Raw genomic sequence first — 105,562 nt, 5'->3', positions numbered from 1 at the left:
CTGACACCATGATCCCATACCATATCTTATTACTTGTTACTTCAGCAGTCAGTCAGTTCAACATCATTTAGTCAAGACTATAGGCATAAACACTAAACATTGATGCTTCATCCTTGTAAATTTTATGTATAGGCAGGTTAAGTATTAATATGTCTTAACATCATTTTTATACTGGAAAATAGTTTATTGTATTTCTCTTTTTTAACAATGTTTTTATTGCAATTACAATTACAACTTTTAACAACCCCCCCAGCCCCCCTCCCTCCGTCCCCATCCCAGCCAACAACAACATTTCTCTTCCTCTGTTGTACTTTTTGTATTTCATTTTTATGTGAATGATGCCTGTATGTCTGACACTTACCAACTAACTAACTATATCTCCCTTTCTCTTATCCTAACAGTCAACAGTGAGGATGTTGTCTCTACACGGCTGTACTTTGTGAACGCCTCCCTGCAGCGGGTGACCTTCTCCAGCTCGGTGGGGGTGTCCCTGCCCTGCCCTGCGGGCGGCGCCCCCCATGCCGCCCTGCGCTGGTACCTGGCCGCCGGAGACGACATTTACGACGTGCCCCATATCCGCCACGTGCATGCCAATGGCACCCTCCAGCTCTACCCCTTCTCCCCTTCCGCCTATAACAGCATTATCCACGACAACGAGTACTTCTGCACTGCTGAGAACCAAGCAGGCAAGATTCGTAGCCCCAGCATCCACATCAAAGCAGGTGAGGGATGGACACACTGGATGCAAACTAAGCCAATGTTCCTGGGCCAGTTTACTCATTTTTCTTACTTGCTGTATCGCATCAACACAATGCATGCATTTTTAAGGAATTTTGAATGGTGACATTACCCTAGTTTAGCTCAATTATTGGATGTCTCTTGAATCAATAAATGAAAGGAAGAACTGCATGCAGAGACATGAACTGTGAACTATCTTTTTAAAGAGTAATGAAACACTGCCTTTCCAGCATGTCCCCAATTCCTGCATATACTTGAAAAATCAACCAAAGTGAAGTGTGGGGGGGGCACAGCTCTGTGCTAAGCTAGCTCAGTAGCACATCCATTTGAGTGACAAGGAGAGCCTCCACAAGTTGGGGGTGTAAACATTTTGTGCCCACCTAAATTAGACTACCATGACATTTTTAGTATGCCATTATTAAATGGGATGGAGTCAGCTTGTAGCAGTGGTTACATTTTCACTCACTGTAATGTCCAACACCCTAAAATAGCATCATTTGAAAATTGATCTTAATGCTTTAATTAAAACAGTGAAGAAAAATCCAACATTTAAGGACACCAATTTCCATTGTTAATGAATCATAAATAAATAAATAAATGTTCTTCCTTAAAATACAGGGGGCATAAGTCAGTACACCCCTATGTTAAATATATATCATATGACACATGCCTTTGGTGTGGGAGACCTGGGTTCGATTCCCACTGCGATACATCAACCAATGTGTCCCTGAGCAAGACACTTAACCCCTAGTTGCTCCAGAGGCGTGCAACTTCTGATATATAGCAATTGTAAGTCGATTTGAATAAAAGCGTCAGCTAAATGACATGTAATGTAATGTAATGTAATGATACTATGATAAAGTTCCCTTGGCCTTTGGAATTAAAATAGCCCCACATCATCACATACCCTTCACCATACCTAGAGATTGGCATGGTTTTATTTCAGTTAGCCTAATAGCTGGTTTGATTTGCATTGAGAGATGATCTTATGGAAAGTACCCCATGTCAATTTCTAGGTATGGTGAAGAGTATGTGATGATGTGGGGCTATTTTAATTCCAAAGGCAAAGGGAACTTTATCAGGATGCATAGGATCCTGGATCCATAAAATAACTGGCCTTTAAAAATAAAAATCTGCCTGCCTCTGTGGGAATTTAAGATAGCGGTGTACTGACTTATGCCCCCTATATTTTAAGGAAAGACATTTATTTAGTTACGATACATTATTCATTCACAAAGAAAAATGGTGTCCTTAAAGGTTAAATTTTTCCTCATTTTTGTTAATTAAGGCATTAAGATCAATTTACAATTTTCAATTTTTTATTCCTCTTTTTAATCAACTTTAGCATGGGTGTATTCACTTCTGCTGAGCACTGTACTTCTCTCAGTCTTGACCCTGTGTTATAAAATGTATCTTTACGACAGACATGCAGCCACATAGAAAGTTGGTTTGGTGACCTGTCCGCACTCCATGCCAAGGTCAAAGCTGGAGAAAGGCGCTGAACACACTGAGGGAAGGTGTTACTGCTCTTTCTCACCCTCATCACACATACACATAAGCATCATAAACACATGCATATTTCCTAATGTAATACGCGGATACATGTGTACACACACACACACACACACACACACACACACACACACACACACACACACACACACACACACACACACACACACACACACACACACACACACACACACACACACACACACACATTCTTACATCCACACCAGCCTGTGCGTAGCTCATGCCAGAAAGCCTCCTGTCTCCCAGTCTCTCCATCTGTCCCTGGACTGGAAAGTCCCCTAACTACACACACACACACACACACACACACACACACACACACACACACACACACACACACACACACACACACAGAGATCCATTTTCTTCAAGCTGGCTCTTGGTGTTTAGTTGCCAGCTCTTTGTCAGGGTGTTTGGCAGGAAAGATTTTGGATAGTCAGCTACAGACATGGAAAGATGTGAACAGAATCGTTAAAAAAAGTGGATTTTCAGGTCATGGTAATAGCCAAGCAGACATTTTGACTGCGTTGATCAATCCTGCATGAAGAGACAGTCAGCAGTTCCCTACCCCACACCTAAATACGAACAAAATGATTTTGATGCTACTGGATTTTCTCCCTCACCACACGCACGCACGCACGCACGCACGCACGCACGCACGCACGCACGCACGCACGCACACACGCACGCACGCACGCACACCCATATGGCCTGTGTGGTCCCTAGAGGAGGACAGTCCCTCCAGCGTGAGAGTGACCTTCTAGCCAGCCTCAGTGTTGGGATGACCTTCCCGCCCAAATAATTACAACAATTAATCAATTAAATGCTGAGGCAACCACAAGTCCACAGCTCCATAACCAGGGCTCACGTGCATGTGTGTGCACCTCATTACCTCCAGAGTCACACACACACACACACACACACACACCCCTACAGTTGCCATGGGCGACAGAGGCGTGAGCGCTAGGGTGTGGTATGCCCTGTCTCAGGTGGCGCAGGAGAATGATGGCAGCTGACAGCTCGCAGTGTGACACCTCCCCCAAAAACCTGCCTTTCCCCCTTGCCATCCGTCTCGTCCTCCCTCCCTGCCTCTCTCTCTCTCTCTCTTCCTTCTCATCTTCTCTCTATCCCTCCCCCTCTTTCTCACCCTCTCCCATGCATGCTGATTGTGGGCCAATAATAGCACTAGCACCTGTCTGGATAGCTCTACATTTATGAAATGGTGGACTGCTTGTTTTCCTGTAAATGTTTTTATTTGTCTCTCTTGTTGTGGCTAATCTAGTTTTCTGCATTTATTTTTTATTCAAACTTCTTTGATAGCGTCTTTCTAAATACTAATCTAATGCAGAAATTTACTTTTAGTTTAAAAAACAATTTAACCATGTTTCATTAATCTCAAATGGAGTTTCAAGCGACAACTAAAGAACTATTGAATAAATACATTTAGGCCAAAAACTATTTACAGAAACAATCACTATATACTAAAGTGTGCATGGTACTCCAAGTATGGTCTTAATCCTGGACTGGTTCAAATGCATGCTTCTGATTTTTGTGTATGTATTTTCTTACTTTTTAGGCAGCAATTGGTTTCCATTCATTTCCATATGGTATAACAATTAACTAGCAAAGTTTTAACACTTGCTGGAGTTTCAGCAGTAATTCATCACATCAAACACAATGTCTGCATTCTTTTTTTCCCCAGCTAATGTTACATGGTCAATCAGTCTGAAGTACAGATCAATTTGTCTCAACAATTAGATAACTAGGAAATATAATTGAGCAGACTTGATGTTTACTGTGATGCATTGCACAACTCAAATAGACTTCAAGAGTCTGCCATTTAATTGTCATACCACATAGAAATTAATTGAATCCAATGGATTCTTTGAAGGAAGGAAAATGAAATTCAAAAGTCCATACAGAATGTTTTGCAAAATGCATGCCCTATACAATTTGAGTTTAAGTTAAATAAACATGCAAAATCAATGGTGAAGTCTTTAAAAAAAAAAAATGTTTTCAATAAACAAAAAGATAACATGAATTGAAAATATATTTGCTCATGCACAGTTCTCTTTTTTTCTTTCATGATGATTCATGATATCAAGAGAAAAAAAAAACTACACATATATTCATGTTTTATTACATAATAATAATGCATTATTAAATTATATGCAATGACAAGCAGAATCATTTCTGATAAATGTATTATTATTAATTTAACTTGGATTGGGACTTCTACCTGTTTCAGTCTGAAACAAAAGTTAACACATTACAGCGTGTGCGTGCAAGCGTGTGTGTGTGTGTGGCATATCTAGCAGTTTGGCAGGATCTATTGCCTCAGGATTAAGGCCTTGCTGTGTATCTCCTCTCACATCTGAGCATCTCCTCCTGATGCATTTCTTCACTTTCTCTTAAAGTGCTCATATTGTGCTTTTTGGCTTTTCCCCTTTCCTTTATTGTGTTATATATCTTTTTGTGCACGTTATAGGTTTACAAAGTCCACCTCAAAGGTACTTACCATCTTCCAGAGAAAACACTGTTCACAAACTGCTCCAAAAAGCTCTATTGTAGTCCAGCCTTTACTTCCGTGACAACGTGCGTCACTTTTTAACACACGTTATAATGCTCACCTAGCTGCTAGCATGGCACGCCCTCATGCTCTGCACTGCGCATGTGCGACTCCCAACAAAGATGGTACAGTAGCTAAAACAGAGAGCTCAACACACAGGGTGAAAAGCGGAGCTGCATCAATGTGCAATACAACACATATATGATGTTTTCTGAAAATTAAACCACATAAACCTATTCTGGTACAACCTCTAAATACAATTATGAACCTGAAAATAAGCATAACACGAGCACTTTAAGGATACACAAATCATTTTCACTTTTGGTAACAACTTAAGGGACCCAATTTAACTTAAAAAAGGAAAGCACACCTTTCACACATACAGTCAGTCATTACAGTCACTTGTGTCAGAAGTCACCCAAGTCCTCTTTATACAAAGTTAATAAAAGAAAATGAGGACACCTGGTCATGTAGCTCACCTCAGCTCCCCTTAGTACCGACTAAAACACACAAGCCTATACCGAGGCCCGGGCCAAGACAGCAGGTGTTAAGATCACTTTCCTTTATCTGCCCTCCTCATCTTTTCTCTGGCTGGCATTTCCTTACTAATACAATAAGTATGGTCCCTTGACCTGATACACAAGGACTGCTTTTTCTATACTATTATTCAATAGTGAAACCTGCATCCATTCATTTCTCCTGTTCGTCATTATTTTTCTCTTTCTCCTTCTCTGTGCTTTTGCTGCTCGCTTTATGAATAAGTAAATGCAGTATTTGGTTTCCCCGTCGTTAATTATTGAAGCGACAGTGATACAAGACTTGCCTCCCAGTGCACCCAGTGCACCAGACCCATGTTTTAGCTCGTTCCTAGGCAACCAGGCTGCATATAGTCAGGCATCAGTAACATCCTAATGATTCTGCTGCGCATGTGATGAGGGGGAGTGCAATTTACACACAAATCAGTTGGGCTACCATTTGCATCCTGTCACAAGGGTTAAGAGAATGAATATGTAATGTTTTTTTTTCTCTGTGTCTTTCATATTTTGGAAGAGGAACGTGTGTTAAATGACAATGCTATCACAACAGTTGCCTCTTATTGGAGCTGGTTACATGGTTGTGTACAAGGGTATGTTGCCATACAGGGCTTGTTTGAGAGGTTAGCAAGTGTAGGATGGGCTAAGGTCAAAGCACAGGAAGTACAAACTTAAGGTGACCTTGACTGAATTTTAACTCACACTGAACTGACATGTGACATCATTGCACCAAACATTTGCAAGCTGTCTAGCTGATTTTAAACACTCTATGAGAGGCACAGTGGGCATTGGGGATTTTTCCTGGTATTGACGAGAGGCAGCAGGGTCAATCAGAGAGTAAATAAATGATTGAAAGAATTGGCTCGGCCACAATAGCCGAGGCTACTCAGTTTATCCTAGCTATTGATCTGTACGTAGATCGAATCAATGAGAACCAGGAGCTGTTGGAATGAAGAATTGAAATAAAGACTTAATTGGAATTATTTGTCCTTTTTTAGTTTTGACTTGTTTACAAATGAGGCTTCAGCTCACATTAGCGTCCTGTGTGTCAGGTGGCCATAGTGAGACATGATATGCTCTCCAGAGGATATCTTTCTGCGACCATTAATTTAGCTGAGGTACAAAGCAGCATCAGCCACACAACAATAGATTTAGATGGACCCAAAATCCAATGTTCTAAACCTCATCTATGTTTGGTATGGTCACATATGTTGCAAGGTTGAATTTCAACAGTGCTGAAGGAATAGTCCCCACTCTACTCCAGTCTTGGCTCCGTCACAAGTCAGGAAAGAAGAAAGAAAGGGTCCAAGGTTCAGCCATTTATGAAAAAGTAGAACAGTGTAAAAGCAATGGACAGAATCAGACAAAGACTTGGGAGATTAAACCCTGGACTTTAAGGTGAAAGACTCCCCACCATTTGGACAAGGACATCGGCTTTGGTTCCACTGGGTTCCAGTGACAGTGGCGGCTGGCATAAAGCATTATTAATGACCAAGGAAGCTGGCCTTCAGGCTAGGCGTTAATTATATCACTGGAGAGCTGGGGGAGAGAGCGAAAACACCAGAGGGCGGGGCCACTCCCTGTGTTGTGTATGTGTGTATGTGTGTTTTACATTGTTAAGCCATTACTGTCCTCATTTCTAAGGGAAGCCTGGTTGAATAGTTGTGATAGATTGTGATGCCAGAAACACTCCCTAACATCAGACCCTGATTTCTGTAATGTTCTTTTCATCTTACTCATGTCAGATAGTCAAATTGTTGTATATGTCAAAGATACTTAAGAGAAATGTGGCAACGCCCCTTTATACAAATGAGATCAGGGTGGAGGGTTAAGCCCACACACTTCTCACATCAGCTCAGTTCAGAAAGCACAGGCCTGCGTTCATCCAGTCAAGCTAGCATGCCCTTGAACTACCTGTCTCTCCTCCTCACCAAAATAATCCATTAATTTAATTTCCCTTTACTTCATTTATTTAATGAAAATGTATGCTCTGATTCAGCATTTCACATTTCTCACTAATCTAAATGTGACAGAGTTAACTGGAGAGATAATTTTGTTAGCTACAGGCTACTGTTTTCATCATTAAGCCCGTCTTAATCACCAGCATCCTTTCTGTACACTGGCACAGATTCACAGCCTAGTGCTCCGCATGACATGTGCAGGGAGTGTGTGTTTTTGATGCCTGGCGCCTGCATGTGACAGGTCCATCGGCCGTGAGCAACTCTCCACTCCTCGCCGTCGCATAGCATCTGTGGCGTTGTTCTTTAAAAGGCCAAGGGCTGCTCACTGTGTATCCCCTTCAACACAGCTCTGTGTCACCCTTCCTTACAATCATAGTGTGACTTCAAATCTGGGGGTAAATAGAGAAATGCTGGCTTAATGGGGTTGAACGGGACACCAGACAAGTTTGTTTACAAGACCTGCCCCGGCTTTTGCTATGGGTTAAACAGGAAAGAAGGATGTCAACTGTACAGTGTCAACATGTGTAGTAAAGAGGAGTGAGTTGTTGTCTTTTATACAGTGCTGAAACAATAAGTCGATTAATCAATTAACTCATTGACAGAAGTTTTTATAATTTGCTAAGCCATTTATGAAACAAATATTTTCTGGTTCCAGCTTCGTAAATGTAACAATTTAATGCTCTGTTCAATATCTTGACAAATTAAACATCTTTGGGTTTTGGACTGTTCTCCGGACAAAACCAGCAATGTGAAGAGGTCACCTTGGGCTCTGGGAAATAAATCAATGTAAGAAAAGTTACTGCTACCATTCATAGTAGTACAATGTTGCATGGTAACATCACAACCATCCGCCAATGGTTTGGTATCATGAAGGCCTAAAATGCCAAACATTCTTAGGTTTCAGCTTTTCAAATGTGACCATTTGATGATTGACTATGTTTTATATCATTATACATTTAATATCTTTGGGGTTTGGACTGTTGCTGACGACAAAACAGGCAATTTGAAGACATAATCTTGGGCTCTTGGAAATTGTGATGGACATTTTTAACTGTTTCCTGGGGTTCTCTGACAAAATCACGTTAAGCCCACTTTTTTCCACAATACAAACTATGTTAGTAACTTTCACCACTTTGTCATCGGTTAAAACTAAAGATCAGGTTTGTTCAGCCTTATACTGAGACATCCTCTATCACCACCAACCACCATCCTTCCATTGACTAACTTCCGCTGTTTTCTCCACACCTCAGTATTCAGGGAGCCCTACACAGTCCGTGTGGCCGATCAACGCTCCATGCGGGGTAATGTCGCCGTGTTCAAGTGCCTCATCCCCTCAGCCGTCCAGGAGTACGTCAGCGTGGTGTCCTGGGAGAAAGACACCGTCTCCATCGTCCCAGGTAGGAAATTTAGCCAATGATAGTGATTAAAGGCTCATCAAAAACACAAAAAGCCCCACATCCACCTTGTGTCCTCTCTCGCAGATATCTAATGTCACTGCAAACTCCATTCGTGTGACCATGTGAGTTATATTTGGCTGAGTGCATGCTCGCTGTGTTTGATCAGGTGGTGGATAATAATGGAAAGCAAATGATCTAATGTCATCTCAATATGTCAATGGAACATCTGCCCTTAGAGAAATGAGAAATCTCTCCAGTTATTTTTAGACTGAATAAATCCCAAACCACATATACTGTGTTCTGTCAGTTTAGTAAAAATGGTTTTCTATCATATTTGATTGTAATGAAGTTTTTTTTCCTTGTTTGTGATTGTTGAGAGCCCTTAATCGATACCAATCAATCTAATTGTGTCTTTGACATCTCTTGTTTTGTCAGTGAAAGAAGCTGGAGGAAGGTTTAAAAAGAAAGGTCCAATCATTCAAAAATAAGTCTGATGAAATGGCCTTTGCTTGGCACATCTCTGGCTCCTCACTCACTAACTGACACCGCTGTGGTTAATAGCTGTGTTACAGGGATAAATCAGACATTAGTAGACGTGTGTGTGTGTGTGTGTGTGTGTGTGTGTGTGTGTGTGTGTGTGTGTGTGTGAGTGAAGGACAGAGGGGCGTGTGTGGGCTGGGAGGGGGATCTAATTTGATGAAGTGATAGATCTGTTTAGCTGCTCATCACAGTCACCCAAAAGAGAGCAGCCACACCTCTAGGGCTCTGCTGTGTCTAGAGCTGTTCTCTCTGCTGCGTCTGATCCTCTATTCAAATCATTCCATGTCAAGTGAGGAATAATATCAGTTTGAAACTGAGCCTCCTGCATGCTGCTGTATGTCCGGTCTACGTGTGCTGTGTGTGTGTGCAGGCTTGTGCGGTGCAGTGTTAACATTTGCACCGTGAGTAATGGCAAATTGCAGGGTGTCAGATGAGACTGTTAGGTCAGATGATACGTATTGCTCCCTCTAGCCCTTATCTCGGTGTCTGATACCGAGCACCCCTTTCATCTCTCTCAATAGTGTGTGTATAGAGGTGTATGTGTGTATTTGTGTGTCTCTTTGTATGGCTCTGTCCTTCACACGGTAGCACTCATTGATCCGGCACAGCTGTGTGTGTGTGTGTGTGTGTGTGTGTGTGTGTGTGTGTGTGTGTGTGTGTGTGTGTGTGTGTGTGTGTGTGTGTGTGTGTGTGTGTGTGTGTGTGTGTGTGTGTGTGTGTGTGTGTGTGTGTGTGTGTGTGTGTGTGTGTGTGTGTGTGTGTGTGTGGCCTGAGGGGGGTTTCCAGTCTGGATCGATAAAGCTTGCTGTTGGATTCCCCTCTCTCTAGTCACGGATCCCTCAGTGTGAGTGTGGTGAGACCGGGCCTGTCTGTTTGATGGTAAAACATGCACATATGAACAAGCAAGAGCATGTGTGTGGACATGTACACACAGACACACACACACATTCACATGAGCAGCTTTCTGTGACTAAGCTGATCGGGAGAAGTCATCCATATGCTTCAATTAAAAATCTGTAATATAATTTCAATACAATACCATTATTTACAGAATATTCTTATCAATAATTTCTTGTAAAACTTCATATGTTTTGATCATGTCCAGATGTTAAAAAAATTGATAAAATTATTATGTATGTATGATATTTATATACAGTATACAATACAGTTTATTCTTGGAGTGGTAAAGAATATGAAACATCCTTTTAGAGCTAAAATAATTAGTTGATTAATCAATTATCAATAGCTTCTTCAATGTGTGGATTTTCTGTTTTCTCTGTGGTATTGTAAACAGAATATTTTTGGGTTGCCCAAAACAAGACATGCAGTGTGATGGACATTTTATAGACAAAATGATTGATTGATTAATCCAGAAAATAATCGTTAGGTTATTCCATAACGAAAAATATCATCCTACAGTAAACCATCTGAATTTGCATTGGAAAAGTTTGAGAGCTTTTTTGTTTTCCATCTCTCTCTCACTCTCTCCTTCTCTCTCCAGGGCTGATGAATAGGTCTTATTAGTAGCACAATGCTCCTCTTCTTCTTTCCGTCTGTCTTTGGCTTGACGCCTCCTCTCATCTCTTTCCCTCCCTGGTACAGACTGGTGGCCTGTTTCAGCATCATGGCCACACACACATGAACGCACGCACACACACATACACACGCAAGCGCCCCTTCTACCCCACTACATTCCACAACACACCTCATCCATCCATCCATCCATCCATCCATCCACTCCATTTATCAGCTCCTGGTAACATGTACATATTTCTCTCTTTCGATAGCACTCGAGATGCTCTAGTGGTTTGCCATTTATTAGGAAAAGTGTATGCCAAGGTATTGGCTTGACACATGTCACACAGACGGCTGTGTTGGTCAATAAAGCTGAGTTTGAATGGGCTTTGATGAAGAGGCAGGAGGGTGTTTGCTGACAGCTGGCCTCACTGCGAGACGACCCTGCCTGGGTGTCGTGTCAGTATTTGACAGCCAAATCTGTTTGCGTTGAGGCCCGTTCACCGAGCAATGTAGGGGGGGAGTAGACAGATAGATAGACAAGTAGACAGTCAAACAGAGGAGGGCTTTGTGTGTTGACTGGCTATCCTGGTTTTGACTCCCCTGTCATACCTCCCCTTCTCTTGCTATCTCTCTATCTAGCCATGTCTCTCCCTCTAATTGATGGTTTGCTGGTATAGCCGGTTAGAAAATTAGCATTTGTTTGCTTGTCAGTTAGGGAACTGAAAGAGGATGCTCTGTTGACGGATGTGTATGAAGGAACTTCATTTGTGTGTGCATGTGTGTGTCACTGTGTTAGTATCCATCTCCTCCAGTTGGAGCTTAAAACAGTGTGAGTTTTATCTGGTCACCATGGTAACGGGTGCGAACCGGCGGGCGGAATGAGGAAGGTGTGAGGATGCATCACTGCCTGATTTTTATTAGTGCATCACCATGGCTCAGCTCTTGCGCACACACACACACACACACACACACACACACACACACACACACACACACACACACACACACACACACACACACACACACACACAAACACACAAACACAAACACACACACACAGATGACATAGCTGCATATTTATGTATATTTGAGGGACAGGTAGCGAGGATACACGTCGTCACTGTTAGGAGAACCAACTTTTTGGTTTGTAGGTGCTTGCTGTGTGCCAGTGCAATACACATTAGAGCACCAACAAACAAGAATAGGTAACAAGAAATTACATAACAGACTTGCCAAAGATATGTTTGAAGGCATTTAGCCAGTGTGTCATGTTACATAGTTTAAAAACAAACATGATAATGACTATCAGCCAATAAATCTCAAATATCAGTAACGGTATCTGCCTCGATAATCGAGTATCGGTCGGGCTACTACAAATAAGCATAATCTTTAGTACTCTGTTGGTCTGTAAGAACCACTTCTAATGTTAATCCTCAGTAAATACTGCTTCTATCAAAATGCTAAAAATATTCTGGAAATCTTTTCTGGAAATATTCACAGGCCTGTGCTTGAATTTGTGCTATATGTAGTTAGTTCAGTCTCTTCGGCGTTAACATGAGGAAAACGTGAAAAGAATATACAGAGAGTTCAGTTTTTTGTGTTTTATTTTATCTTATGTTGAAATGAATAAAGAAATCGGACCATTCCTCAGATGCAAACATCATGTTTATGTGAATCACAAAACATACTGTGGTTGAATATATTAAAGTAGTGACACCTGAGTAGCTTCATTAAATGTTGAAGAAAACATTGACCGTGTGTCATATTGCAGTAATATATCAGGCTGCTAAGGAATATATGCTTTAACCAACCTGATTTAATTGTTAAATTTCATACAATCTGCTACTTTTTTTTTTAAAGAAAAGATGTATATAGAATATTAAAATAACATGAATAATAACTTCCTGTGAAGTTAAAAGTTCCTTTGGAAACACGCAGTATGGCTGAGATTGTAGAGTACTCCTCCTCTTCTGCTATATTACATGGAGAGGCTTCAGAATGAAAGAATACCACTAGAGAAAGACACAAAGTGATAGATATGTAGATAGATAGATTGAAGCTATCTATCTATTAATTGAATCATTGTTTGGTTGATATAGTGGAAGAGCGACAGAGACCAGGGAGAGTATCAAGGGTGTGAAAAAGTGTGATGTCTGTGTTTTTGCATTCATTGATTGAGGTTGTTTAATCCCCCTTTTCTTTCACACACACTGCCTCACTCTCTCTGTGAAGTGTAGCGTCACCACAGCTGCTGCAGCTTCTGTCCCAGTCTCCATTTTGTGGCCACTCTGCAGAGGCCCTATACTCTCTCTACCCCTCTGTCTATCCACTCTTCTCTTAACTTTATCTCTCTCTCTCTCTCTCTCACGCTTCCTTTCTAGAGGCACTTATTAGGAGATGAAGTGACAAAGCATCGTCTTTTCCTTCCACTCCATCAAACCTGAAAGTGAACAACAGATAGGCACAAAAAATGGCAGAATAGGCAAAAAAAGAAAGACAAAGTGGCACAAAAGCTTGACATGCTAAATTATGCAGATGGCAAAGTGGGCATAGGATGGAAAGATAATGGAATGAGGCGGCTAGGTATATGAGAACGTCTGAGAAGATGGGCAGATGGACAAAGAGAGAGGTGTGTGTGCTCAGTTTTCTTGTTGTCCCCAGCACCCCAGGGAGAAAGAGGAGGCCAGGGGCTCTAAAGTCACCATGTCCTGCCATTAAAGATGCATCTGACAAGTGCTTAATGCCCCCCCACACACACACACACACACACACACACACACACGCACGCACACACGCACACACCTACCCCCTCTCCTCCATCTCTCTTTCTCAGTTAGACTTTTTTTTTTTTTTTTATTCATCCCATTTTCTGACCATTAACCATTACACACATTGTGCACATCTATGTGTTTGTCTTTTGGGATGGTAGCAGTTTGTGCCTGTGTGAAGGGTGAGGGGAAGAGGGCAATGGGTAGCTGTGGAGGGGAAATAGGTGGTGTTTACTTATTGATGTGTGTTTATGGGCTGTGTGCGTGTGTTTGTGCGTGCGTGAACCTGGCAGTTATTTGTGTTAGGTTGGGTTATTTATTCAGCACTCGTGTTTGGATGTTTTACAGAGAGAACAGGTGCAGAGCGACTCTGAGCGCGCTCTGTGTGAGTGGACTCTGTGTGTGTGCGTTAGTGAGACAGACAGAGAGAGTAAGACACAGGGGCATTCACTGCTGTCCAGTCACTGATAGGGTCACAATGTGTATCTGAGTGGTTGACATCATTCTAGTTTGAAAGGAAATGCTGATTTGTAGCTTTTAAGATACACAATAAATATACATAATGTGCAGGTTATTTGTTGAATTACAGACATACAGACAAAACATATTACTACGTGCACAGGAACATGGATGTTCTGTGTAGAGATTGAAATGGCGGGAGAGATGGAGGGAGATTGAAGGAGGGAGGGAGGGAGGAAGGAAGTGAGAGAGGGCTGTGCACGAGGAGAATTTCAATGGCACTCCAATCATGCAGGCAGTCTCGTTAGCCCAGGGAACATTTGCATAGCGCTTCGGCGAATTCATTTGGCCTTACTCAGAGAAGATGGCTCCCTTTCCTCTCTGCTAGTTAGTTATTCATTAACCACACTCAGCCAAGGTGTGTGCGAGTACATGCATGCAAATCTGTGTGTTTCTGTTTCTGACCTGCCGGCTGACATGTTTTTGATTTTATACTGTATAGTCATTGTTTGTGCATGCTTGCTGTGTTTGCAACGCCATGTTGCGTCTGCATCTTTCTGACTGAATGGATAAGTTCCTTGTTGGATCCTACTGCATATAAACTTACATTAGTAGTGTAAGTACGTGCCAGCAGACAGAATCACTGTCAGATATTTTGCCACATGCAGAACCGACGTCAGAGCATTACTCATCACCCACCATGATCTCGCCAACACCCTTTTCCTCAACCAGTGATGCTGTGCCTCAACTTTGTCTATCACTGCTGCATTCTTCCTCCTCCTCCTCCTCCTCCTCCTCCTCTTCCTCCTCCAGCCCGAGAACTTAATTAGGGAAAAATACATGATGGGGGTTCAGACATTTAGATCTATACTTTAGGTCATCACTTATGGGCATCATGACTTGTTACTTTTAGGGTGGGGTAAGAGCAGGGGCGTAGCACAAAATTCTGGGCCCTGTAGAAAGGCATTTTCTATGGGCCCCTCCCCGCATCCACAGCTATTAATTCTAACATCTTTTTGGGCCCTCCTCACATGAGGTCCCTGAGTACTCAGTCACCCAACTTTTGTATTCATAGAAACAGCAAAATTTCAAAGTGGCTTATTTGGTGCATATTTTTCCATGCAGCTCTCAGTCTCGGCCCTCCTTCGCTACCAGATGGGTCTGACCCATGAGTTTGCTGTGGGAGCACTGCCCCCCTGGTGGCTGAAAAGGATAATTGCATTGTTTAAAAAAAATGAGTGGAATAATTACGTCTGGCATGACCAGATATTTTATAAATAACGCAAAACAACTAAATGGTGGTAGGTAATACATCTGATTTCATATACTGCTTTAGTAAAAAAAAAAATTTCCTGGCTGACGATGGGAGCAGCAGGATGCAAAAAACGAAAATTACTGTTGCACTATGTCTGGACACCTTGCTGTGCCAAGGTTGCAATAAAGTTTTCCTAAATGCCACATTTGATGTCAGCTTACTAATTGATTGCGGGTTTTGTGTAGATTTGGACTTACGTTTATTCCACTTTGTTTAAACGGTGAAGTGGAAGAAGCCTAGCAACGAGTCCATAGCAACCAGTTTGTGTGTTGAATTTGTTACCCAGAGTGCTTTCTGATAGTCGTAGTTAGCTTTGTAGCAACTCATTTGGCAACGGCTTGAATGTAACGGATGTTCATTAATGTCAAAAAGTTACGCACTAAAGCTGTAAATGGCACACAGTTTGGTCTGTTATTTTTTGCTGGGAATTATTTGAAAAAAAGGATCCATATAAATGATTTGAAGATAAACATCTACATCAGCTTTATTGACTTAATAGGTGCCCTGTGAAGTTTCCTTGTAAGCTAAAAAATTAAATATTTATATATTATATTATTATTATATTATATATATAAATATATATATAATATAATATATATTAGTTTTATTTGCATTGAGTGTTAACTCATAAACCCCATTGTGTGCATCTCAAGGCCTCACAAATGTGTTCAGTGCATGAAATTCATGTTTAATAGATTGCAGTTTTCTTCTTCATTAACTTTCTTTGTGCTGTTAATCAGCAGAATAGCGTGAAACCAACAACAGAATGTGAATTGTGCACGCTTGCTTGTGCACAATCCAAACAAGCAGGGACGCACTCGAAAATACATGGTCACTAGTGCTATAAGTGGTCAACAACTCCACAGAGAACCTTTTTAAAGTAATCATTTATTCACAAGCAATAATTTAAAAATATTTTAATATTTATAATACTAATTTGTATTTTCAGGAGCATGAGAGGAAGGTCCTGGGCGTAAATAAATTGTGATATATTACAGAAATATAATGTTAACATACCCATACGTTATTGGACAAATATTACTCTCTGGATTTTTGCCCAACATAACAAATGACCCCCAACAAGTCCTGGCCCTAAACTTGAGAGACTGACATACATTGTGCATGTTAAAGGCCAAAAACTATTGTGATTGTGAGTATGTTTATAAAGAGAGAAAGGTGAAAAATAAACTAAAAGTAAGAAAGCCAATCGAGCATGTGCACATTTGGTGCACGTGTCGTTATAGACGTGCATGTGATTGTGCGTGTTTGTGTTTTAGTAGCGGGGTGGGGGCAGGGCAATATGAGAGATATCCTGTTCAGACACAGCCCCTCTGGAGCTGACTTAATGACCCGTGACCTGAAGATGTACATGCTTGGGAAGAAGAGAGGGTGGGAGGCAGGGTAACCGAGGAGGGACAGAAGGGGAGCAGCAGGATAAGAAAGGTGGTGGGTTGAGGAACTGGGAACAAAATGGATGAAAACTGCAGCAAATAAAGCAGACTGAGAGATGCAAATGTGTCCTCTGTGACGCGTCAGTATCTCTTGCAGGCACGCTGGGATGCGTCTTGACTTGACCACAGTCATATCCATCAGCTGGAGGAGTTCCTCCTCTTACATCTTTCCTACTGTCTTTGCTGCTTTCACTTATTTTTCTTTATTTCTTTCTTGTATCTTGCTCATAGATCACAGGTAATCAAAGTTAGGATGGAGACAGCCAGCAGCGCTCTGACATGCTGCCCACAATGGACACAGGCAGCGAGAGAAAGATAGAGAGCCTCAAAGTCAAAAAAGGACAGGGAGATAAAGGTAGAATAACTTGGAAGGGGAGTGGGCAGAAGAAATAGAAATAGATTGGCACAGTTTACCTGCTCTACTCATTTTTTCTTTTTCAGTTTCTTCTACGTTTCCCCTGTCCTGCCTTCCAACCTCGCCAAACCTCTGCCATATATGTTCATTTAAACTGTGTAGCAGCCTGTGTGGATGTCGTGTGTGAGAGCCCTCACTGACCCTACTGACTCTATGCTTTATTAATAGCTAATCAATGGTCTCTCTGGGGTGTATAGGATGCCCTGAGGACTGCCACAAGACATATGCTGGGTTGTAATCACACACACACACACACACACACACACACACACACACACACACACACACACACACACACACACACACACACACACACAGAGATATTTCCGCAAACACAAGTCAATAGTTCATTGAAGTCAGTGGAGTATAACACATGTAAATGTCTATCTTGCCAATAGTGTTTTTAAGGTTTTCATTATGTTTTTATTTAGACACAATGGTCCAAGTAGCTCTGATCCATTAGACTGTTTCAGATTTGTCCTTCATATTCCCTGATTTGGTTTGTTTGCATCATAAATGCACTCTCTTTCTCATTTTCTCTGTTACCTCCGCCTCCTAGGGTTCTCTTAGTGCTTGACTTGACATTTATTCCTCTCAAGCGTTTATCAGGCCCACCTGACTGCCTCTTGTTTTGCATCATTATTTTCCTTCCCTTTCTGCTATTTTCAGCGTGCCTGCCCTCTTCCTATTCTTCCTTCACCTTCTTATTTGCTCCGCTCTCACTTTCTGTATCTTAGCTCTTGGTATTTTGAAAGTGCAGTCTGTTTTTGTGTGTGTTGTGTATGTGTATGTGTGTGTGGGTCTGTTTTGTTCATGTGCATAGCCATTGTTTTACAATGCCCAGGGCAATGCAAGTTTTCTGTTCCACTCTGTCTCACTGGAGACATTGTTTGAAAACAGCGATATGATTTTCAGACATCCCTTGTGAGGAATCCTCCCATGTTTTTCCTTTTTACCGCCCTTCTCTCCTTCCTAGTCAACCCTCACTGAGCTAATGGCTCACTTCTAACTCACTTCCTGTACTGTCACATGTTGCATGGAAAGCTCTCCTTTGCCACACATAAATTACAGCTAAATTACATGTTTTACAATTTGTATGCCATCATGTGTGCATTTTAGCATCCCAAACTAAATGAAAGGCTGAGGCTAGCAATATTCTATACTTTTGACATTGTCAACAAATCCCATGAAAAGACCAAAACCAATAAACTCTCAACCAGTCTCTCTCTCCCAGTCTTTCTATGGCTCTCAGCCCCAAGCCCAAATATTATATATATAAAGATCTTTAAAAATTGCTCAAAAATGTATACTTTCGTGTTTACATGTTTAGCTTTTTTAGAACTGTGTGTTTCAAAGAAGATTAACAGGTGCAATTGTTTGTGATACCTACAGATTTGGTGCAGTAGCAGGACGGTGTGGGACTAACTATAATTGCATTGCCAGTGTTCATAGTAATTAAGGAACATGTCGTTCAGTGCAATGGTGTGACTTAGTGATGAATTATTGATAGTTTTTGAACAATGGAGGTCTGTGGTACAGAGGAATAAGCTAAATCAGGCTTCGGTCTAAACAGACAATAGTTGTTAGTAGGATCAACTTCCAGAAACTTCACAGTAACTTCCAGGCATCACGACTGGTTGCCTGGTAACGACAAGATTCCAGGACTCCTTGGCAAAAAATAGTCTGGCACAGAATCAAAACCCCAACTTGTCACTTTATGACAGTGAGCTTAAGTGTTGCTGGTTGATAGATTTTGTTACCGTTGGACAGGGCCAGGCTAGCTGTTTCCCCTTGTTTCCTGTCTTAATGCTAAGCTAAGATAACTTAGCTTTATAAGCTAAGCTTTATGTTTAATGGACCCTCGTTATGAAAGCGAATAAGCATGTTTCCCAAAACTATTCCTCCACATGGGATTTCACAATTTTTATACCTACATTCAACTGCACTTTGGCTAAGAAGGTGTGTGTTTGTGTGTGTGTTTGTGTGTTTGTTTGTTTGTTTGTTTGTTTGTGTGTGTGTGTGTGTGTGTGTGTGTGTGTGTGTGTGAGAGTGAGAGAATGAGAGAATGAGAGAGAGAGAGAGAGAGAGAGAGAGAGAGTAAGAGAGAGAGAGGAAAATCTTTTTACATCTGAGCTTAGCTGACTAAGGCTCCCAGAAGACAAAGGAAGGGGGGAGAGGAGTGCGGGAAGGGAAAGTATAAAGGAAAAAGAGAATGTAATTTGAATCTTATATACATTTCAGTTGAAAGTCATTCTAGCCTTGATACATTCTCTCTACATTCTCTCTGTGGCCGACTCTCTCTACGCACTCACACACACACACACACACACACACACACACACACACACACACACACACACACACACACACACACACACACACACTCTCTCTCTCTCTCTCTCTCTCTCTCTCTCTCTCTCTCTCTCTCTCTCTTGTGGACAAAGCTCTTGTGTTGTGTATGAGCACAGATTGACAGTTGAGTGCTTGCACTACAGCTCATTCATCCTTGTTGACTACATCTCTGCTATCAAGTTGAAAATACAATGCATGTCAGCATACAGCCTTTCCATAAAATAAAATATATATTGTAATAGCTACAGTTGCTTTTTCTTGGCACTCCTTCTCCCTCCAAACTTATTTTTCTTTTGTCCTGGGAAACACACCTCCATCTCATAAAAGGGACACAACCATGTTTATACTAAGTTATATTTCCAAGTCCTATGAGTATGAGTACAAGAAACATGTCTAGACAGTGGCTTTGACCTTTGAGCTTTTTTATGATATATTTTCATATAATTTTGAAAATCTGTGCAGTGGAAGTGACATCTGTAACCCAAGTTGCTGTACTGTACATACTGTAATTTAGGTACATAGGAAGGGCTACATAATCAAGTGCTTCTGAAGGGGTTGAGAATAGACACACATATTTTTTGGACTTGTGTCACTCTTTAAGCACCCCCACTCACCAATAGCAAATATCTTCAGATTTACCATTTGTATGTGTGCATCTGTGTGTGTCTCTCCCTCTTTTGCTCTGCATAAACAGTGTGCTCTTCTCTTGCAGACTGACAAGTGAACGCCTTGTTTATTTCTGTTGAGGGGGAAACAGACGGGTATTTATTCCCCTTCGCTCCCCTACTTCCAAGTGCGTGCGTGTGTGCACGCAGAGAGAGAGAGAGGGGGCAAAAAACTTTTAGTGTTGTCTTTTTCGTCCACGATATATTGCATGTTGACATCACCACAGTCAGCGTTTAATGACGCCGGTGTTGTGTTGTCTTGTCTCGTATTATCGTTAACTAATTTTAACATATCTTTATTAAATTTCCTCGGGGCACATACAACATACAGGAATACAGCTACTGAGTAAAGAACAAAGCCCTCGTTTTAGCCCACCTGTAACCCCTTAAAATAAACAACCAAGACAAAAAAATAAATAAATAAATAAAAATGATAATAAATAAAATTAAAAAAAAATAAAACAACTAAACAAAAACACAGAAGGTTTGCGCATTTGAGGCATACTCAACGTAATCAGTCAAATTGGGTTATTTAGGCCATTGTATGTCACCTAGAAATGTACTTTGAGATCTCAGACCATGCTAGACCATAGAGGCCACTCTGAAGGGTCCGTGCACCATCTTCCCCAATATAGTCCAAGAAGGGGTCCCAGATTTTGAAAAAGCGGAAAGGCATGTCTCTGAGCCAGAAGCTAATAGCTTCTAATGGGAGAAGTTCCAACACACTCCGAGTCCATTGTGAAATTGTGGGAACAGAGTCTGAGATCCACAGAAGAAGAATGCATCTCCTTGCATTAAAGAGAAGCACCTCCAGCAGCCTTAGTTTGGAGGAGCCAAGACCCAGTGCTTTAGTATTTAACCCCAGAATACAGCTGATGGGAGTAAGAGCTAGTTTTTTTTCTTGAATTTAACATCAATTTCCTTACAAATTTTGACCCAGAAGTCATTAATAAGGGGGCACTCAAATATACAGTGGAAATATGTACCTTCAGAAATTTTACATTTATTACAGAATTTTGAGAGCAATGGGTTAAACCTATTGCGTTTCACCGGTGTGATTTGGAGCCTGTGTATGACCCTAAATTGCATCTCCCTGGCTTTGTTGGTAAATAAGCAACCTGCAGGGCCTGACCAAATCCCATTCCACACATCGTCCAAGATAGTCTCCCCAAAATCCGTCTCCCAGAGAGATCTGACGTGAACCGTACAGTCACCGGTTGAAGTTGACAGTGCCTTGTAAAGCCTGCTAATAAGTTTCCTGGAGTCAGGCTTCAGGATAGCCTTCTCCACAACTGAGATGGAAAACCCATTAGGATACAACTTAGCATTAGAAAGAATGAGACTGCGTATTTGCAAATACCTAAAAAAGTTATTCTGCGGGAGATTGTACTTCACTCTGAGCTGATCAAAAGACAACACAGTGCCCTCTGTCAGCAGGTCACCCACAGTCTTTATACCCCTACTAAACCACACTGAGAAGGCTTGGTCGGCCAGACCAGGAGGGAAATCTGGGTTCAAATGGACAGGTGTAAGGAGAGAAAAAAAAACATCTTGGTCTGCTAACTTTCTTATCATCCTCCAGACTTTTAAAGTATTCTGTAGAATAAAATTGCCGTTTTAAGTTAAGGTGAACCCACCCCTTAGATGCATATAATAGATGGTACAAAGGAATATGGATTTGATAAGTTAGCACTAGGCACTTAATTAACCGGACCCAGGGTGAGTCTGATGAAAACTGCTGTTCGGCTGGTCAGCTCTGAGATTGTCTCGCATTGCACAGCGCTGAAGCTCCAACATTATGTTCTGCCTGTGTTTAGAAGTGGTGAATGTACAGCTTACTACGATATAGTGTCTGGTTTTTGTTTGATATGTAGTGTTGGCAAATGGCTTTTTATTGAGATTCCTCTTAGCGAAATAATAAACACGGAAAAGCCAGCGTTACTAGGGCCTTTTTTGACAACCTTATTCAACACAACAGTTGCGGTGTTCCTGTCAACTATCCACTCATGCTCCAGGAACGTGAAGAAAAGTTTGCTTGTTATCTCCAGCAGACATATTACGTTAGAAGTAGCAAAAATTTAACTGAATTCCCAGCCTGTAAACCCCCCCTGACTCCCGCTGCTGTCCAGAGCGTGTCAACAGTCTATCAGCTTATTGTTATTTTTATTTTGAATATCCAATGCTGTCCAAATTGCTCCAAAATCCAAACCCCAAGTTCATTGGGTACCCAGGAAACCAAGTGTGAAGTAGATTGGATGAACGGTTTATGAGATATTTCAAAGACAGACGCAGAGACATGCATACATACACACACACAGAGGCGTTCCGCTTTATTAGATACAACATGTAAGGTAACATACCTTAGAGAATAGGACGAACAAACAGTATATGTATATTTTTCTTATAAGGTGGATTCAGTGATCTCTGTGATCTTGTGTACACTTGGTTTAAGAATGTGTCTTGGGTGATTGGCTCATAAGTTTACAGCGCTAAATACAAGTGTAAACGGCCACAAAGAGACATCGTGTTCCGATCTCTCAAACCACTTGCCGAAGTGGTCTGGGCCGCATTTGACCTTCTGATTGATCTTTTGTAGTGTAAACGCTAATGTGTCCTGATGCATCTCCGACAAGAGCGTAACAGGGAAATACGTCAACAATGCTACTATAACTTGCCAATTTTACGACGAGTTGGACGAAGTGTTGCATGACCATCTATCGCTTTGCTCTATGGAGAGAGATGTGTTGGATTCTGCTGACAGCAATATCTCTAGCTTCTAGCAGAAGTGATGTAGGCAGTAACAAAATCTGAACACAAGTGGTCAGCTGGAGACGCATGATAGACACGTGGGAACGGCACACGTGTGAACGGCAATGTGTCTTGGCTGTCCACTTTTCTTCGGATTACCAAAACGCATTTTAGAACCAAGCGTAAACGGTCTGTCTCTAACTGACTCCAATCCTTTTTGTCTCTGTCTTCTCTCTGTGATTTACTAATTTTTAATCTTACTACGAATTTGTCGCCTGATTTCTAACTCATTTGGCATCACCCTAGGGGAGGAGGGCTGAGGTGGGATTGGGATCCTGTGAGTCCATTGGGACACAAAAGCATTGTAGGGGGCACACAATATATACTGTATTTACTCAGGATCATTAATGCAAGATGAGCACAGAACGAAATTTCATACCAGGTATACAAATACGAGAGGCTGGTATTATTGAACCTAACCATGCATGTAAATGGATTGCTGTCTAGTAAACAGCATGCCTTCATTGGTACCATATTTTTTCAAAATTAGATTCATGTTATGCTTACGTTACATTGTGTTATTACGCTTTTATTTTGGTATCATTTGTCTGTCTTGCTGTAAAGCCACCCACTTACTTCCCTTTTACTTTTCCTCTTTTTAGTTAGACTGGTGGTGTTCCATCTATAACATTTGCAATTTCCTAACATAATCCAATCTGATCTGTAAACAAAAACATGGTATCACTGCTGCTCTGAAGTTTGACACTCCAGCACCGGGTTAGCTTATGTTGCTATGGAAACAGCACAAACTATTATAGAACCCACTGCCTCTATCTGAAGCTGCTTCTTGACACTTTTAAAGACATTAAATTAAGCTTATTTTCGGTAATATCATCTAGAGGTGACTTATTAAACAGTTGAGTGACTGTATCAGCATTTCCTTAGATTTAAATCCTGAATTTACAATAAGAAAGGGAAGTACTTAAGGGAAGTACATGCTAGGGCTGCCACCTCTTAGTCGATTAGTCGATTAATCGGTCATTTTGGTCTTAGTCGACTAAGATTTCTTTAGTTGATTAGTCATTTTTTATGCTTATTCATGCTTAATTACTTATTTCCAAGAAACTTCTGAGCACATTTATGGTAAACACAAGATTTAAAGTGGTGCTTTTGCAGGATTAATTGTGGAGAAACTCAGTTTCACAGATGGTTAATTAACTACATTTATATTGTGCTTTTCTAGTCTTAACCACCTCTCAAAGCGCACAGCTCTGTCAATTAAATCAACTAATCGATTAGTCGACAAAATCCTATAAGTGTTTGTCGACTAAGAATTTCTTTAGTCGAGGACAGCCCTAGTACATGCAGGACCTCTGGTACTTTACTGTTCAGCCTCAGAAAATCCAACAGAGCAGTGCCCCTAACTAAAAAGCCAACCAACCAACCAACCAACCAACCAACCAACCAACCAGCAACCGGTCACTCTGGAGTGTACAGTCAATAGTGGCACAAAAGCAGCGCACACAAGCTTAAGAGGTGCAAAAGAGTCAAGATTGAAACAGAGGAAGTGTATTAGCCATCTTTAGAGTCTATAGAGGGTTAGTGTTTGATACTAGCTCAGACAAACTGAGTATTTGCTCTGTCACCCAAGGGTATGTTGCTTGTTAAAACAGCAGAGATCCAAAGTACACAAGTGGCTGGTATAGAAAATTGAGCATCTAAAAAAACTAAGGACTTTTCATTGGGTAAACTTGCGTTAGGTGGTCAGAAATTTCAATTTGATGTTCATGTTGCTTCATGTTTGCTGGATGTGTGACAAGGTCTTTATTGTCTTATTTTACTTTTTTTTTTACTACTACTTCCCCAGTAGGTTCCAGTGATGCAGCTATTTCATATAGCTCCCATGCACCTTTGGTTTTCTTTGCTTTCAAAACGTTTTTGAGTGTTGTAACCTCTCATGGGTCTATTTCACAATTACAGACAGGCTTGTGCAGCCAGATTGGGTTTCCAAACTACTAGAAGCAGACTTTCAGAGGATCATGTTCCCCCAGTTTCAGCTTTTTGAAGCAGTCATTTTTTGTTTTCATGCATTCTTTCAGTCGGTTCAAATATTACTTAAATGGTCATTTTTAAATTTTAGTTATCATTTTTTTTAATCTTTTATTTACTGTAGGTTATAGGAAAAGTTGATGCATTACTCCTTCTTGCCCTGTGCCCATTGTACTGCTTTTGTTCTAAATGCATGGCGCAATACCCTGCAGTCTGTCTTCATCCTGAACTAGAATAAGTTGCATTGATTGAATTGATGCATGGATGGATGAATGGCTGGTTGGATGGAGTGATGTAGATGAACTCTTCTGCTGTATAAAATCTTTTGTACTTAAAAAAAAAGAATAGAAATAATGTTGGTATGTCATGGTTGTATATGAAGTAGATACATTATGAGAGTATTCTGGTATAGCCACGACATAGATGCAAGTATCTACCAGTAACCAGGAGAATCGTTTGAAGAAACAATTCCTGAGCTTTTAGTTCTGTCTATTTAACACCTCACAAGAGTCACTGGCAACTCATTTGCACCTGAAGCCTCAGTATCCATTTTTGATCTTCCTCCACCTATAGGAAGTAACCTAATTTTTCTGTTATCTGAATTCCTTGGGTGACATTATGATCATTATAGTTTCATATACAGAAGTCACCTACATATTACTCACAGTGCACACATACACTTGCTGGGTGCCAGGTGGAGGGGTGGGTAATTGTGGCATCAGTTGACAGTGGACATGACTGTATGTTTTCCTCTTCAGAAGTCAAGAATGCGTAGCAGCGTTCCACTAATAGGGAGAGTGGCTCTGCATATACGCAATGTGTTGCTGTGCAGGAGAGAACCATTCTGCCACTGTCACTGTCTGTGCATGTGTGTGTCCTGATACTGTCTGTGTGCATGAGTTTGTACATTTATGTATGCACGGTTGTGTGTCTGCGTACATATGCGTTTGTGTGTTCATTCATGCATGCTCGCATAGCCAGCGTGTACACATTTGCATGTGTGACAATAATATTGGGGTTTGCTGACCGAAGATAAGATTGAGAGAGAAATGGAGAGATAGGAAGAAGGGTTCGATGAAGTGATGAGAGAGAAATACAGTATAAAGAAAAAGAGCAGTTGCCGTGGAGGGAGCGATAGAGTGAGTGAAAGACTCTCTAGAGATACACATGGGGACCAAAGACACATTCTGCCACCGTAAGCATGTTTAAATTTTAAACAGGCACTTAAGAGGGACAGCACAGAAATGCATATATCTCAAAGAGGTTCGAAGCAGGCACTTATGGGTAAAGCAGTGATTTTTGCGTCCGTATGAGGGAGAAAGAAGTGTTTAAAAAAGGGAGAGAGCAGATAACAGGAAAGAAGAGTTGGAGTGGAGGAAAGGAGGGAAAAGAGAGATGCAGGCTTTCTTAATGGAGGTGTTTTTGCTTCACTAATTTTAGGGCCCATTTAACAGAGTGTGCTCCTCTCTCCTCTCACACTGTCTGTGCCTCCCTCGCCCCCATCCTTCCATCTCACCCTCTCGTCTCTTTCCCTACATCTCCAGTTAATTTAATGAAGGGTTGCCCGATTGCTTTTAGCATTAATATTCCAATACCAAGTGATGTAAATAATGAATGCAACTTCCCTCTATTCTCTCTCCCTCTCTCTTACTCTCTGGATGATGTTGAGCCCCATCTGTCGTCGCTGCGGTGGCACAGAGCACTCCCCAAGGATAAGAGGGAAAAGTAGAAAGAGAGAGAGAGAGAAGGTGTGCCTAAAGGGATAACATGAGCATGTCTTCCGTTTAGTGTCAGCACTGAGATTTTGTGGTTGTGGGCTTGTATCTCTCTGAATGGGAGATTTAACTTTACACCTTTTTTAAAATTTTAAGATTATTACAATAAACACTGTGGACCTTAAGAGTCTCAAACTACCGGCCTGAGTGCCAGATCCATGAGACAATTTCATAAGACCCCTCCACATGTTTAGATTTTTTTCTTTTTTTAATTCGAACCAAAAATAATTTCTTTACATTTCCCATTTTTGTTCAGCCTTTTATTTTAGAATAGTCATCAAATCTTCAAGCAAGTCTGCAAAGTTGGAGCGTAAAAACTGGATCTTTGTTTTAAATGTAACATTCACCAGGGTGCACCTTGTGACTTGTCAACATAAACACTGATTGACTATGAAACACCTGACTCCAAAATGTCTCTCTCTAGACCTAAAATAAAAGTTGATCTGGAGAACAGAGAGCTTCGGAAAAAGGTGGACATTGATTCTTTTTTTCAGTGCAACTTTAACCTATCTGAGTTGTATTCTAAAAAAGCTAAGCAGAGATGGAGTGACCCTGCCCGGAGGAAGCCCGGGGACCCCGTCTGGAGCCAGGCCCAGACGGCGGGCTCGTCGGCGAGCGCCTGGTGGCCGGGTTTGCCACGGAGCCCGGCCGGGCACAGCCCGAACAAGCTACGTGGCAACTCCCTCTCCATCCCATGGGCCCACCACCTGTGGGAGGAACCGTTGGGGTCGGGTGCAATGCCACATGGGTGGCAGTGAAGGTCAGGGGCCTCGACGGACCAGACCCGGGCGGCAGACGCTGGCTCTGGGGACGTGGAACGTCACCTCTCTGTGGGGGAAGGAGCCGGAACTGGTGCGGGAGGTGGAGCGCTACCGGTTAGATCTGGTGGGGCTTACCTCTACGCACAGTCTTGGTTCTGGAACCATACTCCTGGATAGGGGTTGGACTCTTTTCTTCTCCGGAGTTGCCCAGGGTGTGAGGCGCCGGGCGGGTGTGGGGGATACTCACAAGCCCCCGGCTGAGCGCCGCTGTGTTGGAGTTTACCCCGGTGGACGAGAGGGTCGCCTCCCTACGCCTGCGGGTTGTGGGGAGGAAAACTCTGACTGTTGTTTGTGCATATGCACCAAACAGGAGTTCGGAGTATTCGGCCTTCTTGGAGACCTTGACTGGAGTCCTGCATGGGGCTCCAGTGGGGGACTCCATTGTTCTGCTGGGGGACTTCAACTCACACGTGGGCAATGATGGAGACACCTGGAGAGGCGTGATTGGGAGGAACGGCCTCCCTGATCTAAACCAGAGTGGTTGTTTGTTGTTGGACTTCTGTGCTAGTCATGGATTGTCTATAACAAACACCATGTTCGAACATAGGGATGCTCATAAGTGTACCTGGTACCAGAGCACCCTAGGCCAAGGTCAATGATCGATTTTATAATCGTTTCATCTGATCTGAGGCCGTATGTTTTGGACACTCGGGTGAAGAGAGGGGCAGAGCTGTCAGCTGATCACCATCTGGTGGTGAGTTGGGTCAGAGGGTGGGGGAAGACTCTGGACAGACCTGGTAAGCCCAAACGTGTAGTGGGGTAATTGGGAACGTCTGGAGGAGGCCCCTGTCCAACAGACTTTCAACTCACACCTCCGGGCGGAGCTTTTCGTGCATCCCTGTGGAGGCTGGGGGCATTGAACCCGAGTGGACAATGTTCAAAGTTTCCATTGCTGAAGCTGCGGCGAGGAGCTGTGGTCTTAGGGTCTTAGGTGCCTCAAGGGGCGGTAACCCACGAACACCGTGGTGGACACCGTGGTCAGGGAAGCCGTCCGACTGAAGAAGGAGTCTTTCCGGGATATGTTATCCCGGAGGACTCGGAGGCAGTTGCAGGGTACCGAAGGGCCGGCGGGCTGCAGCCTCTGCCGTGAAAGAGGCAAAGCAGCGGGTGGGGAGAAGTTTGGAGAAGACATGGAGAAGGACTTTCGTCAGCACCAAAGTGCTTCTGGAAAACTGTTCGCCACCTCAGGAGGGGGAAGGGGAACCATCCAAGCTGTGTACAGTAAGGATGGGACACTGTTGACCTCAACTGAGGAGGTAATAGGGCGGTGGAAGGAGCACTTTGAGGAACTCCTGAATCCGACTAATACGCCCTCTATCTTAGAGGCAGAGCTGGAGGATAATGGGGATTGTCGTCGATTTCCCAGGCGGAAGTCACTGATGTAGTCAAACAACTACACAGTGGCAAAGCCCCGGGATTGATGAGATCCGTCCAGAAATGCTCAAGGCTCTGGGTGTGGAGGGGCTGTCCTGGTTGACACGCCTTTTCAACATTGCGTGGAAGTCTGGGACGGTGCCAAAGGAGTGGCAGACTGGGGTGGTGGTTCCCCTTTTTAAAAAGGGGGACCAGAGGGTGTGTGCCAATTATAGGGGTATCACACTTCTCAGCCTCCCTGGTAAAGTCTACTCCAAGGTGCTGGAAAGGAGGGTTCGGCCGATAGTCGAACCTCGGGTTGAGGAGGAACAATGCGGATTCCGTCCCTGGTCGTGGAACAACGGACCAGCTCTTCACTCGCAAGGATCCTGGAGGGAGCCTGGGAGTATGCCCAACCGGTCTACATGTGTTTTGTAGATTTGGAGAAGGCGTATGACCGGGTCCCCCGGGAGATACTGTGGGAGGTGCTGCGGGAGTATGGGGTGAGGGGGTCTCTACTCAGAGCCATCCAATCTCTGTATGACCAAAGTGAGAGCTGTGTCCGGGTTCTCGGTAGTAAGTCGGACTCGTTTCAGGTGAGGGTTGGCCTCCGCCAGGGCTGCGCTTTGTCACCAATCCTGTTTGTAATATTTATGGACAGGATATCGAGGCGTAGTTGGGGTGGGAGGGGTTGCAGTTTGGTGGGCTGGGGATCTCATCGCTGCTCTTTGCAGATGATGTGGTCCTGATGGCATCATCGGCCTGCGACCTTCAGCACTCACTGGATCGGTTCGCAACCGAGTGTGAAGCGGTTGGGATGAGGATCAGCACCTCTAAATCTGAGGCCATGGTTCTCAGCAGGAAACCGATGGAATGCCTTCTCCAGGTAGGGAATGAGTCCTTACCCCAAGTGAAGGAGTTCAAGTACCTTGGGGTTGTGTTCGCGAGTGAGGGGACAATGGAGCGGGAGATTGGTCGGAGAATCGGCGCAGCGGGTGCGGTATTGCATTCAATCTATCGCACCGTTGTGGACGAAAGAGAGCTGAGCCAGAAGGCAAAGCTCTCGATCTACCGGGTCAGTTTTCGTTCCTACCCTCACCTATGGTCATGAAGGCTGGGTCATGACCGAAAGAACAAGATCCAGGGTACAAGCGGCCGAAATGGGTTTCCTCAGGAGGGTGGCTGGCGTCTCCCTTAGAGATAGGGTGAGAAGCTCAGTCATCCGTGAGGAGCTCGGAGTAGAGCCGCTGTTCCTTTGCGTCGAAAGGAGCCAGTTGAGGTGGTTCGGGCATCTGGTAAGGATGCCCCCTGGGCGCCTCCCTAGGGAGGTGTTCCAGGCACGTCCAGCTGGGAGGAGGCCTCGGGGAAGACCCAGGACTAGGTGGAGGGATTATATCTCCAACCTGGCCTGGGAACGCCGATCCCCAGTCGGAGCTGGTTAATGTTGCTCGGGAAAGGGAAGTTTGGGGTCCCCTGCTGGAGCTGCTCCCCCCGCGACCCGACACCGGATAAGCGGACGAAGATGGATGGATGGATGGATGGAGTTGTATTCTCAAGGAATACAATTTCAAGATGCACTTTTATACTAAAACTGCAGAGCAGTACAATATTATGAGGGAATGGCGATAAAAGTTGCTCAGCTTTTGAGTGTATATAGTTCACATTTATTTATGAAAAACTATTTTATTTTTTTTACTGAATGTTTAAATGCCCCCACCCCCTCCCCCCCCCCAATGGTGTGTGTTGAGTAATTTCCATGAACGTGATTGCTGGACCGTTTGAGCAGTCTGAGTTGATTTGCCCCAAACAGCCAATGTTCCAACTGTACTGACATTAGCTGGTCTCAGAACTCACCAAGAACTACAGTTATTTCTGTATTCTTTCTCCTTTTCCCTTTTTTTAAAAATCTTTGTATATTCTAACACCGATTCATAATGCCTCAGGATAAGCGTGAATTTTGCTCAAGTTGAAAACATTTTCAACTCTCGTGGCTGGGGCCTTGCCACAGTTCACGCTACCCGGGCAAATTTGCATCTATTCCGCCCACTCATGTCTTTCCTTTGACTTTGTATGCATTATATTGCCGCCTATAAAATCTGACTTGTGTTAACACACCTTAAGAAAGAACATCCTGGCTAGTGGTCCCCAAGGTGTTTTAAATTTTTCTTGAATTTAGTATCAAAATAGAATATAAGTAAACACTGTTGCTTTTAGGGTCTAAATCTAAGTGAAGTAGGTTTTTAGTCATGGTAGAGGGTGAAAGAAGAAGAGATTGTAAGAAAGGGAAGTTGTGGAGCTGGTGTCTGGTTTAGACTTCAGGCCTCTTGCAAACTAGTAATGAGTGGAGCTAATTAATTTAGACTCTGCCAACAGATGGCTAAATCCACATGGCAGCCGCTAAGGGAGGTACTCCTCTTTCCTCTCATTCTCTCCTTCTCTTTCCCTTTAACTGTCTCTGTCCATCTCTTCAGCCGCACTCACTGTAAGCCCCTTTGCGTTTGTGTGTCTTCAAAGTTGTCACCGCCAGCCAGAGTATTTGATCGATCTTCAGCGAGCAAAGGCCTCTGGGGTAGACATGGGAACTCTCAGGCTATTAAACAATTACACACTCTCAAGGTGGTCACCTCAACCTTCAACACAGAAAGTGTGTGTGTGTGTGTGTGTGTGTGTGTGTTTACAAGTATGTTTGTTCCTGCAGGTAGAGGAGACTGAATGGGAAGGATAAGAAGAGGCAGATGGAGAAATGGTGGAAAATGATTTTGGTATTAATGGCTACATTTGTCTGCGGCTTCGCTCGCTCTTGTAAACACCACTCTGACATCATATTGTGACCCCACCTTCCCCCACTCACACACACACACACACACACACAGCCAATCTCCTTCTCTTACAGTACTTACACACACACACACACACACACACACACACACAGAAGCCACACTACAACCACTTTGGTGTTTCTGCAACCAAAGCCATTTCTGAGGAGTTGCCTTGAGTACTTGAGACTTGAGTGGGAAAACACATTAAAGTTTAACTAAATGAGGAGAGAAAGGAAGAAGGAATGAAAGAAAGGGGACATCAGAGTACTGTCACACATACCTTTCTTTCACCCCCCCCCCCCATACTCTCAATCTCAATGCTGTGTCCTGGTTAAACGAAAAGGTTAAAGGATGCAAGGGGCATGCAAGGCTAAAAAAGAGGAAAGGAGAAAAGACATTTGATTAGTAGAGTAGAGGAGATGATCAGGTATTGGAAAGAATATTGATATTCAGTAATAAGTTCATCACACTACCTTATGCATCATTCTATTGCAGATTTCACACAACTGAGTAGGATGACCAATTGACAACAACTGTGTCAATATGTTTTGTCACTGGAAAATAATCAACAGCCTACTATAGTATTAAGTATTAAACATTGCATGTCTTTATTCCACCAATTTTTTCCCCTCTGTTGTGGATTTCCCCTTTTTCTGCCAAATAGCAAATGTCAAAGGGTGCAGAAACAAACACAGATAAAATTGGAGAGCGGGAATAGAGAGAGAAAAAGGGGGAGAGAGAAGGGGACAGATGGGGGAGCTGGCAAGCACGTGGCACACTTTGCATGGGAGTGTGTGTATGTGTTTGACACACAATAGTGGTAATTATCTTAGCCGTTGAGTGCACAGAGGGCTTGGCAGAATAGGGTATGATGGGGGGGGGGGGAGGGAGGGGGAGGGGTGGACAGGCAGTCAAACCGTAATATAATCATAGTCCTTTGTGTGAGCGAGAGCAGAGGGCAGCTCAGTGTCAGCTGTTATTGAGTGCTTATCCCCTAACGGTCTCCCCTACACACAAACACACACACACACACACAATGTATAGCCATGTCCATAAAATTGTGCTTTTCATATGCACAAGCTTAGCCACTTTCACACGTCAGTTCCCCGCAAATCCATCAGTCACAGCCAAACAATGTGCAGTATTTAAACCAAACATTATGCCTAATCTGACATTAAGTGAAGAGTTCCTAGTGGTTGTGACAGGTGACAATTTGATCCGCTCATGCAAAACCTAATCACTATAGTAACTAGTGTTAATGTTAGAGTTGTCTTACAGCTACAAGCAATACAAGCTTTGTTCATTCATCAGCTGTTCTTCTGTTACCTACTGTACATGCAATCTAAAATCCCGACTGTTTGTGTAGAAACCAACATCTCTGAAAGTGCATGTGTTTTTATGTTTACTTGTATTGATTACATTTTGGGGACACATATCACACAGTTACATTAAGGGGACTCCCCTTTCATTTTGTGGACCCAAACTGGTCCCAACAAAGCAGTGGTGTTTGGTTAAGGTTAGAATTGTATTAATACATGTTCTGTTTAAGGTTAGGTTAAAGCCCCTGATAATCAACAATCAATATTTGGCCCTTTAGTGACATAAATAAGTGTTAGTATGGGTGTCTATATACAATATGTGTAACTTCTTAATTGTAAACATGCATCACAAAAACGGTAAAATGCCACCAAAGGCAAAAGCAGAGGTGAAATCGGATGAAGAATATGTGTCACACACACATGTTAATGAACTGATGCAGCACCAAAAAGAAATGTTTGTGGCGCTGCTTGAACAACAACATAACAACTTCAAAGGCTTTGTTAAAATCATTATGGACTCCACAAACAGCAGACTGGATGCAATAACTAAGGATCTACAGGACATAAAAACCAGCTTGCAATTTACGCAAAAAGATGTGGATGACATTAAAACGGATAACGCGAAGCAAACTGAACGCTGCAACGCTATGCAGTCAGACATCTTTAAAGTCTGTGACAGCTTACTGGCAGTCACTGACAAAATGGAGTATTTGGAGGGACAATCCAGGCGTAACAACCTTGTTTTCAAGGGAATACAAGAGGCACCAGGAGAGACCTGGGCCGAGACGGAGGAGAAAGTGAAAAAAGTGCTGGCGGAGAAGTTACAGCTGCAGCGAGAGATTGAAGTGGAGAGGGCCCACCGTACAGGGAAACCTGGAGGAGACAGAACAAAGGCCAATTGTGGTGAAATTTCTGAGGCACAAGGACAGATCTGCCATATTACAACGCACTAAGTTACTGAAAGGATCAAAAATGTTTATCAATGAGGACTTTACGGATACTGTCAGAAGAACAAGGAAGGAACTGATGCCGGAGTTGAGGGCGGCAAGAGAAAGAGGGGACATTGCCTATCTACGACAAGACAAACTGATCATCCATCCCCGGTCCAGTACACCAAAATAGACGTGAAACATCTAATCTATAATCAGGTATGCGGAATTGCTGACTGTATCATGTCATTGTTCACAACTAATACATGTAGGCCTACTGGAGAAAATCAACTACTACAGAGGATTGTTGATCTGGACAAACTAGAGCTGAACACCTTTCAATACACGGAACATCACTCACAGGACTTGGAAAATGATATTGATCCAGTAAACAACTTTTTCCTCAACACCAACAGCAATTGCTTTTATTACAATAATGAACAGTTCAATTGCTCAGTTAAGACAGAAAAACAATTATCTATAATCCACTTTAACAGTAGAAGCCTATATGCTAACTTTCATAACATTACACATTATCTAAATCAATTTAAACAGCCTTACAATATAATTGCTATATCAGAAACTTGGATAACTAGTGAAAAGGGTTCAGATTTTGAAATTAAAGGATATGAAATGTGTTGTATTAACAGGCAAAACAAGAAAGGGGGTGGTGTGGCTTTGTATGTGGACCAGAAATTAAATTACAAGGTGGTGGAAAATATGTCAACAGTGGTGGATGATTTACTTTAATGTGTTACAATAGAAGTTTGTAGGGAAAAAAAGAAAAATGTTATTGTAAGTTGCATCTATAGATCACCAGGTTCTAATATTGATTGATTCAAGGACTGGATGGAGATAAACGTTACAAAAACAAATCAGAAAGTTATGTTCATCTGTGGTGATTTTAACATTGATTTGCTAAATCCTAATAAGCACAACATGACAGAGGATTTTATTAGTACAGTGTATAGTCTGGGCTTTCTTCACAAAATTACCAGACCCAGTAGGATTACTTCCCACAGTGCAACATTAATTGATAATATTTTTTCAAATGACATGGATAACAACACAGTGAGTGGACATCAGTGACCACTTACCAGTTTTTACAGTTTACAACCGCAACTATAAATCTAAAAAGGAGAATAAACCTCTATTCAGATGGGTCAGAACAGAAGAGTCAATGGTTGCACTGAAAGATGATCTGCTCTCACAAGACTGGGAAATAATATATCAAGAAAACGATATTGACAATGCATATGAAGAATTCCTAAGAATATTTAAATTATTATATGATAAGAATTGTCCGATAAAAAAATATTGCAAAAAACAAAAATACAATGATAGACCGTGGATTTCAAGAGGATTACAAAATGCCTGTAAAAAAAAGAATTCACTTTATAGGGAATTTATTAAACACAGAACTATAGAAGCAGAAAATAAATATAAGAAATATAAAAATAAGTTAATTAAGATTATGAGAATTTGTAAGAAAGAATACTATTGTAAATTATTAGATAATAATAAAAGTAATATGAAGGATATATGGAATATACTAAATAGTATTATAAGAAAGGGTACGAGTCAGTCTAATTATCCCCAGCATTTCACTTGTAATGACAAGAACATTAATAATATGGAGGACGTGGTCAATAATTCTAATAAATATTTTGCAACTGTTGGACCAGATTTAGCTGAAAAAATTCCTGTTCCGCAGATAACTGATAACAGATACAATAATCTTATTGAAAGAAATCAATGCTCAATGTTTCTTAAAGCTGTAGAAAAAAAGAAATAATAGACATTGTTAAAAAATGCAAAACTAAAGCATCCACTGATTGTAACGAAATAGATATCAAGATAGTAAAACATGTAATTGAGGGGATCTCACAACCATTAACACATATTTTTAATTTGTCACTCCAAACTGGTAAATTTCCAACTAAAATGAAAACCGCAAAAGTCATACCTTTGTATAAAACTGGAGACACCACTTCACAAACTACAGGCCGGTCTCTCTACTGTCACAATTTTCAAAAATTCTTGAAAAACTCTTCAATGACAGATTAGACAAATTCATAGACTAATTCAAATTACTTACTGATAGTCAATATGGATTTAGAAAAAACAGGTCAACATCACTAGCTTTAATTGATCTCATTGAAGAAATCACAAATTCCACAGACAAAAAGAAATATGGAGTGGGAGTATTTATTGATTTGAAAAAAGCATTTGACACAATTAATCATGACATATTAATTAATAAATTGGAACGGCTCAGGATTAGGGGGATAGTGTTGAAGTGGTTAAGCAGTTATTTAAAAGATAGGCAACAATTTGTGAAGCTGGGAGATTATACATCTGAATGTTTGGACATTGCGTGTGGTGTCCCCCAGGGGTTAGTATTGGGACCAAAATTATTTATCCTCTATATAAATGATATATGTAAAGTATCTGAATTACTGAAATTTGTATTATTTCCGATACAAACATCTTTGGTTCTGGTCAGAATTTACAGCAACTCTGATTATATAATCACTTCAGAATTCAGAAAAATAAAACAGTGGGTTGATATGAATAAGCTATCATTAAATGTGAGTAAAACCAAATTCATGATATTTGGTGATCATAAATCAATCAATCATGTACAGTTACAAATAGAGGGTGTTAATATAGAAAGAGTATGTGAAATGAAATTTCTTGGAGTGATTATAGATGACAAGATTTGCTGGAAACCTCATTTAAAACATATCCAAGCAAAACTGTCTAGAAGTATTGCAGTTTTAGCTAAAGCAAAGCACAGTTTAGACAACAAATCACTTCACATCTTGTATTGTTCAATGGTGTTACCGTATTTAAATTACTGTGTAGAGGTTTGGGGTAACACATATCACAATTCATTGAAATCGTTAATTATACTTCAAAAAAGAGCAATAAGAATAATTCACAACTCTGGATATTTGGAACACACCAATTCACTATTTTTACAGTCTAAAGCATTAAAATTACTTGACCTAGTTGAATTTCAGAAAGGTGTAATTATGTTCAAAGCGAGAAACAATTTATTGCCTGGCAACATACAGAAAATATTTTCTGAAAGAGAGGGGGGCTATGACTTGAGGGGAAAGTCAAATTTTAAGACTCCCAGTTTTTGCACTACAAGGAGAAGTTTCTGTCTGTCAGCGGCACTAAATTGTGGAACACACTAAGTAATGAATTAAAGCAATGTCCAAACAAATTCCAATTTAAAAAGATGTTCAATGAAACTATATTCCAGAGGTACAGATAACAACAGTGCAATTAATAAATAATCTGTGCTTACATTGAACAATGTGTAATATGTGTAGAATTATTGTTTATAGGTAAATATATGAATTTCCATTTATTACAATTTTTTTTATCTCTGTTGACTTATTATTATAACATTATTATTATATTATATTATTAGTAGAACACATTTAATAGGAAAGAGGGTATGAAGGGGTAGGAGTACATAAGTTTTACTTCTTCCTACTCCTTTTTGAATGTGTAAATAGGTTTTTAAGTACAAGAAATTATGGAGTTTTATTTTTTTAACTGTTCTTTTTTTACATTACTATTTTCTTTGGATGTTGTATTGTATTTACATGTTCAAAATAAAAGCTAAAAAAAAAAAATTTAGGTCAGCGTTGTAGTACTCAAGATTGGTCATGGTCTTAAGACCGTTCTCAAGACCACTTTTTGAAGTTCTTGTCTTGGAACCAACCGCATTTTTACATTCTGGTCTTGGTGATGACTTGCGCTCGTTTTAGGTAGTCATAACTACAACACTGATTTACATTGAAGACCTATAGCCAATGTTTTGCTGTGCGTTATTTGAATTCAACCACTGGAGTGTTTTGCAGTCCATGTTAATTTGCACTGCAAAGCCAATGCACTAATGTTCAGGCATTAGCTGTAGCTACTGTAGCTAGCAATGTACTCACTCCTCGTGTGTGAAGTGTGGCTGCAAGTGTGTCACTTCACAGTTAATTGACAGTTTACTCTCAAAAGTCCCTAGCAACTGCTTACTTTCTGTGTTTTCCCCTTGTCCCCTTATTTTTACTTTGAAGCACACAAAGAAATCAATTGATATTGACATGTTTTGACCTCCAATTTGCAATGCATGCCTAAAGTCAATTAGTCTGTTCACGCCGCTCACAACGCTGAGTTGTGTTTTTCCGTTGCCTAAGACATCTTTAGGACTTTTATCTATTTTATATTATATTGTAAATTAAATATCTTTGCTTTTTGTTTTGTTTTTTGTTTCACAAAACAAGCTATTTAAAGTTGTCCCCTTGGTCTCTGGGAACTTGTGATGGGCACTCACCTTCAAAATATTTGAGACTGGATAGACTAAATGTCAAATCAAATAACATAATATAATAGAGAGATTAACCATTAAAAAACTTCTATATCCCTTTTTTATTACTAAAATGAAGACTAGGGACTAGAGTTAAGGGATGGACTTGAGCCTGGAACATCAAAGTTAGTGTAGTCAGGGGTTAAGCACACAGTGTAGTGTGTAAGCCTGTTTAGGACTCATAAATAATTCTCTGGCCTGGTCTTGATCCTTCAGCCCTGAGGAAATCCCACAGCTGACCAGCAAATACACAGGACACATCTTAGACTTGACCTTCTACTGTATACCCACACACAAAACACACTCAAGCCTCCTTAGACATCTCTCTTTCAACATGGCCTCTTTCTGTCTCCTGACCCTCACTTACACTCTCTCTCTCTCTCTCTCTCTCTCTCTCTCTCTCTCTCTCTCTGTGTGTGTGTCTCTCTCTCTCAGCTCTGCTGGCATCGGCTTAGCTTCTACACATCCTCGATGATAAATAAATGTTTCGCTTTGTCTCCTCATTAATAATGCAGACATACTTTAAGTGCTGCTGTGGGGGCTTACATTTTTTGTCTTTTCCCTCTCTGTTGTTACCTCTCTCAATTCTTTCCTCACCTCCATCCCTCCGTCTGATAGAGGAGAAGAGGCAGATAGGGGAAACATAGAAAAGCACTCAGAATCTCCTCCAGTCTTTCGGAGCCTACCTGTAACTTTGTGAGAGAGTAGCATTGGTTATCCTGAGCAACAGGAGACAACAAAGACATAGTAGAAAAGAGAGGGGATTTAAACAGATTCAGCTTTTAAAAGAAGTTTTAATAATTATAACTCTGAAAAAAAGTTGTTATTCAGGCATACAGTGTGTTGACTGGTAAGATTATTTTAGCAGTGTCGGGTCTGCTGCCTTAATTATTGCTCAGGGATTAAAACTTTGATATTGCAGTTACATAGATGATACTAGCAAACAACAAGTATTTTACTGTGCCCATAGCTAACCAGCTAACCATACTGACTGTCACCAGTAGCAAGCACAATGATGTGAGTTTGTTTTTGATTGAATTATTCACACAGCCTTGATTATTTGTTTTGTTTATTTATAAAATTATTGTTTGCATTATCTTAGCTCATGCAAACAAAATCATGGAAACAGTTAAGAATAATTTTATATGTTTAGATAAGTGCTTTGCACAGCACAGGAACCTATATTAAAGACGCAAAAAAAGTGCAATTTTAGTTATTACATACGTATAGCTTCAATATTCTTAATCACACACTAAATTATAAAAGTGACATAATTGTTTGGAATTGTCTGATCTATTTCCTCACCCACTCAAATTTGCATGCACAGTTTTGTTGATTTAGGACAAACCCATTAATCCCACACAGTACAGGCTGTATGGCTGTTGGTTCTATGTTTGGTGTCTACTGCCTTTGAACCACACCTAATAGCAACACCGCAGCTAGCTTACACAGCTACCTGCAGCCAAAGATCATCATCTTATCTTCAAAAGATGCAGCCTGTAACTATAGCTCTCATGCCTTGGTCTTACCTTTGCAGCATATAATAGTGTATCGACTTAAGACACCAGAAAGTACAAACCTCTATGCCTGTCTCTGGAATTGACAGGCATAGAGGAGCATAAATGGAGCATGCTGCCATTGGCCTTGAGAATCCCTTTGACTGTCTGGACTACAGGGCGCTTACCTCGATTGTTCTTGAGACATTGAAGGACTGTTCTTCATGTCCACCAGTGTCTTAAAGATCTCATATATGTTTGCGATCCTGCAGCATCCTAGTGATGAAAGAACCTCCTATTTCAGTCAAGCAGCTGAGTTGCCCTGGCAACAAAAATATAAAAAAAACTTCTTTCATTTACTTAACTTCTTATCACTTCATTTATACTCGATTGCTGTATGATCACAGGAGTACGGTTGAAGCTGATTTTTATACTAAGCTACTGTAAGTGAAGTTTTTCCATTGTTGAACTCTGTGTAACTCATGTCTAAAGAGTGATTGCACTTTGTTGAATTTCCATACAAGAAAAAGAGCAGAGAAAGTGAAGGCTTTTGCCGCATTAAGGAATCACCTTGATACCGCCAATGACACATCTGTATAATGTGCCTCATTGAATGTGTGTGGGTATCAATGCTTGTGTGCCTTTTGCAAATGTATTATGTGCTCGTGTGTTAATGTAAGTGAGTTTAACACACCCTCACAGTGAGAAAGAGAGCACAATTCTATCTTTTAGATAGTTTGTGGCGTGAGCATTGCCTTAATATGTGCAGTTCCCCTGTGCCGTCCAGGCCAGAAAAGGTATGCAACTGCATTCATTTAGGCCCATTATACACCTGTTATGCTAGGAAAAAAATCTACTTCTATTTAGGATTGGGTTTGGGATTTGATAGTATTTCCTCAAATCTACAGTACAGGCCAAAAGTTTGGACACACCTACTCATTCAATGCGTTTTCTTTATTTTCATGACTATTTACATTGTAGAGTCTCACTGAAGGCATCAAAACTATGAAAGAACACATATGGAATTATGTACTTAACAAAAAAGAGTGAAATAACTGAAAACATGTCTTATATTTTAGATTCCTCAAAGTAGCCACCCTTTGCTTTTTTGATAGCGCTGCAAACCCTTGGTGTTCTCTCAATGAGCTTCATGAGGTAGTCACCTGAAATGGTTTTCACTTCACAGGTGTGCCTTGTCAGGGTTAATTAGTGGAATTTTTTCCCTTATTAATGGGGTTGGGACCATCAGTTGTATTGTGCAGAAGTCAGGTTGAGACACAGCCAACAGCCCTATTGGACAACTGTTAGAATTCATATTATGGCAAGAACCAATCAGCTAAGTAAAGAGAAACGAGTGGCCATCATTACTTTAACAACATGCGTCAGTCCAGAAAATTGCGAAAACTTTGAATGTGTCCCCATCAAGCGCTACAACGAAACTGGCTCACATGAGGACTGCCCCAGGAAAGGAAGACCAAGAGTCACCTCTGCTGCTGAGGATAAGTTCATCAGAGTCACCAGCCTCAGAAATCGCAAGTTAACAGAAGCTCAGATTAGAGACCAGATGAATGCTACACAGAGTTCTAGCAGCAGACACATCTCTAGAACAACTGTTAAGAGGAAACTGCGAGAATCAGGCCTTCATGGTCAAGTAGCTGCTAGGAAACCACTGCTAAGGAGAGGCAACAAGCAGAAGAGATTTGTTTGGGCCAAGAAACACAAGGAATGGACATTAGACCAGTGGAAATCTGTGCTTTGGTCTGATGAGTCCTGACCTGGCCTCCACAGTCACCGGACCTGAACCCAATCAAGATGGTTTGGGGTGAGCTGGACCGCAGAGTGAAGGCAAAAGGGCCAACAAGTGCTAAGCATCTCTGGGAACTCCTTCAAGACTGTTGGAAAACCATTTCAGGTGACTACCTCTTGAAGCTCATCAAGAGAATGCCAAGAGTGTGCAAAGCAGTAATCGGAGCAAAGGGTGGCTACTTTGAGGAATCTAAAATATGTGTTTTCAGTTATTTCACAGTTTTTGTTAAGTACATAATTCCATATGTGTTCATTCATAGTTTTGATGCCTTCAGTGAGAATCTACAATGTAAATAGTCATGAAAATAAAGGAAACGCATTGAATGAGAAGGTGTGTCCAAACTTTTGGGCTGTACTGTAAATCCAGTAAAATCCAATAAAAAGAGGGAGGAGAAAATAAAGTTTGAGATTTGTTATTGTTTATGCTTAGCCAATTTTTTTGAAACCAAAATGGAAGCTGTAACCATAACCCAAACTGATTTAGGATGGGATAATGTAATGGTGTTGTATGTAATTGTCTTAAATTACAAAAGTAATATAAATAGTTATATTAAACATTTCATGGAAAGTCAGTAATAATTTTCTATATACAAAAATAACCAGATCACATTGGATCAAAATCATATAAATCTAATAGAACCTTTTCATGGAAAAACACAGGTTTAACTAATAAAATTAACTAGAAAATGCATTTCCTGCAGAAAATGCGTGGGAATGCTGAATAGCTGAATTGCTAAAGCTAAACTGGTTGAATAGCTTAAATCCGTAAGAAGAAGTTGAAGTAGTGAAAATAGTTGAAGAAGCGGAAATCGTTTTAATAAGTATGAATTTCATTAAAAAACTGTTTGCTTTAAAGGTTGAATAATAACAACATATGTAGAACATTGTGAGGTCTGAGTAGATTTTCTAACTGATAATGACTGACATATGCAGAAATATGAAACAAATTAATACTGTAATACTGTTAAAGATGAAAGTTGAAAAGGCTGAAAGAAGAAATATTTTTATTATTATTAGATATATACACTGCATAGAACGAAAAAGCATCAATCTAGCTGAGATGAGATGTGAAATATATTAGGTGAAAAGAATGAGTCTGAACAAGAAGAAAGAGAGAAGAGAGAGGAGAGAAAGAGAATAAGGAGAGAGAGAGGAAAGAGAGGAGAGGAAAAGAAAGACAGCAACTTTGACTAAAATTGACTAAAAAAGCTGAAAGTTTAAAGACTTTGTATTATTATCAGCCATATCCATTGCGTAGAACAAACAAGCATGACCCTAAAGAGCTGAGAGGTGGATATATTGCCTGAAAAGGAACGGGCTATATACATGGATGAAATCACAAATGACCCTGGAGGGAGAGACAGAAGAAGGAAGGGAGAGAGGGAGTGAAAGAGAGGAAGGGAGGGAGAGAGAGAGAGACAGACAGAGAAGGAGTGATGGAAGGAGAGAGAGATTGAGAAGGATGGAGGGAGGGAGAGACAGAGGGAGGGAGAGACAGAGGGAGGGAGACTAAAGGAAGGAAGGAGGGGAACAAAGGAGGGAGGAAGACAGAGAAAAGAGAAAGGAGGGAGGGAGGCATAGAGAAAGAGAGGGAGACAGGAGGGAGGGAGGGAGACAGACAGATAAGGAGACAGACAGACAGAAGTGGAATGCAAATGATATAGACTGATGATCATAGTTAGTCTAGTTAGATGACTCCTACAGCAAGCCTGGAGTAATCAGGTAGACTGTCTGTGAAAGGGTTGTCATGGTTACTAAGGGCCTGGGCCATGTTTATAAACATCTCTTTGATCTGATAACGATCGCACCTGGTCTTAATATGTCTCCTGTAGCACACCGCAGCAATTCAGACACTGAGAGCAAGCTCTCAAACAAAGCCTCGGACTGGCAAAACTATAACTGCTATCAGTCAAATGACGTAATCCTGAGCACCACAAGGCCTTTGTGAACGTATCTGTATAAAATTGATGTTGATAAACTTAGAAATGTGGGCATATCAGCGATTTAAAAAAGTGGTTCGCTGTGCCTTTCACTGGGAAATATAAAGGATTTTTAACATGAGAGCGGATGGAGAAATATTTTCAACTCTCGTCATTTGGAAGCTCGCTTAGCCAAAAGTATGAGACGTTTCGCATAACTAGACAAAAATACCTACGTTTTGATGTATAAATTGTGTATGACAAGTAGATATTGTGGGCTTGAGAGCAGTTTATAGACAAGGAACTAAGATAATTTTTTCAAAGCTTCACCCTCTAGCTGTGACATCATCCACTCTAGCAAGCGCAATACACACTGTTTAATCGATAAAATTTCCTGAAATAATCACTACACTTAAACAGCTTTTTCTCAAAAACTGTAAAAGATGTCAAACTGAAAAGATAAGTTTGGATAGCTGAATATTTTGTGAACATTTTAAAGTTTGTTTGGCGTCTGTAGGTGAAAGTATGAAGGAGCTGAAACCTTTGGGAGCGGAAGAAGATTTTAAGGAGTTGAATCCCGCTCTCATTCACTTCAATGTTAAAAAAAAGTGTTAAAAAGCTGAATATTTTTAAAAGTATAAATAGTAGAAAAAAAGTTGAAGAAGTCCCATCATTAGCTGAAAGAGCTGAACATTTTAAAAGTTGAATGGTTTAAATAGCTGAAAGTATGCAGAAGTTACGGAGAGCCAAAAAACGTATGGAATAAGAAAAATAAAGAACCGAATAACAATAGTTGGAATGCTGTAGAACAGCATTCCCACAATAAACAAAATGGCCGACACGAATAACAATAGGTGAAATGCTGTAGAACAGCATTCCCCCAATAATTGTGTGGCTGAATTCCATTTAGTTGCTTCAGTGTCAGAGTCCTGTTATTGTGCTTGCTGGCTCACTGTCATGGCTTTCAGGGCCACTTGAATAGAGTGGAGCCATCATTAATGTTATTAGTAACACATTTGTTCCTACTTTGATGAATCAAAATGTCTTCTTCGAAAAGCCATGCTCACTGATTTACCACATTGTCCCACAACCGCTTCATACAACCAGATATCGGAGGGATATGTACCTTGGGATAAACAATATAGCCGTAGCAAAGCCTCTATCAATTGACAAACCTCTCTAATCCCATTGTATGTTGTATGCACCCATTTTACTGCATGTCCTCTCTGAATACTGCAGGACAAAACTGTGCATACATATGTGTGTGAGTGTGTATCTGGTAAATGTAACCTGACAGTATAAAATACCTAGAAGAGTGTGTCAGCATTTGGTGAAACAAGCGACAGTATCTGTGTGTCATTGTGGTCCACGAGTTTCTGGGTAAGGAGCTGCTGTGTATCTGATGTGATGTGCAGAGTATGCTGTGTGTCACAGCAAAACAGCTGTTCCTGCATAGAGCCGTTGGGCACCTGTGTGTGAGTATATGTGTTGTACTGTGTGTGTGTGTGTGTGTGTGTGTGTGTATATGTGCAAGGGACAGACTGCCTTGTATCAGTGTCACTCACAGAGACAGAGAAATACACTGATGTTGTTTCACACTGACACTTATCTGACTCCACTGTCCTTAACTCTTCTGCTCCAGGCAGATATATGCGTTCTTGTGTGTCATACAATCACATCACATTAAACCATGGCACCCAAACTCTGGCCTAAAGCCCATTCCTCTCCTCCACAATCGTTTTTTAGCTCCCACACTCCATTCTTCCTGTTTCTTAATGTTCTCTCCTATCCATAACCCTTCAGCACTTTGGATACCTCTTTAAAGTTGAAGGGTTCACCAGTCGACACAAGTGGCTTTATTCCTGTTTGTTGTGTCCAATCGCATTGTTAGTGTGTGTGTGTGTGTGTGTGTGTGTGTGTGTGTGTGTGTGTGGGGGGGGGTTATGGGTGTGGGTGGGTTGTTTGGTAGATATAATTTTATCGAATATGAGTCCATTATTGAATCAAGTCAAATTTGAATCCTTCCAAGGTCTATTTAGTCTAAAATCCTTCAGGTCCTTTAGGTTTTGTAAAGAAAATTGTTGTTGTAAAATTACAATCGAAGAACTTAAATTCAAGCTTTCCAAGTAAATTACATATTTGCTTTTTAGATAAATGACTACTTAAATGTTTTGGTCATTGCTCTTTGCTAATAAGAAACCCGAGTAATTTACCAACTTGGATTCTGATCCAAAAAAAGGCAGCTTTTGAAAACAAACCCTTGTGTGTGTACAGCGTATATTTGGTCCACACAGTTGCTCTGTTTAAGCACACACTTGATAATAGCCTAGAATTGATAGCTGCAATATTGCTGCCACGTTATTGCCATGTTTCTAGCATTGTAGCTGCACAACACTGTAACCCTCAGCAGAGGTGTGTGGGTCCCAGTCTTGTAGTTTGCTTTGGCTGTGATATGGATTTGTAATTGTATTTTTATGGTAATACTAATGTCATGAAAGTGGAGCCAAAATAAATTCTGATCTATTATAAAAGAGATGATTATAAGTAATAATGACTTTGGGCTAAAGAGAGGGTTAATCGTCTGCCCTCCAAGTCAACCTCCCGGCTTTTATTATGAACTGAGTCACACGGAGAGTTTGATGTTTACCTGGAGTGAGCAGGGCTGTACAGAAATATTCTTTATTTTCTGCTCTACTTCTGTTACAAAAATACTGTCTCTGATGTTGTTATGCTCTGAATTCATAGGGTTAGGCCATGGCTCGCACACACACCCAAACATACAAATGCATGCGCACACACACAGTCAGCAGTCATGTTCTGCCAGCACTCCTTGTAATCCCTCAGACAAATTACAATGTCTTCTCCTCCTTTCTCGTCCTCCACCTCCCTCACTCACTCTACTTTCTCCTTCCAGCTGCAATTGGATTTGGATAAAGATGGCTTTTCCTTTTCTTCTCTATTCTTCCCTGCTTTGGCTAAAGAGGGATTTGCCCGGGGAGATTACACAGACACACATATAGTACGTGCACGCTCACATACTGCAGCACGGAGACATTGCATTTGAGGAAAAACATCTTCACTAACAAACAGCCCCCCAACCCCCCACCCCACCCACCACCCCTCACTTCCCCCTGCCTGCACTAATGCGACGCGCTCTATAGCCAGAGGTCAACAACCTCTCTTGCCTTCACTGTCTTTCACTGCTTTGCTTCTTCTTCTCTCCCACACACTCGGTCTCTACGATTATTGAACTCTTTGGCGCTACTTTCTCTATCCTTCCACTCTGTCCTCTTTGCACTTCCTTCTCATCCCCAACTCCTCCTCATTATTGTCCTCAGTGCTCTTGTTCAGGTCAGATGAGTTGGCCTTAACACAGTGTGATGTTAACTCGGAGCACCCCACAGAGTACTGCTTTCTCAGAGAGCAAGGGTTGACCTCCTGCCACTCTACTGCAAGCAACTAAACTTGTGTAATGGACAGTCTGTATGTGTGCTCTATCTGTGTGTGTGTCTGTAGTGTCTTGTTGTTGTCATGAAGCAATATGATAGAGATTCCATCAGAATGATAGTAACAGGTAACTCAGCCATTTTGCATAGTATTAGGCTATTACGACACTGAAAAAGGAAATACACCCCAGGGACGTGTGTGTGTGTGTGTGTGTGTGTGTGTGTGTGTGTGTGTGTGTGTGTGTGTGTGTGTGTGTGTGTGTGTGTGTGTGTGTGTGTGTGTGTGTGTGTGTGTGTGTGTGTGTGTGTGTGTGTGTGTGTTTGTTGGAGTAGAGGGGGTCGTTGGTGGTGTGACTGAATAATTGAAGGGTGGAGTCAGCAGATGGTCTTTAACCCTGAACCCCAGACAACAATCAATATTTAAGCAGAGAAGGAATGATACACTACACATGCGTGCATGCGCGCACACACACAGACACACGCACACAGACACACACACACACACACACATAGACACACACAGTCACATGTTTACATTATATAAACTCTGTTACACATTCTTATGAGAGACAGTACATTGCTGTCAGTGTGGATGATATATGGAGTGTGTTTTTCTGCACACCGAGGGAATTTGTACTGTGTATGCAGTGTGGTAGCAGGAGTTTAGAGAAAAAACTGTGTGTTTGTGTGTTGTACAGTATGTGTGTTATTAATTTTTGTTAGGTTGTCATGCATTTTTACATGCTTGTGGCCAGCATGCAAAAATGTATAAGAATTTTCTATGCAAATATGTCATGATAATATATGTGCGTGTACAGTATGTGCACAGAAGGGACGCACATCATGTGTTTTGAAATGTACAGACAGTTGGTAAGAACCACAGTGTCTTCCATTTCTCCACTCTTTCTCTGTCTTCCTCCCTGGGCCACCAGTAGTGGTAATGGGGAGGGACCTGTCAGCTCACTTAATGCAGCTAATGTTTGCCTGCGCCTGGGGACACGAGCACAGAGACACACACAGTCCTGACACACACAGCGCTCCACTCTCTCTCTCTGTCACCACTCTGTCACATTCCCTCTCTTCTACCTCCCCCCCTCGCTCTCCCACTCTCCTTCCTTCCCTGCATCTCTCATTCTCTCCCAGCTTCTTCTCCCACACTGCACTGCACCCAGTCTCTTAATATTTTTCAGCTTTGTTTTACCTCACAGCTTGAAGCTTTTTAGGCCATCAACTTAATCATCTTCACCTTCCAAACATTTGTCCATCTCTCAGTACTTTCTGTCTTCTCTGCCCTTTATGTAGCACTCAGTCACAAGCCCATTCATTCCTACTAAAGATTCAAATATATAGTTTTAATTTTTTTTTTTTAAATAAAATAAAGGAGGATGGTAAATGTGGGACTGTCTCAAAATAAACTACAGTGGCCATGTTCATCATAATGAAGAAACATGTCACCCTGTGCAATGGTGTGACTCATTTATGTGTTTTTAATAGCTTGTAGATGGAGGTAGGTCTCTGGAATAAGGATAAAATCATGGCTGGTTTCAGTTTTTTTTTCATTTGATTTGTTGATGTCAAGAAAAATATATAATTTAAGGCCAATTAAAAACTAAGTTAAAAAAAAAAGAAATCTAGTAGAATTCACTCTAGGTAGACAGGTTCTGCACCCTGTCCCTTTTCTGCGCTATAGTTAAACCACAACACATAAAAAAAAAAAATAATCTAGGTTTTTTGAATTCAACACTTTGCTTTATTCTTGTAAATACCGCTATGGTATGCCCCTGTAACCAAACATAAAAAATACAAGCCAGTGGAAAGCACAGGAAACAGCTACAAGGACAGGCAGCTTAATAAAAACAAATGGCTTATAGAAACAAAAAAATACTTATGCTTTCTTTTTCCCTTTTCCCTCCTCTCTCGCTGCTGCCTCCCTCCATCTATTCCTCCTCTACGCTCTGTCGCTCTGATGAATATCACCCAAGCAAATCAGAGATGCAGAGGAATCTCTCATTTCTCACCCCTCTTTCCCCTCTCCTTATCTCTTTCTTTCTCTCCACCCCCTCTGTTTCTTTGACTCCCTTCTTTCTCTCTCTCTCTCTCTCTCTCTCTCTCTCCCCCCAATTCCTTATCTACCTTCCCTTCCTCCCCCTTGCGGATGTGGATCTCATTCTCTCTCATTATGATGATTTGAGGTTCAGCTTCAGTTGCTGGCCCATTAAAACCAAGCAGCAGCAGTAAGCCTTGCCTTTTCTTACACTGCAGGCAGACAGCTAGGCAGCCTCATGAGATGGCCTCTACTCTGCATACTGCATTATAAACTGAAAATCAGAAATGGTTCATGTCTGCGCTGTTCTTGTATCCAAACATTATATGTTAAAAATCTCTCATGCACACACACTAGACATGATGAATGACCTTGGCATGAGCCACCTTTAGTCAAAGTGCCATATCTCAGTGCCAGCCGTTGATGAGACCTCCCAGTCTTTAGGGAGGGATGTTGAGGACTGTACAGGGATTGAGGAGATTGCCAAGGCTCTTTCACACTATCCAACTCTGTTCTACATGGCTGGATCCATATGTATCTGTACCCAGAGAGTTCATCCACTGGTGTGTTTGGACCATCAATAACCGGAGACATTACCAGCCCACCCCAACAATCGCAAAATACAATTTTAATGTGATTAAGATAATAACGCAAGAAAGGAAAGAGCCACACCATATTACAAGTGTATGTGCATCATTATGCTATATCTGGCATTGAGAAGTTCAGTAAAATAGATGCATGTTGTGCTGATGTGGCTGAATTTCAAGACGTGAGAGCTCCTCAAGTTGTCTCCAGTGACATTAGCGAGTCTGTCGATACTGTAGGTGTGAGTTGAGGCAGGGTAAAACAAGGCAGGGGAGGGGCTGAAATGCAATTGTTTGAGCTGAAAGAGATTGATGTGTGTGAGAATAGGACAGGATGGAGTGGCCAAACCCAGATTTAAGGAACTGAGGATGGCAGCAGGATGCGAGAGACAGTTGCAGTAGAGACATGGGGGAATGAAGTATACAGAGAAGAATATAACTCTCCTTACCAACAATTTACAAATGCAATTATAGCATCCGTTACTTGTTCATGGTTCTGCTGTGTTGTAGTCCCCTGCTCTTCCACTTTCTGTAAGTCAAGAAAGACACCACACAATTTAGTGTTTTATTGTGTGTTTTTATCCTATATATTAAATCAATTTATAGGGTGTAACCCTTCCATTTGGGTGAAAATCCTTTTCAATTCAGAGCTCTTGCCTGTAAAGCCTTTACAGTATAAGTAGCATTTTCTTCCATTACAAATAAAAGATAAGGTACTTTAAATGTCCTTCAGACAGAGTGATCATTTGTTGACAGAACAGCAAGCAAACATTATGAGTTTGTCTGATAATAACTGAGAGGTGGAGACTTGGTGGGATGAGGAAATTAGAATGATGGGGCGGCGAGTTTGCAATTGCCAAAGAGGCCTTTGAAGTTTGGATGGATAGACATTAGATACACATTCCTCCTGTTTTCTTGATTTTTTTTAGGTTCAACTTCTGTCAGTTATGACAAAGATGAGAGAGCTACAGTACATTAATTGTGACAAATCAGTTAACCTCCAAACAATAACCCGCTCCTCATCTCTGCTTGAGGATATCGGCTCAAGGCTACATTAGCCGCTGCTAGCATAACACACCAGAACCTCTTACCGAACTGTCAGTGGTCAAATTACATTGTGGGTATGTAAGCGCCAGGTTTTGACAAGGTAGAAGAATGCATGGAATAAAATAATAAATAATAATAATCTCTGGTTCTGCTGCATCCATTTTGATTCTTTTTTTACCCGTCCATCGTGTTATGTAATGCTAATCTGTGAAATAATCTTTAGATAAATTTAATTTATTTCACAGCTGCACTTACTATCTGTATCAGGACTACTTGCTATAGTGTAACTAAGGCCAGTGCTAAACTCTGTGTTGGCTGCAGCTATCTGTAATGGTAAATGGATTGTAGGACCATAAATACATTTCACAGTATCTATGCCCAGCAAGGAGAAAGAAACATGGTGTTTATTGAACTGTTTGGGTTATTGTACTGTTGTCCTGTTAAGCATGCTTATCTCCAAGAATCACACATCACCATGCCATGGGAGGCTGGATCAGCTGACAAGACCACAAACACGCCTGACTAGCCACTGTGTGTGTGTGTGTGTGTGTGTGTGTGTGTGTGTGTGTGTGTGTGTGTGTGTGTGTGTGTGTGTGTGTGTGTGTGTGTGTGTGTGTGTGTGTGTGTGTGTGTGTGTGTGTGTGTGTGTGTGTGTGTGTGTGTGTGTGTGTGTGTGTGTGTGTGTGTGTGTGTGCGTGCGTGCGTGCGTGTGCATGCCTGCACCTACATGTATTTGCAATGGGTCTTTGCGCTTGACTGCTTGTGTAACGCTACATATGCTGAGTGCGGTATGTTTGAGTGACAAAGAGACTAAATTATTCCCAGACAAGGGATGGTGACAGAGGAAGAGAGCAAAAAAAACGGATACATGAAAGCATGAAATGGCACCTTAGCTGGACTCCGCGTCAGTGTCCTCATCATCTTCTCATCCTCATCAACCCCCTCTTAGTTTCCCTTTGCTTTCCTTAATTTTCTCTCACTTTCTGTCTCCTCTTTCCGTTTCTTTTTTATGTCCCCTCCCCCTTACTCTGGCAGCGACATTGGGCTAAAGTGGGACAGAGTGTAGGGGGGCAGTGAGGCAGAAGAGACAGAGAGACAGAGAGACAGCCAGGCAGGGAAAGCTGCTGCTGCTGCTGTCCCTGCCCCCCCCCCCCACAAGCACATACCTCGGGCCCTCCTAGCCCCTCAGGCCTCCCGCAACGTCTGGGGGACCCGCCTTTAGCATGTCACCACTACTCCACTCCAATTTGAAACATCTGTCTCTGCAGCTCTTTTGCTTCCCATCATCCCTCATTTCGTTCTTCTGCTTTAACTCCTCCTCCTTTTCCTCGGCTTCATCCTCTTTTGGGTCTCTGTTGCCAAGATGCCCAGCAACAGCGGTAAGGGTGCATCATCACGGTGGCGCAGGCAAACGATGGGAGCCAGGGAAGGAATGCGTTGGAGAATTGCAGGCCTAAACCCCCCCTCCTTCCCTCGCTCCTCACATCCCCCTGCCATGCACGGTGCACTCAGCCGCACATAGGCCTTGCTCCCCGGTGACCCCCCTGCTCCCTGAGATTCAGTATGTGTCACTGTGGTGCTGCTTACATGCTGTGGCACTGTAGTACTCCCACTGAGGACAACATGGCTTTACAAAGGGCAAGGCTTTATTGATTTGTGTGAGAGTTTATCACACGTGTGCCGGCACTCTCCCTGTCTCTCTCTCTCCCATGCACACAAGCAACTGCATTGTATGTGTGCAGATACCTGCGTTAACACATTAACTTGCCAGAGGTAAATAGTGGAATCAAGTTCAACAGCTTAACAGCTTTCAGATGATCGGGCTTTTCCCTGTTTGCCTTGTCTTCCTTTTTTACATAATGGATGACAATTACACAAAACCGACTGTTCACACACCGTTGTTTTTGTTTTCCACAGCAGAAATAAGGTCACGCTTTAGTAGACTTAACTCTGTGTGTGTGTGTGTGTGTGTGTGTGTGTGTGTGTGTGTGTGTGTGTGTGTATTGTGGTGTGTTTATAATGTATTAGATATGTCCCGTTAGCCTTCTCATGACTGGCGAGCATGTCTCTATCTATTATCTATGAGGCTAAATAATTAAAAACAAAAGTGACACAATGCACCATACGTGTTTGTGTATGTGTCTTTGTGCATTGTGTGTGCACTCTGACATACAGAGCATCAATTTAACAGGAAAGAAAAACATGCAAACAATCTGAGGACAACAGTTATTGTGGCTAATCTTTTTTATTTATTTTTTATTTTGGACATCCATCACTGCCTACATATTGCTACTTAAATATTTATGGCCATTCCAATTAAGGTTGCTTAAGTGTGGTAGATGCCTTTGACCATTACGGAGGGAAAGTCAGGGATGAAGACACTATGAGTGGGCTGATGATAAAAAACAGACAGATTATGAGATTTCTCCTTCTTTCTATTTCTTTTGGTTTGGATGAGTGCATTTTTCCATTTCCTTTATTTGTTTTTCGTCTTCCTCTCTCTTTTTTTTCTCTCTCTCTTTTTCTCTCAAGCATGAGTTGCTCAGAGAGGGTGAGGGCTGTGTGGGTGTACGGGGTGTCACCTTCTAACAACAGATATAGAAAGAGAAACCGAGAGACAGCAGCAGAGAGAGGTAGAGAACAGAGAAACCAAGGAAACAGATAGATATCGAGATAGGGAAAGACAAAGAAAACAGGAGACGTGTTGGTGTTGGGGAGGGTGGCAGCTGGCATTTGATGGTGAAGCATGCCTTTTTAATGAGTGCATTAGTCCTTTGCATACCTATCCTCAGATCACTGCATCATATTGAACATGGTAAACAGATGGAACAAGGCAGGAGAGGTGGATGAGAAGGTCAAGGGTTGGGGCTGGAAACCCAAAACACTTGTAGAGAGATAAGAATAGACGGAGTGTGTATCTGTTTCCTCTTCAATTATGCTGCCTCTGGTAACCGTGTGTGTCCTGCTCTCATAGAGAGAGAGAGCGAAATAAACGGTGAAACTCTCCTTTATTAACCTTCTCCTGTTATTTTGACATAACCTCTTCCCTGTCCTTAAGCAAGCTTTTGTCTCTGGTTGAGTCAAAGAAAGTGGCAGTAATATAACATCCTTGTGGCACTTTCTGTCTGTCTTGTTCTCAGGAGCACTTAACTATTATAGACTACTTTGAATGTGAATAGAGAGGAGATAGGACCAAGCGACATTCATTTTATTCTAGAGAGAGAGAGAGAGAGAGAGAGAGAGAGAGAGAGAGAGAGAGGCTCAGATAGGGAGAGAGCCTATTGTCACTAGGTGTAGATTTCCCTTTGTCAAACACATGTCAATTCTTCAGACCCAACAGAGGAGAGGAGAATAGGAAAATTATAGCAGCAGAGAACAGAATGAGGGGAGAGAGGGCGGGTTGGAAGGCGGGAGAGGAACAGAGGAGGAGGGGAGTGGTATTGATTTGACACTCGGGGAATCACACCACAGCTCTGTTCATTTTCATTCATCTGCCCTTGTAATGGGGGTGTTAATATGACAGGTAGGGGGAGAGGGCAGGAGGGGAATTTAGGAGGATGAGAACATTTTATTAGAATCCAATCTTTATTATCCTTCACCCCTGTCCACCTTTCAGCCCCTACACACACAGACATGCATGTATGCACTGGTGCACATGCACGTGTGCACTTACTGAATGCTTTAGACACACACAAACATATACACACTCATGCTTCTAGATGTGAGTGAAGGTGGGGTGAGGGTGTTAATTACATGTTGCGCCTGAATGGACTCAAAGTTATACAAGTCATGTTTATGTATATGTAGAGAGAAAGAGCGTGCGTGCGTGAGAGAGAGAGACACAAGGAAGGTGGTTACAGTACAAGCAGCTCAAATGAAATAGCTTTTAGTTGGCGCTCCCAGTGCCTCCTTGAATCCGCCATAATGGAGCCCTTGGTAATTATCAAATAAATTAGCCAGGGTAAGGAGTGGAGGAGGAGGAATCAGGACTCCTTACATTCTTTCTTACTCTGAAAAACATTATCTTTACCTGTTAACTATTAAAAAGAACAAATGCTTTATATGATTTTTTTTTTTTTTTTTTTACAAGCACTTTTGGTGTGACACATGCACATGCTGTTGTTATCCAAATCGGCATTGATTTTATGTGTGTTCTGCATGTTTTATGATGTAAATTGTGCTCATCAGCTGAAGCAGAGTGGATGAATTTAGGACGAGCAAGCCTGCGTGAAGACAGCAGTTAAAACAAACAACTGATTTTCACTCCTTATATCCTCAGGCTCATACAAGCTTATCTTTGGACAGACTACACAGATTAAAATAGTTTTAACTGCATTAGCTTAATTATTAGTATTTCAGTTGACAGTTATAGTAAGGAATTGGTCTCTCTGGTAAGGCACTTCAGTCTAGTGAACACAAGAAAACATCAGCATTTGTAGAAATCAACAAAGTGAGAGGTTGTAAAAGAATTATTATTTTATCCAGGACATGCAATATTTTTCCTTGAAGGGGCTAAGGGGAAAGAAAAATAGCAAAAACACAATAACATTTCTGAAAACAAATCAATAAAACATACAACATTCCACTAACACATGCAATCATCTTGATGCATCAAAATATGCGAGACCAACTGTCCACTACAGAAGCAATGTTTGTTCATGGTTTACCCAGGATAGTTAATACTTCACACGTTATGTCAGGACTAGAAACGCGACACTAACCTGGCCCAACATGGTGTCATATTTGTGCTAGCAACACTGCTGGATGGCCATTTTGCCTTAAAACAAAGACGTTGCCATGTTGCCATGTTGCCATGTGTGTTGCTGTTTGAGCTCTCTTGCTGTGGCTTTGTGCACTAAACTGATTCTCTTGTATGTTTGGCTGCTTGCAAGGTTTCTCCAGCCTGGGATTGTTTGCTGCTTGTTTGTAAAACCATTTAATTGACTATTACTATGCCCTTTTGTTATACAGTATGGTGTATCTGTCACACCGTATTTTTCCATCACAAATACATCCACCTTATTTACGAATGTTAGATGCTCTATTATTGAATGTCTCTTGCGGGGAATTGACTGACTGCTTGTAGTCAGCGCTGTAGCACTGGGCCATATGCCACATTACTATTTTATTACTCTGCCACAGGATCCACTGTACAGTAGCTAACATTACCACTACATCAGACACACACACACACACACACACACACACACACACACACACACACACATACACACATACATGCAAGGTTTAATTGTGCCAACCGTATTGAGACCCGCATGATGAGAGTTTTACTATTTTGGACTGCAGCAGCAGAGCTGTCCGTGGTGCTACCTCCACCAATATTCCTGAACATTTGGAAATGTAGCTGTCCGTGGTGCTGATCTGCTGTAGCCCTTAAACATATGTCCTGTTTGCACCACTTCTCATGAGCATGGGTGTATGTACTTCCGTGGATTTTCATAATGGCAAGTGTTCTACCTTGTTACGAACTCCTCAGCTGTACACACAGCTCTGTATTGCTGACTGGGCGGTGCATAAATAAATGATGAATAAAGTTACGGTAGATGCATCTAGTTTAATTCTATTGATGTACAATAACTCTAATGGTAACCTCAACCCCTAATGCATCATTTAAGCATCATTAGATATCCTTCAACTTTATTCCATTGTTGCACAAATATTGTTTGTACTGGTTCATTGCTTGCTGGGAACCGGTAGATGCATCTGCTCAGTAAATCATGGGCTTTTTGCACCCAGGTAGCCTCACTGTTTGCATGCTCATTGACTTTTAAAGACATTTAATTCTGTGTGGGTTTACTTGGAGATCGTAGACTTATGAATTTGTGGTGTGTGTAGCCTTGTTCTTCAGTATATTTCAGTGGCCTTGTTGAATAAAGGGCAGCAAAAAAAATAAAATGCATTCTCAATGGGTCTTTCGCATCCAAGCACAGGGGACTAGCAGTGATTTCACTGAGGTCTTACCCTTTTTTGCTCTATTTCTCTCAGCACAGTGATACTGAGTTGTCTGTTACAAAGGTGCTTTTGATTATTAACATTAAAACAGTCGGAAATGACATAATAATGTGTTGCAGATACTGCAGCTTACATAGAGTTTTAAGACGCTGGCAAACAGGCATATGCACCCACTCCATTATTCACTGTAGCTATGATTCTAAAACATCCTGAAACGCACACTTACACGCCATGAATGCACATGTGCAATGTGTGTGTGTGTGTGTGTGTGTGTGTGTGTGTGTGTGTGTGTGTGTGTGTGTGCGTGTGCCTGTGCGTGTGCCTGTGCGTGTGAGTGTGTGAGACAGGGCTAGTGAAATTAGCAATGAAATGATAAGGAGATAGATAGAGACCATGACAGGAAGGAAAAGGAAAAGTTGAATCAAGAGGAGGAGAATAAATAAGGAATGTGTAGGTGTACTCCACTGTCTGCTCATTGGTGTGGCATCCTGTAGTGAGGATGCTCTGCACAAAAACATACACACCCTCACAATTTGTTGAGTTTGCTCTGCAAATGTGTATTGTGAGACAGTGTAAGAATGTGTAGATTGTGAGCCAGATTGTAAGTGTACTGTATGTGTGAGTGTTTGCGTATATTTGTGTGCATGCATTTGTACAACTACTGCTCTGCATTGTACCCAGCCTGTGGTCCACTTAGCCTTAAAACCTAAAAGGCAAACCATGACAATAATGGTTGTGACAGTCGTCAGCATGTGTTTTTGTTAAAAACCACAGAGTGAAAAATAAAGTGACATGATGCACTGAGAGATGTATTGAGCTCGTCTGTGGCCTGTAGCCAAGGCCTGTGAACCAATTACAGATCCATTCAGCAGTTTCTCTCCTCTCTTCTGATCCCCATCGCCATCATTTAAATGGCTGATTCCGTTTTTACCTCTAATGAAGGGTACTCTGTCACACACAAAGCACACGCGCAAAGCACACATGAAACGCACACTTGCACATGTCGCTGTGTGCCACCGCAGCGCCCCCTACCCAGCTGTTGTCACGTGAGTGCCCGGGCCCTAGCAACAGCGAGCGAGCGAGAGAGCGAACAAAAACGAGAGATCCTGGCGAGAGCAAGGGAGAGAGGAATGGGTAAAGAAAGGGAGAGAGAAAAAGATGGGAGGGGGGAGCCGTAGAGCATTAATAAGTGATGAGTCCAACAGTGTGAATTGCTGCTAGTTAGCATTGCTGCAGCGCCACCTTCATTTGCATGGCAGCACCAAGAACAAACCCCCTTACTTACGCAATTTCCTCTCCTGCACTGTTTCTCTCCTATATCACTTTCTTTCTCGCTTTCACTCGCTGTTTTATCTATTTCTGTCGCTTTCCTTTCTCTATGGTCTAGCCAGCATCTCAAAATATGTTTGTCATTTCTTAGTTACTTTCTTTCCTGTCTTATCTGATCCTCTTCTCCTCCCAACCTCCCCGGTGGCTGCAGCATTCCCACTGCAGCCACCATTAACATTATACTTTTCTCTTCACATTGTTTTGCTCTTTAGGATCTCTTATGTTGCTACTCTTCCCCCCCTGTTTGACGATATTTTGTGGAAGATGACAGCCACATACTATAATGGGATATATTTAGATGCGCCTTTCCTGTATCCCTTCGTCTTCTGCCTCCATCTTTTTTTACCTCCTCCTCCATCTCACCTGAGAAAGAAGAGGGGCTGTCCTCTCTCTGGGAGGAAATTTGGGGAAGACAAGTGATGCTCCAGGGCTCCCTAATCAGTTTTTCATTGTGTCCGTCTCTCTTTGCCTTCCTGTCTCTCTGTCTCAATATTTGAATGTATGTGTCTGTCTGTGGAATTTCTGACACACACACACACACACACACACACACACACACACACACACACACACACAGAGATCCAGCAGCAGCTTCACTCTGCACTTGGCTTGACTTCCTGCCTCAGGCTGATCAGCTGAACTGATTCCATTACTTACAGACCCCCCTGAAAGAAGAGCACAGACTATAAGGAAAAAAGGCAGAGATAGAAAGCGGTAGAGGGCAGAGGGGAGACTGGAGGAAGAGAGGCTGGGAATAGTGAATAGATGTCAAGCAGATTGGGAAAAAAAAACACAAAAAGGGGAGGAAAGGCTTGGAAAATAAGGAGAAACTGAGGGGATTTTGGCCTCCCTAGGGTGTGGGATAGACCTAAAAAAAATCTCATCCTGCCTCCCACAGCAAAAAAAAAAAAAAAAGGTACATACATACGCACTCAACAACAACAACAAATTCCTGGAGGCGTAGGCAGACTAGACGAGAATTGATCTTCTTTCCCACAAGGAGAGGCTTGCAAGGGGAGAAAGAGAGAGACAGAGAAAGACGTAGAGGAATTGTTTTTACCCATGTGTGGTTCTCAGGCCTGCAGGCCCCTCATCCCTCTCACTCTCACTCCCTCCTCTGTCACTCCCAACGGCATGTTTCTCTTTATCTCCCTATCGCTCCCTCCATCAATCTCCATCTGCCGTCCTCCTCCCTGTAGGGTCAGCCTCTTCCTCTCATCAACTGCCTCCCTCCATCGCTGCCTGTACCCTCTCTACTGTTTTAGGTGTGTCACATCTCTACAGACAGCAGGAGAGCAGGCAGTGACTAGAAATTAGAAATCAGGTAGAAAGACCAGTGGTGAAAAGAGGAGAGAGGAAGTGAAGAGTAGTAGGCTGATCTCAGAGCAGTCAAGGAATGATGGAGAATAGAATACGTCACTTCATTTGCCACTCTCTATAAGCACTCTGAGTGCTGAAATGATTAATTGATCACAAAATTACTCAATAACATCTCTGATAATTAATGAATCTTTTGACCATTTAAACTGGCTGTTTTTGCTTGTTCTTCACTCCCTTTATTTACATGCTGTATTTACATGCTTATTTACATGTCATTGTCACTGCATGCTACAGCTGGACATTCCTTATGTATCACCTTAGATACTGTGATGAACACTACACTACACACGATTTTCTGACATTTTATGGACTAAACAATTAATTGAATATTCAGAAGAAATAAAAAATAGGGAGGAATGGAAGAATACGTTTCCTTGAAAACCAGCATTGACAAGCTCCTTCTCATTAATGTCCCCTGCACCACTCTCTTTTCTCTCCCTTCTTAACCATCTCTGAATTTCTTACTCTACCCCAAATCTCTCCCTTCTTCACCCCCTTCTGGTCCGTCTTCGTCTCCCCGGGCATGTTGTGACAGGGTGTAGCAGTGTGTTATACAGGGTTCTACTCACCAAGTGCATATTATCCTGTAAGGCTTAATACCCAGGTTGGAACAAAAGGGCAGGCTTGGAAATTACAGCTTACGTTGCTTAGCACTCAGCACAACAGTCTGACTCACATGAAAGCACGTGTGTGTGTGAACTTTCACATACAGTATGCATGCAGATGAACAGGCCGACAGTTGCAAGTGTGTGTATATATTCAGAAATCTGACAGCCCAATTACACACGCACATGTATTGTAACACTTGTTATAGACTTAAAGCTTTAGTTTAGTTAGTTAGTTAGTTACATTCAAGCTGTTGCCAAATGAGTTGCTATAAAGCTGATTAAGACTATCAGCTCCACACAACTCTCTATGTATTTCTCAGTATGGCTGTGTTTAGAACATGGTGGTGTCCGGTGGCTTTCCCGCGCAGAAACTCAAGTAAAGATAATTACCTTTTCTGAAGAGTCCATCATGTTATTTTAATCCTCGGTGTCCTCCTTGGCTACTAGCAACTGTGTGGAGGAGGGATGGGGGCTGTGCGCGATCACGTAAGGCTTGTATCATGTGGACTCGCCGACAGTTTTGTTGTCATTACTTAGAATTTCTCATGGGGGCGACAGAAACTACGCACTATAGCTTTAAATAAAATAATTGTAGAACTAGATGTTCTTTTTGAAAATATCAATTGGACAGATCTGACATTAAAAGTTGGGGACTCCTAAAGCTCTAAAGCTGGTCAGCAGCATTGTATGTGCTGAAATTATTAGTCAATTAATCAATTAGTTGATTGGCAAAACATGAATCCACAACTATTTGATTATAACTTATTATAGCTATTTATTATTTATATATATATATATATATATATATATATATATATATATATATATATATATATATATATATATATATATAATCTAATTGTTGAAGACAAATTAATCTAAATTACACTCAATTTTACGGTTTTATATCATTACAAATTTAATATATTTGGGTTTTGGGTTGTTGGTTGAACAGCAACAGAGATTTGATTGCCATTTTCACAATTGCCTGACTTTTAATTGACTTACTGTATAGAATAATATAAAAAATATTCAACTGATTATTTGATATGAGTTAAATGAACAAGGAATGTAAAGCCCTACTGTAAGTTACAATAATACACATTTTCTTTAGTCAGTCAAAACTTGGCAGCTTTGTTACAAGAAGTAAAGTCTTCCGTCTTCTTCACATCTCAGTCTTGTTAGAGTAATTGTGTGTGTGTGCGTGCGTGTGTGTGTGGGTGGGTGTGGGTGTGGCAGGGAGCCAGGCCAGTCCTTTAATAAGTCTCTTTTGGATAGAGTTGTGCAACTATAAAATGCATCGATTGATGTTGCTCACATTTTGTCTGTCTCTCTCTCTCGCTCTCACTCTCACAAACACACACACACACACACACACACACACACAGAGACAAACAGACAAAATCTGATTATAAACTACTGGTGATGACTCAAAAATTATCATTTAAAAACAAAATGGAAACCAACCAAAACTGATGCTTAAGTCGTGAAGTTTTCACACTACAGCGGCCTTTTTTTATCAACAATTAAACACATCTAACAGCTAGCCCCCTAAGTGTTTTCAGAATAAATTTGTTGTGACTGGTAGGTGCTGATCTCTTACTTGGAAGTGTGTGTGTGTGTGTGTGTGTGTGTGTGTGTGTGTGTGTGTGTGTGTGTGTGTGTGTGTGTGTGTGTGTGTGTGTGTGTGTGTGTGTGTGTGTGTGTGTGTGTGTGTGTGTGTGTGTGTGTGTGTGTGTGTGTCTGTGTCTGTGTGTGTGGCACGTATTTCCAGTATTCAACTACTCAATGCACCTGTGTTTTACTTAAGTCCTCTCTTGTCAACATTGCAGAGAGACATTGAAACATCATGTACAGCAACAGCCAGAATGTGTACACACACACACGCACTTCAGTAACGCAAAACCAAACAATCTGCAATCTACTACAAACTGTGAAATGCACACTGTCTAAAATAACCCTTTGGGAGAACAGAATACAAAAAGACTCAGGGAAGCGGAAAGAATCAAACATCGAAATACACTCTCCTCATCTCTTCTCCTTCCATCTCTCTCTTCTTCTTCTCTCTCACATACACGTGTGCACATGCTGTCTCTATTGACATGTAGATAAATCAGAGGCAGACCAAGTAGTCACTGATGTGAAAGAAAATGACACTAATCTGCTGTTACCATAACACACAGGGACACATCAATTATTAACACCTACAATAACTCCCCTCTCTCTTCTCTTTCTCTTCTTCCTCATCCTTTCTCTATTGTGTATATCTCACTAGATGAATGGGACAGAGTGTGTTAAAAGCTCCCATGTGTTCACCTAAGTGCTGTGGTTGGGCCTTTTAAAGACTATGTATATACGATGTATATTCTAGTCCTTTCTTTATTTTTCTGAAATCAGTGATTTCTCGGAAAAATGTCCTCAAGGTTTGTCAAGAGGGTCTTATGATGGAGGGATGGCATCTCTCACGTACTTCAAAAGCAGCACACATCTTACACAACCTTTCCCTCACCCAGCAGCAGTTTTTATAAATATAAAAGAATAAATACAGTGAACACATAGGATCTAGAGCGGTTTAAATGTGTCTTACAACATTCAGAAAAGTGAATACACCTTGAAAAGACTTGCAAGCCTCTGCTATTTGTGTAGAGTTGTGCATTGTGAAACACAAGTTTTATTTACATCCATATTAGGTCCATATTAGGTAGTAGTGTGGACAAGGCATTGTGTGGGATGGGGTTTATTTTTTGTGTGACTTTTGATAAACAGTGGCCACAAACCACACTTGTTTCTTGTTTTACGTTTGTGAATGTAACCGTAGCACAAATAGTCAGTGAACTGATGAAGTAATATCAGTTACACAGCAAAATTTATCTAAAGTTTGCGAAGATAGATTTAGATTAAATACATCTGCATAGACACACGATAAGTCAATTTTATTTATATAGCCATATACAAATGACAAATTTGCCTCAAGGGGCTTTACAATCTGTACAGCATATGACACCCTATGTCATTAAACCTTTGCAATGCTTTACATGCAAATTATATGCCTTTGTTATAATTTGTTACTCAAATGTGACTGTTGACACATTTTTCATTCTCCCCTCTCCTACCTGTTCCTTCTCTGCTGTCCTCTGCAGGAAACCGTTTCTTCCTGACCTTATTTGGCGCTCTGTATATCTCAGAAGTGCAGAAGGAAGATGCTCTGTCCACCTACCGCTGCATCACAAAGCACAAATACAGTGGAGAGACTCGCCAGAGCAATGGAGCCAGGCTCTCAGTTATGGGTAGGCAACATGGTTACCAAGTTACCATTTTCACTCATACAGTAGAAGTTGCTAAATGCCAATCAAAGAATTAGTATATGAGCAGTGGCTTGGCTTGTAGACTTATAAGACAGAGTACTAGTTTTTAAGGAATAGGTCAACATTTTGGGAAATACGCTTATTTGATTATTTGCTGGGCATTAACTGAGAAGTTCAATAAATCTCTGTATAGTAAATATCAAGCTGGAGCCAAGGGACAGTTACTTAGCTTAGCAGAAAAACTGGAAATGGCTAAGCCTGGGAACAAAATCCACCTATCATACCATACTACTACTACTACTACTACTACTACTACTACTACTACTACTACTTATTAGCACATTGTATCTTGTGTAATTCATACTAAAAAAAAGTGTAAAAACAACAAGTTGTAGTGTTACGGGCAGTTATGTGCCAAACAACCATTTCTTTGCCAGGCCCAGTCATTTCCTTGGCTCTCTTTGTCACTGTGAAGTTGCCAGACAACCACCAAAGACGAAGGAAGTTTCTACACATGGCCAAGAAGTAGTACAGCACATAACACAGAGTCAGGCTAGCTGCCCTGTTTCTAGTCTTTGTGTTAAGCTAAGCTAAGCTAACGATCCACTAGTGGAAGCTTTGTATTTACCGTGCAGACATGAGAGAGTGGTATAAATCTTCTCATCTTACTGTCAGCAAGAAAGCAAATAAGTGTATTTCCCAAAATGTCAAATGTTTCTTTAAGGATCTTAAAATGACTGAGAACTGATGATTCCAAATTAATTTATCATTTCTGTGACATGCTTCACCTGCAGACCCTACGGAGTCCACCCCGTCAGTGCTAGACAGTTTCCAGTCCGGTGAGGTGCAGGTGGGGCAGAGTGTGGAGCTGCCCTGCATCGCATCCGGATACCCAAACCCCACCATACGATGGCTAAAAGATGGTCGGCCATTACCTGCAGACTCTCGCTGGACACGGCGCATCACTGGCCTCACCATTTCCGACTTGAGGCTTGAGGACAGTGGCAACTACATCTGTGAGGTCACCAACAGCTTTGGCTCCAAAGAGGTGACAGGTCACCTCAACGTCATAGGTGGGTATAGGACTGAAAAGAGTGCAGTAGAACAATAAAATACCAATATTCAGCACACAACAAAGCATCAGTGATCACTGATCTACCTCCCCTGACCTCCATTGTTCTACACTGACAACTACAGATGCAGAAAAAGAGTAAGATGGACAGAAGTAATGAATGTGATGTCAGGTCATGAACAGGCGCGATGGAGACATCATCTAAGCTCTGTGGGCTTTGCACTGGCCCCGTACCTCTTACACGCCCCCCTCCAACCCACCCTCGTCTGGGCCGAGCGTGAGCTTGATCTCCAAGGACGGCTCGTTCCACCGCTGTGCTCTCAAACCCCAGCGAGGCATGAGCAGAACAGCGGTTGTGCGGGCCTGTCGCTCTGTTTACCGAGGACAAGAGAGAGGAAGGCAAAGACAGAGAGAATTTCATATTGTTGTGCGTATGAATGAAGGAGATGTGAGGAGGTGACGCTGGTAGAGAAGATGGCACACTTGTGGAGAGAATAAGGGGGAGGAGCTAAAGGGAGGAGATGCAGTTCAGCAAAGGGTGACGTTAGTGGACACGGGGCAGACTGGCCACAGGGCACATCACTGCACAACCCACAAACCTCCAATGACAGGGCATAGAAGGTGGTACACATACACACACATTTGGACACACGCTTACAGTACGGTACATCCACTTATTGCCCATGAAGAAAGTCTTACACATGCACTGTCACTCCCTCACACACACATGCTCACACAGATTCAGCAGCCTCCAGCACTTAACACCAGCTGCTTTATTGCTCACTGACATTTTCTTTCCTTTCCAACTTTGTCTCAATTTTCTTCGCTGCTTAACAACACACACACATACACACACACACACACACAATCTTGACGCACAAACAAATACACAATCATACTAAAATATGAAATATGATTTTTATTCCCAGGCCTGACTCAATTCAAATTGCTTTCGTTCAGCAATGCAAGTGATACCAGCAAGTACCTTCAATGTTGAGGTTGTTGTGAATGAGAACGTATGACTTACATTTAAAAAAGAACCTTCTCCTTTTTTTAAAAACTCTGCTCTGCCTGTTCCTGCCTCTATTCTAGAGCCACTGCGGGTTACCTTGTCTCCCAAGAACCTGAAGACAGGGATCAGCAGCACAGTCATCCTATCCTGTGCCGTCCAGGGTTCCCCTCACTTTACGGTGTCCTGGTACCGTAACACCGAATCTGTCCTGCCAGATCAACACTTTTCCATCCAGGGGGCTCACAATGAGACATTGTTCATTTCCGCTGCACAAAAGAGACACTCTGGAGCTTACCAGTGCTTTGCCACTCGCAAGGGCCAGACCGCCCAGGACTTCTCCATCATACTGCTAGAAGGTGAGAACAGAAAAGGATTACCATGTTGGTTGTGTACAATCATGAATGTATATGTAATGAGAACTTACCGCCATATGTGTTTGCAATTATGTCTGTATTTCCATAAAATATTGTGGAGAATATGTTAACGAGGCAAGTTAGAACTGATTGATTTCCATTCATTTACTGAGTAATAACAGTTTATTTACAATTAATTTTACTTTTATCATTCACATTGAGTACATGCACATATGCACACATATGTATCTTCATATGCTTATGGTAATTCTAGCACACAGACAGATTGGCTATATGATGTTACACTAGATGAAGCTCCATTCTTGTTACTGATCTTTACGTTACTTTTCCATTTGGTGCCTTAGTCTCTTGTCATTTTTTTCACCATAATGCTTATTTGAATCCAGTGAAATGCACTGTTATCTAAAATCACACCTCACATCTCTTGTTGTCTCAGATGGTACACCCCGTATCGTTGCCTCCTTCAGCGAGAGGGTGGTGGTCCCGGGTGAGCCGTTTTCCCTGATGTGCGCCGCCAAAGGAGCGCCTCCTCCCACCATCACCTGGACTCTGGACGACGAGCCTGTGGCCCGGGACCTGTCGCGTGTCAGAGCCAGCCAGTACACGCTCTCTGATGGCAGCACTGTGAGCCACGTCAACGTCAGCAGCCCGCAGATTCGCGATGGAGGAGTGTATCGGTGCGCCGCACGAAACTCGGCCGGTAGTGCCGAGTACCAAGCGCGCATAAACGTAAGAGGTGCCTGTCTACTTTTCAATATCAGTCATACAGAGGCTTCTCATAGCCTGACCCCTACCCCTACCCTGACCCATATCCTATACTGTACCCTTCTATATCTCTTTCTCTACCTCTATCTCTGTATGTGTGTTTTACTTTTTCATGTACTGTATATATATTAGTTTTTCTCTTTTTTTATTTCCTTCTTTTTTGTTCTCTCAGTCAAGCTTTACACTTACATGTTAATCATCTGCAGCAGTCAGTGTTTTGTTCCTCCAGCAGCACATATAGTCTATGTTTGTCTCATTCTGTCTTTCTTTCTTGCTGTCTGTCCCCTCAAGCTTACTGTACTGTTGTCTCACTCATCAGCCTACTTCAGCTGTAGTCAGTACACACACACACACAGACATGTTTGCAGGCAGACCAAATATTAAAATAGAGAGATTGTAACTTAAAGGAACACGCCAACTTATTGGGAATTTACCTTATTCACCGTAACCCCCAGAGTTAGACAAGTCAATACATACCTTTCTCATCTCCGTGCGTGCTGTAATGCTGTCTGACGGCTCCAGCGGCATCAGGCCAGCACAGAACATGCAGGTGAATGGTTCCAGTAATCCTACTACTCCAAATAAGTGACAAAATAACGCCAACATGTTAACGTAAAAAATAACGTAACATGAGACACAGCCGTCTTCTAACTGTAAACAAACCGGGAACTATATTCTCAGGCGGAAGAATATAGTACTTGGGCGGAGTGATATGCTCGCAGCAAGCCTGTCTGAGAATATAGTTCCCGGTTTGTTTACTGTCAGAAGACGGCTGTGTCTCATGTTACGTTGTTTTTTGTACACGCTGTGACTATACAAATCACAACATGTAAATAGGAACATGTTGGCGTTATTTTGTCACTTTTGTCACAATTTGGAGCAGTAGGCTAGTTGGAACCAGTTACCTGCAGGATCTGTGCTGGGCTAAGCTAATGCTGGAACCGTCAGGCAGCGTTACAGCACGCACGGAGATGAGAAGGGTATGTATCGACTTGGCTTACTCTGGGGGTTACGGTGAATAAGCTAAATTCCCAATAAGTCGGCGTGTTCCTTTAACATATGGAGAGAAAGAGTGGCTAAAGGAGAGGAAGTGTGATTAGAAGAATGTGAGACAAATGGATGAAGAAACTCTAAAGCTTGTGTATGTGTTCACACAGGCACATGTGAACTCTAAAGTTTCTTCATCCCCTCATTCCCCTCATTCCCTCTTCTAAAGTATAAAATAGAAAGAAACAGATGGCTAGAGACTGAGGGAAGAAAGAGAATAGATGAAATGAGAGAAGTGGATTGAAGAGGGGAGGAGTGCCAGTGTCTGGCGGGGGAGTGATGGTGATCTCTGGTGACAGGACTGGTGATGTCACTGTCGTCGTGAACGACAAGGATGAGGAGTGACACAGATGGACAGGGCTGTATCGTTGTCTCCATGTCGCTCTCTCTCTCTCTCTCTCTCTTTCTTCTGTCCTTTGGTGAGATGTGTAGTTGTGACATGCGAGTCTGCTCTAAGGAGACATGCCAGAATGATCATTGGAGTGAGAATGAGCTCCATTGCCAGAGAGCTTCAGCCCCACATGCAAAACATACAGTATAAAACCAATACACACATACATGGACACACACACGGCATAACCACACATTAAAAAGCAGTATGCTTACCCACTCACTGAAATCTGATACACTCAACTTAACCCATTCAGTCAGAGGCCAACAGCAAAGATAAGGTGCCACACAGGCATAGATCATCACACATGAACATGTATACTGTGTGTGTGTGTGTGTGTGTGTGTGTGTGTGTGTGTGTGTGTGTGTGTGTGTGTGTGTGTGTGTGTGTGTGTGTGTGTGGGTCTGTGTGTGTGTCTGTGCGCGTGTGTGTCAGCCTGTGTCTGCTACGGTGCTACTGAATAATACATCTTTAACTCGTCAGAGCTGTGACTTCAAAGCTCAGCACATACTGAGAAAGAGAGAGAGAGAAAGAGAGAAGGGGTAGGAGGGCTGAATGGAGAGACAAAAACAAAGATACAAGACGAACAATGGTGAGAAGGTCACAGAAGAAGTGACAGATGATTGAGTGATAGCTCCCAGTGTTTTCCAGTAATGCTAAACCCATTTTGTGTCCGTCTGACTGTCTGTTTGTCTGCCGGCCCACAGCCTTCAGTCTCTGTTTTGTGGCAATGATACATGACCACCATATTGAGTTAGTCAAGCTTAATTTTTGTTATATATTTGTATATTTTATTTTATTCCTGTTAGTCTACCAATGACCTGTTGTGGTCAGTATTGCTCAGTGTCATTGCCACTCAAAATACTATAGCCCATGCAGCGTTCATAAAGTTTACAGCGCAAATGTTGACAGGCCACATGTACATTAGTTACATATAAATAACAACCATGTAATCAAGGGAAATGCACAGCACTTTTTCCATGCTCCACAGTGAATAAAAAGTGCATTGCACACATAAGGACGCAAACAATCCCTGCTGAGATTGTTAAAGCAGATGAGTTCTGCATCGGAGGGCTGCAATAAAACTAGAATCCTGCAGCACCCAACACAAATGTGGCAGGTACAGGATACATTTACCGTAAAACAATCGGGAGAAGTTGGCCAGCATGAATGAAATCTATGAAAATAGTGTAGTCGTTTGTTTAAATGTCAGTAACATTAAATGAAATTGTCATTGCTCTTGTGTCTGTTACACAGGGAAACAATGTGAACTATCAAAGAAACGGGGTGTGATCCAAAAAATTTTACCCACTTTTTGTTTCCCCCTGCCTAAAGCTGTGTGTAGGCGCTCCATTAGAAAATCTCCACATTTGAAACTACTTTTTACATTAAGGCAATACACTCTAACCTCTTGCTCTTTCTATACCCCTTCATGCTTTTTTCCTCTTCTGTCTCTTCCCCTTCTCCCCAACTCTTTTCCCTATCACCCCTCCCCTTTATTTCTAAAATTCCACGCATTGCTTTTGACACCATCAACTAATGATCTTCTTCTTTTCCCCTCTCTTTGCTTCCTCTGGTCAACCCATCTCTCTCTCTCTCTCTCTCTCTCTCTCTCTCTCTCTCTCTCTCTCTCTCTCTCTCTCTCTCTCACTCTCCATCAGGTCCACCAAGGATTCGACCTATGAAGAACATCACTGCAGTGGCAGGAAGAAACTCTTTCATTAACTGCCGTGTGATTGGGTACCCTTATTACTCAATCAACTGGTACAAGGAGGGGCTTCTGCTACCTGACAATCATCGCCAGGTGAATTTTATTTTCAGAATTTCTGCTCAAAGACAATAGAAATATATCGGAAATTATTTTCCATACAGCACTGTATAACATTAATATACAGTATGTAGATTCATAAAGCCTATCCTATACACATACTGTACATCCTGTATATAGAGTGTCTTTTTTTTGTTTTTACAGTTGTATGTACAAAAACTTAATAGATACTTGTATAAAAAAACATTAGAACTTAGAATTAGTCATTTTTTGTTATCCTGTGTCCTAAAATACCTTTGAACCAATTTGGGAATGATTATAGGAAAACCTGATAACTCCCAAGCAGAAACAAATGAAGGTACAAAGCAAATGAGCGACTTCCTTCTGCATCAGTGTTGGCCATGTTTCGATCTTAGCATCATCTCATTTAAATTCACAGCTTTGTATACGTGTGAATAAGAAGGCCATGCATGTATCATCTCTGAGTGTAACACTGCTGATGTCTGTTCAGGTGGTGTATGAGAACGGGACTCTGAAGCTCAGCGATGTTCAGAAGGGGATGGATGAGGGAGCCTATGTCTGCAGCGTGCTAATCCAACCACAGCTGTTCATCACACAGACTGTCTATGTCACTGTCAAAGGTCAGTCACACGGTTGATCGTTTTGAAAGTGATATGTTTGTCGAAGAGTTCCAGTTTTTTACTTCACACAGATATCTCTAAAAAACATACATACATACATACATACATACATACATACATACATACATATATACATATATATATATATATATAATTTACTGTATTATGTATACTATGTGTGCTTTTGGGGGGTTTGCCCAATGAGTCTAGGTTTGTGTTTGTGGGCTATAATGTTGAAGACGCAGTGGAAAACAATTATGAATGTAAAAGAGGGTGATAGTAAGGGGGACGGAGAGTGAGTTAGACTGGTTTGGAGCAAGGGGTGGGAGTGAAACAGAGGGAGAGGAAAGAAGAAAGCTGTATGCATTGCCTCTAATAACCCATGATTAAGGGGCGGAGTGGCCTACTGCGCTCTCTCAACCACTCAGCAATTACATCGAGCAGAAGTGCTATTGTGATTTGTGTGTGTACATGCCATACGCATATGTGTGTGAATGACAAGGTGTGTGTGTATGCTGTATATATTCTGCATGTCACCTTGTATGTTATTTTGCCCGGCTTTCCATGTCGATAGCATGACATGTTTGTTTTAGGAAGTTGTTAAGTGAGGGCTGTGTGTTTCGACTGGACATTAGCAGATGTGTAAAATTGGCTGCTGCTCGGGCGTCTTCATAGTGTTTTTCTGCACATCAGAGATGCTCACAAGTCTCTGAGCTAGAGTCCAGGTCTCAAGTCTCTGAGCTAGAGTCCAGGTCTCAAGTCTCTGAGCTAGAGTCCACGTTGAGTCTCAAGTCTCTGAGCTAGAGTCCAGGTCTCAAGTCTCTGAGCTAGAGTCCACATTGAGTCTCAAGTCTTTGAGCTAGAGTCCAGGTCCCAAGTCTCTGAGCTAGAGTCCAAGTTAAGTCTCAAGTCTCTGAGCTAGAGTCCAAGTTAAGTCTCAAGTCTCTGAGCTAGAGTCCAGGTCTCAAGTCTCTGAGCTAGAGTCAAAGTTAAGTCTCAAGTCTCTGAGCTAGAGTCCAAGTTAAGTCTCAAGTCTTTGAGCTAGAGTCCAGGTCCCAAGTCTCTGAGCTAGAGTCCAAGTTAAGTCTCAAGTCTCTGAGCTAGAGTCCAAGTTAAGTCTCAAGTCTTTGAGCTAGAGTCCAGGTCCCAAGTCTCTGAGCTAGAGTCAAAGTTAAGTCTCAAGTCTCTGAGCTAGAGTCCAAGTTAAGTCTCAAGTCTTTGAGCTAGAGTCCAGGTCCCAAGTCTCTGAGCTAGAGTCAAAGTTAAGTGTCAAGTCTCTGAGCTAGAGTCCAAGTTAAGTCTCAAGTCTCTCGTGGTTATAATGAGTGTTGTATAACTTGATGCGTTCCATCCAGGCTGATTAGAACACTGCATAGCTATATATAAGGAATTCAGAGCATTGCAGTCAGCGGGACGTAAATGATTACGTAAATCTACTACCACGTTTGGCAAACATCGTTTATCTTTTCAGAACATCTAGTGAACGACAGTCAGGGTTAACCTCCTGTAGGTCTTAGCTAAAGCAAGAAGCAAGCTAACGTTAGATTGCCAATGCTGAGCTAAACATGTTAGCTAATCTATTAGGATGCGTTTTCAGGTGCCTGATAAAATTAGATGTGGTAGAGAAGAGCCAAATCTTTTATCTTGATACCACATATTTTGCATTCAACGTTACTTTTGTTTGGGCCTTGTTGTATGAAGTTTTTAAAGCCAACGCTTCTGATGAAGGCACAGCAGTAGCTGCCGGTGCAGTCGGCGTGCGCAGCAGATACGTTACGTATTACGTGTTGCGTAGGTAGGTTATAGTTTACGCGGGGAGGGGAATAACACTTAGCTTCATCAGATGTATCCTAAAAGTAAAGATTGTTCACGAGTCCCTCATCTCGAGTCCGAGTCGAGTCTGAAGTCTTTTGAGGTGTTTGCGTGTGGGTGTAGGTATGGGCTTGTATGAATGTGTGCTCATCATGTCTCTAATTTAATTAGATGAATTATAACGAGGCCCAGATTAAATCCCCCAGATGTCTCAGCCCTCCCCCATCCGACCCCCACCCACCACTACCACCCTCTCCTATTCCAACACTCCACCACCACACCACCGCCATCACCTCCACCGCTCTCCATAGCAACACTGTTCTTCCCCCTGCGGATGGGGCTCTAATTAGAGCAGCTATTATGGGCTGGCTTTAGCAGGGCAGGGTGGGGTGGAGTGGAGGGATTGGTAGGGGGCACAGGCGGCTGCAGAGTGGGTAGTGGGCTAGTAGGCCATGCAGACAGACAGACAGACAGACAGAGACCACTAGGTTACCAATTAGCCTGTTAGGTTGACAAAATACAGATTCTGAACCATGCCCTCTAAAAAAATCTCACTCCCCCTCCTCTGTATCTTTCACCCTCCACCTCTTCTCCCTTTACATCACTCACTCTTCTACCTCATGTCCTTTCGATGCCCCCAAATCTTCAAATCTGTGTGTCTGCCCACATTCTCCCTGTGTCTTCACATCTGACTTTCTCTCTTTTCTCTATCCTTCACTTATTCATATCTGCCTCAAATCTCTGTCTTCAACTCTTTCTCACCCCGCTCATTTAAACAACCCTCTAACTGTTTTCATTCATCTTTTTTTCTTGATTTCTATTCCCTCTTTGCCTTATTCTGTCTTCTCTCTGTCTACCCTTTATTTCACCCTGTTGCCTGTCCTTGCCTTTTTCTCTCCTGTGCTCTCCTTTTCAACATGTATTTCCTCGACTTGATCTGCCTGTTGTCTTTCACTTATCTTCTTTTATCTCATTTTACTATTTTCCCCTCAATTACCTTGTCACTACTACATTTCTATTTACTCACCCTTTTTCTCTACACATCTTATACCCTATCACTCTCCTTCCTTCACCTCTTTTGCTCACTCTTTCATCCTCCCCTTTTGTCCCTTTCTCAGTTCCTCCACTGATCCAGCCATTTGACTTTCCACCGACTTCCATTGGTAAACTGATGTACATCGCCTGCGTGGTGTCGTCTGGAGACATGCCCATACGCATCACATGGCGCAAGGACGGGCAGGAGATCGTGCCCTCCTCGGGCATCACCATCGACACAAAGGAGTTCATGAGCTCCCTCCAGATATCCAAGGTGTCCCTCAGACACAATGGCAACTACACCTGCATTGCCAGCAATGATGCTGCCACTGTCAGCACAGAGAGGCAGCTCACAGTAACAGGTAAGAAAAGGAGTGAGAGAAGATAGAAAATAAGAAAAGCATATTTTGAAAGGCTTTAAGTGGAAAGGAAGGGGTTATTTTAAAATAACACGGAAGTGATTTAGTATTGCACTTAAATAAAGCAACTTTCATTAGACCATCTTTGCCTCATAAAAACCCACATCTTTAAAATGTCATGACCTTCAGGTTGTAGCACAAACTTTTCTGTGAACAAAAGTGACAACTGGCTGTGAAGTACTTCCTGTGACTACTGTGGTACTTTGACATGTCAAATCACCAAGTAAATTTACTCACGCACTGTACCTTGGAACAATTTTGAGGTACTTAACTGGAGTATTTCAATTATATGGTACTTTATTCTTCTACTCCACCACCTTTTAAAAACATTGACTAGGTTCTCCAGTCAGTGCCCTTGATCAAGGCACTGGCTCAGATCTGGAGTTGGTCCCCGGGTGCTGTGATTGGCTGCCCACTGCTCCCTTGAGGGATGGGTTAAATGCAGAGAATGAATTTTGCTACATGTATGTGTATGTGACAATAAAGTACCTTTACCTTTACTCCACTACATTTATTTATATATATATATATATATATATATATATATATATTTTGACAGCTGTAGTTACTTTACGGATTAAGATTTTACATAAAAAAGTAGGTTAATGTAATATAATGCCATGTTTACCAGTAGTTAATCAGTAGATCCCAACCTTTTTGGCCTGTCACCATTTATAAAAACAAAAGGCCTGTCTTTTTGGGACCCCTTGTCACATTTGAGATGAGTTGGTAGCAGTTACACTAAAGAAACATTTCACCTCTGAACAACTTTTCAGATGGTTTTATTTAAATAATTGGTATAATTGGAGGTATAATTATCCAATATATATAGCATATAGATAATAACATATTTTTATTTATAGTATAAAATCATAACAAGAGTTAGCTCAAGTGTTTTAAAGACCACATTCTATAATGTACAAATACAAGCATTTGGTGGTAATAATAGTCACAATAAAGATAATGGAACTATGACTAGAAATAGTAGTTGTAGTAGTTCATGGCGTAGCAGCGCACTGCAGGGCGTTACAGGTCCAGTTATACAGGACACAAGTACTTTTGCTCTTGATGTAGGACTTTTACTTGTAATTGAGTATTTTTACATTGTTGTACTGGTACTTTTAATTAAGTAAATGATCTGAATACTTCTTCCACCACTGAAAACCAGTGGAATGTCCCTTGGATCCTACATTTATTCCATTTCATTGTAATGAACACGGCAGATGAAAAGTTTTAATTTAGTTTTACAGCAGTATTGATAATGTTCTGACTGAAATGCTGTTTAATGGCCCTGCAGGAAACTTAAAATTAAATACGGTTCCAGTGTGGGAAAGAACCCCAAATTTAAGTTTTTGTCTTTTTATTCACTTTTCCTCTACTTTCTCCAGTGCCTCCTCGGTTTGTGGTTCAGCCCAACAATCAGGATGGGATCTATGGGAAGGCTGGGATCCTAAACTGTTCAGTAGATGGATACCCTCCTCCTAAGGTCATGTGGAAGCATGCCAAAGGTGCACTAGGTACATGAACCATGTTTCATTCTTTATCTACGGCCCATTATCATATCCATAGGTTCATACCGCCCATAGTACAATTGATTAAAATGTAGGGATCCTCAGTTACTGTACAATTTATCATTATCTTCTCTGTCTCTTTCTGTTCAGCGGGTATTGGGAATCCGCAGCAGTACCACCCTGTGCCTCTGACGGGTCGTATTCAGATCATGAGTAACGGCTCTCTGCTCATCAGACATGTCCTGGAGGAGGATCGTGGCTTTTACCTCTGTCAGGCCTCCAATGGTGTGGGCTCAGACATCAGCAAGAGCATGGTCCTCACCGTTAAGAGTGAGTATACAAACTCACACGGGCTAATGTAGCAGAGTATGACTTTTTCATGGCATAGATAACTGTGGTGAGGCCATCTGGGATGCTCCAGTGCTCTAGCTTTATCGGTCTACGCCACATGCTCACTAACTGTGTCAAACCAATGAGCCAGCTCGCACTACTCTCCCTGTGCTCTTTGGACTCTAACATACACACATACAGGCACACTGATAAATTGGTTGAGCAAAGGTGACCATGGATTTAAGAGCAAAACAATAAAGAACAGTGTGAGAGAGAGAGGTGTGTGTGCGTGTGCGTGTGCGTGTGCGTGTGCGTGTGCGTGTGCGTGTGCGTGTGTGTGTGTGTGTGTGTGTGTGTGTGTGTGTGTGTGTGTGTGTGTGTTTGTGCGCGCGCGGGTGGGTGTGACAGGCATTGAGAAAGCGAGCAGCTGAGCGATTGATCTTTTGACTCTTGGGATCTGTCTATACACAATCAAAAACACTTTGAGCTTAATCATTATCTGCAATCAATTTCTCTCATCCTGCCCTCGCTGTCAGTAACTATGTAAAGCAATGTAAACATGCATGCAAATGCACACATGCAGACTGTCAACATCAAGTCGAGCATAATAAGAGGGCAATGTTATAGCATGCAGTATTATGACCTTACAAAACAGATATACCCACACAAAAGATGTAAACACTTAATATCTGACTTCTTTGGACACTAGGTGCACATAAATACAACCACTAGTTTCGTCGTGTTCTGCTCTTACAGGATTGCCTCTCTCTCGCTCTCTCCCTCTCTCTCCCTCCCTCTTCTTCTGGTGTTAGTGTTATTGATTGAACCGTTCCTCTCCTCTGCCTCCCTCAATTCTGTCTGTTTCGCTCAGCGGCGAAGGAAGAAAAGAGGAAAAGAGGGAGGGTGAGATGAATAAGTGATGAAAACAAAACAGCAGAACCTTCCTTAGATCGGTATTGTGTGCGAATGAGTGTGTCGGCCAGAGAAGATTGTGAGTGATTTTGTGTATAGAGTGTACAAGAAAGGTAGAGTGTATCATCTTTGCCTCTTCATTCACCTAAACCCCAATGTTAACTATTGGAGAATGAGAGAGGAGGTTTATTGACTTTACTTCATTGACCGTAGCTCTTCATTACTCTAATGCATTGGAACTCAGCTACTTTCAACTCCACCTTTTTAACTGCCAGCTACCCTTCTCCTCTCTGCTCTTTCACTTCTTTCTCCCTTTTCCCTTAAACCCTGCTTATTATCCACTTACACCTTCTTTTCCTTCCCCCTCTCCCACTTTTATCTGCATCTGTCATCTAATATCCCCCTCATCAATCTGTTTACTGTCACCATTTCCTCCCATTTGTCTTTACCTTCTCTTCATCTCACACATTTCCCTTCTCTTTCCAGTCCCAGCGATGATCACCAGTCACCCCAACACAACCATGGCTAAGAAGGGTCACTTGAAGGAGCTGAACTGCACAGCCAGGGGAGAATGGCCCATCATCATCCGTTGGGAGAGAGGGGACACTGTCATTGACCCTGACCGCAACCCCCGCTACTCCATTACCACCAGTCCCAATGAGAAGACAGATGAGGTGTTGTCTACACTCAAGGTAAGAAGCTCTTCTATATGGCAGAGCATCTAATTGATGAAAACAGAAGGCAATGTATTTATGACTCTTAGTCCTTTGACAAATAGATAGCACTCACTTTTCTCTTTTGTCTGTCTGAGCTCTGTTTTTATGAGTCAAGACAGTGCAAAGCCCATTATTGTGTGCTGTATTTCTGTTGTGTGAAATAAAGGTGAGATTGGACAGAGTCCATTATTATATCTGTCAGTGTGTTAGAGATCGTTGATGGTTGGTCATAACAGTCATAACCCCTCTAATTGTTTAACAGCAGTGTTCTCCCCACCACTACATATCATCAGTTTGGTATTGGAGTCCAAAATCCAGTCTCATCTCCTGAGAAGAAACTAATGTTCATCTCTGGTGATGATGAACATTACTACTGCTATACAGCAGTCTAACATATGACGCCAAAAAAGAATGATGTCTCTTTCTAAATTAAACCCACATTTATGGACTTCCCGAAAGTCACCATTTCATGATTCTAGTCCACCACACCATGATGTTCATGGATTGGTCACAGGTTTACATCCACTGCATTTAAAAACGAGAGGCTTCCAATACACGTTTGCCAGAATCATAAGAAAAATAGAGATAATGCACACAGCTGTTGCAGCCTGATGATGCAGTGTTTTTTGGATGACGATACTTAGCGAGGGCCAAAGTGTAACAAGTGGTACTGACAGAGCTCAGGGATACACAGTAGAGGAGCTAAATTAACTGTGTGACCAGTGAGTTCTGAGGATGTCGACGTCTCCCAGCTGGTTTGATGCGCACGAGAGTGCAGAAGCTTTGTGTGTGAGTTTTGCACAAGATTTAAGGTAACTAATGTGGATTTTGTGTTCGTAATTGTGGTTTGATAATGTGCCGAACTCCAATCAGAGACTTCAGCTGCAGGACCACGTCCCTATTCCCTCAAAATGACTGTGAAGGTAGTTATCATCTGAAAGGGAAGGCATCTATAGAGTGTATGTAAGCAATTGTGGATTTTGGTGTGCATTTAAATGTATCTACTGGTTAAAGAATGTATACTGTATAAAGTACAGGCAAAATATACTTGAATGAGGTTTGTGCGATTTTGCAGAGGTCTATGAAGATACACCTTCACCAGCTTATAGTGACAAAAATAGCACAGAAGATTTGTTGTTTGACATTTTTCAAGCAGCTAGGTGGTAAATGGTACAAAATCTTGATTCCAAAAATACAGTGTACCACTGGATTGGTGACACTTCACCTTTTGCACCTCTCCTCCCAATGTAAGTAAGTAAAGTTTTATTTAGTATAGCACCTTTCACAGGGCAAGGTCTGTGCTTCACAAGAGAAAAATTGTTCAAAATAAGACACTTTAATACCAAACATGTAAGGTAGAAGAAAAACGCTCACTGGGCCACTACATCACAAAGCTGTGTTTTACACACAAAGATGTTTGTCTCTTGGACATTCCTCTTTCTACCTTTCTCCCTACAGCTAAAACCAGCAGAGCGTGAGGATTCAGTCTTCTTCTCCTGTCATGCCATCAACTCTTATGGAGAAGGACGTGGCCTTATCCAGCTCACTGTGCAAGGTAACCATTCCTGTGCCAATGCATGTACCATCTTATTTTTATATTGACAGAAGCTACAAGAACCTGCTCTTTTCTCATTCCAACTAAAGGTTTCTCTCTTTTGGTGCTACCTTCTCCTGTTTTATATTGCCTTCCTCTCTTTCTCCCCTCCCTCTCTTTTAAATCCTTAGAGCCCCCAGATCCTCCAGAGTTGGAGGTGCGAGAAGTGAAAGATCGCAGTATGAATCTCCGGTGGACACAGAGATTTGATGGAAACAGCGTCATTACCTCCTATGATATTGAGTATAAGAACAAGACGGGTAAGTGAAGAAGTGTATTCTTCATTTCACAGAAAATGAAGATAGTAAAGTGAATCTGACATTGGAATAGTTAGCTAAGCTGTTGGTGCTACTTTTCTTTCTTATTCCCTACAGAATATATTGAAATTGACTGTCAATGTCAAAATCCTAAATACATACTTTAAAAATAAGACAAGACTTAATATTGCTGAAGAGTGAGAAAATACAAATTGTATTTGTAAAAAGTATTTTTTGAAGTCAGAAAATTATGGCAAACTATATAACTTAAAATTCTCTTCTTTTTTTGTCAGACACCTGGGAGCTGAAGCATGCCACTCGAAACATCTCCCCCACCAACAATCAGGCCAACATAGTTGACCTTCACCCTGCCTCCGTCTACAGCATCCGCATGTACTCATACAATGCAATAGGCAAGAGCGAGGCCAGTAAGGAACTCACCATCAGTACAGAGGAAGCACGTAAGTATCTTGATAGCACTGCACTAATGTGAATGGGATCAAATATTTCACTTTTGCTTGTTGTATTAGCTCTTATTCACTGCATCTGTGTTGACCCTGACATCGGTCCTTGAATAAGATTTTTTTATTGAAATTCCACCTCAAAATTTGAAAGTTGTAGATAAGAATATTTTAGTTCTGTGAGAGACATAAAAGGCGCTGAATGTTTGTTCGACAGTAGCAAAATGCCTCTACCTCACCCCTCTGACTCTCTCTGCAGAGCCTGACGGTCCTCCCATGGAGGTGATTCTGCAGCCGGTGACCTCTCAGAGTATCAGGGTCACCTGGAAGGTAAAGTATAAAAATTGTCTGCCTTCTGAACAGCTATGTACTTTCTCAAAGACGAACATTGCCTTATCTGACTTAATCACATTTTTGCTGCTTGCAAAATAACTTAATAATTGTTGGCCATTATTCCTTTTCAGTGCATTTAGTTCGTGGAGGTGGCTAAACAATCATGCACTATATGAATAAATGATATCACTACTGTATTCCTGTTTTCCATTCCCCAGGCTCCCAGGAAGGAGCTGCAGAACGGGGTGATCCGGGGTTACCAGATCGGTTACAGAGAGAATGGCCCGGGCAGTAACGGCCAGTACAGCATTGTGGAGATGAAGGCCACTGGAGACAGTGAGGTCTACACCCTGGACAACCTGAAGAAGTTTGCCCAGTATGGTGTGGTTGTCCAGGCCTTCAATAGAGCCGGCACAGGGCCCTCTAGCTCAGAGATCAATGCTACAACACTGGAAGATGGTGAGGATCACAACAAAGAGCACACATACAGTACAACATATCTCAGCATGTATGAAAAGGTGTTTATTACTGTTGTAATAAGTGTAAATGTGGGCTAGTGACCAGTAGCAATAAGGTAAAGAAGTTAACCAGAATAGTAAACTGGCAGACCTATGAAATATCACCCTCTGTCTGCTTTGGCTTTGATTCACAGTTACTGCATTTTTTCTGTATCTGTTGTTTTTTTATGCTGTCTCACAGTCTCATAGATGTCAAATCATGCCATGCTTTGTAACCTAAAATTACTACATTCCCTCTCGTTTCTTAAAAAGAATGAATGTTGGCTGCTGCAACTCAAGTGCTTTTCATGACACCAAGGACACACATATTGTCTCATAGACACATTCAGCACCGCTGCAGATAGGATTTAGTGATCCCTGTACAGTGAGACACGGAGATACTGAAATGTTGAATGAGTGAATAAATGAGCAAATGACTGAATGAACTATAAAAGCACTTAGGAAGACGAAACATCTTCCTAGGCTGCACAATCCTTGACAATGTCCAGATATTTTGCATCTGGCTGTGAGTATACATGAAAATAGACATAAAGAGAGACAATACATGAGATGCATGTGCCAGATTTCATCCAGGTAAGTGCAGTAGTATCAAATTACCACTCTTGGAATTTTAAGAAATCTTTGGAGATTACACACCTCCACCCAGATTTTTCCAAAACAAATGGGGCCAGAACCAACTGCTTGGTGGAAGTATTGAAAGGAGTCCATATCCATATTTTGCATTGCTAGAAAAAAACAAAACATAGGTGATCACAAATCCAATAGTTCCTCAACATTATGAATGGGCAACAATGTATGTGAAGTTGAAAGTAGTGTTGTGGGAGAGATGGAAAGGGGCTGGTGTAAAGCACTAGGAGAATAGATTACTGCATTTCAGTTTGTGGATCGGATTTCCAAAGGCTATAATTTACTAATGCAGCTTTTCCTATTATTAATTTCTTGTAAAGTTATATTTTCTGCAGCATTAATTGACTTTTGGCCTCTAAGGAGCTGAACAAAACAAGCTGACATATGTTAACAACACACTGATAAATGCATCTTTAAAAGAAAAGAAAATCTAAACTCTTACTCTTTATCATCATATTCTCTCAAGAAGACTTATATATATATAAGAAATATTGTTCTTGTGCTCTTTATTCTGTAGTGTTGAGCTGCAGTTAATTCAATTACTACATGTCATTTTTTTTTCAATACAAATGCACACACACACACACACACACACACACACACACACACACACACACACACACACACACACACACACACACACACACACACACACACGTCACATACATACATGTCCACCCAGTGAACAGTTGGCTGAACCCCATTGGTCCAGAGCAGATAGAGCCCTCCAGTTCTTCCCTATGGCTGTCACCGTGGCGACAGTGATATTGATGGCCATTATGATAATAGTGATAACAACAAGCATACTAAAAATAATTATAATTAGCTTGTCTCTCTGTCTGTCTCTTTCTCTCTCGTTCCCTCCGCTGCTTCCTGCTGTAATTATCTACAGCTGAGCGCATTGTCTCTCTGCTCCCTCTTTTCATCTTTTTCTGCCCTTCCCTTGCTCCCCTTGCTTTTAACTCCCTTCCTCCCTTCTTCCTCTCCCCCTTATATCCTCCTCCCTGTAGCCCCAGTCCGTAAGCCTTTCATTATGTTCCTTTAATTCTCTTTTTTTCCCTCAAAACTTATGCACTTATTTTTGTAAGGTTATTTCATACATCAACAACTTTAGCACTAATTTGTTATACTTTTTTCTTTACCCCTTATGTATCTGCCTTCTTCATCTGTTTAACCCTACATAAGGCCAAATGCTGACAATTTGCAGGCCCTTGAACCAGCAAATTTTTTTGTTCACATCCTTTTACATCCTTGTATCTCTTCTCGTAAAGGTATGACTGTGAAGGAAGGAACTATGTTTTGTTGCCTTTCAGTTATTTAGCCTAAAGGTTTATTCGTGCAAAACCCTGTTTTCAGTTTTCTAATCTTCCTTTCTCCTTTGCCTCCCTTCCTCCGTCCTCCTCCCCACCTTCTCTCTCCTCACCAGCTGCAGAGAAATTCCCTGGTGGACTTGGCCCAATCTCTCTTTCATTGCTCTCTGTCTTTCACTCGGCTCTCTTCCTCTCTTCCTGCCCCTCCTTCTCTCACAAGTTGACTTCTGTTCATCTTCAACAGTGTGCGTTATTCAAAGCCTGAAAGACTAATGGTCAGCGGTAGCCAATAGAAGAGACACCTGGACTGGCGGGGACAGAAGGAGGCTTGTACAGAGAAAGAGAGATGGTGGTTGTAGAGATGGTCCTATACATCAGGCTGGACGCATGTCATGAGCTTTTTATCTATTGCTAGCCTGTTTGCTCGCTTCAGGTTTGATATGGAAATTTAGGGTTCAGAGAGATTGTATTTATTTATCAGCTAGCGTGTGCAGTCCTAATGTAGAGAAGACAGTGGCAGCGTTTGCGTTTGTAATAAAATTATAAACATTTTTCACAACCTCTTAAACCGCACTGACCATGCAATTGTTATTACAAACTCATTTTCAAAATCTTGGGAAAATGTGTATAAAATATTGTTAGAATAGTGCAGCCAGTTAAAACGTAGTCTTGGCTTTGAATGGTTGTTTTCCGACCTTAAAGCTACTAAAAGAGGAAATGAAAAACCCTTAAAGAATTCCAATATGTTATTTCCATGGCCAAGGAAAGTTCAATCAATATTTGTGAAGATGAGATACTCTCCCTCAAAGCCAGAAACCAGAGAAGTTTTCTTTTTTATACCCAAATGAGCTTTATTCTATTGTCATGTTCTCATGAACCATAGAAATAGAATGAGTAGAAAAGACATTTTCATTCAAATCAATGTAGCAGGATGGTCAGGGCAGCAGGCATTAATATGTGCATGGCAAACTTTTTGTATAAACTGACTTGCGGCAAATCGCGGACTCACTGAGGTGATGTGCACACATTATGCACAATGTTATTAACGACCAAACAAGCAGTGGAGTAGTCACATTACGAAACATAGAGAGCCAACCGCCAAATTTGTCAAATTTAACAACACAATGCTTCATACCCACACTCTTGTCACAGCGTAGGAAAGCACATTGCTATCGCCAGATGAGTGAAAACTTCGGCTCATTTTGTGTAACCAGTGTAACATGAAAGCATGACGGAAGCTTGCTAGCTAGCTTGCTAATTCCTTTAACAGCTAGCTGGTGAACAGCGGCATACTGGTTCTAATGGTCCCTCACCTTACTCCCCTCCGCTCCAGAGACTGTCTTCGCAGCTGTATCCTCTCTCCTCCCGGAGAGCTGCCCCACACTTTGTGGCCCCACTGGCTTGTGATGTCACCATCACAACTAATAACAACAGCATTCTTTTTGTACTAAGACCACAGTAAAAAAAAAACAATCAAGTAATCAATGTCATAATTATTTTTATGCTCAGAGAATTCCCCTGGGTGCTTTCAGTGTCATCTATAACATCTTTCCTAATGCATTGTCTACGGAGCAGTTCCACACTTTAAACTTGATGACATCACAAATTTGAGTTTTAGCACTTTTAGATTTGGGAGAGAGTTGTTCATATTTACTAATATTTTCTTAGACCATAGGAATAACATGTATGAATTTTGACAATTGGCGTAGTTCCTATTCAAACCTAGAATATTGGGGTTTTATCATTTCACTCCGTGTAAACATCATGAAGCTTCAATGAAGAGCTGGAACAAAGTGATAAAAAATATACGTGTTATATTGTCACAGTGTGGAGTAAGATCATTTGGAAGGGGTTAAAATGAAATTGGATATTATGGGATTAAAGAATTTTAAATTTTATTTTTGTTTAGCTCAGTCATGAAACAGTGTGATGATGTTTCACCCTTCAATGAACAGACCTTCTTATTGAAATACAACATATTAACTCTTCTCTCTCCCTCTTCTTTTCTTTCTCAGTGCCCAGCCAGCCTCCCCAGAATGTGCGAGCCATTTCTGTAACATCAGACGAGGCAGTGATCACATGGGCTGAACCTCCCAGGATGACACTGCATGGCGTATTGAAAGGATACCGTGTCGTGTTCTGGGCTGTCTTTCCGGATGGAGGTGTGTTGAGTGTGTCTGTCATCTTACTTTAGACACCATGACAGCTCAGCCCTTGGTCTGAACATCTCTCTGTCCTTTTGTGTCTCAGAATGGGGTGAAATGCAAAACATCACAACCACCAAGGAGCAGGTGGAGCTCAAAGGCCTCGAGAAGTTCACCAACTACAGCAACCAGGTTCTGGCCTACACCCAGGCTGGAGATGGGGTCCGTAGCAACGTCCTGTATATACAAACCCGTGAAGACTGTAAGTCCACATTTTAGTAGATCTTTTCACATGGATAAACCAAACAATTAACAGACCTATATGCCATTTGCTTTTACCACATCTTTGGGGCAGGTCTAAGGTTTTTTGTTCCTAACTTTAGGCTGCAGTGTGGGAGGCAGAGAGCCAGGGGGGTAGAGGAGGTCTTTGTAAGGCTGAGGTTGCTGATTAAAACCTCTTTGTGCTCTGATGTGCCATTACCAGTGCTAATGAGAATTAAGAAGCCAGAAAGTGTGTGTTAGTGTGTGTGGTTAAGGAGCCTAAGGGTGTGGGTCTGTGCATGTGAATATGCGGAAGTTTCAGGGGGTGTTAAGTGTGTGTTTGCATGTGCAAATTGTACAGTATAGTGTGCGCGTGTGTGTGCATGTGTGTGTACATGCGCTATTGTTTGTGTGCTATAAGTCTAGCTTAGCACCCAGCACAAGGAGAGGGATTAATTCTTTGTGGCTTAGAGAGAATTAATTTTGTGCTTACACTGGCGGGCTGTGGATTACATCCGTATCCGCCCCTCCTCTCCCTCCCTGGGGCCAGGCAGAGGAGGAGGCAGGAGACAGAAAGAGGGGGTGGGGGGGCAGAGATTCTAAGAAGTGTCATTTCAGAAAGGCCTTTATTCTCTCTTCCTCACTATATCTCCATTTTACATTTTATGAGCTTGCCTCGCTACAATAGCTCTTCAAATATGTGTGTTGTGTAAGTCTTTGAGTGTTTGTGAGTGTGTGTGCTTATTGGGGGCAAGCTGAGTGTCTCTTTTGCCCTGATGCGGGTTGACACTGTGTCCAGGGGCAACCTCTTCACATACGTTCACTGCTCTCTGTCTCTCCCTTCCCTTTGCCCTCAGTTTGTCTGCAGCATATGGAAAAGTGTTTGCAGTGGAATTGTGCAAACACACAATTCTCAGCCTTCCTTTCTCTGCATCTGTCTCTTAGACACAAAAATAGTAGGCAGTAAGCATAGGCGCGAAGATGACTGAAATTCATTATTAAGTTCTTTTTCATGCTTTTTCCAAGGGGCGCCCACACCCTGGGGGCCACAGCATTTGGTTCCTTTGAATATGTGCATATGTGTTTATTTGTGGATTTAATGTTTATCACAGTATGTTTACTTTAAAATAGTGCATGTTGTGTGATTCTCTCAGAATGTTCTAAAAAGAACAAATAAAACTAAATAATCCATGAATCCCTCATAGATCACTGGCTTCAGTACACCTTGCTAAGACTTAAGCATACTCAAGTTTTATCATGTCATTATCCTGATATTCAGAGTAAAAAGTTAAAGTTAAAGTTGCTGGTCAAATAAGCAATAATGCACAATGAGATGTCCATGTGGCAACATGATACATGAGCGAAGAAGTTTGACAGTGTCCACGTCCAACCCCAGTTGGGTACAGGTGCAGGACAAAATCAGCAAACAAAAGGAAACTTAAGAAGTGTGCATTGATTCCTCTGCCAATAATTTTTTTGGTCTATAAAATGTAAAGAAATTGTGAAAAATGTCCTTTACAATTTCCCAAACCCCAATCCAACCTGTTAAATTGCTCGTTTTGTCAAACCAACAGTCCAAAACCCAAAGATAGTCAGTTTACTGTCATAGAATACATGTAAATAATAAAATTTTAGTGAGTTTTTGGCATTTTACTTAAAAAAATTAAGATCGATAATTTGAAAAAGGTGAAGATTAATTTGCTGTTGATCAACTAATAATTCCAGCCCTAGTCCACATGCACACCAAATATTGCAAGCTAAATTTCATGATAAATCATAAATGATGATCAAAATGTGTCTTATGGCAGCTTGCAATATTCCAAATAATACGTAAGGCACAGTTAAAAAATGACAAAACTACAAGATATCCCCCAACAAAGTATTATTTTTTTCCAACAAAACACCTCAGGGGTATAACTGTCATAAATATATGTCATGGAAACAAGAGGAAGGCTGTTTTCATTAAATTATAATGAGTACCTGCATGTGACACGGAATTGAGTTATTTTTTTTGTTATTTGTTTGTTCAGCTAAACATTTGTCTTGAAAGGTGAAAAAACAAATGGTGGACTGCTGCATATGGAGGATTGTATTGGTACTTAATGTGTTAGCTAGCTGCATAGCCAGTGGGTTGTTTTCACTAGCAAAAGCTTTCTGCAGTATCTCAAATATGTCTAGTGGGTGTTTTATAATTCAACAAATGGGCAAATCTAGCCGAAAAATCAGTGTGCTGTATACCTTTAAAGCTATTAATTCAGTTTGCTGTACAAGCAGAGAAATATAACTGGTTCACATTTTATCTCTGCCTTCCATTTCTTTCTTTGCTCCACTTTATGATTCAGACCCCGGACCCCCAGCTGGCATCAAAGCTGTGCCCTCCTCCGCCAGCAGTGTTGTGGTGTCCTGGTTACCTCCTCACAAGCCAAATGGAATCATCCGCAAGTACACCATATATTGCTCCAGCCCCGGGTCAGGCCAACCGGTGAGTTACAAGAGGGGTGCAGAGAGTTTCAGGATTGAGAAGTGAATGAAAAAGGGGACCATCTAAACATGGCTGGTAATGAAGGGGAACTGATCCTTTATTTATGCAGAATACAGCTTCTGTTATAAATTTGATATAAGATAAAAGAAATTTAATTATAACGTTCTGCGTTTGTGTGTTTGTGGATGTGTGTGTGTGTCTCAGGTTGTGTGTGGTCTAGTGCTGCAGTCTCAGCAAGATGTGTGTGTGTGAAACGAGCTCTCCTCATACCGCAGTGTGTGTGTGTGTGTGTGTGTGTGTGTGTGTGTGTGTGTGTGTGTGTGCAAGCTCACCCTCATTTGCATATCTGCGTCTCATCACGTTGCCAGGACAACCTCATCTGTTCATCAACGAGGGCAGAAAACAAGCCGACAGCAAACACACACTCTCACTTTCGTACAGACACACACACACACACACACACTCATAAATGTATCACGCCATGCGTATAAAGGTCCATATATTTATAAGCAGCTCATGTTTTTATGACTGTGTGAATTCAAAAGCAAGACATATATCCTGCTTGCACGCGCACGCACACACACACACACACACACACACACACACACACACACACACACACACACACACACACGTCATACATGTACCTATCTAAAATATACATGCATTTTCTACTTAGTCTGCCTCATTCACTGTCCATCTATCTATCTATCTATCTATCAATCTATCTATCTATCTATCTATCTCTTTCTCTTTCTCTTTCTGAAGCCCCCATGCAGAGTTCGGGATGATTACTATGTAAATGAGTGCGACTGGAGAGAAGGAAGGAGGGATGGGGGGGTCAGACACACCGCACGGGGAGTACTTTTGTTCCTCTTTTCATTATCTCGTTCTATCGTTCCCCGGATCACCGCTATCTCCACGCCGGAGGAATATTTTAATATCCGTTACAGCAACACACACTTTGCCACTCCTCTCCCCTTCCTCCCAACATCTACCCACCCATTCATCCATCCATCCATTCCTCTGTCCATACCACTGCCTGCAGTGGAGCTTATAGAGACAAATGTAAAGAGAGGAGAAGAAGAAGAAGACATTGATATACAGTACGTGAGAGAGTCAGGGGGAGAAATGCAGAGAGGATGTAAAACAGAGGGGGGTACTGGTGGATAGATGGGAGGAAAAGCAAGGAGTGGGCCCACAGATGACAGGGAAATGTGGAGAGGGGCAGGGAAATGCAGAGAGGGATGAAGAGTGATGGCAGGAGGCAAAGGGAAGGATGGCGCAGCGGGGTAAAGGTTAGGCAGAGAGGAAAGTACAGAAAGGACGGAGACAAGAGGAATGGATAATGAACAGGAAACACAGGGAAGTAATAAAAAAAACAGTGGATTCCTCCATGACGGCCTGCTCATAAATGTGAAAAACAATATGAATACTGGAATCTATTTGCCCAGAATAAACCGTTCTACAGACAACAACCCAGCAGGCTAGGACAGAGCTCAGCAACACTGCAGCGTCTTCGCACGTTTTCCAGGTCTTCTGTGTTTACTGACTCCATTTGACACTCGTATTGTAGTCTTCATTTCACCTGTGCATGAGCGGCTGTCAGTCAGTGTCAAACTGTAGTAAAACATGTGATTTAGTGTTACGTGCTACCTTGCAGCATGTGTGTACAATTTGTGGCTGTGTTTTATTTTTTTGTATTCTTATTTGTAGCTGAGACCAGCAGCACAGTAACAGACAGAGCTGCTGTGTGTGTGTGTGTGTGTGTGTGTGTGTGTGTGTGTGTGTGTGTGTGTGTGTGTGTGTGTGTGTGTGTGTGTGTGTGTGTTGTACCTGGGTGTTGGGAATCCTGAGGAGTAGATGAAGAGTAGGAGTTGAAGGAATAAGGGATTGGAATAGTGACTGGCAGGCAGTGTGTGTGTTGAAGGGACAGTGATGTGTATATGTCTAGACAGCAGACACATGGCTGGGTTAAACACACTGCAATTACACATCCACCTCCAGGTCATCCATGCCACTGTATGTGTGTCAGTATATTTGTGTATTTGTCATCTCCTCTCCTCTCCTCTCCTCTCCTCTCCTCTCTCCGTCATTATTGATGCCTGCAGTAGATAAGCCTCATTAGTGTATGACTGTTTGTGATATCTCTGACTGACTCATTTGTCCCCCTTTGTCTTCCTCTGTCTCATATCTGTTTGCCCTCCCTGAGGAGAACAGAGGAGTGGGCTTCACTCCCCCTAATCCAACCCTCTCGCCTCTCTTTCCTCCAGCCTCATATCCTCGCTCCCTCCCTCCCTCCAGCTCCATCCTTCCACACAGTTTTTTTGTTGCCTTATCATAATATAACATGCCCCAGACCGTCTGTACCTTCATCCTCCTCTCTTTCCCTGTAGTTCTGACTCGAGGAGAGGATACAGGGCTTTTTCACATTAGAATGATGTTCACTCTGTCCTTCACATTACGTCTGCCTGTGACAAAATGATCTTGTTTTTGGCCTCCCCCAGATTTTACTGTGTGCTCCTCAGCACTTATGATACAATGCAGATTTTGTGATATGATGTAGATTTGATCAGAATTCAAAAAGTATATTCTTTCATTTATTGTTTTATTCTTATGGAAATGTAGAAAATATGTTAAAAATTCCCCTTTATTTGAATGTTTATTTTAATAGTTTTTTGGGAGCCTTTATAACTTATGTTCTCTTTTGTTTCACAAACTTTCACCTGGTTCCACAGAAAATATTTCTTGATACACTTGCTTGTTTCTACAAACCTTTACAAGCGGAACAGTATCAAAAACTAGTGAAAGTATTTTAGCCTACCAGCAGATTTGTTGATTATGATTATTATGATTATTATTATTTAAAATAACATTTTCCTATTAAAGTCTTTACAGTATATAATATTGCATGTTAAGATGTCTGGATTGTGCTCAGCTCTGTAGTATGAAACATTTTGCGCCTGCAGTTCCTCCGAGATTAAACCTTTCCTTTCCGCTCTCCCCAGCTGCCCAGTGAGTATGAAGCCAATCCAGAGCAGCTGTTCTACAGAATAACTCACCTTAACCACCGGCAGCAGTACCTGATCTGGGCTGCAGCCGTCACAACTGCAGGCCGGGGTAACTTCAGCGACAAAGTCACTGTGGAGCCAGCGGCCAAGGGTGAGTCCCTGAATATGACAGGCAGATTCATAAAAAGAGCAAACTGATCTCATGAAATGGCGTATGTGTGACACGCCAATTCGTATGCCATTATTGGCGCGTTATCAAGACGAATACTCGCTTTTTAGCGTGTTTATCAATGCCGTTTGGCCTCCATTGACTTACATTACCTTGCAATTGCGTGTGAATTTACACCTTAGCGAGTAGTATGAAAGGTGCGAAAATCCGCTTGTAGGGAGGTTGGTCGGTGTGGTGGATGGGTAAAACACAGGACTTTCACCCAGGAGAGCGGGGATTGTGTCCCGCATGTCACGTTTCCTAAATTCAACCGTCGCTTTCTTCTTTATTAAAGCCAACCCCGTTCTTCTTTTCCTAAACCCAACCCGCGTGTCACGTTTCCTAAACTCAACCGTTGCTTTCTTCTCACGATAACACGCCAAGTGACGATAACACGCCAAGTGACGATAACACGCCAAGTGACGATAACACGCCAAGTGTTGTGTATGTTTACGTCCGCTGTATACAGCATAGACATACACTCGGATAACTCAAAATGCTGACAGATAACACGCCACTTGACTTAAGAAAGTGGGTGTGTATGTTTACGTGAAGTCATGATGTCCTGTTGAAAAGAGACATACAGTGGAGACGTTTGATCCACTTGCAGGTCAAAAGACGTCTGGGAGTCTTGGATAAAAGTGCGCAAAGTTTTGGTTTAAAAGCCATCAAGGTTACATTTAACAATTGTTTCAACGTTATTTAAAGGGGAAGTGTGCACATATTGAACACATCACAGTCTGTTTATATGAAACCATTTGTGTCTCCAGAGGATGGTGATGTAACTCGAGTCAATGTCAGTTGGAAGGTTTTCACAATGAGGAGGAATGTGTGGAATAAAAAGACAATATATCTTTACAACAGTTTAGATCGAGTCGACAATGTTATTGTACTAAGAGCACTCTTCTAATTGACTGTATTTAATGTGTATTTCCATCTTTCACATTTAAATATTGTCATTGAAATGCAGTTGAAAGTTTATGTATTTAATAAACTTTAACTTTTGAAAATTTTGCCAGATTTTAACCAGGAAAGCTGAAAGCCTTTTTACCTGCAAATCACCATATCAGTGGTTGTTGGGTGGATGACACCACAGTGTCCTTGTTTTTTCCTGATGTTTCTGGTGCTTGTTCCGTTCCCCTCTCTCTCTCTCTCTCTCTCTCTCTCTCTCTCTCTCTCTCTCTGCCATCTCTCTCTCTCTTAGGAACTGTTACAACACTGATACTATTTACTATACTATATACTATATACTACTAGTACTATATACTACTAGTACTATATACTACGAGTAGTATTCCTCCTCAAGCCTCTCATTGACAATGCCATGAATTAAAAAAACATTTTAAAGAATGTTTTGCTCTACATCTTTCATGGTTCTGTGAATCTTTTGGATAATATCCCTCTTACTCATTCCCTCTGCATATTTTTCGTCCTCTCCTCCTTTTTATGTGTTTATGAGCGTGTGCTATTGATTTCAGAGTTCAGAGGGCACCAGATAAACTGGCCTATATTAGGGAAATGATAAGAGGGGGAGCAAAAGGGAGAACAGCAGCTGGAGGTAAAAAAAAAAAAAAAAAAAGGGGGAGAGAAAATGTCACGACAGGAGAGCAGCTAACTAAAACACAACACACTAGAGAGGCAGAGTTTAAGAAAATGAAGAGGGCAAGTAAATCAATAAGCTTTGGATTAAAAGACAGGATGAATAAGGGAGTAAGAATGAATAGAGTGCACTACCCACCATGTTATCCTTTCCTGTATCTATTCGTTCCTTTGACTGCTGGGTGCAAAGGTTTGAGAGTGTGTGTGTGTGTGTGTGTGTGTGTGCGCGTGTGCGTGTGTGCGCGCACGCTCGTAAGGGTGGATGCGGCAGCTGATCGGCAGCTGTAAAAGGCAGTGTCCTCCAGGCTTGCCCACTCAATACTTCATTCAACCTTAACATAAGTGCACTAGAGCACTTGCATTAAGACTCCAAGCTTGATAAAGAAAGAGAGACAGAGAGAACGGGTGGGGGGAGTGACAGAGAATAAGAGGGTCATGTGCCTGTGTGGATGGATATTTTTTTCATAACCTAAGTCTTATATTCTTATTCATATGCTATTCTCTGCTGGACAATGTCACATTTAACACAGATTTCTTTTCCACAAAGTGTGAATCACGGTAAATACCATGCACACTCTTGTTTATTGAAAGAATCCCAAATGGAAAACAAATCAATTGCATATCAACCATTACATTTCTGTATTGATTCAACACATTCTGAAACATCGACCGCATTTGTTTATCCGGTTTGAAAATTGTTTATTTGACAATGGCAAGATTAACCGATTGGTACATATTAATTAAGCTTTTCCCTTCTTGTGTAAGTGTTAATGACAATAGCTCTAATGGTGTCTCCATACTCCTTTCATTTTTACATGCCTCTCTTCATCCTCCACCAGCCCCAGCTAAGATCCTGTCATTTGGGGGCACAGTGACCACTCCCTGGATGAAGGAGGTACGATTGCCCTGTAGCTCAGTAGGAGAACCAACACCTACTATAAAATGGACCAAAGATAGGTGAGAATCCTCCCCAGAAATGTTATGTAAAGATGGGTTTATGGTGCTGCTGTGATACCTCTAAGAGTGAATTAGTGTTTAAGCATCTCAGTTGGTTAAGTCAGTTATCCTTTGCAGATGCTTATGTGCTGATATGCTGGAATAATGTCATAAATTAGTAAATATTTAGAAAAAAATGCTATGCATCTCTCTAACCCAAACAGATCCTGTTGATCTCATGCTTCTGGACAATTTTGCAGCCTCCTGTTAAAAAATGCTAAAAAAAGGTCTTTTTATCACAATCTAGTAAGAATCTTTGATGACGTCCTCCCATGATTCTCTCTATCTCTCTCTGCTAGTGAGGACACAGCCATCCCAGTGTCTCTAGATGGACAGCGTCTCATTCTGGCCAATGGGACACTGGTGCTGCGCTCTGTCAAAGCTGAAGATTCTGGTTACTACACCTGCACGGCCACCAACACACTGGGCTTTGACACTATCATTGTCAACCTTTTAGTTCAAGGTAGGACAATGGCAATAATGGCAATAATACCTATACCTTTCAGGCTATTTCATTTAGTCCACTCAACTATGGTCACACCACACTTATAGGCCTGCTGTTCTTGCTGAAAATTATACAATTAAACAATTATACATTTTTACCTCCTCAAAAGAATTTCTAAGTATTATTGAGCTGTTAACTCTTTGTGTGTCTCTTCCTCAGTCCCTCCAGACCAGCCTCGTCTAACCGTCTCCACCACCTCCACCTCCTCTATCACTCTGGCCTGGATACCAGGAGACAATGGAGGCAGCTCTATCAGAGGTACATGGCCCTGCACAGCAAAGCTCTCTTTCCACACTGATCTCATGAAATTGCGTATGTATGACACGCCAATTCGTATGCCATTATTGGTGTGTTATAAAGCCGCATACTCTTTTTATCATACTTTTTAGCATGTTTATCAATGCTGTTTGGCCTCCATTGACTTCCATTACCTTGCGATTGCGTGTGAATTTACGCTGTAGGAAGTAGTAAGAAAGGGCGAAAATCCACGAAGGGAGGTTGGTTGGGGTGGCGGATGGGTAAAACAGGACTTTCACCCAGGAGAGCGGGGATCGTGTCCCGCGTGTTCTTCTCCTAAACCCAACCCTGTTCTTCTTTTCCTAAACTCAACCGTCACTTTCTTCTTTTCCTAAACTCAACCGTCGCTTTCTTGTTTTACTTAAGCCAACCCTGTTTTTGTTTTCCTAAACCCAACCAGTTCTTCTTTTCCTAAACTCAACCATAGCTTTCTTTTCGCGATAACACGGCAAGAAGGCGATAACACACTACATGGCGTGTATGTTTATGTCCGCTGCTGTCAAAATGTGTACAGATAACACGCCACTTGGCTTAAGAAAGTCGGCGTGTATGTTTACGCAAAGTCATGATACCACGTTGCTCTTTCTGTATACTCACATCTCTTTTTTTCTTGTCTGTTGTCAATGTGTCTAAAGGTATACAGAGTGTCGCTTGAGGTCATCAAGTTGTGTTTATTCACAAAATGTGAATGAATGAAAAAGATTTCCCTTCGACCTCTGATCTTAGTTCACCCTCTGTCTTTTCTTTCTCTTTTATCTGGCACATTGTTAGTGTGCATGCTGATCTATTAGTTTATTGATTGGCCTCCTGGTTTTATGTTTCCCTGTTAACTATATGTCTGTTTGATTATCTGATTGTTGGTGATTTCTGTGTGAAGATGGGCATGGTGTGTGTGCCTGAATGGGCAAACATGCTAATGTGATTATAATCCCTTTTCTTTGTCCATGCTGTTTGTCAGCATGAGGGTGCTCCAGTGTCATCTGTCTGGCTCTTTGTTGCTCTTCATACCTATATGAAACTATAAAGCAGTTTAAGATATAACTGCACCCAGAAAGACTTGGTGTCCCACATGTCATTACTAAAGAAGGCTGTAAAAACTAGGAAGAAAATGTCATGGGATCAGATTCAAAAACAACTTTTTGAACCATTGGGTCAAGTATATTTTAAAACCGCCAAAAGCTGTTTTTGCCTTCTTTATGTGAATTAGCATACTGCCAGGATGCCCAGAGAAAGCATGCATTACAAGAACGCAAGTAGGGAGTAATGTAATGTGTATGGTGTGCAGCTTTTTTTTTTTTTCAAATAATGATGGTCCACCAAGCAGTATTTGCACACATCATCCAGTGTCTCATACATCATTGAAGCCCATCTATACACCTTGTATGTATACCAGAATGCCTACCTGTTTGTGAAGCCAGTGTCAGCAGTCCCCATCAAGCATCTATTTTACTTCACTACTGCAGTGGCTTCTGCTGATTATTCCTTTAAAGATAAAACATGTTAGCATTTCATAATCTCAGATGGTACAGCTTTTTGCAACTTGTGTAAAAATAAAATAAAAATAAATAAATGACCAAATCCTGTAGGCTAGTATCCTACAGTGAGAACTGATTTAATGTTCTAATGTGTTTGTTATTGTGCTGTTCTTTACTGCTCTCTCTGCTATCGTCTGTTTTGTTCTGCTGTGTTCTCTTCTGTTCTGTGACAGACAGGGTGACTATAAAACTTCTAAACAAACACTGCAAGATCTGCACATGTTAACCTCTTTAATGTTGTGGACTCCATCGCACCATCTGTTAGAGAGAGAGAGAGGGAGGAAAAAAAGATGGTACAAAGAAACTGAGAGGGAGACATTCATATATACATAATGATATACAGAAAGAAGGAAAGATGGACAGAGATGGAGGATTAGATGTAAAGTCTCTCAAAGAAGCAGGGAGTTGGCTCTCCAAGGCAGCTGATTATAAAAACAGTCACCACATTGCATACCCTCATTTGCATAGATGCTCAGTCAGCGCCATCCCAGTCTAGGGGTTTGTAGGTAACTAATGGCGGCTTAGACAAAGCAGCTAGAACGTCCTCCAATCGGGGCCTATCTGGGCAAGTGAAGAATAGTCTGACACTGCCATCTAGTGGACAGTAAAGGTACTAATGTCAAAAGCTCAGTAGGGTTGGTGCAAAATTAGTTCTTCATCTTAACCGTATAAAAAATAGAGAGCTATGTAATAATAAAAGAAAATACGTATTGTGTGTGTGCTTCTTTTGTGTGTATGCAGGTTTTGTGCTGCAGTATTCTGTAGACAACACGGAGGAATGGAAAGATGTTTTCATCAGTTCGAGTGAACGATCCTTCAAATTGGACAACCTGCGCTGTGGCACCTGGTATAAAGTGAAGCTGGCTGCAAAGAACAGTGTTGGAGCTGGACGCATCAGTGAGATCATTGAGGCAAAGACCCATGGGCGAGGTGAGAAGCCTGGGATAGAGGGTGAAGGAAAGTAGTGTGGGTAGATAAAGGTGAAAAGTATATATAAAATAATATATATATAAAATTTTCACAATGGAGAAGCGGATATGGCCTGTTTATATATATATATATATATATATATATATCAAACTTCAGGCCTTTGGGTTTCATCACAATAGCTTATAAAGGATTTTTTACCGTCAATGTATTGCTCTGGGACTTTGAATGGTTTCCATTTTGTATTTTTGTAAAGTATTTAAGTATAGTCATTCACATTTACTGTACCTTGTCCCAAATCTCAGCATTTGAATGACAAAAACTGATTATAAAAACATCCTAAAACAGTAATAAGAGAAATACATCATGATTTTGCTTCTTTTACAGAACCCCAGTTCAACAAGGATCAGCCGGTCTTCACCCACATTAACTCCAGCCATGCCCGCCTCAACCTGCAGGGTTGGGCCAGTGGAGGCTGTCCAATCAGCGCTGTCACACTAGAATTTAGACCGAAAGGTGAGTCACTGCTTTTTTAATTTTTAATAATATTTGAAGATATCATGCAACAAATGAAATAGTAAACGTTTGCACGTGAAACAAATACATGTATTGTTAGTATTGAGGTAACTTTCCATTTTTTGATGGAAACCAATAAGAAAAGACAAGAGCTCAAACTCAACATTAGTATGTGTACTTTACGTAGGTACATGGGCATGGCAGACTGTACGTACCAATGCCACCACAGATGTGTTCCTGGCAGAGCTGCGTGAGGCCACCTGGTATGAGTTAAAGATGAAAGCCTGTAACAGCGCTGGCTGTGGCAACCAGAGCTCCCAATTTGCAACACTGGACTATGATGGCAGTGAGTAGAAGACTCTCTTTGTTTGGCATTTCATTTGGATCAATGGTATTGTATGGTAAATAATGTCTGTTCTTTCTGTGTGCAGGCACAATTCCACCAATCAAATCGCCCTTGGAAAAGAACGATGATGTCAAGAAGTTGTTTTCGATTGGCTGTCCTGTGATCTTGGTCACTCTGGGTGTTGCGCTGCTCTTCATCATTCGCAAGAAACGCAAAGAAAAGAGGCTGAAGAGACTAAGGGGTGAGAGAAGTGGTAGGGAGGAATTGTCAAAAAGAACAAAGCAGTCTTACGAATACGAAAAACTTTATTGTCCACAGATGTGAACATTTTTCTTCGTTTTCACCAAGAATACAAGAGAGACAGGACATTACAAACAATACATAGCCAAGACAGCAAGACGGACAAATACATTTAATAAAAAGTGACTTTACAAAGGTTACATTTACAAAAGTAAATAAATAAATAAATAGATAAATATAGCCTACTAAAAATGCTTGCTGTGCATAAAACCTGCAACCCACAAAGTCTGCCTCGCCCTACATTCCATTCTTAGTACAGTTCCCAGTGTTATTTAGTACCTTCACAGCATTGGGGATGAAGGATTTCTTAAAGATGTTTCTATTTGCTGTTCTTCAGAGATATTCCTGAAGCAGACTTCAGAGAGAATAATCAATGTAGTCTCAAGATTTGCATTTATTTTAAAAGATTGATTTGTTTGCAGGAATAAATCATTTGTGATGTTCTCTGCTCTCTCTCTAGATGCCAAAAGCCTGGCAGAGATGCTGATCAGGTTAGACTGCTATTTCTATTCAAAATCAGTCTGAAATATTATTTAGTGTAACTCAAAATGTATACCACAAATTCACATTTTGCATTTCTTTCAAAGCCATCAATGTTTGTGTGTGTGCTCGTTTTGTATCTCTGGATTAGTAAAAACAACCGAAGCTTTGACACCCCAGTGAAGGGACCTCCTCAGGGTCCACGGTTGCACATCGACATCCCCAGAGTTCAGCTGCTGATTGAGGACAAAGAAGGCATCAAGCAAATCGGTGAGAGGAAGGGAGCGACAGAGAGCGTTGTTGTGTGTTCACGTGTCTGTGCATAAGCGTTGGATCAAATGATCTTTATTTCAAATGTATAAGAAAAATTTGAAGGCATTGGACCTTTGGTTTAGTTTTTTTAAACTACAGTAGCTGCTTTCCTGAAATATTAATTCTGTCTCGTATAGGTGAGGACAAAGCCACTATCCCTGTGACAGACACGGAGTTCAACCAAACTGGAAACCCTCAGAGCTTCTGCACAGGTGTGTCTGTCCATCACCCTGCCCTCATCCAGAACACAGGTCCTTTGATTGACATGTCAGACATCAGACCAGGAACCAGTAAGTGCTCTTGATCCTTGCTGTCCATTTTATCAGTAAAAGCTGAAAGTAAATTAAGCAGTATTGTAGCATTTAGCGTTTTTGTGTGTGTGCAAATGCTAGTTAGTTTTCCTGGCTTTAAACAGTCCCTGTACATATGCACATCCTTCTTATTTCTTCACCCATTTCCCACCAGACCCAGTGTCAAGGAAGAGTGTTAAGTCAGCCCACAGCATCAGGAACCGCTACTCCAGTCAGTGGACTCTGACCAAGTGCCAGGCCTCCACGCCAGCTCGCACTCTCACCTCAGACTGGCGCACAGTTGGCTCCCAGCATGGCATCACTGTCACAGAGAGTGACAGTTATAGCGCCAGCCTCTCACAGGACACAGGTTGGCACATGGGTGAAATGACACTTACAGCCATTAACATGCACATATGAGTAGGGCTTATTTTTGTAATGTGGAGGTGATTGTGGGTTTGCATTGGGGTACACCTCAAAAAGCATTTGTAAAACTGGAGATAGTGTGCTTAACTTTATTTCCTTTTCTTTCTCTTTTATAGATAAGGGTCGCAACAGCATGGTGTCAACAGAGAGCGCCTCCTCAACCTACGAGGAGTTGGCAAGAGCATATGAGCATGCCAAGCTAGAGGAACACCTGCAGCATGCAAAATTTGAGATTACTGAGTGCTTTATCTCTGACAGCTCATCTGACCAGATGACCACAGGTACCAATGACAATGCCGACAGCATGACGTCCATGAGCACACCCTCAGAGCCCGGTATCTGCCGTTTCACTGCCTCGCCACCCAAACCCCAGGATTATGATCGTGGCAAGAATGTAGCTGTGCCCATTCCACACCGCGCCAAGAGTGAGTGGTTGCTACAAAGCATACTTTTTATTTTTTTTAAAGAATTACTTTAGCATTAAAATGGCTTTAAATGTACACTGAGAGGTGCAAAAACAATTAATTAAAATAGGAAAACAAGACTAGATAAGAAAAGAAATAACAAAACAAGTAAAACAATTTAAGATACAAGTATACATTATACAATATATTAGAGCCCGACCGATAAAGGATTTTTAACGCCGATACCGATACAAATATTTGATGATTTAAAAATCCCATATATTGGCCGATATATTTTTTTTTTTTTTTAAATCCAGAAATGCGTAACAAAACATTTACTTTACTTAACATTAGTTATTTGTAGTTATTTATGAGTCCTCACTAAAATAATATGACAATGTAGAAACCAATAAGGAAACTCCAAGGCACTCTCTGTTAGAAAAATACAAAGCCAACAGGGACGTTGTAGATCGCCCTCTGGTGGACAAACTATGCAACGCCAACACTCAGAATATGGTTGAAGGGTGTTTCGTCCGTTTTTATTTCATTTTTTTAATATTCAATTAACAGAATCATTTGTCATTATAAATAGTTATATATAATAATATTTTTTATCGGCCATTATAAATGCCGATACCGATAGTTTGGAAAATGCCTAATTTCGGCCGATAATATCGGCCAGCCGATATATCGGTCGGGCTCTACAATATATACAACTAAGAGGGTAAATAAGGTTCTGCCTGATGGATCATGTGTACATAGCGTATAAAGATACCTGTAATTTTGCCGGATGAGTCCATTGCAATCAGCAGTTTAGATAAACACACAGTTTGATAGCATGCAGCAATGATTATTATCCATAGGTGTTTTTTGCACATTAAATGTAACTTTTCCCCTCCAGGTGACTATTGCAACCTACCCCTCTACATGAAGTCAGATCCTTTCTTTCGAAAGCAGTCAGAGCATCATGACCCATGTCCAGTGGTTCCACCACGTGAGGCCTCTATTCGTGGCCTGGCCCAGCGGGCATACCACACCCAGGGCCGTCATGTGACTATGGACTCTGCAAAGCAGCAGGCCCTAACCATGGGCCACTCTGGCCTGTCCAGTCTCACTTCCTCTGGAGGAGCAACAGGAGGCTGTGGCGGAAGTAGTGGAGGGGTGTCTGCTAGCTCTAGCAGCTCCACCCTTCCCCAGAGGACTCTCACCATGCCAGGCTCCTCTGCTTCAGTGGCCCAGAGTGCAGCGGCAGCAGCTGCTGCTACTGCTGCTGCCGCTGCTGCATCATCATCCTCCGGTGCCACAGGAGGGACTCCTGGAGGTGCCTCCTCATCCTCCTCCAAGATGGGAGGATCCAGAGACTCTCTCCTGGAGAGCAGCTCCTCGGGATTAGGCAGACTACAGAAGCAGAGGGATGGGGGGGCAGGGGCCTACTCCAAGTCATACACACTGGTGTAGCCTGCCATCACCGCAGCCTGTCACTGTAACTCTTAATACAATGCTGGTCAAGCCAGCGCTTGCCTGGAGCCTCTATGGAAAGGTGGGATGAGGAACATACACATGCACAGCTGACCCATCAGTGCCTGCGCTGTGCCAGGCTGCAGGGGGCTGGTTGGGTTCCCATTGACACTACTATATGAAGGGGTCAGAGTTGGGTCTACACAGCACAGGGGTTTGCCTTTCTTTCTGCCTGATTGCTTTCTATTATTATTGTGTCATCTTTCTCTATCCCTAATTTCATCACCCTGCGAATCACTTGCCAAAACAAATGATTTATCTGTTCACCTCATATTTTCATTTTCTGGTAAGGACACAGTACTTATGCACAAAATGCTTTCCAAGTGCACTGTCTTGTTTTCTGGATCAAGACAGTCATAGAATGAACCAGGTTGCTGGTGGAGTTTTTGAGGTTTTTAAATATATTACTTTTCTGGTCTCTGATGGAAGAAGAGCTCATATCACAGCATTGTGCCATGGCAGGATGCTTTTACTGTATGCATAAACCACCAACCTTGGTGTAACACTGGCTCTGAGAGGTTACTCCATCATGGATTCACACATAGAGGCAGTGGAAGGACTGTCGTCTCAATACCAGTTTTGAGACGTGGAGAATTTTCTTATACATGCAATGGATGACACAGCATAGTGGTCTTAAGTGATGCTTTTTTAAACAGACTCATAGCAGAGGAGATGAAAAAAATGTCAAGTGAATGATGCATCAAAACCTTTTTTTTCCATCATTTTTCTGTTTATTTTCTGATGATGGAAATATAATCTCATGTGCACTAAGAAAAAGTTAGAATGGATCCAAGTAACAGAAACCTTCACAAGCCTGCGTGTGTGTGCGTGTGGGTGTATATGTGTAAATATATATATGTATACATGTGGCAGGCACACACCAACAGTGGACCTTTTTGAAATCAATCTGTATGCTGACCTCTTCGGCAGACATCTGTGTCAAAACTGACCCCCCCTCACTATTCATTTTGTACCTGTGAAAGGGGATTCGGGGAAAGTAACGTTGATGATGCTGACGACGTAACACTATGATCCTAATTTGGTCCAGCATTTTGAACTTTGTTTTCTTAAGTTTGTTTAGAAATGATACTGAAGAGGAAGTGGGTTCAAAAGAGCAATTGCAGATGAAAGAGGTTCCCTTACTTTCTTTTCCTCAGAACAAAGAAGGAAGAGACTTTCTTATGACTTATCATTGCGACACAATACCATTATTCTTTGTTTAACTCATTTTACCTGTATCCACTTTTTCCCTTTCTATCCTTCCCCACCTTCACTCCTATCCACCCAGTCCCCCATCATATCCATACAGTGTCACTGTGACCTACTGCTAGCATGCTGGCTAGTTAAAAAGATAGACAGACTGAGAGGTCTAATATGCACAGACTGGAAGAAATGCTACTTGATGTTCAATGACAACTTGAATGGAGAGAAAGTAGCAAAAACACAGCAAATTTATTGAGATGTATACAAGAAAAATCATATTTGTATGAAGTGATCTTGAATTTATGAACGGACAATGAATTTGAGATTATAGACAGAGACATCAAGTGTTGTGAGAATTTGCAGTTGTGTTACGGAAACGAGGAGATGGGGGTTACATAGCAGAGAGAAATAAGTGGTCTTCTAAACTAAAATATGTGTTTTCAAGTCCCTCCACCTCACTGAAATTTAATTTAGCTTTATGCATGGTACTGTATCTGCTAACTTTACGTTTAGTTGTTATTTCCATTTCTTCTCCCAAAGCTTAATCCCATAACAAAGATCGTTCCAAAAAAAGAGTTGCTCCAAATGTTTTGCAATGGTAAAACGTAACATCAGGGCTCTCGCAATAGAAAAAAGAAAAAGATATGATATATGTTTGTTTTCAAAAGTATGTACATATATATTTCTATTCAAATATATAGCAAATATATGAATATTGAAAAAAGCAGAGAAATATAAAAGCCGTTCTAATTGAAAATATATATAAAAAAATCACAAGACAATCACTCAGAGTGAAAAACTGCAAGAAAGAAGGAAGAAAAAAGAAGAGGGAAGTTTAAACGGGTAGCACAACCATGGACGGGAGATCTTGGAAAGAAAGGAAGTGGTGTGAAAGAAAGTTAAATGGTGAAACTGAGGTTTGAGGAATGATACAATGACCCCCTTGTGATTTTGTAAATCTTCCAGTTGCGGTGCCTGTGCAGCAGGTAGCAGCTGAGAGGAAAAGCACAGTAAAGTCAAATTATAGTGTGAGATTGTGTAGCTGGTTAACTGTGGTCTATGGCTCAGTGCAGAAAATGTGGTGTTGAAAAATAAAACAGTAAAACAAGGACAGCCTATACAGTACGTGAGCCTATTGTAATATGTTGTATTGTACCTTCCAAAGGTGTGTTCACATACTTAATGCCATTACCTGATTATAATTAATGAAGACAAACAGACAGACAAATTTTTCTGTTTCTTGTCTGTGTCATAGCGAGTCAAACTCCAGGACTGCAGGCCAATAAACATACCCCACAATAACCATTATAACTGCTCATATATGTATTAATGCTCCCTTTCATTTTAAATGACAGGAGAGAAATTAATTTAGCTTTCCATTGTTAATGATTATGATGACTTTCCTTTTGGCCTTCATGTTTCAATGTTGTGCAAATACTTGTTTTTTAGTAAAACGAGTTTGGAAATGGGGCAGGCCTGTTTTAGCAACCAAAAACCGAGGCTTCCTTACTCCAGTTGTATGGATATTGGATGGAGTGATAAAACAAACTTCTGTCCACCCTGCTTTCCCCAAATCTCCAGTGAAGTTGCCTCTTCTGTAAAACACAGATTTACTGTCAGTTTGCTCAAAGTATATGTAATGTGTACCTTTAAGGAAAACTCCACCCTCTGATACTTTTACGCAGTTACTGACAAAAAACAAACAATAGTTTTACATTTCGAGAAATATGCTTATTTGCTTTCTTGCTAAGAGTTAGATAAAAATATTATATACAGTACAAAAACCAAAGTGTAAAAATGAGAAGATGTGGTTTTACAGAGGTTATGTGCCGGACTATTTCTCGGCCGGGAGAAGTCTTGTCCTCATTGTGAGGTTTGCAGGCAGCAAGTGGAGACTAGATGTTTGTTTTTTTGACAGCCTATGCCTTCTTTTTACTTTATTTTTTGTACGGATTAAACAAACCAGATATGTGTTAATTAGAGCATTTTTAATGAGTGATTTAGGGTGGATTTTTAAAATACAACAACATACTTTTCAAACTGACTCTGAGTCTGTGTTCATGAGGCCAACTTCACGTTACATGCTACATCCCCAACCTTTTCCACATCTGCTCAACCAACCAGATCTTCCCCACTCACTGTAACCCTTGCCCACCTATACAACATTATTTCTACTCCATAATAGAAGACTTGTGTACATAGGAAAGTGTTTTGTATAAATGAGTACTATTTTCGACATCTTCACTAGAAACCAGGGCACAATGTAAACTTTGAACTGAAGTTATTGTAATGAAACAGAAGAGGACTTAATTAAAAACTATAGAATTATACAGACACTGCTTTACCTTGATTTATGATCCAGTTGAAACATGTCAGAGTGGACCATGCATAGTTAACAATATTTATTTCTTCTTTTACAGGACATTTGGTTGCATTGTCTCATTTTTTATTGTTTTTTAATCTTTATGTTGTTTTATTTTTTACTTTGTCACAGGTTGCTTTGATTTAGAGTTTATCTTTTTTATTCCACTTTTTGGGGGCAGGACAGCAGCATTGCATGATCCGAAAATTTTGCTGGTTAAAAAAGAAAAATGGAAATGGTCAATTGAACAATTTAAAAAGGGGGTTCATTAAAACATTTGAAAAATGCAGAGGTTGTTCCTTAAACTTTTATGGGAAAACATTGCTTCAATTTGCAATTGCTTGTGTTTAACTCTACATTTTCTTTTCTATGAAAACAAACAAAAACAGAAAAAGAGTACTCAACACCTTGTGCAATAAAGCTATCTTTTTATGAACTGTGATGGTATTATTGATTCTTTCTCAACCATATAGTAGTCCAGATAAAGGGCGTTTGGCTCATTTGTCCATTTGGCACTCAACTTTTTTTTAAGATCCCCAGTCCTTTTATAGACTATTTCTTCAGACAGAAAGTAGTTCACTGAAAAGTGTTTACAGCAATGTCTGTGAATTTCAGAGTAATGGGGACAATGATCCTGGGCCCAGTTGTTCAAAAAGTTTAATCTGGATCAAAATAATCCAGATCTGGAAATCCCATGTTTTGCTATCCAGGATCAGGTAATCCATGTTACTATTGTGCCAGTTTTTCAAAGAAAATTATATTGGATCACCTTTATCCATCCATCCATTCATGGATGGATGGATGGATGGATGGATGGACCTTTATCCAGATCACAATTTTTCAAAATTACAAATAGATCCCAAACCAAGTTCAAAGTTTTGAAAAACCCAAAAGGCAGGTTTGATCCAGATCAAATGTAAAATCGGATTACATGGTTTGATTTTAGTTCAGAATCCCTCTTTTGCTTTTGAAAAACCCATTTCCAAGATTTGATCCAATCCGTGAATATCCTGCACAACATCTCTACCAGGCGCATTGTTCCTCTCTGTGATGATGTTTATGAGGCACCTGAACCTGTTGAAGACACAAACCAACCTCCGGCGTTCTCTCAGAATGAGGGACTGACTAGACGTGCAATACGGGATGCAATTGTTAGAAACTACTTTTGACTGGTTCATCTATGATGGTTGTGT

At 41.5% G+C, this 105,562-nt stretch overlaps 1 protein-coding gene across 2 annotated transcripts; it reads left to right on the top strand.

Moving 5' to 3' along the window:
- Window positions 1-407: 407 nt before the first annotated feature.
- On the top strand, window positions 408-104,796 carry dscaml1 (Down syndrome cell adhesion molecule like 1). Of its 2 annotated transcripts, XM_028573259.1 has the most exons (34): window positions 408-722; window positions 8,585-8,731; window positions 63,178-63,324; window positions 64,137-64,415; window positions 65,507-65,782; window positions 66,237-66,536; window positions 69,665-69,807; window positions 70,283-70,412; window positions 73,343-73,621; window positions 75,067-75,195; window positions 75,340-75,519; window positions 76,918-77,123; window positions 78,606-78,702; window positions 78,873-79,001; window positions 79,292-79,459; window positions 79,719-79,789; window positions 80,011-80,251; window positions 84,263-84,409; window positions 84,498-84,653; window positions 86,995-87,134; window positions 90,143-90,296; window positions 92,792-92,909; window positions 93,248-93,411; window positions 93,613-93,711; window positions 96,027-96,215; window positions 96,600-96,728; window positions 96,916-97,074; window positions 97,160-97,315; window positions 97,835-97,865; window positions 98,006-98,124; window positions 98,304-98,456; window positions 98,632-98,826; window positions 98,999-99,307; window positions 100,188-104,796. In XM_028573259.1, exons 2-34 carry the CDS (start codon window positions 8,629-8,631, stop codon window positions 100,742-100,744), a joined length of 5,853 nt encoding a protein of 1,950 aa, XP_028429060.1. In that variant the 5' UTR covers window positions 408-722; window positions 8,585-8,628; the 3' UTR covers window positions 100,745-104,796. The 2 variants fall into 2 exon arrangements, with proteins under 2 accessions (XP_028429060.1, XP_028429061.1); XM_028573260.1 differs by lacking the exons at window positions 70,283-70,412; window positions 73,343-73,621; window positions 75,067-75,195; ... (22 more) ...; window positions 98,999-99,307; window positions 100,188-104,796 and having other exon boundaries at window positions 640-722; window positions 66,237-66,529; window positions 69,665-69,779.
- Window positions 104,797-105,562: the final 766 nt, after the last annotated feature.

The sequence above is a fragment of the Perca flavescens genome, chromosome 3, assembly GCF_004354835.1.
Source record: "Perca flavescens isolate YP-PL-M2 chromosome 3, PFLA_1.0, whole genome shotgun sequence".
Taxonomy (NCBI): Eukaryota; Metazoa; Chordata; class Actinopteri; order Perciformes; family Percidae; genus Perca; species Perca flavescens.
The sequence above is the reverse complement of the archived record's forward strand: the minus strand, read 5'-3'. Positions and strand labels throughout refer to the sequence as shown.

Excerpts from the sequence above, each read along its gene's own strand:
- dscaml1 (XM_028573259.1), top strand. The coding sequence starts at position 8,629 with ATGCGGGGTAATGTCGCCGTGTTCAAGTGCCTCATCCCCTCAGCCGTC. Across the intron at positions 65,783-66,236 it reads CTCCATCATACTGCTAGAAG|ATGGTACACCCCGTATCGTT; the intron begins GTGAGAACAGAA and ends TTGTTGTCTCAG. Across the intron at positions 79,790-80,010 it reads GTATCAGGGTCACCTGGAAG|GCTCCCAGGAAGGAGCTGCA; the intron begins GTAAAGTATAAA and ends TCCATTCCCCAG.